Source organism: Neoarius graeffei, chromosome 4, assembly GCF_027579695.1.
Source record: "Neoarius graeffei isolate fNeoGra1 chromosome 4, fNeoGra1.pri, whole genome shotgun sequence".
In the NCBI taxonomy this organism is placed as follows: Eukaryota; Metazoa; Chordata; class Actinopteri; order Siluriformes; family Ariidae; genus Neoarius; species Neoarius graeffei.
In genome coordinates, this window is record NC_083572.1 from 95,888,839 (window position 1) to 96,033,017 (window position 144,179).

Genomic DNA, 144,179 nt, shown 5'->3' on the forward strand with positions numbered 1-144,179 from the left:
TCAATTTAACATTCAGTGTAAAGCCCCTTTAAAATTCTAGCCTTTTTTGACACTTATACTATGTAGCTAAAAGTATGCAGACACTGAACCATCACACCTATATGTGCTTTTTGAACATCCTATCACAGATTTTGCTGTTATAATAACCTCCTCTCTTCCAGGGAGACTTTCCATTAGATTTCGGAGTGTGGATGTAGGAATTTTGTGCTCATTCAATCACAAGTGCATTCGTGAGATCAGGCACTGATAATGGGAGAGGAGGTCTGGGGTGAAGTCAGCGTTCCAGTTCATCCTAAAGGGTTGAGTTCAGTCAGGGCTCTGCGCAGGACATTTGATTTCTTCCTCTCCAATCTTGGCAAGCCATGTCTTCATGGAGCTCGCTTTGTGCTAAGAGGCACTGTCATGATGGAACAGATTTGGGTCTCTTATTAGTTCCAGTGAAGGGAAATTGTAATGATATGGCATACAAAGACATCTTATACAAGTGTGTGCTTCCAAATCTGTAGCAACAGTTTGGGGAAGGAACATATGGGTGTGATGGTCAGGTGATCACAAACTTATGGCTATAACTACTACAGTTACACATCACAAACACAAGATGTGCTCATAAAAATGTAATAATTAATAATAATAATAATAATAATAATAATAATAATAATAATAGGACTATATATGTGAAACAGGACAGAAAAATGGCAAATATACACATTTTTCTTTTGGGTCCACCGCCATCGTCCCTGTTATTAGATGCTTAACGATGTAAAGTAAAGAGAGAGAGACCGGAAGAAGTAAAGGAGATGTACAACTAAACAAGGCAACACAGAACATGAGAGAGATGTTGAAAAGCAAAAAAAAAAAAAAACAAATCCAGAAAATAATGGCAACGTGAAAGTAATATTAATAGTAACAATTAATAATTACATTCTACAACACCATCATTTGATTTGTGTGTGTGTGTGTGTGTGTGTGTGCGCATGCAAAGTAAGGCCGGTCTTTATAAAATATCAACACATCTGAGAAAGTCTAACACAACTTTACCACGGCAGTGAGCAGCACTGTTAATTTATCACATAACACATGATCTGTAATGTTAATCAACTGTGTAATTTCCTTTGTAAAAGAAAAAAAAAAATTTCCAGACAGAAGGAGACAGTTTATCATAACAAGCCATAGTGTGTTAATGAATGTTATATTCATTTTGAATCAAGCACTTATGTCATGTTTAATCTCATTTACATTTTCATTGTCACATAAAAATGACAATTTCCCAGTATGTAAATTGCTAAACTGCTAAATCAAAGAAAAATGATGAGTAAATGATGAATATTACATGAAGTTTTAATAACAATTTATCTACAAAATAAACTGACATCACTGTATTCTGTTTAAGGAATGTGCACTGTCACGGAAGCAAAACAAACAAACAAAAAAACCCCCAGAAAATTTACAGTCATATATCGCAAAGGTCCCACCAAATGTTTTAAGTGCTGCTCCATTCAAGAAAACTGACTTGCTTGGTTTTGAGTACACTTGTTTAGGAGTGAATGTGGAAAGATGTACAGTATTTAAGTTACTATTTAAGTGGTTTCTTTTATTCATGCACAGTCTCCTCTCTGTGTGTAAACATATTCTAGACGTCTGACCATTTAGTTGTTAGCTACAAAGTTTGGTTGTCTCATAATCAAGAGGGTTTGGGAGTCGGGCACTGAAGGCCTGGAGTGAAGAATGGATGCGCGCCACTTCATTTACTGTGAGTTTGAGGCGATGGCGCAGTAAGCAAGAGAACAGGTCCAGAGGCTGCTGGCCTGGTGGAGACAGTCGGTTAACACGATCTCGGATCTCTAGCAGCTGCATCAGGGCAGAATCTTGTGAGCCCTGTGTATATGGATAGTCCAGCTGCAGGATCAAGTCCCGGATTGCCTCCGGGTTGAAATGCATACTGTAACCAAAAACTTGTATGCTGTTGATTTTCATGTAGCCCAAGTTTCTAGAAGGGTCTGACATTTCCAAAGGTTCCAAGTAAACACTCTCGTTGGCAGTAGGACCTAATGTTTTAATGTGACTCCTCAGATAAATGTGAATTGTCTCAAAGAAAGTCTTCCACTTGTTGCCCAAAGTCAGGGTCCAGTTAAAACACTCAAGTGGAAGGTCCAGCTTAGTGGACTGCCAATTTGGGAATTTGTTCTCATTTACAGGTATCAACCAACTCTCTGAGTGGCTCCCACCAAAAGGATTGATGAAAAGGGTAAGGGCAGGTTCCAGGGTGCTGTTCTTAGTAAGGCAAATCTGGAGGGAGATCCCCAGGAGCATGTGCACCAGATTGGATTTGTACTTGTTGCTCTTTAGTGTGAGCAGCATTCTCTTCCTCCATGAAGGGTCGAACCAGCTGTTAAGACGCATATCATTGCTAATGAAGATAGCATGGACCTCTAAGCGACGGTCAGCCCTCTGCAGCAGGTACCGTAACTCTAAGTCCTGCAAGTCAGTCTCAAAACCCAGGTAGTTGTCAGTGGAATCAGCCACCATAGGCCGACAAGATCCTTGACTTAGCATGTAGCCGGTGTTGCAGCTACCACATCGAGTGTAGTTGTCACTGGCACAGGATGCACAAGCTGAACCCTCTCCTACAGAACATGGAGTGGGTGCCTGGCAGGAGTATTGGTCATATGCACAAATGCAGGTGTGCAGTTCCTCTGAGAAAAAGCCCAGCTGGTTGTTCTCCGAGCAGTAGAGTAATGACTGGAAATAGTTCAGCCAGTATGACCGTGGCCTACATTGCAAGTAGACAGAGTGAGGATTCAGTAACATGTTAAAAGTAGAACTCTATGGCTTAATGCATTCACAGCATCATAGTACAACATTTAATCATCATAAAGCCACCTTGAGGAGAAAATTAGTCAAGCACCAGAGTGCATAATTTGCTATTAAATAAGACATTAGCACCTAATTGTGAGCCAAAATAATATTTGTACATTAGTGAAAATAAATTAAGAAACTACTAGGCTTTAACAAGTACATTTTTGCATCATTGGCATTTGGTTTGTGTATGCATGGCTCTGTGAGCTGTTTGAAGTGTTTATATAATTTGCAACAGATGCAAATAGAGAGCCAAAAAATTAACCAAAATCCAGCATTTCATCTCAGCTCGTTCCTGAGATGAAATCATTCATCTGCTCTGCATGATTCCCAGGCAAATATACAGCATTTCTCTACCCGGTCCATTGAGATTTCAGTCTGAAATATGGGCCACATGGGTGAAGCAGCAATCATTTCACTTCAAATTGTGCAGGGAACTCCCTGTACTAATAAAGCTATGACTGAGAGAAGAGCCTTCCCTAGCACCCTGGAGTTCATGACCACTAATCTGGATGATAGAAAGTAGCACTTTTCTTGTTTTTCCAGGTTCCCACGCTTTCCATTTTTTTAAGCATATGTCTCCTCATTTGTGCTAATTGATTAAAAGTTATGCTAAATAATAACTTGGACAATTAGTTTGAAAGATAGTGCTTGAGAATAGAGAGTATTTAATTTCCTTTATCTTGCTAGATGATATAAGATATTGACTTGCTGGAATTATAGTTATGGTAGTCATGATAAAACTATACTGTTGAGAATGTGAGACGTTTTAAAGTGCTGGGATAATGTTTTTCATAGATGATAGTAGAGATGCAGCAATGTCTTTTTTTTTTTTTTGTACTCTCTGATACAATTACCAATACTAAAACCAAAATACGTAATCAATCATGGAACATTACTTAGATCTGTTTATGCTTGCCCAGTTTAAATACTGGAAATGAAAGCTGCATGTGTGTGTCCACATGCAAATGCAACTAGACTCATTATTAGCTCATCCAGCCAACAGGCAATGAGTTTATCCCATCATGTTGTCCATCCAGGATTGGCCACATTTCATGAAAATAATTTCTTCTCTCTCAGTTCTTCACCGATTTTTATCCTTTTTGGTAGGAAAATAGGCCTGCCTGAGGTGCATATAGCATCTACCCAAATTTGCATAATTGTAATTAATAATGAAGATATGGAGTAATTAAGCCCTAATGAGCGGTTTCCACACAAATTGCTTCTTCTCCATCAATTCTTCACCGATTTTGATTCTTTCTGGCATGAAGGTAGGGGTACCTAGGGTGCATATACAGTAACTTCTACCCAGATTTGCTTAATTACAATTATTAATGAAGTTATGAAATAATTAAGCCTTAATGAGCAGTTCAACAAAAATCACTTCTTCTCAGTCAATTCCTTGTCATTTTGGATTCTTTCTGGCGAATAGGTCAGTATTCCTAGGGTGTATATAGCTTCTATATATATAGTTTGTATATCATGTATATAGCTTGCAACATTTATTGCGCAAGGTGGCTCACTAGATCATTCCTTCTGGACTAGACGGGGCCGGAGTGAGCTACGCCGTCACTGGCGGTTTTGTTTATAAAGTTAGACAGCTGATTTTAATGACGTGGATTAGCTAGCTACACCATGAATAAATAAAAAAAGGTTGTGATGGTGATGAAGAAGAGTGGATTTTGTTCCAATTCAGAAAAGCAGGACTTGCTGGTGACATCTTTTCTCTCCTAGTTAGCAATTGCTGTAGCATCACTTGTTTCCATTTGCTGCTTATAATGAACTCCTTGTACTGAGTTTTATCTTTAAGAAAGGTTTTTATTTATTTATTTTTTGGTTGTCTACTTTAAAATAATTTATTAAATGATTAAGTAATGTGCTTTAGGTTTTTGAAATTAATTGAGTGTGTTATCTCAGCTGGATTTGGCTTTCTGTTTTTGTTATCGTTTTTTGTGGCAATAATGTTTTGGATGTGTTATAATACAGACACAAAATTTGTTGGAGCTGATGTTTCCTGCTTTCTCTTTAAGGCTGTTTTTCTAACCTACGTTGCATTACATTTAGCCAAATGTTTACTTTCTTGTGTATTTAATCTTATTTTTTCAAACTTCTACTTATGTTAAATTGATTGTTTTCATTTGAAAAGGCAAATGTTGTTATTATTATTATTATTATTATTAGCCCTGTGATGACCTGGCGACTTGTCCAGGGTGTACCCCGCCTTTCGCCCGTAGTCAGCTGGGATAGGCTCCAGCTTGCCTGCGACCCTGTAGAAGGATAAAGCGGCTAGAGATAATGAGATGAGATTATTATTATTATTATTTAATGTATTTCTTTCTTTATTTGTTTGTTTTTTCATGAAAAGAGCTGTCTCCTAACAGCTGACAGCTTTTGTTCGCATCAAAAGAGTTTACTTGACTGAAGTTCCCAAGGTGGCTTGTAATTCCTTGTCAGTAATTCTTTATGGAACCTATTTGTCATTCTGGTTCATGTAGGAAAAAAAAAAGAAAAACATTTTCCCCTTCCCAAATTAGCTGTTAGCCTGTTAGCCAACTCTGTAGAGCTTTGATAAAACAATAACAAGGCAGTTGTACTTACCTTTCACGTGGTAAGTTGATCAGGGGCTGCTTTTGACACCTCTTGCTCAGACTGAAGAGCTTGTAGACAACTCGCTGGGCCCTCCTGAACAGACTTTTCATGCTGTTCTCGAGCAGCTCATAGCGCCGCTGAAACATACCATCCAGCAGCCATAAGTGGTGGATAGCAGAGGTATTGAGGTAGATGTTCTGAGGCAGCCTCATCAGGAATGCCTTGAACTCATCTGGTGGATGTAACAGGAAAAAACATTAAAAATGTATATATTTCTTCAAGACAGGTAGTGTTTTGACATTTTCTACAGTCACTCCCAGCATTTCATTTCACTGAATGCCTTTAATGTCTCTTAAAGAAGGAGACATTTATGACATAATTTAATAAACTACTTCTGTATGCCACTTCCCACACTTGTCCATCGCACTTATCATCTGTAAAACTAACCACATTCAAATATATTTCAGGAAAAAAAAAATAAGTATGCAAATTCTTATCCATTTATCCACTGCGTTTAACTATGTACATACACATACATACCTGATTCCTTGAATTCTTTGGAAAGGAATTCCCAGGATTCAGAGATTCGAAGAAGGCTCTCTTGCATGGCTTGAATATCCATGTAGGGACAGTTACATTCTGGGAACTTTGGGTCACACTTGCACCAGCAGTCATTGTTCTGGCATACAAAGTCACCTTCTCCATTGCAGGCAATGTAGCCAAGAGCTGCCTGGACAAATGTATGTCTGAGGTAGTCTGGCAGGATGACCTGCAAACCTTCCATTAAAGAAGAGATGTTGAGGGAAAAAAAAAAAACCTGTTCACATGATATGTTTAATTCTGTTGCCCCTACAGCTATGGAGTATGTGGGTGACAACTCCGTTGTTTTTGAAAACTCCTTTAGTTTTATCCTCTTTTCTGCTGCTGAGGTTCACAGAGCCCTGGAACAATTGAACCCTAGAAAACTGGCTGGTTTAGATCACTTAGAACCTTTCTTCTTAAAATTAGCTGCAGGCTTCATAGCTGAACCTTTGATCCATCATTTTAATCTTTTTCCTTGCTCACAAATTAAATTCCTAGAGTGTGGAAGACTGCTTAGATTTTACCTCTTCTGGGGGGGGGGAATAATTACAGAGCTTAATAATTACAGACCCATCCCCAAACTTTCTGTATTAGCCAAAGTGTTGGAATCCCTATTTAGTGAACAGGTGAAAGAGTTCTTAATCCCTCACTCAATACTATATAAACACCAGTTAGGTTTCAGGAAAAAAAATATCACAGCACCACTACTGCCACTATCAAAGTTGTAAATGACATAAGCAAAGTTTTTGATGATAAGAAACACTGTGTCTCTCTTTTCATTGATTTGTCCAAAGCTTTTGATACTGTAGATCATGACATACTGTTACAAAGGCTGGTTAGTGTTGGTTTTTCCTAGCATGCCATAGGTTGGTTTGGGAACTATCTCACAGATAGGACTCAGGCTACCCAAATGGAAGGCCTTGCATCCCAATTTTTAGCGGTTTGTAAGGGGGTCCCCTAGGGCTCTGTTCTTAGGCCACTTTTATTTACCATTTATATAAACAGCTTGGGAGATAATGTCCAACACTCATCCTTTCATTCTTATGTTGACGACACTGTCATTTATTATTGTGCTGCCTCCCTCAGTAAGGCTTTTGAGTATTTGCAACAAGCTTTTAACAGAGTGCAAACTCAGTTTAATGATCTGAAGGTTGTACTAAATGCTAAGACCAAACTAAAGGTCTTCTCAAACTCTAGGAAAAAGGGGCTGTTCAAATCTGTTCAAAAAGATCAGAGCATTGTCATTACTCAAGGTAAAAAAAAAAAAAAATATATATATATATATATATATATATATATATATATATATATATATATATATACTGCGATGACCTGGCGACTTGTCCAGGGTGTACCCCGCCTCTAGGCTCCAGCTTGCCTGCGACCCTGTAGAACAGGATAAAGCGGCTAGAGATAATGATATATATATAAAAAGGCTGAAACTGAAGCTACAGTTTGACTTTAGGAACGAGTCTTGTTTTTCCTTCGTTGCTAGGCAAACAGTGTTTGCTGCCACATTTCTCCCTATTCTTGACTATAGTGATCTGTTGTGCATGAATGCTCCATTTCAGTGTCTTCATATGTTCGAGCCCATATACTATGGAGCTTTAAGGTTCATAACAAGCTGTAAACCCTTCACTCATCATTGTGTATTATACTTCAAGGTCAACCTGCTTTCTCTGTCTATTCATCGGCTTAGTCACTAGTACATCTTTCTCTATTCAGGGTTTTCATCAGTATGGAAAACAACAGATGAAATGTGAAAAGTAATAGATTAGGCTGGGGGTCATGGGGGCCACCAAGGCCCCCATGTGGGTCCAGGGCAATGCCCTGGTGGGGGGACCAGGCTGAAAACGAATTTCACAATTTCTAACAGCCAATCGTTAGCTCTCCATGGTCCATCTGAAATAGAAATTCAACAGTCATTCCTGGGTCTCATGGCAATTACAGTTCGTATGCCACAAAGCCCAATCAAGATTTGGGAAATCCGAACATAACACGAATGCTTGCAGAACGAAGAAATTGAATGTATAATGACAAACATGCAAAATAGCAATAACTTTTAAAATGTAAACTGGGGGGAGGCACGGTGGTGTAGTGGTTAGCGCTGTCGCCTCACAACAAGAAGGTCCTGGGTTCGAGCCCAGCGGCCGGCGAGGGCCTTTCTGTGTGGAGTTTGCATGTTGTCCGCGTGGGTTTCCTCCGGGTGCTCCGGTTTCCCCCACAGTCCAAAGACATGCAGGTTAGGTTAACTGGTGACTCTAAATTGACCGTAGGTGTGAATGTGAGTGTGAATGGTTGTCTGTGTCTATGTGTCAGCCCTGTGATGACCTGGCGACTTGTCCAGGGTGTACCCCGCCTTTCGCCCGTAGTCAGCTGGGATAGGCTCCAGCTTGCCTGCGACCCTGTAGAACAGGATAAAGCGGCTAGAGATAATGAGATGAGATGTAAACTGGGCAGGGTTCTCCACTTTTCAAAAATAAAAGGTGGCGGAGGGGGCGGGTCCCCAGGAGGACGAAGTCCCCCTGAAGCTGATGGACTTTGGGATTTTTTGACAGTGAAACTGCCCAACAAATGGATAGGAAATGCTAAATCATTGTTAAAATCATTTTACAAAAAAATACATTCTTACTGTACATATCATCTTTATTGTCAATGTGAGACTCATTTGACATTTCAGTTGAGACTGATGTGCCTGTTGCGCATCCCTGAATTAATTATATTTTTTTCTGTGTGAAAAATAAATGAACTTCCATGCATAAACAAAATACCCAATTACAATAAATGCATATATTTTTTACAATACCCATAATTAATGTTAATTGGGTGAAACCATTCCAATTAATGCATGAGCTGATGCGCATGCCCGAGACTGGCACTACAAAGCCACCCCGGCCTCCATAGTCTGGGTCCTTTGACCCAGGAATCCGGAAGTCCTGCAGTAAACACTGAAGAAGCGGGAAAATGCAGCTCTCGCCTACACGATCACAGATACGTAAAATAAAAGACTTGAATTTAATGTGTGTGTGTGTGTGTGTGTGTGTGTGAGATGTTATATGATTACTGTAAATGTGTATGGTCAGAAAAGATGATAGATAAGCGTAACCATTGCACAATAATGCTACAAACACCCGCAAAGTTATTTAGCTGCTGGCTAGTTATTTTGGCCACTTCAGGTAGCCCCGTATGCATTCATTTAATGGTCACCTGTGTGTTAAATAGTCACAAAATTATAATAAAGTGAATACTTTAAGATTTATTTGGTGTATACTGATGAAGTTGCATATTTTTTAATTTTTTTGGGCCAAGGAAAGGGCGAGAGGCCAGAATTATAATGTGGCGGTGCGCCACTTTAAAAGTGCCCGTGGAGAACACTGCTGGGCATTTCCCGCAAGACTTACCAGTTTTTTCTGCGAAGCCGAAATCAAACAGCGTTCGCTTTCGTTTTTTTGCGGTTGCCATCCCGCGATACCATACAGGATAGGGTTGCCATCTTACCATGTGGGAACCACGTGATATGCTATAATTTAATACACGCTAAATGATTGGACGATATAAGAAGGATTAGCCAATCGGTTCCCACCTTTTATCTAGTCACATGTGGGACATTCCACCGAATGGGTGCCATTTGCTTGTTGTACCACTCCCAAATTAAACTTAATTTGTTGTATCTTTTCAACACTGATTATAATAACACACATATTTAACTATTCAAAATGTGTATTAGTCAACCTCAGGCTACTGTACGTTATTTTTTTTTACAAGGTTTGGAAGTCAAAGATGGCTGCATACTCTTTATATAAGTAACAGGACTGAAAGTAACAGGACTGAGTTTTTAGCCTAGGATTAGCTAATACATGTAATTAAGCCACATGGCATCATCGCTAATAGCATGACCACACTTAGCCCATTCTAGTGATTTACCAAAAATCTGTATTTTTAAAATAAACAAATATCATCTAAGAAATAATTTAAGTAACAGGACAGTATGTTCACATTGACCTTATCAGTCAACGTTAAAAAATCATCAAATATACAGAAAAGTAAATGAGAGAACTAACTTTTGGTCTTCCCATGGCCTTCAGAAGACACAACTGATGTAACTTCCTGTTGAGCATGTGATTTATGGAATGTTCCAAATTTGTCAGATGGGGTAATATGTTTGGGTAACAGGACTGAGTGAAAACCCAGGGACACGACTAAAATGTGTATTTTAACTAAGATATTGTGAATTCTTATGAAAAAAATATATTTAAACCATGAATATGATATGGAGTCACACAACAGTGCAAAAGAAATACTGTTTCTTAAGGATTTTAATCATAATATTTCATAGTTAAGTATAAAGTTAGAGTGCAGGGACAGGTAACATGCTATTTTTCAGTGTTTTAGGTAGTTTTTTATTAATCCTTACAATTATATATCTTAAATTTGAAATCAGATCAATCATTCTGCGTAATAAGGAAATTTATTTTAAAGTACATTTTTATGTGCATTTATACATATAATTTTCTAGTGACGGAAATGGCACCGATTTGGTGGAATGGCTCATGTACACAGCCTCAGCAACCAAACGGTGCACAAGTAACGGCGTTCCTTATCAAATGAGTCCGACGAGAAAGTTTGAATAATTACGAGAAAATTGCACTTGGCCGAAAAACAACCGATTCAGACGTCATTACAACCAATGATTTTGATCAGCAATCGGTTACTAATGAAAATCCTGCTATTGACGTTTTTCACCCACGTGACCAAGTCATGTGAGGCTGCCAGTTTGGACGTCACGGCTCGAATCAGTTTGAATGCGAGGAAGGCGACAAACGATAAACATAAAAGAAAAAGGAGCGAGATGCAGAAAACACCTTCACTATCCAGCGACGTAGGGCATTTACAGGGCAAGCAGAGGGAGAGGTATTTGCAAAAATTGAGGTTAGCAGGCTTAGAGAATGACGTTTACCTGCTTCCACCAGGATTGTTCACTGACGTACGGAAGTACACGAAGCCCTCGTCTTTACCTGACTTCGGCCCACATGATCTGTATACCTATGTCGTTAAAAACCCATCGCCATACACAGGTATTGATCTGAAAGCATATAAGAGTTTGGATGCCTACAAATATTTTGCGTCAGGCTGGGTAACATGCCTACATCAGTGGGTCGTCCCTGGAGCCGGTGGTCGCCATCTTATTACAGCTAAGGTTTGTTCACATTTTCATTTACTTTCAGTCCTCAGGATAAACAAAATGTTATTAAATGTCATTGAAATAACTTCTTAGTCTGTTGAGACATGGCCCGTTATAAATTTGCTGTTACCAGGCAATGACCAAGAACTGTATTATTAGGGTCGGTGTCTGTGTTGTAGCAGTGTACTAGCAGCTAGCTGTTAGCACCAGCTAATGTCAACAACATAGCTAGTATGTTACTGTAGCAATGTTTACATTCAGTCATTTGGATGACTGTTAAAACCTTTCTGTAGTAAGTTCCCTATGGATGGGTGGAGCACAGAGGACGGCAGGACAGAGATCAGGGTTCAACTCGGGCTTTATTGCCACACTTTTCAGGAGACAATGTCACACAGGAGACAGAGACAAACACACACACACACTGTAGTCTCGTCCGAGGAAGCTCTCTCTCTGCTCTCCCTCTGCCTCTTTAAATAGGGCGCGGTTACTGGGAAGACACACAAACACAGGTTAATTGCCATCAGGTGTAGTGATTCTGCCACTCACCTTCCCTGACTCTGCCCTCCTGTCACAGACCGGCGCTTGACCACGCCCCCGCTGCCACATACCCCCACCGCCCGACTCAGGCCAGGCGGCTGTCCGGCCTGCAGCCGACTCCCCCCCCCCTTGACGGGAGAGGAAGTCCGCCACGACCATCTGTGCCCCCGGCCTGTGGACCACCTTGAAATTGAAGGGTTGGAGTGCCAGATACCAATGGGTGATCCGCGCGTTGGCATCTTTCATGCGGTGGAGCCACTGGAGGGGCGCGTGGTCCGAACAGAGGGTGAAAGGGCGCCCCAGCAGGTAGTACCGGAGGGCGAGGACCGCCCACTTGATCGCTAGACATTCTTTTTCTATGGTGCCATAGCGCCCCTCACGCACCGACAGCTTCCTGCTGATGTACAGGATGGGGCGGTCCTCCCCCTCCACCTCCTGGGACAACACCGCCCCCAGCCCTCTGTCCGACGCGTCGGTCTGCAACACAAAAGGGAGAGAAAAGTCAGGGGAGTGTAATAGTGGCCCCCCACACAGTGCAGCCTTTACCTCAGAGAAAGCCCGCTGGCACTGCTCCGTCCACTGGACCGGATCTGGTGCCCCCTTTTTAGTGAGATCAGTCAGCAGGCTGGTGACGTCCGAATAATTAGGTATAAACCTACGATAGTAGCCAGCCAGCCCCAGGAACTGTCTCACCCCCTTTTTGGTCTTGGGCCTCGGGCAGGCCGCAATTGCTGCTGTCTTGTTAATTTGGGGACGCACCTGCCCATTGCCCAAGTGGAAGCCCAAATACCGTACTTCCACCCGCCCAATCGCACACTTCTTCGGGTTGGCAGTGAGACCCGCTCGCCTCAGCGACCTAAAGACGGCCCTCAGGTGTTGTAAGTGCAGCTGCCAGTCGTTACTATAAATGATTATATCATCCAGGTATGCGGCCGCATAGATGGCGTGGGGGCAGAGGACCCTGTCCATCAGCCGCTGAAATGTAGCAGGCACCCCAAACAGCCCAAAAGGAAGTGTGACGAATTGGTGCAAGCTGAACGGTGTGGAAAAGGCCGTTTTTTCTCGGGATAATGGAGTCAAGGGGATCTGCCAATATCCCTTCGTTAAATCCAGTGTCGAATAAAAGCGAGCCGTGCCTAGTTGATCGAGCAGCTCGTCAATACGAGGCATTGGGCACGCGTCAAATTTAGACACCGCATTGACTTTTCTATAGTCCACACAGAACCGGACCGACCCGTCGGCCTTGGGTACCAAGACCACCGGGCTGCTCCAGTCACTGTGGGACTCCTTGACGATGCCCATTTCGAGCATGGTCTCAAGTTCTTCCCGAACCACTTTTTTTTGTGTTCGGGTAGTCTGTAAGGGCGGCTACGCACTACCACCCCCGGGGGCGTCTCTATGTGGTGCTCTGTGAGGTTAGTGCGACCGGGCAGGGGCGAGAACACATCCGAAAACTCGGTCTGCAACTGGGCGACCTCCGTGAGTTGGGTCGGGGAGAGGTGGTCTCCACAGGGGACCGGAGAGGTGCGTGATGCCAATGCCCCTTTTTGAACCTCCGGCCCCAGCTCCGCCTTCTCCGGAACTACCGACACCAATGCCACGGGGACCTCCTCGTTCCAGAGTTTAAGCAGATTATGGTGGTAAATCTGTAGCGCCCCACCCCTGTCCGTTCGCCTCACCTCATAGTCGACGTCCCCGACTCGTCGTGTGACCTCAAAGGGTCCTTGCCACTTGGCGATCAATTTGGAGCTCGACGTGGGCAACAGTACGAGTACCTTATCTCCCAGAGTGAACTCTCTAAGGCGCGTACCCTTGTTGTACAGGCGGGCTTGCCATTCCTGGGCCTGCCGCAAATTCTCCTGAGTTAGGTGGGTGAGCGTGTGGAGTTTTGCGTGCAGGTCCATAATGTACTGAATTTCGTTTTTACTTTGTGAAGGTCCCTCCTCCCAATTTTCCTGCAGCACATCTAGGATGCCGCGCAGCTTACGCCCATATAATAATTCGAACGGGGAGAACCCCGTGGAGGCTTGGGGGACCTCTCGCACTGAGAACAGCAAGAGTTCGAGCCACTTATCCCAATTACGTGCGTCCTCACTCACAAATTTTTTAATAATATTTTTGAGGGTGCGGTTGAACCGTTCTACTAAACCGTCCGTTTGTGGGTGATACACACTGGTGCGGATCGGCTTAATCCCCAACAACCCATACAGTTCTTTCAGTGTACGTGACATAAACGAGGTGCCTTGATCAGTCAGAATCTCTTTCGGGATTCCAACTCGGGAGATGACGCGGAAGAGTGCCTCTGCAATACTGCGTGCTGAGATATTGCGCAGAGGCACTGCTTCCGGGTATCGCGTTGCATAGTCCACCAGAACTAATATAAAGCGGTACCCTCGTGCTGACCGATCTAATGGCCCAACGAGATCCATCCCAATCCTCTCAAACGGGGTCTCGATTAACGGTAGAGGGCTCAAAGGAGCTTTTGGAATGGCCGCTGGATTTACTAACTGGCATTCGCGGCATGCCGTACACCACCTACGGACATTGCCGCGAATCCCCGGCCAATAGAATCGGGCCATTATTCGGGCTAGTGTTTTATCCTGCCTCAAGTGTCCAGCCATGGGATTAAAGTGAGCCGCCTGGAATACCAATTCCCGGCGGCTCTTCGGAATTAAAAGCTGCATGACTCGCTCTTTAGTTTGAATGTCCTGCGTCACTCGGTATAATATAGCCTTCATAATCACAAAGTAGGGGAAGGACGGGGTGGCGTTCGGCTGGAGCGTTTGACCATCGATTACTCTCACTTGGTCAAACGCATGCCGCAGAGTCTCGTCTCGCGACTGCTCTAATGGGAAATCCGCGAGGGATTCCCCAATAGAGAGAGGAGGAGCCGGCGGCTCCTCACTCTGATGCGGAGATGACGTAGACGGCTCTGTGACAGCTGTTCCCGCCAAAGCGACACCGGGACCTCCCCCTCTCAAATGGCAGGGCCCACTCTCTACTAGGTGCATCATTAAACCCCGAAATCCCGGCCAATCAGTCCCCAAAATTAAAGAGTGGGTAAGGCGAGGATTAACCGCCGCCTTCACTATAAATTTTTCCCCTCTGAAAATAATGTGGACCAACACCAAAGGGTAGCTGTGAACATCCCCATGCATACACAACACCTTCACCCCTTGTGCTCCCCCCAATGCCTCATTTTGAACCAGGCTTTGGCGAATTGAGGTCTGATTACAACCAGAATCCACCAACGCCTGATATGTAGCCCCTTGGATACTCACCGGTATGCGATACACTCCGGCCCGATCGAGGGCGGCCTCTGGCGCGTCGGGGATCCGAACCACCGCGCCCACTTCCATTGCTGTGCACTGCTGTTGAAGGTGGCCTGGCTCCCCGCAGCGCCAGCAAACCGGCCTGGGCTTTCCCTCTGCACCGGTGATCTGGGGCTCACTCACCTGAGGTGGGGGAGAGACAGACACAGAAGGGAGAAACGGAAGGGCACCGCGGGTGCTGCGGGCCGGCTGGGGTGGTGCCGGCCCCCGCCTCCGCGGTGGGGGAATGGGGCGAGGACGGGACACAGGAGGAGGGGGAGAGAGAGAAGAGGAGAGAAGAGAAGATGCCATCTGCTGTCCTGCCGCCGGGACAGCCACCAGATGATCCTCCGCCAGCTCGACTGCCTGATCCAGCGACGCCGGGCGGTGGCACTGGACCCACTCCGCGGTTCTGGCTGGTAAGCGGGCGATGAACTGTTCCAGTACCACCTGGTCAACGATTCCCTCGGCGTCATGATCATTGGCCCTCAACCACCGCCAGCAGGCGTCCCGGAGCTGCTGGCCGAACGCGAACGGCCGGCCGACTTCCTCCAATCGCAGCGCGCGGAAGCGCTGGTGCTGTTGTTCCGGTGTGCGCCCCATGCGCTGGAGGACGGCCCGGCAGAGGTCCGCATAGGCCAGCCGGCGGTTGGTGGGGAGCTGTAGCACGGCCAGCTGTGCCTCTCCCGTTAGCAGGGGGAGGAGGCGCGCCGCGCGCTGCTCCATCGGCCACCCCGAGGCTTCGGCGACCTGTTCGAACAACGTGAGGAACGCCTCGGGGTCGTCCTGCGGGCCCATCTTGGTGACAGTGAGGGGAGATGGGCCCACGGCCGGAGCGCTGGTGGACCCCGCCGACGCGAGGAGATGCCGGAACACCTCACGATCTTCCTGCTGGGCCAGCACCAGGGCTTCGAAGCGCAGCTCTTGTTCCTTTCGGAGTGTGACGAGCGCCTGGTGCTGGCTTTGCTGAGCCATGGCGAGGGCGTGGACCAGGTCTGCGAACGGGGAGGATTCCATGGGGCTGCTGGGTTGGTGCTCCACTATTCCCGGGTTTCGGCACCACTGTAGTAAGTTCCCTATGGGTGGGTGGAGCACAGAGGACGGCAGGACAGAGATCAGGGTTCAACTCGGGCTTTATTGCCACACTTTTCAGGAGACAATGTCACACAGGAGACAGAGACAAACACACACACACTGTAGTCTCGTCCGGGGAAGCTCTCTCTCTGCTCTCCCTCTGCCTCCTTAAATAGGGCGCGGTTACTGTGCCAGCTGTGCCTCTCCCGTTAGCAGGGGGAGGAGGCGCGCCGCGCGCTGCTCCATCGGCCACCCCGAGGCTTCGGCGACCTGTTCGAACAACGTGAGGAACGCCTCGGGGTCGTCCTGCGGGCCCATCTTGGTGACAGTGAGGGGAGATGGGCCCACGGCCGGAGCGCTGGTGGACCCCGCCGACGCGAGGAGATGCCGGAACACCTCACGATCTTCCTGCTGGGCCAGCACCAGGGCTTCGAAGCGCCGCTCTTGTTCCTTTCGGCGTGTGACGAGCGCCTGGTGCTGGCTTTGCTGAGCCATGGCGAGGGCGTGGACCAGGTCTGCGAACGGGGAGGATTCCATGGGGCTGCTGGGTTGGTGCTCCACTATTCCCGGGTTTCGGCACCACTGTAGTAAGTTCCCTATGGGTGGGTGGAGCACAGAGGACGGCAGGACAGAGATCAGGGTTCAACTCGGGCTTTATTGCCACACTTTTCAGTAGACAATGTCACACAGGAGACAGAGACAAACACACACACACTGTAGTCTCGTCCGGGGAAGCTCTCTCTCTGCCTCCTTAAATAGGGCGCGGTTACTGTGCCAGCTGTGCCTCTCCCGTTAGCAGGGGGAGGAGGCGCGCCGCGCGCTGCTCCATCGGCCACCCCGAGGCTTCGGCGACCTGTTCGAACAACGTGAGGAACGCCTCGGGGTCGTCCTGCGGGCCCATCTTGGTGACAGTGAGGGGAGATGGGCCCACGGCCGGAGCGCTGGTGGACCCCGCCGACGCGAGGAGATGCCGGAACACCTCACGATCTTCCTGCTGGGCCAGCACCAGGGCTTCGAAGCGCCGCTCTTGTTCCTTTCGGAGTGTGACGAGCGCCTGGTGCTGGCTTTGCTGAGCCATGGCGAGGGCGTGGACCAGGTCTGCGAACGGGGAGGATTCCATGGGGCTGCTGGGTTGGTGCTCCACTATTCCCGGGTTTCGGCACCACTGTAGTAAGTTCCCTATGGGTGGGTGGAGCACAGAGGACGGCAGGACAGAGATCAGGGTTCAACTCGGGCTTTATTGCCACACTTTTCAGTAGACAATGTCACACAGGAGACAGAGACAAACACACACACACTGTAGTCTCGTCCGGGGAAGCTCTCTCTCTGCTCTCCCTCTGCCTCCTTAAATAGGGCGCGGTTACTGTGCCAGCTGTGCCTCTCCCGTTAGCAGGGGGAGGAGGCGCGCCGCGTGCTGCTCCATCGGCCACCCCGAGGCTTCGGCGACCTGTTCGAACAACGTGAGGAACGCCTCGGGGTCGTCCTGCGGGCCCATCTTGGTGACAGTGAGGGGAGATGGGCCCACGGCCAGAGCGCTGGTGGACCCCGCCGACGCGAGGAGATGCCGGAACACCTCACGATCTTCCTGCTGGGCCAGCACCAGGGCTTCGAAGCGCCGCTCTTGTTCCTTTCGGAGTGTGACGAGCACCTGGTGCTGGCTTTGCTGAGCCATGGCGAGGGCGTGGACCAGGTCTGCGAACGGGGAGGATTCCATGGGGCTGCTGGGTTGGTGCTCCACTATTCCCGGGTTTCGGCACCACTGTAGTAAGTTCCCTATGGGTGGGTGGAGCACAGAGGACGGCAGGACAGAGATCAGGGTTCAACTCGGGCTTTATTGCCACACTTTTCAGGAGACAATGTCACACAGGAGACAGAGACAAACACACACACACTGTAGTCTCGTCCGGGGAAGCTCTCTCTCTGCTCTCCCTCTGCCTCCTTAAATAGGGCGCGGTTACTGGGAAGACACACAAACACAGGTTAATTGCCGTCAGGTGTAGTGATTCTGCTACTCACCTTCCCTGACTCCGCCCTCCTGTCACAGACCGGCGCTTGACCACGCCCCCGCTGCCACACTTTCAGTCTCAAGTTTTTCCTTTACTGTATATACTAGTTTACTGTAATTATGATCCGGCAGCTATTTACACCGGATCCAGTGTAAATAGCTGCCGGAGCGCGCTCCGGAACCTCGGCCGGAGCACTCCGGGAGCAAGCCGGAGCGCGCTGCTTAATTTGAGGGGGAGCAAGCCGGAGCGCGCTCCGGCAGCTATTTATACTGGATCCGGTGTCTGTAACACGTTTTTTTTTCAAGCTGGTTCTCCCTCTCTGTCTGCAGCGTTAGTATGTAGCTTGACCTTCAAAATGGCGGACCCCGGGGCGTCACGTGACCCTGTGACGTCAGGTGAAAAACCTCAATAAGGCCATTCTAGGCAGACTCCCATGTTATCAAACTGAATATCTCTCTGTCAAACAGGGTGCATAATATGGGTTAAGGTCTCAGGATATTCTCCTCATGACTATTCCTCAAGCTAGGACTGAGCTAGGGAAGAAGGCCTTTATGTTTTCAGCACCATCTGCTTGAAATAGCCTGCAGAACAAGCTCAAACTCCAGTACCTAGTTTCACTCAATGATTTGAAAGGCATTGTTAAGTCCAGTGAATCTGAGTCTATCCAAATTTGTGAATGTTTTAATTAGTAATATCTGATTCTCTCTACACACTGGAATGCACTTTGAGATGTCTTTGTCTGCTGTGATTTAATGTTGAATGTGAAACTATATGTACTGCTGCCATTCGTGGCCAGGTCTCTCTTGGAAAAGATTCTATTTATTTATTTATTAAATCTCAGTGAGCCTAACCTGGTTAAATAAAGGTTATAATAATAGAAATATCAGCCCTGAAATATAATTAACAATAGAGTTATCCAGTACATGATGCATTTGAGACATGAGAAAATTGAATTATGCACAATTTATCCATCCATCCATTATCTGTAGCTGCTCATCCTGTACAGGGTCACAGGCAAGCTGGAGCCTATCCCAGCTGACTACGGGTGAGAGGCGGGGTACACCCTAGACAAGTCACCAGGTCATCACAGGGCTGACACATATGGCCCTTTTCCACTACCCTTTTTCAGCTCACTTCAGCCCGACACGGCTCGCGTTTCGACTACCTCAGAGCAGCACGACTCAGCTCGCTTCAGCCCTACTCAGCACCCAAAACTCGCACCGTTTTGGAGTGGGGCTGAAGCGAACCAAACCGAGCCGAGTGGGGCTAGGGGCGTGAGGAGACACTCCCCTGTGCACTGATTGGTGAGGAGGAGTGTCCTCACATGCCCACACATACCCCGCGAGCACGCTGGAATCTGTAAACACCGTAAACCCGGAAGAAGAAGAATTACGAATTACAAGAATTTCTGAAGCCTTATGCGCCTCGCCTCATCTATACGCTCTTGCCAGTATCTGTTGGCCTTGTCGGTGACAACAAGCCATAGCACCAAGACCAGCAACACTAACGACTCCATGTCCTCCATGTTTATTGTTTACTATCCGGGTCGTGAGACTACCGCTTAAAAGGTCACTGATGTCACTGTTTGCACCGCCTAACGACATCACGTGACGTCCACCCACTTTCGCTAACTCCACCCAATGTGTCCACCCACTTCCAGCCAGCACGGTTCAGCACGGTTGTAGTCGAAATGCAACTCCAACAGCCCCGCTCAGCTCGACTCAGCCCAACTCAGCACCACACGGCTCAGCCCAACTCAGCCGCGTTGGTAGTGGAAAAGCGGCAATAGAGACAAACAACCACTCACACTCACATTCACACCTACAGTCAATTTAGAGCCACCAATTAGCCTAACCTGCATGTCTTTGGACTGTGGGGGAAACTGGAGCATGCAGAGGAAACCCACACAGACACGGGGAGAATGTGCAAACTCCACACAGAAAGGCCCCTGTCGGCTACTGGGCTCGAACACAGAACCTTCTTGCTGTGAGGCAACAGTGCTAACCAGTACACCACCCATGCACAATATATGAAATGACATATCAGTATAAGAACACATCAAATTAGAAAATAATTTAATAATTGACAGTGACAAATATCGGGCAGGTTTTTGAAAATGTACAGAAAAGATAAGTAGATGAGACCAAGCACCATGGCCAAAAATGGTGATTTTCCTTCCAGTTGTCAGGTTGGTCCCCCCCACCAGATTTAATTCATATCCTTCATAATTCAACAAGATGGAAAAATAAATTGGAATTTAGGAGTCACCATGTTAGTTTTAAAGGCTTCATGAAGGGAAGACTTATTCATTTACCATGAGCATACTAAATAAATGGCATAGAAATCTCCATGAGCTGGAAGCAGAGAGATTTTGTATGGCAGCATATGGAAGGTTTTGTGCTGCATAATTTGGTTCAGTTCAAACAAAGCAATCCTAAAATGAATGAGAGGAGTTTAAGGACAGATTGTAGCAGGGTTCTCCAGAAAATTTGAAGTAGCTAGCTAAAAAAAAGTAGGAGGCGACACTGGAATTTGTGGTGGCTTTAAGGCACACTAATGGTAGGGGGATCTGGGGGCATGCTCTCCCCAGAAATTTTACATGTAATATAACTACATCTGCTACAGTAATGTAACATAACTACATCTGCTATGTCATGGTCATGTGGTCCAACTCAGCCAATCAGAGCATGAGAATTGATCAACAAATATGGTGTTGCTTCTGGTCATGCGAGATCCGAATTGAAGACAATTTCATGGTGAAATAATTGGATTGCAGCAAATTATAGGCAATGGAGACAATATAAATCGCTTGAACATTGAAAGGCAAGTTTTTATTTTTTCTGGGATCGAGTAGCTGGCGCAGACCATCTGTGTAGGTGGAAAAAAATCACCCTGTGGACTGAGCATGAAACAGCACCCTCCCCACCACTAAAAGGTGGAGCCCACCAGTGAGGGACAGAGGCAATCAGTGGGATTGCCAAGAACATCCAAAAAAGCGACCACATCAGTTCAACAGATCCTGATGACAATGTTGCAAGAATACAAACTCCAGTTCCGCCATTGGCCTCCAGCATTTACAGTGCAGTATCAGATACATGTGGGGGGAAAAAAATAGACCCATACATACAGTACTTCATTAGCATACCACCTCATTAATGACATTACATTAATTGCATTTAGCAGACACTCTTATCTAGAGCAACCTGCAATATACCCAGAGCAGCCTGGGGAGCAGGTGGGGGGTTAGATGCCTTGCTCAAGGGCACTTCAGCCATTCCTGCTGGTCCAGGGAATCGAACTGGCAACCTTTTGGTCCCAAAGCTGCTTCTGTAACCATTAGGCCATGGGTTCAGAAGAATAATGCTGGTTATTAGCTCATCGGGCTGACAGGCGATGAGCTTATGCCACCATGTGTTGTCTGTCATCCATCCGGTGTGGTCCACGTTTCACAAAAATTGCTTCTTCTCCCTCAATTCTTCACTGATTTTTATTATTTTTGGCAGGAAGGTAGGTCTGCCTGGGGTGCATATAGCTTCTACCCAAATTTCCATGATTGCAATTAATAATGAAGATATGGAGTAATTAAGCCCTAACAAGCAGTTTCCACACCAATCACTTCTTCTCCCTCAATTCTTCACCAATTTTGATTCTTTCTGGCACGAAGGTAGGGGTACCTAGGGTGCATATAACATCTACCCAGATTTGCTTAATTACAATTATTAATGAAGTTATGGACTAATTATGCCTTAATGAGCAGTTCAACAAAAATTGCATCTTCTTGGTCAATTCCTTGCTGTTTTGGATTCTTCCTGGCAAACAGGTAGGGTGTATATAACTTCTATATGTAGCTTGTATATATTGTATATAGCCTGCAACGTTTATTGGGCCAGGTGGCCCAATTTAGATCATTCCTTCTGGACTACACTGGGCCGGAGTGAGCTATGCAGTCATTGACGGTCGTGTTAAGTGATTGTAAATCTAAGAGGGCTGACCTGGTTACATGAGTAACTAAATAAATTGGGCAACACTGGCATCCTATCTAGGGTGTATTTCTGCCTCATACCCAGGTTTCTCAGGATAGGCTCCAGATCCACCATGACCCTGACCAGGATAAAATAGTTACGGAAGATGAAGGAATGACTGATTGAATGAATGAATGATACATTAACTACCTTGAGCATGACATTCTGATCACAGAACAACAAAGAGCATCAAAGAGAAGATATTATTACCTTGTAAGTGGACTTTGTTTTCAGGACTTTGAACTAAAACCGAACTGACAGAATCAAGGTTGTCATAGTTACTGCATCCAAGAGGGCCAGTCCTTGTTTCAGTTACCTGTACAACAAAAGACAGACCATGAAATTGAACAAACAAACAAAAAAAAAAGTTCAAATAGCAAAGACAGGCACAGTGCCATAAACAACATTTAGCATTTCAAGTAAATATAACATCAGTATGTTGAAGTGAAAATATATTAAAGTAAATGAAACAAAATGCAGTTTGTAAAGTAAAATTTCTCCTTTTGAAAATCTTTGTCAGGTAAGCCAGTTGAAATATTCTATATCCTGTGACATAACCGATGAGTCTTTTTCTGAGTACTCAGACCTATTCCCATTCAGAGCACTTCTCTGAGCTGTTGTATTTCCAAATCTTGACATTGGTCAAAGCTTTACTGAGCATTCAACAGTTTCCTCTTGATCCAGTGTTTTATTTTCTTACATTTGTGCCAAGAAATTCTCATGTATCAATGAAATATTTCCATGTTGTGGAACTCACATACCCAAACAGTCTTCTGAGATGTAATCAACTCCTTTTTGAATTATTGCTGAAGGGGATTCTTACATACTGCAATAAGATGATTTCATCATATTTTCTTTAAATCTTGAGGAATTTAGTAACTTTTCTGTGTGACATTCTTGAACATACATAAAAATCTGGCTAATTATGAGCTCATCCAGCCACAAGCCAGGCCAGATGGGCTCATGCAATCACGCATTGTCTGTCGTTCGTCCGTCATTGTCCGTCCACAATTTACAAAAATCACTATTCCTCCTACAAGATTGATTGATTGATTGATTGATTGATTGATTGGATTAAGAATCAAACTCACATACAATGTTCCCCAGGTGAGTGTGCATAAAAGTTGTCAAAACGGTGGCACCACCTGTCATGCTTACGATTTTATGGGTGTCTTAAATTTTTGGGTAATTCATCACATTAAACACTAGTCTTCATAAACTGATGGGACATTTTCTCTGAAACTCTACCCAGAAGATTCTAAACACAACAAGAATTGTTCACCAGGTGGCGCCACCTACCATGGATGAGGCTACAGATGGGTCATGTGCAATTTCATCAAAATTGCTACTTCTCCTACAGGAGTGATCAGATTTTGATCAAACTCATATGGAATGTTCCCCTGGTTGGTATCTATAAAAGTTGTCAAGACGGTAGCACCACCTGTTATATTTAACATTTTATGGGCGTTTGAAAATTTTGGGTGACTCATCACACCAAACACTACTGTTCGTAAACTGCTAGGATGTTTTCACTGAAATTCTCCCAGAAGACTCTAAAGACATATTCCAACAAGAATTGTTCACCAGGTGGCACCACCTGCCATGGAAGCAGCCACACAGGGGTCATATCCAATTTCACAAAAATCGCTACACCTACGGTACCACAGGATTGATCAGATTTCAAAATTTCACACTACAACAATGGCTAGTATGAGCTACAGCCTCATTAAGGCTTCTTCTTCTTTTTTCTTCCCACAAAACTATTTCTATTTTGGATCTTTTCATTGAACATACTGTATTATGAAAAACTCACTTATTCAGTACTTGGGTATCTGGAGTGCCTACCAACCCACAAACTCTGAAATAAGACACCCAGTCAGTTTCCTTTGGGCTGCCTATTTCAGAAAACATGAGTTTGAACAAGCAATTCAGATTTTCCTCCTCTTTCTATGTCACAAAGAGATCATTAGAATTATACCTCCCCTTATCTGAGTATCTCCACTCATGGCTTGAGAACTGCCTTTGTGAATGAATATTCATGAAGAATGTGCTACCTGTTTGACAGTAGGTGCTAAAGAAGGCAACTGGACTTGCTTGAAGTTCTTGAAGATGTTTCACCTCTCATCTGAAATGCTTCAGTTCTGTTGGACTTGTGGGGAGTTCCAGGTATTTATCCTCTAGTGGACCAAAAGCAAACCTAGGGAGAGTTGTTGAGGTCACATGGGCCGTTGACCCTCTCAGGTGGTGTTTACATTAGACCGTATCAGCGGATCATCAGATTAACGTTTTTAAAACGATTCGCGTGCACACAGCAATGCCAATACACGATTCGCGTGCACACAGCAACGCCAATACACGGATACGCTCGGCTCCGCAGGCATCCTGCGCTCCAAATCACTCCTCCCTGAACAGCGAGTGCCCTCTGGAGGGTGCGCACTCCGGCCCTGCGCAGCTCACAGAGCGCGCGAGTGAAGCGCACGAGCAGTGATTCGGGACATGTAGTGAAAATTCATTATGTCTGATTATTATAACTATTCTTTAAGTTCGTTTCTTAAGACATGTATTTTTTAGTATGTTACCTCGTTTGTTGACAGTTTCGGCGAACACTTCCGCCTTCTTCAAAACAGTCACCAGATGTCAAGTGGTGACGTGCCTTATCAGCTGATGTTACTCTATGGAGGCGTGAATGTCCCGCCCAATTTGACAGGTAGTCCACGCCTCCTGCTGTCAGGTCGCTCCCCAGGACGGCACTCCAGGTGTGTGACAGCGTGTACGCTCCCTCATCCCGGTTCATCGTCCTCTGCACCCGCTTTCGTATCTCCACTGCCTCCAAAATCCAACGCTGGTATCTATTCTCTTCAGCGCAAATGACTCTGGCCTCTTCCCAATTCATAATATGATTTTGTCGTTTGCAGTGGTCTGAAATGGCTGATTTTAAGTTTTCTTGGTTTGCTTTTTCTTTTTCGGATCTTGTGAGTCTTTTTGTTGTTTCTTTTTCACATTCTAATTGGTGTTCTTTCCTGCGAGTGTGGAAGCATCTGCCCGTTTCACCAATATAGACTTTATTGCATGACCGGCAAGGGATTTCATATATGACATTGCATTTATTGTCCAGTTGTATTTTGTCTTTGGGGTGAACTAGCAGCTGTCGGAGGTTCTTGTATGGTTTGACCGGGGTGTTGATGTGGTATTTCCTCATGGATCGTTGGATGCGTTCTGTAACTCCTTTTATGTATGGTAATGTGACAAAAAGACAAAAAGACAAAAAGAGGGATTTGCAATGGGGGACCCGCTATCTGCCACTCTATGCAACTTTTTTATGGAGGATCTGGAAACCCGAGCCATAGAAACAGCACCGGATGACTGCAAACCTATCTTCTGGAAAAGATACGTTGATGACATTCTTGAAATAACCAAAACAGGCCACACACAACAACTCACGGATCATTTAAACTCCATAGACAAGACAGGCAACATCAAATTCACACACGAAGAGGAAACAGTCAAGACAATAGCATTTCTGGACCTAAAAATACACCACACAGAAGAAGGTAATATCAGAATTACAGCATACAGAAAACCTACACATACCGACCAATATCTTCTCTGGACGTCTGAACATCCCATAGCACATAAAATGTCAGTAATCAGAACACTATACGACCGAACACAGAACATCACGGAGGAGAAAGACAGACAGGAGGAGGAACAACACATCCAACAGGCATTAAAAAACTGCCAATATCCACCGTGGGCAATACGAAAAGGAAAATTACAGACACAAAAAAAGGAAAAAAACAAACAAACAAGAAAAAACACAGAAAAAACAAACCGGGGCTTTGTCACATTACCATACATAAAAGGAGTTACAGAACGCATCCAACGATCCATGAGGAAATACCACATCAACACCCCGGTCAAACCATACAAGAACCTCCGACAGCTGCTAGTTCACCCCAAAGACAAAATACAACTGGACAATAAATGCAATGTCATATATGAAATCCCTTGCCGGTCATGCAATAAAGTCTATATTGGTGAAACGGGCAGATGCTTCCACACTCGCAGGAAAGAACACCAATTAGAATGTGAAAAAGAAACAACAAAAAGACTCACAAGATCCGAAAAAGAAAAAGCAAACCAAGAAAACTTAAAATCAGCCATTTCAGACCACTGCAAACGACAAAATCATATTATGAATTGGGAAGAGGCCAGAGTCATTCGCGCTGAAGAGAATAGATACCAGCGTTGGATTTTGGAGGCAGTGGAGATACGAAAGCGGGTGCAGAGGACGATGAACCGGGATGAGGGAGCGTACGCGCTGTCACACACCTGGAGCGCCGTCCTGGGGCAGCGACCTGACAGCAGGAGGCGTAGACTACCTGTCAAATTGGGCGGGACGTTCACGCCTCCATAGAGTAACATCAGCTGATAAGGCACGTCACCACTCGACATCTGGTGACTGTTTTGAAGAAGGCGGAAGTGTTCGCCGAAACTGTCAACAAACGAGGTAACATACTAAAAAATACGTGTCTTAAGAAACGAACTTAAAGAATAGTGATTCGGGACAAATAGCAGGAAGTGAAAGTCTGCGCCGTTTTTCAGCAGTCGCGTCACATGACCAACGCCAGCGAATCAGGAAGGTGGATGTCACAGTGACGTTGTCCAATGACGATGTCAGCTAGAGCTCAGCACAGCGTATCCTCGTTTCTCAATGTTTACACAGCACCGGATCAGATACGTAATGGATTGAATACGTGAGCCCTGGCGGATTCAAGTTGTTCCGCCTGTGGAGTCGTTTCCTGGCGTTTTAATGTGAACGGACAGTGCATCCGCGATGAAAACGAGACAGATACGGTCTAATGTAAACACCACCTCAGTCATCCTGTAGGTGTTAAGGTCACTGGAGGCCAGGTGTGAATGGTGTTAGCAGCCTAGAGAGTCGTTAGGGTGATCTGTGGGTCGTTGGCTCTCTCTGCCATCATGTGATTCATTGAAGTCAGCTGAGTCTTGGTGTGGATGTGTATTCAGTTTTCTGAGGCTACATCCACACGACAACGGCAATGAGATGTTATTTAAAAATATATTGCGTCCAAATGGGCAACGATCAGTAAAATATCAGGTCCATATGGCAACGCAACGCTTGCTGAAAACGATGCAATACACATGCCACACCTCTAGGGGCGCTGTAAGACGGTCCCTTCGGAGACACCAGAACAATAGAAGAAGTAAGGACGCATGCGCATAAACTATTATGCGCGAGACTTCATATTAGCCACAAAGTCAGAAAAATCTGTTCGTAAAATTACATTATAATGACCAAATACAATGAAAAGTATTTTTCCAGTCTCACCTGTGAAAGGTAATCCCATGTGATCTCGTTTGGATGGTAAACCTGTTAGTACAGTTAAACGCAGCACATGAATGAGGCATCTTTATTCTCCGCTTTGACCTATCCAATATGGCGGCGAGGATGACGTATGATTCTACGCAGAAGGCGGCGTCTTTAATGGTCCGGAATAAATTGAATGCTACATGTTGATGGATTAATTTGTTGTTCTACACCCTTTTTGAGGAATGTATTGTAGGCATGTGATCTCGTTTGGATGGTAAACCTGTTAGTACAGTTAAACGCAGCACATGAATGAGGCATCTTTATTCTCCGCTTTGACCTATCCAATATGGCGGCGAGGATGACGTATGATTCTACGCAGAAGGCGGCGTCTTTAATGGTCCGGAATAAATTGAATGCTACACGCTGATGGATTAATTTGTTGTTCTACGCCCTTTTTGAGGAATGTATTGTAGGACTTAAATCAACATCTGAAGAGGTGAGATCGCTCCGTTTTTTTCCTATTTTTGCTGGTGGGATTGACTCTGCCCTAGGGGCTATTTTCTCTCTCTCTCTCACTTTGCACCATTACACAATAAATATTCACAGTGAAAATATTTTGTAAGCGCGTTTCATGAACCAAGTTATAGGATTTGTTGACAACTCGCATCGAGTTCGTTACACTTCTACCCGGCGTGAAGCACTCACAGTCATGTGGTTGTGACGTCATCGTAAACAAATCCGTTCTACTCATCCAGACGACTTCGCAACGGCAATGTTGCCAGATCTTTCCACTCTGGAACCCGTTCTCAAAAAAGATTGCGTTTTGGGCACCCAAAACGCCGGTGCCATGTGGACGCCAGGCCTAAACGATAAGCAATTCTATCGGAGTCACCTGAATCCGTTGCCGTGTGGACAGGGCCTGAGAAGTGTCCCAAGGACTGCATTGTAGGTGGCTGATGAGTGGTGTCTCAGACCACCTACTCTGTTCAGTGATGCCATTCCAGGTTGAAGAAGATGCCTTCTTTTACTCCTCTTTCAAACCACCGGTCTTCTCTGGCTAGAGTGCATACATTGCAGTCCTTGAAACGAGTGTCCTTTGTTATTGAGATGAAGATAGACTGCAGAGTCCTGGCCTGAGGGACTGTCTCTCCTGTGTTGATCCATGCACTTGTGAAGCGGTTGTTTCATTTCCCCAATGCACAGGTCTGTGCATTCCTCACTGCATTGAATTGCATACACTACATTGTCCTGTTTGTGTCTGGGTATTCTGTCCTTAGGGTGGACCAATTTCTGCCTCAGAGTGTTACTGAGTCTGAAGTGTACAGGAATGCTATGTTTGTAGAAGATCCTCCTGAGTTCTCAGATAGTCCAGAAATGTACGGAATATCTTCTGGACTAATCTTCACAGACATATCTGTTCAACAGGTGTGTGTGTGGGGGGTGTTCAGTGGCTTATTGTCATTTAAAGGAATAGGCACTCAAATCAGCGGTTTTGAACAGGGCTGTTTAGGGAGCTGCGGTGCTTTGTCCTTGTGGTATTTTGACCAAAGCATGTCACAGACATTTCAATAAGACCTCAGGGAACTGCATCAACTTGTGCAAAAGGGGTATGTTACTTTGCAGGTTACCCCTTTTGTTTTATGTTGTAATAAAATTGACTTGGCCTTATTAGTTTCAACGTATTTCATAAGCATGTCTATTTTCCCTTTGGTTCACATTATCCTCAACCTGGTACCTGCTGTTAGTGGTGCATTGGGAATTATCTTTCACTTCATCTTTAGCTAAAGAAAGCAATGCAGTAGCTCTTCATGTGTACACTCTGCTCAAACAGATCAGCTTCTGCTTCCATGGTAATACACTGCAACCCTGCTATAACAAGCTCTTTTACTACAAATTTTCACACATAACAAAATAACTTCATGCTCCCTGCCTTTAATGACAGTGAGTAGGAGTCTTAAAAAAAAAATCACTAAGCCATGCACTCCTCTTCCTACCAGAGACAAACAATAAGTAAGTCCGCAGTCAAGTTAACAGTAGGTGTTAAGACCATAAAACAAAGGCTTAACTAGTCTCGCTTAGGTGTCGATCACTAACAGTGATCGAGGATGGTGATCAAAGGCAGGGGCGTCACTAGGAATTAAGCTTTACTGGGGCACTGCCCCCCCGCACAATGCACCTTAACGTTCCTGTCCCCAACCTATGCAAAGTGGATAATTCTCATGCTCTCGTGGATGAAGTTATGCGAGGAATAGGTCAACGAGACGGAAAACACATCCCAGTCCCCAAAAAATTTATTGTTGGCTGCATGCTGATGCTAAACATGTTATCTCAACTCTCACGATTCACGAACTTAGCTGGTTAGTTATGACTGACTAGCACATAGCCTACAACCTTAATCTTACCTCTCTCACCCTCCTCCTCATCTGTCACTGTTTCCCTGCCCCTGTCTCTGCTTCGTGAGAAGAACTGTCTGATATCCATCTGGAAAAGTAATTTAATATTGTTTAATTTGATGTAGTTTAATGGGTTTGTTAGAATACGGTTTGCTTAGTTTTGTTGCAAAAACTTCGCGCTACCTTAACTCATCCAGAGCCCGTTCTCTGACTCATCCAAAGAGTAGACTCATCTCTCCAGTAGGCTAAATGGACTCATAGCACGCCGCATGCACGCTATGTTTACAGTGAGAATCTCCCAGACCAATCAGAAAATTAGTTAGAAAGAAGAGGCGATAGAGTTTGAAACACCCTCTGTCCTACAACTTATGCCGCTTTTCCACTACAAACGCGGCTGAGCCGTGCCGTGCTGAGTCGAGCTGAGTTGAGCTGAGCGGGGCTGTTGGAGTTGCATTTCGACTACAACCACGCTGAACCGTGCTGGCTGGAAGTGGGTGGACACATTGGGTGGAGTTAGCGAAAGTGGGTGGACGTCACGTGATGTCGTTAAGCAGCGCAAACAGTGACATCAGTGACAGTGGCGGAACAAGTCAGAGCCGGGCCGGGGGCGGGGCAAATGACCGGGCCCTTTATTAAAGCTTATCATAACATCATTTTAGGCTACAAAATGTCCGCAACTGCGGTGTTTACCAATTTCAACACTACCGGGTGCAACTATGTTATTTAGTACATCAAGTCCTTCAAACGAACATGTAACTCAGAAACAAAAAACATTAGGATACTGTACATGGCTCATAATAAAACATCAATAGCCTATACTGCGCACATTATTTGAAGGGCATACGAATGAGCGCTCAGAGGTTGCAACGGTGACAGGAAGAGTCAGAAATAAAAGGAGGGCGGTGCAAACCTCACTGAATGCACTGTGTTTACCAATTTCAACACTACGGGGTGCAACTATGTTATTTTGTACATTAAGTCCTTCAAACGAACATGTAACTCAGAAACATAAAAACATTAGGCGACATACTGTACATGGCTCATAATAAAACATCAATAGCCTACTGCGCGCATTATTTGAAGGGCATACGACGAGCCTTGCGCTCCGCGAACTCGTCCACGATGCTCTGTATGTCACTGATTCAGTGATCTTTTAAGCGGTAGTCTCACGACCCGGATAGTAAACAATAAACATGGAGGACATGGAGTCGTTAGTGTTGCTGGTCTTGGTGCTGTGGCTTGTTGTCACCGACAACGCCAACAGATACTGGCAAGAGCGTATAGATGAGGCGAGGCACATAAGGCTTCAGAAATTCTCGTAATTTGTAATTATTCTTCTTCCGGGTTTGCGGTGTTTACAGATCCCAGTGCGCTCGCGGGGCGTGTGTGGGCGTGTGAGGACACTCCTCCTCACCAATCAGTGCACAGGGGAGTGTCTGCTCATGCCCCCAGCCTCACTCGGCACGGTTTGGCTCGCTTCAGCCCCACTCCAAAACGGTGCGAGTTTTAGGGGCTAAGCAGGGCTGAAGCGAGCTGAGTCGTGCTGGTTTTTGGTAGTCGAAACGCGAGCCGTGTCGGGCTGAAGCGAGCTGAAGTGAGCTGAAAAAGGGTAGTGGAAAAGGGCCAATACAGTAGATAAATGATCTGCCAAAGAAACTAGTTTGTTACAAAAATCTTTCAACCTTTTCTTACTGGGGCACAGCTGATTTTTACTGGGGCACGTGCCCCAGTAAAAAAGGCCTAGTGACACCCCTGATCAAAGGATTGATACAAGGGCAAAATGACTGCTGACATCATCTGTGATTTGCAACACATGAATGAACTGAATGGTGAAGATTTTTCAAAGATAGCGAGTCTGTGGGTGAACACTGACAAAGATACATTGGTAACCTCCATCATGTCCAGGACAGATGAAGAAATCATCACCTCCGTTCATGATCATTTAACTCAGTCAATGAACTGCGATAGTGACTCAGAAGGAGAAATTTGTGAAAAGAAGTATGTGCCTAAAATGAAAACAGTCCAGGATTACAAGTTTCTTCAGCAAGTAAAACTGATGGGACATAAGTATTGTACTTTTTACTCACTGAAAGTTGACAATATTCACATTTTTATGACATTGGGTACATGCACAAGCAGCAGCTCGCCTCGAACTGCTACTCATGTGCATGCTGCGCTCAAGCGGACTAATTGCCATGCACCTGTTCCTGAACAAAGTGCAATCATGGTATGCACTTAGAAGGACTATGAAAACACACACACTTTGCAAAGTATACACGCTGTACTTTGTATCTTTTGTATTGCCTTTCTGGTTTTGACTTTGTTTTGTATATTTCAATTCTGCCTTTCATTCTTGCCTTGGCTATTCTGTTTGTCCCTCACATGACCCTTGCCTCTTTCTTCACTCTGCCTTCGCATTACATTTTTAATTGGTTTTACATCCATCCATCTGCCTCCTTTACCTGACACGTAAAAAAGGGTGACTTATTTCCTTTACTTTGTAAAGATGGAAGTAAATTAAGTGTAAATATAAACACAGTTGGTCTTGTTTTACATAAGAGTGAGTGTTTGGTGTGACAAGTGGGTCCATTTCAATACTACAAACTTCTCGGTATAACAAACTATTTGGACATCTCCCAAGGAGTTTGTTATAGCAGGGTTGCAGTGTACCACTATCAAAACTGTCATGCTTTTCACCATGTACATTGATCAACATTACATTTATGGCATTTGGCAGACTAAAGTGAAAATATATTACATTTATATTGCATAGCAGTTGAAGTTTAAGGGCCCAGCATGGGCAGCTTGGTCACGCTGGAATTTGAACTCATATCCTTCCAATCAGTACAGTAATGCCTTCGCCATTGAGTACCACTACTGCATAGCTGTATGCCACTTGGTGGGTTTGTATCTAGTGTTTTCTTTCTTCAGAATCAGAATCAATATCTATTTATATGCCAAAGTACAAATAAATTAAACTTGGCAGATTAGAACAAGAACTTATGTTCACACAGGCATGTGTACAGACCTAAAAACATGCAGACATTAAAGCAATTAACCAGGAAATTTTGAAATTACCAGGAAATTTTGAAATTACGGGGTTATGAAATGTCATCTTTATACATGAATGCAAGATGTTCTAGATCAGGGGTGTCAAACCTGATCCATAAAGGGCCTTGTGGCTGCAGGTTTTCATTCCAGCCATGCAGCAGCACACCTGACTTGGCTCATTCAATCAACTGAACTGTCTTCACACAGTCAAATACTTGCAGCCACACCCACCCTTGATTAAAGGGTGGGTGTGTCAGTTGATTGAATAAGCCAAATCAGGGTGCTGCTGCATGGCTGGAATGAAAACCTGCAGCCACATGGCCCTTTATGGATCAGGTTTGACACCCCTGTTCTAGATGAAAACAAAAATTAAGCAGCCTTTAGCTTAAACATGTTAAAGTTTTTTTAACATCAGTCTGTTGGGCCATTTCCCAGGGCACGGTCATACTGGATTAGCCAGATACATGGATATATTAGGAGATGAAAACAAAGGTGGCACTGCATGATGTAGGATTATGCACATCTTCATCATTCTGTCCTGGATCTAAGACGTTTGGCTGAGTAGCTTCATCAAATAAAGTGAGAATTTTACTCCTGGAAAAAGCAGTAAATTGTGCAGTAAGTATTTTAAAGAAGATTGTTTTGTGGAGGACTCGTATGAAAAAATCACTGGGAAGAAGCAAGACACGAGGCAGAAATGACAACAGAAGCCATGACTTTGTTTCACCACAAAACACCAACACCGGCAGCATGACAGCACATCGTGTCACGCATCAAATGGATGGAAAATAAGCAGGTAAAAAAAATAAAAGAATATATATATAACAGGCAATAAACTAGCCCCTCCTTTATTTTGATTCCTTTTCTAATACTGCATTGCCATAATTTTTGTGCAGAAGTGCAAACAAATTGATCAAGAAGTCATGCTGGACCATAATATTATAATATGGTCTAGTACAGCATGCACGTACACCTCCACTGTGCTCGCAGAAAATGATATCATGCACGATGGATTTATGGCGGCCTCACTGACAAAAAACGGTCAGATCTATTTTCATCACTTTAGTGGTTATATCATTAAAAGCAAATTCAACATGCAGCTTTTTTTTTTATAAAGGACAGACATAGACTTTCAGCTCAATTTGCTTATTTGTGTGACGTTTTCTTTAAGTGCAGTACAATAAACAATACATTCAATACAAATACAAAGTCCACATCCAATGCTAGCTGTTTAAAGGGAAGGTCATTTCTGCTTATTTGTTTTATTATGTGTGTGGGTGTCTTATTAAAAAAGATTGCTATTGGGAAAATGCCATGTATACTGCTTCTGATGGAACACTGTGGTCAAACCGAAGAGAGTTTCAGGAACAGATCGTTCCCTGAGCGTGTTGGGTCCATGGTGAAATTCTCAGCTCAATTCTCAGCCCTGATGTCATGCAACTCCTGAACTGACAGCTGCTGCTGAAGAGTCAGCCTTTCTGCTTTGTGCACAAATCACTGCAGTCTTGGCTTTAAGCAGGAGGAGGTTGAGCTGAACCGCATAGTTATTGATGAGGTTCAGATGCTCTTGATGATGATTCTATAGAGCTGAGAGCATGAGAGAGAGAGAGAGAGAGAGAGCTGGTTGACAGATGTTGAGTTGCTGTAACTCCCATTACAAAAGACACAAAAGAAACATTAGCTGTGATGCTCTTTTGATTATGATTGTTTTGCTATGGCATTGTTGTGTTTATTTTCCATTTGAGATCTTTGGTGATTTTGGTTTCTTAGAATTTTAATGACTACCTTAGTCACTGCATGGTTGATGATTTCGAGGGGCTGGACGGGAGGTGAATTCTTGCAAAAAAACAATCGCCATCTCTTCTTTCTTTTATGTGTATGTATGTATGTATGTATGTATGTGTGTTCAGCCCCATGATGATTTCATTACAGCACAAAGCCAGATGGGCCACTTCTCTCTTGTAGGCAGGCTCATCATTGTTGCTAATGATGCCTATTATGGTTGTGTCATCTGCAAATTTTATCAGCATGATGGAAGGGTCAATGGACATACACATGTTGGTATACAAGCTATAGATGGGAGGCAGGAGTATACAGCATTGTGGTAATACATTGGGGTTCTGCCTGGTTGGGTTCCATCAAACTGCCTCTTGTTTGACAGGAAGTCAAGAATACATTGGCAGATGGAGGGGTCCACACCTTGTTGTAGCAGTTTGTTACTGATTGATTCTGGTACATCTGTATTAAAGGCTGTCTATAAACAGGACTCTGGCACTGGAGCGTGGAGTGCCCAGAAGTTTGAGGATGTACTGTAGACTCCAGGTTGATGGCATCATAAACTTAGTGGTTTGTCTTATAAGTAAAATGTACCTCTCTCCCTAGAGGACCACCACAAGGGATACAACCCGGGACACTGCCATCATCACAGATCTTTGTGCCTTGGATAAACAGGATCCCAGGTGAAGAATGGGAATAGGAAGTCATGCCCTTTCCCAATCTCATGTAAATGGTGATTCTTCAACCAAATGTAGTGGATCGGGGGGGGTGTGTGTGTGTGTGTGTGTCAGTGATTGACTTGGGATGAGAAAGATCCAGTATTTCAAAGAATTTCATAATTAGCTTATCTAGCCATAGGCCAGGCTAGATGAGCTTATATGATCACGCGTTGTCCGTCCGTCATCCATCGTCATTGTCCATCCACAATGTACAAAAATCACTACTGCTCCTACAGGATTGCTCAGATTTCAATTAAACTCACATACAATGTTCCCCAGGTGGGTGTGCATAAAAGTGGTCAAGATGGTGGTGCCACCTGTCATATTTATGATTTTATGAGTGTCTGAAAATTTTGGGTGATGTCACATTAAACCAGTGGAGTGCCCAGAAGTTTGAGGATGTACTGTAGACTCCTGGCCTAGTGGTTAGCATGTCCACCTCTCGATCATGAGTTCTCCTCACGGTCGGGTCATACCATAGACCATCATAAAAATGGTGCCAACTGCCATCTGGCAAGGCACTCTGCAATACAGATGCGAGTGGGGAGTCAAATTCTCACAGTTACCAGAGGACTAGCCCCCACCCTCACTGTATCCCTAGCTATGTAATATAGGCGAGAGGCCGAGGGCTATGAAACGGAGATCGGTGCTGCCAAACGTGCCATGAATGGTGCCGGAAAGACTTTGACGTTTTTTGACATTAAACGCTACTCTTCATAAACCGCTAGGATGTTTTCACTGAAACTCACCCAGAAGACTCTAAAGACATATTCCAATAAGAATTGTTCATCTTGTGGCACCACCTACCATGGATGAGGCTACAGAGGGGTCACATGCAATTTCACAAAAATCACTACTCCTCCTACAGGAGTGACCAGATTTTGATCAAACTCAGATGGAATGTTACCCAGGTTGGGATGTATAAAAGTTGTCAAGAAGGTAGCACCACCTTTCATATTAAACATTTTATGGGTGTTTGAAAATTTTGGGTGACTCATCACACCAAACACTACTGTTCGTAAACTGCTAGGATGTTTTCACTGAAATTCACTCAGAAGACTCTAAAGAGAAAGTCCAACAAGAATTGTTCACCATGCGGCGCCACCTGCAATAGATGTGGCTACACAGGGGTCATATGCAATTTCACAAAAATTGCTACTCCTCCCATAGAACTGATTGGATTTCAAATCCAATCAGTATGAGCCAGTATGAGCTATAGCCTCACTGAGGCTATTTTTTATTGATGTTAATGCAACAGGCCTTTAGTTGTTAACATTGGTTAAATTGTCCTTCACTTCTTCTACACTGGAGTACCTATTAGGAATGTAGCATTCGGACTCCAGTGCAGTATCAAGATGTTTTAAGTACTGACTTGGATTTTTCTCTGATTTACTGGTATTTGTACTCGGACTTTTCTCTTGTCTCAGGCATCGGTCTCACTAAATATGGTCTTGGTTGTAACTAAAAGTTTGTACAAATAATTTATGTTCAGTTTGACAAGAAGTAATACCTTCTTTGAGAAAACATTACCTAACCAGTCGTGCAATGCACAAATGAAGCCAAATAGTTGAAATAAAGGCATGAAATTGAAAATGAATTGATGGTCTTCAGGCTCAAGCTTGACTTCTTGATATCATTTGGATTCTAGACTTAGCCTCAACCCAAACCTCCCAAGGCTCGGTCTTGACTCCATCTCAGCTAGACCTGTCTTGGACTTGTTGATTGTGGTCTTAACTACAGCCCTATTTTTCATTAATATGACATTGAACATTGTTAGTAAATGGTGGACATTCAGGATGGACTTTTCCTACAAGGATTTTAAAGAAAGAAGATGGCATGTTGCCATATTAAGTAAGCAAAAATACATGTAACCGATTTTCATTTTCCTCAGGGCAGTATCAGTTTGGTGATTTCTTTTTGATTTAGCCTGTCAAATCGTGACATTTCCAGGCTGACAGGAAGACAAGGCAAGTCCTGGCTTGCTGCTGTCACTCAATCATAATCTCACAAATGGATGCAATAGTAGTAACACAGGCAGGCACACACTTATGGAGTATAAATCAGTATTCTGCAAGGAGATGACACTTTTCTATGTTGCATGCATGGATCTAGTATACTGATAGTTGCATACTTTTACATAGAGATTTTCAGAGTGATTTCACGACCATTAGTTTGAAGCTTTTATCTTGGTCATTATAAGGGATAGCCATACATGCAGTATCTTGCTATTTTCAAAACAGTCTCCACTATCCAGAGCCATTATTTAATATGGAAATATTTGCACATTTTTATACTGAATTTTATATATATATATATATATATATATATATATATATATATATATATATATATATATATATATTAGTGCTGTCAAGCGATTAAAATATTTAATCGCGATTAATGTCGCGACTGTCATAGTTAACTCGCGATTAATCGCAATTTAATCGCACATTTTTGTCACATGAAAAACCATTGTAAATTCTCTTATCAGCATAAAAAAGTGAATGGGCTTGCTCACCGTTCGAACTACGGGGGTACTCGGGGGATCCAAGATCCCCTGAAACAGACATGAGATCCCTTGAAAACATGATTTGGGAAATGTTGGGGGCAAAATATTGGCAAAATGATGTTTATTGACATAGCAATCGTGTGTAACGGGAAGCATTTGCATATCCGAAGTGAGCGCGCGATGGAGATCCGCGCTCTGAGACAAGCGCAAGCACCCCCCAAGGGAAAAAAAAGGGACCGCCCGAAAATATCGGCATAGTTCGAACACTGGTTGTACCAATGTGTTTTTTTTTTTTTTTATTGCAGAGCATAACACGTCTTGTCACAGCCACTGCAAAGTGGGGCTGGAGCCGCCGATGGGAAAACGAAACCTAAGCCGAGCACCGTGGCTCTTCGGGGGAGGGCAGAGGACTCTGGCTGTGCGGGGCGTGGCATCATGTCACAGAGCGTTAATCTCGCGATAAAAAAATTATCGCCGTTAAAATTGAGTCAAGTTAACGCGTTAATAACGCAACATTTTTGACAGCACTAATATATATATTCCTGAATTGGATCTGTATTCATTATATGTTTACTTCAATATGCTCAAATAGTGTACAAACGTGACTAGCATCATTACAAAGTCCCAGTTCCACTCTTTCTCGTGATATGTGTTTCATATCTATGCAATGACAAGTTCATGAGTAATTCAGTATGCAGTTTGTAACCTTGATTAAATTTGATGTAAGTTCAAAATTATTTTTCTTGCTAAAACTTCATCACCTAGACAAGTAACTAGCATCATTGGAAAGGTCAACTCGTGCCATTTCATATATGATGCACTTCACTGTGATGAATATTTTGTGAAAAGTTCAACCAAGATGATGTGTATTTGGACACAATTTGTGTCAGTCGGGTTCATGGCATTAATAAAGGATCAACTGGTAGCAATGTATGTGAATCCCATGTTGATAAATTATATCATTATAGCTGTTCTTAGCTTAATTTTAAATTGGCAAATTGGAAATTATTCTTAACATTTTATAAACTCTAACAATGCCTCATCAAGCTCTAATAATGAGCTATAAATAACTGCTTCATCTCATCTCCTTATCTCTAGCCGCTTTATCCTGTTCTACAGGGTTGCAGGCAAGCTGGAGCCTATCCCAGCTGACTACGGGCGAAAGGCAGGGTACACCCTGGACAAGTCACCAGGTCATCACAGGGCTGACACATAGACACAGACAACCATTCACACCTACAGTCAATTTAGAGTCACCAGTTAACCTAACCTGCATGTCTTTGGACTGTGGGGGAAACCGGAGCACCCGGAGGAAACCCACGGGGAGAACATGCAAACTCCACACAGAAAGGCCCTCGCCGGCCACGGGGCTCGAACCCGGACCTTCTTGCTGTGAGGCGACAGCGCTAACCACTACACCACCGTGCCGCCTAAATAACTGCTTGGTAATTCATTTTAGATAGATAGATAGACTTTATTTCAACAGAGTGGCCCATTTAGCATAGCTGGTATCCATAGGGGCCCTGCAAAACTATACTAATTTGCAATTTTAAAAGTTACAATAATCTTTAATAAAATCATTAATAGGATTTAATCTATTTTTCCCCCAAACTACCATCATGGTCTTAAGAAGAAGAAAAGAAAATGAACAAAATAAAATTATCAGAAAAAAAAAAGAAAATTATCAGGAAAAAAAAAATATATATATTCTTCTTCTTTTGGCTGCTCCCGATTCAGGGTTGCCACAGCAGATCGTTTGTCTCCATTGCTACATGTCTTCTGCATCCTTCTCTACCACACCTGCCACTTTTATGTCTTCTCTCACCACATCCATGTGTCTCCTCTTTGGTCTTCCTCGTTTTTGTGTGCTTGGCAGCTCCATCCTCCGCATGTCATCTGCAAACATCACGTTCCATGGTGACTCTTGCCTCACTTCGTCTGTCAAGCTATCCATCACTACGGCAAACAAGAAAGGACTCAAAGCAGATCCTTGATGAAGTCCCACTTTCACCTTGAACCATTCAGTCATTCCAACTGCACACCTCACTGCTGTTTCACTGTTCTCATACATGTCTTGCACCACTCTAATATACTTCTCATTCACTCCACACTTTCTCATACAATACCATAACTCATCTCTCAGCACTCTATCGTATGCCTTCTCCAGGTCTACAAACACACAATATAGCTTTCTTTGGCCTTCTCTGTACTTGTCCATTAACATTCTTAATGTAAAAATTGCATCCAACGTGCTCTTCCTTGGCATAAACCCGTACTGCTGTTCACAAATTGCTACCCCTCCTCTCAATCTCACCTCCAATACCCTTTCCGATAACTTCATGGTGGATAATATATATATATATATATATATATATATATATATATATATATATATATATATATATAAAAAACACTAACAAAAATATAATTATATAATATTAATAAGAATGAAAAATATGACCAAATGAGCCTTTGAAATTGATTTAGAGATATAGTTGATTTAATATTTTCTGACAGTGAATTAAAAAAAGTATTGAATCTGATCAGTGTTCGTTTACCTAGCATAAGCTTATGCTTTCGTAAATGCAGGTCAGATTTATGTTGAGTGTTATAATTATGTTGATGTTTATATATTCAGTCTTTGCATTTACATCCAGTCCTACGCTAGATGCTGCTTGCTCGAGAGAGTGTAGGAGTTTGGTTGCTCCTTCAGTTGTGTTTGACATTAGAATGAGATCATCTGCATAGTCTGCATCAGTGATGTTTAAGGTAGGATGTCTTTGACTCTTTCTATACTCTCTTTATATACATGGTATATATTTTTATAGGTGTATTAATGTAGTTTGGATTTCGGGGTAGTTAAAAAGGGGTGGGAAATTAAAAAAAGTATTGTACTTCTTCCCACTCCTTTTTCGAACAATGTGCGGTGTATTGTAATGTCTTAGCTCTTTATGTTATTTTATTTATTCTTTTTTTGTCACTTTCTCGTTTTCTTTCTTTTGTATGTACAAATAGTTACATACATTTTTATACATGTTCGAAATAAATAAATTAATTAATTAATTCTTTTTCTGAAGGTAAATCCAAGCTCATTTACGTCATCCAGTGAGGTTCATAGGACATACGTAGTCCAGGCATATAATAAATAGATATGGGGCAAGTGTGTCTCCTTGAAGTACTTCAGCCAGGATGTCAAAAAAACTCAGTGTCTCCATCTGGTGAGCAGACTTTAGCTTTTGAGTTTTTATACAGTATCGTGGTGGCATTAACTATCTCTTGTGGGATTCCATATGCGAGTAGAATTTGCCCCATCTTTTCTCTGTGGATTGAATCGAAAGCCTTTAAAAAGTCTACAAATAGTAAAACCACACTTAAATTTTTAGCTTGAACACCTTCCAGGATTCTACGTATTGTAAGTATTTGTCCAACAGTTGATCTACCTTTGCGAAATCCATTCTGATTTCTGCGCATGATCTTTTCTATGGATGGTTGAATTCTGTTCAGCAGCATTGATTTGTAGATTTTGGCTGCAATTGAGGTTAACATAATGCCTCTATAGTTGTCAGTTAAGCCAAGATCTCCCTTTTTTGGACATGGGAGAATGCATCCTTCTGTCCAATTATTGATAGGGTTCTGATTGTAGACTTTGTTGCAGAAGTCAAGCAGGAGGTCGTTAAAAACTTTTGTCTTCCAAGTTTCAGGTGGAATGCCATCAAGACCTGAAGCTTTTCCATTCGTGATCTTTGAAAGAGCCTTGTTCAGCTCATCCTCACTGAAGGGCCCCAAGTTTGATGTCTAGTTGTTGGTGGACTGGAGCAATGTTTCCATCAGTTATAGTAGGTGGTTTACCAAGGAGATTTTGAAAGTGGGTTTTCCATTTGTCTAGACGATCTTGGTGACTGAAGGCCCTAAGTTTAGTTTGGCATGTTTTCTTTCTGCCACTAATTTCATTTACAACTTGCCAGGCAAGAGAAGACTGTTTGTTTTCAGAACTCTGTTTGATTGCATCTACGTATTTTGCTTTGAATGTAATTCTTCATTTCAGCATGATGCAGTTGTTCCATTCCTTCTTTATGTTGGTTATAAGAAGCAATATTATTAGGGGTGGGTTTGATCTGCTTGTGCTGCGCTGACTGCTTAATTTTGTAACATTGTGCTTCAATATCTGCTGATTCCCAAGGGACTCTTTAAAGGAACAACTCTTTTAGCAGCTTCATGATGTGCTGTAATGAAGTTGTTGTAACTTTTGTTTGGAGAGTTTGCTTCGGATTCTAGTTGGAGTGCCTCAAATCTATTCCAGACTTCTATGGTGTACTGGGTTCGGACCTCATCATCCTTGGCGATTGCTTTCCATTGGTACGGAGAGTCAGTAGTGTTTTTTTCTCTTATTGGCTCTGAGGCTTAAACGGATTCTGCAAGAGACGATGCAATGATCTGAGAAACCACTTGAGAAGCTGCTAAATGATTCACAGTTTGTACAGCTGTTGACCCATTTGGGATTGATTTAAGATGTAATCTAATTGTGCTTTAGAGCTATTCGGTGCTCAAAAGTCTAGAGTTTGCCCTTTCTTTTTTGAAATCGGGTGTTAAGAATACAAAGCTCATTTTCAATGGAAAAGTCAAAGAGATGATTGCTATTTCTGTTGGTTGTCTGGTGAAAAGTTATATTGCTTTTGTGCCGATCACTGCCGATTTGTGCATTGAAGTCTTCTGCTATAATTAGGACATTGTGCTTTGGTACATCTCTTACAAATGAAGACAGTCCATGGTAGAATTCGATTACCGTGTCTTCATCAGAGACATTTGTTGGGCTGTAACAAGAAATTACGGTAGTAATTGGATTGCCATTAAAATTTGCTATCATAATTCTGGGTGAAATTTTTTCTATGCTAGTTAGAGCATTCATTGCATGGGGACTGAGCAACATTCCAACTCCTTCAATAGTTGCATTGATGGCATTCTTGCATGCTGAGCTTGTGATTAGAGTATACCCTTTAGTTACTTCATGATAATCTAGGTCTACGTTGTCATGGAAAAGTCAATGTTCCTGTATGCAGATCGCATCGATTTTGAATGCAACAGCATTAGCTGTTAGTTCGGAGATTTGATTGACAGTATGAAGAGTGCGTACATTAAATGTAGACACTATGCTGGTCTTTCTGCATTTCAGAAGGTTGTGGTTTGGCTCTCTATCAGATTTTTCAAACTCCACTGGAGATGCCTTTACAGTGGAAGAACGCGCTCCTTGTTGATCTGCATGACAAGAGATGCGGGATGAACGTCTTGGGATTGATAGTCATGTGAATCTTTTGATGGCTAAAGGTACTGACTGTGCCAGCCAACACTATAGTCGTAGCAGTAGTTCACTTTGGGAACTGAGTGATGCTGTTGAAGTCAGTGACTTCTCCAGCATCATGCGAGTTCAGCCGTTGACCGCTTCAGTGATTCATCCACCTTTACCCATTAAAGATATGCTGCTTCCCATATCTAAGTGCCTTTGACCTAAAGAGGCCAAACCTGCAAGGCAGCAGGTGGTTGGAATTGTAAGTGCCAGACCGTGTCCACACGCCGGTGGGTCATGCATACTGTACTTCTGGGGCTCCAACCTGCTCCGAGATCCCTCACAGTTTAGCCTGGGGCTGCAAGGTACCCAGTATCCATGGTGTGCTGCTAGGAGGCACTGTGAGAGTCTTGACAGGGAGAACCGTAAAACCATCAGGGAGGGGCTTACATACTTGGCCCTCCTTTTCACTCCAAGGAGCTAGATGGCAGCTGCAGCTGGAAGCGAGAAAGACAAACAAACTACACTACACTACAACATTACAGACTGCATGCCCTGTGTCTCGAGGACACCACACCACTCTAGGACACCACACCACCTCTAGGACACCACACCACAAGTCATCTAGTGAATTATCAAGAAAATCATTTCGGAATCATCAAGTCACTATCAGGTATTCCAATTAACTCAGTGGAAATGTGTTCATACCTTGGTAGCAACATCATATCCTCAGAAAAAGATATTGACATCCGAATTGCCAAAGCATGGCCAGCTCTTAAATGGCTCTCAATTATTAGGAAATCAAATCTTCCCATCAAAGTTAAGAAAAACTTTTTCTGTGCTGTAGTCGAATCTGTCTTGCTCTATGGTTCCTCAACCTGGACCCTCACAAAAAAATTGGACAACACACTAAATGGCAATTATACTCGGATGCTCAGAGTCATTCTCAATATCTGATGGCAGGAATATCCTACAAAAACCCAACTTTATGGCAATCTTGCCTCCATCTCAGAAGTTATATGAGAAAGAAGACTCAGATTTGCTGGGCACAGTTTCCAAAGTAAAGATGCGCTGATCAGTGACCTAATTCTCTGGAATCCATCTCATGGTCATAGAAGTGCTGGAAGGCCTTCAAAGACTTACATAGACCAACTCAGCTGTGTTTCTGGACTCAACCTTGATGTATTACCTACTGTGATGATGGACAGAAATGCTTGGCACGATATTGTCAAAAGAATCCAAGCAAGCTCAATGCGATGATGTTATAATTATAAATACTTGAGTTCCTAGTGAAATAATCACTCAAATATTTAGGAATTAAATTAGGAATGCATTTAAATACTAGCAAACACTAATGACCCCTCCTAGAACTGCCACCTTATTGTGGTGGAGGGGTTTGTGTGCTTGAATGATCCTAGGAGCTATGTTGTCGGGGGCATTATGCCCCTGTTAGGGTTTCCCAAGGCAGACAGGTCCTAGGTGACAGGCCAGACCAAGAGCAGTTCACCAAAAAACCCCTATGGAGAAAAAATCCAGGACCGTGACGTCGCCCGGTAGGACGCAGCCGGGGCCCCACCCTGGAGCCAGGCCCGGGGTTGGGGCTCGTATGCGAGCGCTTGGTGGTCGGGCCTTTGCCCATGGGGCCCGGCCGGGCTCAGCCCGAAGAGGCGACGTGGGCCCGACCTCCTGTGGGTTCACCACCCACAGAGGTAGCAGTAGGGGTTTGGTGCAGTGTGGATTGGGTGGCAGTCGAAGGCAGGGGCCTCGACGACCTGATCCCCGGACACAGCGGCTGGCTGTTGGGACATGGAATGTCACTTCGCTGGGGGGGAAGGAGCCTGAGCTTGTGCGGGAGGTTGAGAGGTACCGGCTAGAGATAGTCGGGCTCACCTCCACGCACAGCTTGGGCTCTGGAACCCAGCTCCTCGAGAGGGGCTGGACTTTCCACTTCTCTGGAGTCGCCCGTGGTGAGCGGCGGCGGGCTGGTGTGGGCTTCCTTATAGCTCCCCAGCTCAGCCGCCATGTGTTGGAGTTTACCCCAGTGAACGAGAGGGTCGCCTCTCTGCGCCTTCGGATTGGGGAGAGGGCTCTTGCTGTTGTTTGTGCCTACGGGCCAAATAGCAGTATAGAGTATCCGGCCTTCTTGGAGTCCCTGGGAGAGGTACTGAGGGGTGCTCAGACTGGGGACTCCATTGTGCTACTGGGGGACTTCAATGCTCACGTGAGTGACGACAGTGACACCTGGAGGGGCGTGGTTGGGAGGAACGGCCTCCCCGATCTGAACCCGAGTGGTGTTTTGTTATTGGACTTCTGTGCTAGTCACAGTTTGTCCATAACGAACACCATGTTCGAGCATAGGGGTGTCCATAAGTGCACGTGGCACCAGGACACCTAAGGTCGGAGGTCGATGATCGACTTTGTAGTCGTGTCATCTGATCTCCGACCCTATGTCTTGGACACTCGGGTGAAGAGAGGGGCTGAGTTGTCAACTGATCACCACCTGGTGGTGAGTTGGATCCGCTGGCGGAGGAGGAAGCTGGACAGACCTGGCAGGCCCAAACGTATGGTGAGGGTCTGCTGGGAACGTCTGGCCGAGCACTCTGTTGGGGAGGTCTTTAACTCCCACCTCCGGGAGAGCTTTTCCCAGCTTCCGAGGGAGGCGGGGGACATTGAGTCTGAGTGGACCATGTACTCTACCTCCATTGTGGACGCAGCTGTTCGGAGCTGTGGCCGCAAGGTCTCCGGTGCCTGTCGTGGCGGCAATCCCCGAACCCGGTGGTGGACACCGGAAGTAAGGGATGCCGTCAAGCTGAAGAAGGAGTCCTATCGGGCCATGTTGACCTCCGGGACTCCTGAGGCAGCCGACGGGTATCGGCAGGCCAGGCGTGCTGCAGCTCGGGCAGTTGCGGAGGCAAAAACTCGGAACTGGGAGGAGTTCGGGGAGGCCATGGAGAAGGACTATCGGTCGGCCTCGAAGAAATTCTGGCAAACCGTCCGGCGCCTCAGGAGGGGGAAGCAGTACTCTGCCAACACTGTTTACAGTGCGGGTGGGGAGCTGTTGACCTCGACTGGGGACATTGTCGGGCGGTGGAAGGAATACTTTGAGGATCTCCTCAATCCCACCGTCATGTCTTCCACTGAGGAGACTGAGGCTGATGACTCAGAGGTGGACTCGTCCATTACCCAAGCCGAAGTCACTGAGGTGGTTTGCAAGCTCCTCGGTGGCAAGGCACCGGGGGTGGATGAGATCCGCCCTGAGTATCTCAAGTCTCTGGATGTTGTGGGGCTGTCTTGGTTGACACGCCTCTGCAACATCGCGTGGCGGTCGGGGACAGTGCCTCTGGAGTGGCAGACTGGGGTGGTGGTCCCTCTTTTTAAGAAAGGGGACCGGAGAGTGTGCTCCAATTATAGGGGAATCACACTTCTCAGCCTCCCAGGGAAAGTTTACTCCAGGGTACTGGAGAGGAGAATTTGACCGATAGTCGAACCTCGGATCCAGGAGGAACAATGCGGTTTTCGTCCTGGTCGCGGAACACTGGACCAGCTCTATACCCTTCATAGGGTGCTCGAGGGTTCATGGGAGTTTGCCCAACCAGTCCACATGTGCTTTGTGGATCTGGAGAAGGCATTCGACCGTGTCCCCCGTGGTATTCTGTGGGGGGTGCTTCGGGAGTATGGGGTTCGGGGCTCTTTGCTAAGGGCTGTCCGGTCCCTGTACGAACGGAGCAGGAGTCTGGTTCGCATTGCCGGCAGTAAGTCAGACCTGTTCCCAGTGCATGTTGGACTCCATCAGGGCTGCCCTTTGTCACCGGTTCTGTTCATAATTTTTATGGACAGAATTTCTAGGCGCAGCCAGGGGCCGGAAGGAATCCTGTTTGGGAACCACAGGATTTCATCTCTGCTTTTTGCGGATGATGTTGTCCTGTTGGCTTCTTCAAACCAGGACCTTCAGCATGCACTGGGGCGGTTTGCAGTCGAGTGTGAAGCGGCTGGGATGAGAATCAGCACCTCCAAGTCCGAGGCCATGGTTCTCGACCGGAAAAGGGTGGCTTGCCCTCTCCAGGTTGGTGGAGAAGTCCTGCCTCAAGTGGAGGAGTTTAAGTATCTCGGGATCTTGTTCACGAGTGAGGGAAGGATGGAGCGTGAGATCGACAGGCGGATCGGTGCAGCCTCCGCAGTGATGCGGTCGCTTTACCGGTCCGTCGTGGTGAAGAAGGAGCTGAGCCAAAAGGCGAAGCTCTCAATTTACCGGTCGATCTACGTTCCGACTCTCACCTATGGTCATGAGCTTTGGGTAATGACAGAAAGAACAAGATCGCGGATACAAGCGGCTGAAATGAGTTTCCTTCGCAGGGTGGCTGGGCGCTCCCTTAGAGATAGGGTGAGAAGCACAGTCACTCGGGAGGAGCTCGGAGTAGAGCCGCTGCTCCTCCACATCGAGAGGAACCAGCTGAGGTGGCTCGGGCATCTTTTTCGGATGCCTCCTGGACGCCTCCCTGGGGAGGTGTTCCAGGCATGTCCCCCCGGGAGGAGGCCCCGGGGAAGACCCAGGACACGCTGGAGGGACTATGTCTCTCGGCTGGCCTGGGAACGCCTCGGTGTTCTTCCCGAGGAGCTGGCCGAGGTGTCTGGGGAAAGGGAAGTTTGGGCTTCCATGCTTAGACTGCTGCCTCCGCGACCCGGTCCTGGATAAGCGGAAGAAGACGAGACGAGACGAGACAAACACTAATGATTTTTTTCCTGTTTGTCTCTAAATTAATCCATTTTTTGTAGCCTCTGTAAGTTCGTGCAGCTTACAACGGATAAACTACCCCATGTACTGTCAACATGGCTTAGAACTGGTTACCTCGCCTGCAATGGAGTAAGTGGGGTGAGGTATTGTAATCAGTGCGGTTTGTTACTTGTGAAAATCAGAGATTTTTGCAAGTGTTAGGACTTGGACTGTTTTGGCCTCTAGAGGCCACTGTTATTTCCTTTTCGTGTCTTGTTTATTTTGGCCTCTAGAGGCCGCCACTGTTCCTGTGTTTTGTGTTTTTGTTAATTGCCTGTTAGTCCTAATTATCTTCACCTGTGTCCTTAATTAGTTTGTGTATTTATACCCCTGAGTTCAGTCCTCTTGTCACGGAGTCTTTGTGCTGTTATGTTTATCTCCAGTTTCCTTTGTACTGTGTTTTGTGGATCTTCTGAGCTTTTGCATTTTTGCCTTTTTCTTTTTGAATTATACTCTTTGTTTTTGTTTTTTTTGTTTTGCCCTGGATTGTATATAGTGTACATAGTATAAATAAACCTTTTGTTACTTTTTCTACTTCCGCCTCACGCCTCTGCATTTGAGTCATTCCCCTGGTGGCCTAGTGGGGGTTTGCTGGATCATCACACCAACGAACCAGGTTCGAATCCCAGCAAAACCCTAACAGAAAGACTCCGTCATGACCGACTCAGCAGAGGCTGCTTCAACTGTCTACCCGGCCAACCTTCAGGGAATTATGGCAGCTTTGACACGCTTCGGAGCGACCATGGACGCTCATGGACGTACGCTCACCAGCCAACGTGAGGCCCTTGCTTGCCACGAGGAACTGCTTCAGCAAATTGGGAAAACCCTGGCACAGCTGACATCTCTGCCTGCATCTCCTGATCCAGCTCCCACTCCTGCTCCAGTGCCTCCTGCCATGCTGCCTTCTTCACCTCGCGAACCCAGCCTTCCTGCACCACAGAGGTATGACGGCAAGCACAGTGAGTGCCGAGAGTTCCTTACCCAGTGTCAACTCACCTTTGAGCTTCAGCCTACCACCTACACTACGGATCGCCGCAAGATTGCCTTTGTGATCACCTTATTAGCTGGTAAGGAGCGAGCCTGGGCTACTGCTATCTGGCAAAGACAGGGACCTGAGTGCTTTGATTTCCAGCTGTTTTCTGAAGAGATGCTTCGGGTCTTCGATCAGGCAGACATCAGTACCGACGCAGCCCGAAAGCTCATGTCCATCCGGCAAGGAGGAAGCGTCGCAGATTACGCCATCTCGTTCCGAACACTCGCAGCAGTAAGTGGATGGAACGAGACTGCCCTGGTGTCAGCCTTCCACCATGGTCTGTCTGACCCCATCAAGGACGGTCTGGCCTCTATTGGATGCCCAAGTGACCTCGAAACCCTCATCTCACATGCTATTCGTCTGGACAACAGGATGAGAGAACGCCACCAAGCCTTGAGCCCCCCCAGCCTCCCTACCTCTACCTGGAGACCGTCTACCTCCTTCAGTGACTGTCCAGAACCCATGCAAGTGGGTCGTACTCGCCTCTCCGCATCTGAGAGGGAGCGCAGAAGGAGGGACAAGTGCTGCATCTACTGTGGCAAGCCTGGTCACTTCCGAGCATCATGTCCCGAACTCTTGGGAAAAGGACCGCCCCGTCCAGCCGAGGGAGGGTTGTGACGGGGCCTACCCTCTCTCCCGGACTCCCTGGCCAAGGAATCTACATCCCGGTCTCCATCTCCTGGGGTGAGTCTGTCCACTCTTGTCAAGCTTTGATAGACTCAGGGGCGGCTGGGAACTTTATGGATATTCACTTCGCCCAAAGCATCAATATACCTACTGCACCTCTTGAAGTCCCTCTGTCTGTGTCTGCCCTCGATGGCCAAGCGTTAGGTGATGGAAGAGTCACCCAAGTTACTTCTCCAGTCTTCCTCCAGTCTCAAGGTCACAAGGAAGAAATATCCCTGCACCTGATTCCTTCACCTGAGTTCCCAGTTATTCTAGGCCTTCCTTGGCTTATTCGCCACAACCCTCGCATAGACTGGGTAACAAGCCAGGTTGTGGAATGGGGCCCTGCATGCCATGCCTCTTGTCTGCTCTCTAGCTCTCCTGTGTCTCCTGCCGAGCCCCCTGATCTCACCGAGTTATCTCAAGTTCCCACAGAGTACTGGGATCTCAAGGAAGTATTCAGCAAGAGCAGGGCCGCCGTTCTTCCTCCGCACCGGGACTACGACTGTGCCATCCACTTGCTCCCTGGGACTACCCCTCCTCGTGGCAGACTGTTTTCCCTCTCTCAGCCAGAACGCAAGGCTATGGAGGAATACCTCAAAGACGCCCTGGTCTCTGGGTTCATTCGACCCTCCACCTCACCTGCTGGTGCCGGCTTCTTCTTTGTCGGCAAGAAGGATGGGGGGCTTCGACCATGTATTGACTACAGGGGCCTGAACAAGATCACTGTGCGCAACCGATATCCCCTTCCGCTGATGTCCACTGCTTTCGACCTGCTCCAAGGCGCCACCGTCTTCACCAAGTTGGACCTACGGAACGCATACCACCTCATCCGTATCCGACAGGGAGACGAGTGGAAGACTGCCTTTAACACCCCGTCTGGGCACTACGAATACCAGGTGATGCCCTTCGGACTCACCAACGCACCAGCTGTTTTTCAGGCCCTAATCAACGACGTCTTAAGGGACATGATTAACCTGTACGTCTTTGTCTACCTCGATGACATCCTTATCTTTTCCAAGACCATGCAGGAGCACCGCCACCATGTCCGCCAGGTTCTCCAGAGGCTGCTACAGAACAATCTGTTCGCCAAGGCCCAGAAATGCGAATTTCATGTTCCCGAAGTCTCCTTTCTGGGATTTATTGTACGGACAGGCCAACTCCAAATGGACCCTGCCAAGACCCTGGCCGTCCGGGACTGGCCTACTCCCAAGTCCGTTAAGGAGGTTCAGCGGTTCTTAGGATTCGCTAACTTCTACCGCAAGTTCATCAGGAACTTCAGTTCTGTGGCAGCACCCATGTCAGACCTCACCAAAGGGACAGGTGGATCTTATGGCTGGTCTCCTCAGGCAGAAAAGGCGTTCAAAGACCTCAAGGCCCGCTTCTGCACGGCACCCATTCTGGTCCTCCCGGACACCTCCCAACCATTCATCGTGGAGGTGGACGCCTCGGACAGTGGTGTCGGCGCGGTACTCTCTCAACGTTCGGAAGGAAAGCTGCACCCCTGCGCTTACTTCTCCCACCGCCTGAGTCCTGCGGAGTCCCGGTACGATGTGGGGGATCGAGAACTGTTAGCGGTCAAACTGGCCCTTGAGGAGTGGAGGCACTGGCTGGAGGGAGCGCAACATCCATTCCTGGTTTGGACTGACCACAAGAACCTGGAGTACCTCCAGCAAGCCACGAGACTGAACCCTCGACAGGCTAGGTGGGCCCTGTTTTTCAGTCGGTTTGACTTCACCCTCTCGTACCGTCCCGGCTCCAAGAACACCAAACCTGACGCACTGTCCAGGCTGTTCTCTGCCACTAACAGGGAGAATGAAGTCGGGCCTATTATCCCGGTGTCCCGGATTGTGGCCCCTGTCCGCTGGGGTATTGAGGAGGCTGTTCGACGAGCCCAACGCCAGGACCCCGGTCCTGGGACGGGGCCACCGGGCCTCTTGTACGTCCCACATCAAGCCCGGGCCAAGGTTCTCCAGTGGGGTCACTCTTCCCCTCTCACCGCCCACCCGGGAGCTCGGAGGACCCTGGACTTCCTGAAAAGACGCTTCTGGTGGCCTAACATGGAGCAGGAAGTAAGGTCATTTGTCCTGTCCTGTGAGGTTTGCACCAGAACCAAGAACCCACGACAGCGTCCCCAGGGTCTCCTGCATCCTCTGACCATTCCCCGGCATCCCTGGTCCCACGTGGCAGTCGACTTCATCACGGGTCTCCCTGAGTCACAAGGTAACATGGTCATTTTGGTCATTGTTGACAGATTCTCCAAGGCCTGCCGCTTCATACCTCTGTGCAAACTCCCCTCTGCTCTTGAAACAGCGAAACTTATATTTAATCATGTCTTCCGAGTCTTTGGTCTTCCACAGGACATCGTCTCAGACCGAGGGCCCCAGTTCTCCTCCCGAGTGTGGCACGGGTTCTGCAAGGTCATCGGAGCCACTGCCAGCCTCTCCTCTGGGTTTCACCCACAGTCCAATGGTCAGACGGAGAGGCTCAACCAGGACCTGGAAACCACCCTGCGAGGCCTGGCTATGGATAACCCGACATCATGGAGCACCTGGCTGCCATGGGCAGAGTACGCCCACAACACCCTGCAGTCATCGGCCACCAAGCTGTCGCCATTCCAGTGCCAATTCGGGTTCCAGCCACCTCTGTTCCCGGACCAGGAGGAGGACGCGGGGGTGCCCTCGGTCAACCAATATGTGAGACGGTGTCGCAAGACCTGGAGCAAGGTCAGGAAGACCCTCATACAGACCTCCAGAACCAACCAGACTCAGGCCAACCGCCATAGAAGACCTGCACACACTTTCCGCCCTGGGCAGCGGGTTTGGCTGTCCACTAAGGACCTTCCGCTGCGGGTGGAGAACCGCAAGCTTGCTCCTCGCTACATTGGCCCCTTCAAGGTGGTGCGCAGGGTGAACCCTGTCTCCTACCGGCTCCAGTTGCCCCGGACTCTGAGGATCAACCCCACTTTCCATGTTTCCCTGTTGCGGCCTGTACTGACGTCTACGTATGCCCCTGCCCCTAGGAACCCCCCACCCCCCCGCATCTTCCAGGGGCAGACTGTGTTCACTGTGCATCGCCTGCTTGACTCCCGCCGGGTCCGCGGCGGGTTGCAATATCTGGTGGACTGGGAGGGCTATGGTCCTGAGGAGTGCTGCTGGGTTCCTGCTCGGGATGTCCTAGATAAAGAACTGTGTCGGGACTTCCATTCGGCCCATCCGGATCGCCCTGGGAACATCAGGAGACGCTCCTGGGGGGGGGGTCCTGTTAGGACTTGGACTGTTTTGGCCTCTAGAGGCCGCTGTTATTTCCTTTTCGTGTCTTGTTTATTTTGGCCTCTAGAGGCCGCCACTGTTCCTGTGTTTTGTGTTTTTGTTAATTGCCTGTTAGTCCTAATTATCTTCACCTGTGTCCTTAATTAGTTTGTGTATTTATACCCCTGAGTTCAGTCCTCTTGTCACGGAGTCTTTGTGCTGTTATGTTTATCTCCAGTTTCCTTTGTACTGTGTTTTGTGGATCTTCTGAGCTTTTGCATTTTTGCCTTTTTCTTTTTGAATTATACTCTTTGTTTTTGTTTTTTTTGTTTTGCCCTGGATTGTATATAGTGTACATAGTATAAATAAACCTTTTGTTACTTTTTCTACTTCCGCCTCACGCCTCTGCATTTGAGTCATTCCCCTGGTGGCCTAGTGGGGGTTTGCTGGATCATCACACCAACGAACCAGGTTCGAATCCCAGCAAAACCCTAACAGCAAGTATGTTGACGTCCGTTTGTTTGGTTGTTTGTTGGTGCTCTAGCCTTGTCACTTCTTGACCAATCTTCACCAAAATGCACAGGACAACTCAAGGTCAAAGGGCAAGGTCACCAAGGTGAAATCTTGTAAAAACACCTAATCGGCCATAACTTCCAAACAAGCATTTGTATCAAGATGGGATTGGTGGTGTTAGAAAGCATTTTTGAATCCCTTTCGAGTACACCATTGATGACCTGTGATGTCATCTTGAGGTCTAAAAATGAGGTCAAATTTTGTGAGATTTGTGACAAATTTGACCTTGACCTCAAAAACTTGTTTATTGATTTGATATCGATACTCTGACCATGAATTAGCATTCTGAGCCTAATTCTAAGTTCATATGCAAAATTTGGGGCCAGAAGGTCAAATTTGTAAAATTTGCATTTCAAGTGCCTATAAGTCAGAAAGCTGAACTCAGAATTTGCTGATTTTTTTAATAGGTTCTCCATTAAAACCACTTTTGATCGATAAAATAAAATCTTGAGCGAACTTGATAATGACGTCACAAAAAATGACATCATATTCCATCGAATTCCCATTATAATCATTCTGTCTGTTCATCTGTCTGTCCGCCTGTCTGTCTATCCGTCCATCACACTTTGAGGGGAACTACTTTGTGAACACCATAACTACCAAAAGGAACAATGGTACAGCCTAGTGTGTGGTACCAACAGACTCGGGGAACATTGTAGTTGTGCACCCATATGAGAGATTTAACCTTGACCCAAATATGGCCTAGTTTGAACGTCATGAAAAACACTTAAAATATCATGAAAATCGAGCTGACAGGTACTACTTTGTGAACACCATAATTGACAGAATAAACAATGGTACAGCCTAGTGAGTGGTACCAATGAACTTGGGGAACATTATAGTGTGGGACATTTGACCTTGACCCAATTATGACCTTGTTTGAAGGTCACAAAAATCAACTTGATGGGTACTATTTTGTGAATACCATACTGTCAGAAGGTACAATGGTGAGTGATGGCAATGTACTCAGGAGACGTAGTTGTGCTGCAGAACAACCATTACCTGTTTTGATTGTCATGCATAACCTGCCCATATCATTACCCTGTGCAATGTAGCTCCTTGTTTTTCTTTCTTTTTCTGTCGCTGTTAACATGATTGTTCTGTAGAGGTCAATGAGTGTAAAACAGTGCTGTTAACACAATAGCTCCTGAACCACTGTTCCAATTAACTTTATATTTTGAGGAAATATTCTTTCATGGAACAGTAAACTCCCTATTGATTTTGGGTACTTATCAATCAGAACTGAATGATCTGTGATTTTCACAAGTATCGTGGTTTGCACAACTTTTCGTTTGTTTGTTTGTTTGTGTGTCTGTCTTTTAACAATCTAGCATCTAGACGGTTGCACCGATTGACTTCAAATTTTCTAGGTAGGTGGGCAATGGTTCGTAGATTACCTGATTAAATTTTGTGGGTAATCGGGTCAAGGTGAAGGTCAAGGTCACCAGAAAGGTCAACCTTTCAGTCAAAATAACATATTTTCCACTATAACTCAAATGGTTGTCAAAAGACAGATGTTTACTATTATGACCATATAGGAACTCCCATATGGCCTTTCATTTGGCACTGTGATCTTTGACCTTAAGTCACCCTGAAAGGTCAAATTCAAGGTCACGGCTTTTCAGAAGGCTATAACTTGAAAATGGTTGATGGTAGACAGATGTTTACCATTATCAACTTAAGAAGTCCCATATGGACTTTCAGTTGCTGCCATGACCTTTGACCTTGAATGACTTTGAAATGTCAAGCTCAAGGTCATGGATTTTCATAGGACTATAACCTGACAGCTGATGACTGAGAAATATTACCATTATCAACATATAGGTATAAAATAAGTGCTGCCAGGCAAGGTTTGTTTTGCCTGGCAACACTTGTTCAATTATGCTATGGTAAACACATTTTGCAGCTTTGAAAGTGAGCCAGTGTCAACCACATGAGAGAAGACCCAAGTGTTTAACTACTTTATTGTAGACAGTCAGAATGTTCCTTCCAGGTAAAATTTTCATCTAGCATAATGCCCAGATTGTTAAATTTTGTGACTCTTTCAATGGTCTTTCCTTTGAGTTGGAGAATGAAATCTGCAATGTCTTCTAACTTTTGTCTCATTCCAAAGAGTAGCTTTTTGTCTTACTCTGATTTAGTACCAGCTGACTTCCCTCCATCCACTGCTCAACACATTTTAGATCGTCTTGTAATGCATCCTTGATAGTACATACATTGGTTCCAGAGAAGTAGATGACAGTATCATTGGTATACATGCTGATTGAAAATCTTTTTAAACACAGTGGGAAGTCATGTATATAAATGACAAAAAGCAAAGGCCCAAGTAAGGAACCCTATGGGACACTGTAATTTTTATAATGTGTCTTACAGCAGAAGCAGATGCATCTGCAAATATTTAAGTGACTTACTTTTAATTAGTAGGTGGCAAACAATCCAGACATACATGGAATAAAAACAGTCGTCAAAAAAAAAAAAATCAAAGGTCAGGTGATCAGAAAACATAAAACACTAGGAAAATCAGATTCTCAAAACTGCAGGACAGTAGGAAAGTCAGAATAACCAGGATATCAAACATCGTGACCAAGGTTGGGCACATCAGGAACAAAGACACTGAAAGACACTTCACACTGCGTGAATGTTTTTTGAGTGAATTATAGAGGTGAGTGGGGAATAGTGATTGAGTTCAGGTGTGTGTAGTGAGTACTTGAGTGACTGTGTATGTGATGATGGCTGAATCGGAATACTCAGTGTGCACTAACGTCAGTGAAGAGCCTGTTCCCTGATTGGTACTGTAGTGCATTCAACGGATATGTGAGCGAGTATTGACATAATTCAGATGTGCTCCACTGCCATCTTTCCTTTTCTTTAACCTGGATGTACGAAAATGATGTATGTTATCCATCCATCCATTATCCATAAGCGCTTATCCTGTGCAGGGTCGTGGGCAAGCTGGAGCCTATCCCAGCTGACTATGGGCAAGAGGCAGGATGCACCCTGGACAAGTCGCCAGGTCTTCACAGGGCTGACACATAGAGATACACAACCACTCACATTCACACCTATGGTCAAATTAGAGCCACCAATTAGCCTAACTTGCATGTCTTTGGACTGTGGGGGAAACCAGAGCACCCAGAGGAAACCCACACAGACATGGGGAGAACATGCAAACTCTATACAGAAAGGTCCCAATCGGCCACTGGGCTCAAACCCAGAACCTTCCTGCTATGAGGTGACAATGCTAACCACTACACCACTGTGCCACCCATGTATGCCCTGAGAACTTAAAAGAAATTTTTCTGCAACAGCAAAAATGTTTACACTTATATTTGTACATCATCAGAGACCCCCTTTGGATGCTACAACAACCAGAAGGCAGTATAAGTATTCAGATTCAGCCAATGAGTGTGTGTGCGTGTGTGTGCGCTGAGAAGTGTAGTTTTAGAAAACGTTGTTTGAATGATGCAAGGTTGAAAAAGACCTGGAGTTTGAGACGGCCATGTTAATAGTTTGAGAAGCAATCTGGAAGTTGGAGTTCTTCATCAATTCCAGCGTAGACATAACACACTGACATGTGGAGTGTTGCACAACATGTATAATTAATACGGTTGCAATGATTTATATATGTGTGCTCCATAGAAAGTGTTACGATCAATTTCCAGGCACAAATGCACACATAGCAAAAATGAGAGAAGAAAGACAAAATCGAATAAGATGAATACCTTCACTTATCATTACAACTTGCATGATATGTAAAAGAAAAGCACAAAGTTAGGCAATACTTTCCAAACTTACAACAGCTGCTATTCAAACTTTGTTGAAAAATGCCTAATGGCATCACATCCCACCTGAGCCCGTGTCTGCTGTTTTCCCATAACGTGCTATTAACAGCCTGTATCTCACATAATGCACTTGGCTTTGGATTAGATGAGTTTCCAAATGTGGACATTAAACCAATTACATCTGTTGTAATTCTATTAAAACAACTTTATATATAGTTGCAGATGTGACAATTAAGTTGCTTACTGATGGGCCAAATTAGATACTCTGTTATGCACACAGAAATGTAGTATTTTATGTAGTTTGTTTTATGTATAGTATGTATCACTTTAATAGGAATACATGTACACCTGGTAATCCATGCAGTTATCATGCAGATACATGTTCCTTTCAGTTAATGTTCAGATCAAACATCAGAATGGATAAAAACTTAGACTTCAGATTTGAAACTGCTGAGCTCATGGAATCTGCATGTACAACAGAATGGTGTAATAAAAACAGTGGTGTAAAAAATAATAATAAATCCAATGAGTGACAGTTTTGCTGATGAAAATGCCATGTTGGTGAGAGAGAGAGAGGTCTAAGGAGAATGGCCAGACTTGTTCAAACTGAAGTATATAATAACTCAAATAACCACTCTTTATAACCATTGCGAGTAGAAAAGCATCCCAGAATACACAACGCTCCAAACCAGATGGGCTACAAAAGCAGCAGAGCTCATCATGCTCCACTCCTTTCAGCCAAGAACAGAAACCTGAGGTTACAGTGGGTACAGGCTCACCCAAACCAGCCAATTGAAAATTGGACTGTCCAGTTAGATTTAACTGGTTTACCCTCCGTGTGAACCTGCCTTTAATATTGCGCTCCTTTACAGTGCCATTAGGAACCATGAGCTTGTTCATTAATACATCTTTAAAATGCAGAATCAGAAATTCCATTAAAGAGAGGCAGGAGAGAAGAATGCCACTGCATTACAGTTCGTCATAAATTCGGCTGTGGGATTAGAAGAGAATGGGAGACCATTAGTGGTTCGAACCAGAGCCTACTCACCACTATACTGAGATTGGTCATGAGATAATAGATTAAAAAGCCTTGAACAGGACAGTTGGGCCAAATTAAGGTGGCAGATGAAGTGAATATATTATAAATAGTAAAAAGACAAATTCTCAATTAGAGAACGTGAAGGGAATAAATGATTGCACATAGCACTGATATCCAGAGATGCCTCTGCGGCCAAGTCTAGTTCTTCTTGTGATTAATTTGCATGCTTGAAATATCGTTAAAACCCATTTTAAACAGGAAAAAGTTACTGAAGAAAAACTACTGCAGACATTTGACCTTGCTGCGATCTTGACCCTGTTTGGATGAATTCCAAAATCTACTTAGTTCATCTGCTGGTCACAATGATAATTCTATTTATTCTATCCACATTAACTGGATATGAGCAATCACACACTCTGATTGTCTACTCTACTACTAGGATATCAGCTCATATACCATGAGTAGAGAAAAACAAAATGGCGGAGCACATCAAGTCAGATATATCACTTTATCAGGTAGTTAAAAAAAAACAGAAATGGCTAAAAGAATCTAGTTATTTTTTTACAAACCCGCCCCAATATCTCCTGTTCCACACTCTAGCCCAGTTGGTGGCAGAAATGCACCTTTAAGTTGGTTTGCCAACCATCAAAAAAGCCCAAAAGAAGAAGAAGAAGAAAATGGTGGAGCGTGTTGCTGAACCAACCGAGGACAAAATAAAAAAAAAACTCTACTTGAAAACAAAACTCCCCAAAAATACAAAAAAAGCAACAAAATATGGAATGAAAATATTTCATGTTAAGAATGTATCTTTTTTTTATTTTTCAAGAATTATTATTGTTGCATTTTTCACAAAATGCTACTGTCATTTCGCCGGTTTGTTTACATTCTAAGCGGAAAGGATTTTGTCAGTCATTTAGTACAAAGTTTTTAATTTATTGAATTTGAAAAAAAAAAAATTAAAATGCTCTGTTTCTCAAAATCCAGTGAATGTCTCGTCTCATCTCATCTCATTATCTCTAGCCGCTTTATCCTGTTCTACAGGGTCGCAGGCAAGCTGGAGCCTATCCCAGCTGACTACGGGCGAAAGGCGGGGTACACCCTGGACAAGTCGCCAGGTCATCACAGGGCTGACACATAGACACAGACAACCATTCACACTCACATTCACACCTACGCTCAATTTAGAGTCACCAGTTAACCTAACCTGCATGTCTTTGGACTGTGGGGGAAACCGGAGCACCCGGAGGAAACCCACGCGGACACGGGGAGAACATGCAAACTCCGCACAGAAAGGCCCTCGCCGGCCACGGGGCTCGAACCCGGACCTTCTTGCTGTGAGGCGACAGCGCTAACCACTACACCACCGTGCCGCCCCAGTGAATGTGGATAGAATAAAACAGTTATTCCATTCAATCTCATCATACATGGCAGCCAACTCAGCACTACGCGCCTCATTAGCTATCAGCTCATGTACGACTCAATTTCATGGAATAACTGTCAAATAAATCCTACAGTGGTGCTTGAAAGTTTGTGAACCCTTTAGAATTTTCTATATTTCTGCATAAATATGACCTAAAACATCATCAGATTTTCACACAAGTCCTAAAAGTAGATAAAGAGAACCCAGTTAAACAAATGAGACAAAAATATTATACTTGGTCATTTATTTATTGAGGAAAATGATCCAATATTACATATCTGTGAGTGGCAAAAGTATGTGAACCTCTAGGATTAGCAGTTAATTTGAAAGTGAAATTATAGTCAGGTGATTTCAATCAATGGGATGACAATCAGGTGCGAGTGGGCACCCTGTTTTATTTAAAGAACAGGGATCTATCAAAGTCTGATCTTCACAACACATGTTTGTGGAAGTGTATCATGGCATGAGCAAAGGAGATTTCTGAGGACCTCAGAAAAAGTGTTGCTGATGCTCATCAGGCTGGAAAAGGTTACAAAACCATCTCTAAAGAGTTTGGACTCCACCAATCCACAGTCAGACAGATTGTGTACAAATGGAGGAAATTCAAGACCATTGTTACCCTCCCCAGGAGTGGTCGACCAACAAAGATCACTCCAAGAACAAGGCGTGTAATAGTCGGCGAGGTCACAAAGGACCCCAGGGTCACTTCTAAGCAACTGAAGGCCTCTCTCACATTGGCTAATGTTAATGCTCATGAGTCCACCATCAGGAGAACACTGAACAACAATGGTGTGCATGGCAGGGTTGCAAGGAGAAAGCTACTGCTCTCCAAAAAGAACATTGCTGCTCATTTGCAGTTTGCTAAAGATCACATGGACAAGCCAGAAGGCTTTTGGAAAAATGTTTTGTGGATAGAGGAGACCAAAATAGAACTTTTTGGTTTAAATGAGAAGCGTTATGTTTGGAGAAAGGAAAACACTGCATTCCAGCATAAGAACCTTATCCCATCTGTGAAATATGGTGGTGGTAGTATCATGGTTTGGGCCTGTTTTGCTGCATTTGGGCCAGGACAGCTTGCCATCATTGATGGAACAATGAATTCTGAATTATACCAACAAATTCTAAAGGAAAATGTCAGGACATCTGTCCATGAACTGAATCTCAAGAGAAGGTGGGTCATGCAGCAAGACAACGACCCTAAGCACACAAGTCGTTCTACCAAAGAATGGTTAAAGAAGAATAAAATTAATGTTTTGGAATGGCCAAGTCAAAGTCCTGATCTTAATCCAATCGAAATGTTGTGGAAGGACCTGAAGCGAGCAGTTCATGTGAGGAAATCCACCAACATCCCAGAGTTGAAGCTGTTCTGTATGGAGGAACGGGCTAAAATTCCTCCAAGCCGGTGTGCAGGATGGATCAACAGTTACTGGAAACGTTTAGTTGCAGTTATTGCTGCAAAAGGGGGTCACACCAGATACTGAAACAAAGGTTCACATACTTTTGCCACTCACAGATCTGTAATATTGGATCATTTTCCTCAATAAATAAATGACCAAGTATAATATTTTTGTCTCATTTGTTTAACTGGGTTCTCTTTATCTACTTTTAGGACTTGTGTGAAAATCTGATGATGTTTTAGGTCATATTTATGCAGAAATATAGAAAATTCTAAAGGGTTCACAAACTTTCAAGCACCACTGTACAAACAAGGAGATCAGAAGGAGATCCACAAATGGAAGCACAGATGGATGGACAGACACACAGTCAACCTGAAAACAGCCACTAGGTGGTGGAGGCTTTCTGTTTTCGGGTGAAGAGTGAAAAAGAAATACACTGATTAGAAGATGTGATGGCAAGTTTTGGCTGTGTGATGGGCTTAGCGTGTTCCCACGACACAGAAATTGTCCCCTCAGGCGTCTGGACAGCTGGTGCTCTCTAAACAACACAAAGTCCCCATCAGCACTACCACCACCCCTGCTCTCCATCTTCAAAGGCTTCTGAGTTTATGTTGCCAGCATGGGTGAGGACCTGGAAATGAGAATGATAGCGATTGAATTCCCTGGCTTTGCGAAGACAGACATGTGGCCTCTGCCAGCTGGATCACATCCACCAGAGAGTTGGGTTGGTGTCACTGTACCTACAGAAACATCAACATTTACATTCAAAGAAAACTTGTCTAATTCCAATGTGAGTCCATGTGAGTGAACAGGTGACTCAAATTGATATGTTTCAAAGAACATCACTGCATGGACACAAAGGTCACCCTTTCATGGGCAGATCTGCATGGTGTTATGCTAGATTTGGAAAATGGCCGATTTATGAACAAAATGTTGCCAGTCAGTAACAAAATAGCTTGAGTCGTTCTGCATTCGGAAACAAGCTGTGCAGAACTGTGCTGGAACACTGCATCATGGCTTTGTAAAGGTTCATTTACACCCACCATTTCTCTCCATTTCTGCGAAATTTCTCTTCCATATAACCCAATGGGGGAGAGCCAGGGGCTATATTCCTCACTTGAGTCCCATTTACAGTAATTTGGAATTCACACAGCAGAACATTTGCTTCTGTCTGTCCTGTGAAAGTCAGGCATGGGTCAAAGCTCAGTCGAAATGATGCACATGTCAAAGGTCCCTGATTCATTCTCCTCCACTGATGGAGTTCCACTACACTGTCACATTCATTGTACCCATCATTCAAGGAACATCTCAGCTTTCTGTGCACAAATGCATGCCTTAATACAAGCAAGAGCAACTGTAAGTAAGCAACAGACAGAAAAACCTCCACCAAGTAAGAGCCACTCTGCGAACTGCAATGAAAATGTCTAAGTGCAACAATTGTAGGTTGTCGAGGCAAGGCGCTTCTTCATGTAATGAAATGAGAAGGCTTAATGAAGGCCTGGCCTAGAATAGGACTATCACCCAACTCCTACAACTGCTCAGGAAAATAAATAAATAAATAAATGTAGCTCTTTAGAGGATTTGGTGTGGTTTGCTTGGCCAATTTGCCAAACCATTGTTTCATAAATATTATCTGAGAAAGAATATATTATCAGAAGAAAAACAATTACTGTTTAATAAATATTATGGTGAAACTGATTTTCTACAAACTCATATGACAGAGACTGACTGTGAAAGTGTGCTAAATATAAAAGCAATTACAGCACACAGGTACATAGACACTAATTCTTTCTCCTTTTATAGGGTGCCATTTCTTTCTATTTTTTTTGTTCTGATTTAATGGTTAGTCTGACTTGTCTTAATTTGTGTTCATTTGTGTGAGTTACTCAAAAATTTCATTTAATTCATCTAGACAATTTAAAATAATGAAGCATTTTAAGCTCAACAGCATAATCTATTTACAGTCCCAAATGAGAAAAAGTTGGGATGGGATGTTGAACTTGAAATTAAAATTGAAAACAATGACTTGTAAATAATCTTTAACCTTTACTGCACCCGAAACAATACAAGAACACATTATTTGATGTTTCATCTCATGAATCCCCCCCCCCCCCCCCCCAAAAAAAAAAAAATAAAAAAATAAATAATAAAAAAAAAGTCACTTTTGATTTCTGCAACACATTTCAAAAAAAGTTGGGACAATAAAGCATTTAACACTTGAGAATGTTGCCATTCCTTCTTACAACACTTAAAAGATGTTTAGGGACTGAAGACACCAAGTGATGAAGCATTTCAGGTGTTATTTTCTCCCATTCTTCCTGCAAACAGGTCTTAAGGTTTGCGACAGTACAGGGTCAATGTTGTCACATTTTTCTGTTCAAAATTTACCACACATTCTGTATTGGGGACAGAGGGGACAGGCACCCTCTTCTTCCACAGCCATGCCTTTGTAATGTGTGCAGAATGTGGTTTTGCATTGTCTTGTTGAAATATCCCTGGAGAAGACAAGATGTCGTCTTGAAGGCAGCATATGTTGCTCCAAAATTTCAGTGGACTTTTCTGCATTAATGCTGCCATCATAGAAGTGTAAGTTATCTTTGCCAGGTGCACTGACATAACCCCACAGCTCGAAATTCGTGGTGGTCCGGTCGCCCGAGGCGACTTAATTTGTCATTTGGTGGGTAATTCCTGTCACTAGCCAGCCCGGTTGGCTAGTTGAAAATAAAAAAATATATATGAGGTGAAGATTCAGACACACCGTCAACTAAAGCCGCTACATATTAAGCGTGTGCCGTGTCTGTGTTAATTACAACACTTAAAAGATGTTAATTGACGTGTTTATCGACAGGACGGAAAATACCGAAGGATTCCGAATCATATCGTGTACGAGTCAGGCTGTCGGTTTTTTCACTACTGTGCATGCATATAACGCGTCTCATTGAATATCGCAGTAATCACGTTATCAAATTCAATAAATGTGGCCACATTATCACCCATTTAAATACGTGCTTTTGTTGTTGTTTACATCTACATCTGCCAAAGCTACGTTGCAATGTGGAATTTTCTGAAAGGTGTACAGAAACCGCCAGAGACGGAGACAAAGCGACCTCGGTCTGAAGAGGAGAAAAAGGCCGCCGATAAAGCGTACGAGAAGGAGAAATGACAAAAGACTTATAAGCAAACGTGGGAGCAGGGTAGACCTTGGCTGCGATATGATTTTTATGGAATAATTAATTTTTTTTCAAGTTGATTCCTAGTCAGTCAATATGAAGCTCCTAATGCTTTCTCTCTCATAAATGGTTAAATACAGAAAGCATGTTGGACATATTTTGGGTGCTATAGTCATGATAGTAAGTATATTTGTTTTCAATACTCACACACCAAGTTGCCAAGTTTTCCAATATATTATTATTTGTTGATATTATATTATGGTGCTCTGTGTTGTTCTCATTTATGTATTTAACAACAGTATCAAAATACTCGGGTCTTGAAATAAATGCGCAATAGTCGTGAACAATGGTAACTACTCTCTTTTGTGTTATTTTTGACAGAAGTAAAATTCATACATGAACAAATTTTGGCTAGTTAACCCCGCCGACAGTAGTCGGAGGGGTTATTATTTTCACCTGCGTCAGTCTGTGTGTGTGTGTATCTGTCTGTCTGTCTGTCTGTGTGTCTGCAAGATATCTCAAGAACCAATGGATCGATTTGGACCAAATTTTGTACATGTGTTGCCAATCACCCAGGAAGGAAACCATTAAATTTTGGAGGTCAAAGGTCAAAGGTCAAGGTCATGGCAGAACTTCGAAATTTTCGCCCAATGTATTTTAATAGGGAAAAGGCGGGGTTTGCACTCGTTAGAGTGTCCCTGTCTAGTTGATTTTCTGTTTGGCTAGTTACTTTGGAAGGTAACTAGTCTGGCTGGCTGGTGAAAAAATATATGAATTTCTAGGCCTGCAACCCCATACCATGACAGATCCTGGCTTTTGGACTTATTGCTGGTAATAGTCTGGATGTAGTCTGGCTAATGCGACAAAGCTCTACGAGCTATTGGTCTGGCCAAGATATTAAGCCCAACCATTTCCCAGAGCCCGTGGTTGACCCGCCTCCCTGAAATGCCTCAGTTTGCTACTGGTCGAAGCCAGAAAAGGCTGTGACGAAGCTTAAACCAATCACATCACTCTTTCCTCTGACGTATGCGACGCGACGGGGCTAACTGGTAGATTAAACTCTTACCGAAGCCGGTCGGGAGCAAGGCGAAAACGTCCTTCCTTTCAATAAATACCTCCAGGGCTGCTCTTTGCTCCGTTTTCAATGAGAACTTCCCATTGAATGCTTTCAATACAGCATCTATGCGTAATAGATGCAGAAGCGTGAATGAAGCGCTTCCGGCATAGATTCTGTAAACAATCTATGGCTTCCGGTTGCAGTTCTACTACGTCAGTGCCTTGAACACGCCTCTACCCAGGGCCGTTGGAGATGCTCAAAGTTGATTGGTTCCCGATTTTTTGGGAGCTTGGAAGAGCTGTAGATAGCTTGCCTGGCCAGACTAAGCTCGCAACAGGCCCTCGTGTTGCGTCACGCTTAGGATGGGCGGGCCCAGGCTAGTCTGGATGGTCCTTTTTGTCTTTGGTCCGGAGCTCAAGGCATCAGTTTCCTCCAAAAAAGACCTGGAATACTGATTCATCTGACCACAATACATGTTTCCATTGTGTGATGGTCCATCCCAGACACCTCCGAGCCCAGAGAAGTCGATGGTGCTTCTGGATGGAGTTAACATAAGGCTTCCTTTTTGCACAGTAAAATTTTAACTGGCATTTGGGGATGTAATTCCATATTGCAGTGCTTGCCAAAGGTTTGCCAAAGTAATCTCGAGCCCATGTGGTTATATCAGCTATAAATGAATGATGGTTTTTGATGCAGTGACCTCTGAGGGATCGCAGATCATGGGTGTTTTAGCTTAGGCTTGAGCCCTTACCCTTTATACACCGAAATTCCTTGAGATTTCTTGAATCGTTTAATGATATTATGCACCACAGAGGGTAAAATATCCAAATCCTTCTTTGAGGAGCATTTGTTTTCAAACATTTCAATAAATTTCTAATGCATTTGTTGACAAACTGGAAATCCTCAGCCCATCTTTTCTCCTCAAAGACTAGCCTTTTCCTAGATACTGATTTTGTTCAAAATCATGATTACAGTCACCTGTTGACATCACATGGTTCAAGCCACATCATTATTTAAATGTTTTACCTCATTACTCGCCCTAAAATGACCCTGTCCCAGACTTTTTTTGGAATGTGTTCCAGGTCTGAAATGCAGGATTGGATGTATATTAACAAATGAAATGAAGTTGACCAGACAAAATATGAAATATCTTGGGTTCTTTCTCTCAATGAAATACAAGTCAAAGTAAATTTAGAAATCACTACTTTTCTTTTTTTATTTTTAATTTGCATTTTCCATACCGGCGACACGGTGCTGTAGTGGTTAGCGCTGTCGCCTCACAGCAAGAAGGTCCTGGGTTCGAGCCCCGGGGCCGGAGAGGGCCTTTCTGTGTGGAGTTTGCATGTTCTCCCCGTGTCCGCGTGGGTTTCCTCCGGGTGCTCCGGTTTCCCCCACAGTCTAAAGACATGCAGGTTAGGTTAACTGGTGACTCTAAATTGACCGTAGGTGTGAGTGTGAATGGTTGTCTGTGTCTATGTGTCAGCCCTGTGATGACCTGGCGACTTGTCCAGGGTGTACCCCGCCTTTCGCCCGTAGTCAGCTGGGATAGGCTCCAGCTTGCCTGCGACCCTGTAGAAGGATAAAGCGGCTAGAGATAATGAGATGAGATTTTCCATACCATCCCAACTTTTTCTGATTTGGGGTTGTATTTGAATGAATTCATCACTAATTGTATCATTTGAAGCTAATGAATCGAGGTTCACATTAGTGAGGGTCCTTGTACATAAATTTACACTAACGTGGGCACTCTTGTGGAATTTGAACAATTTTCCAAGCTAACTGGATTTTCCTGACTGCCACACTGCCTGTGTAAATGCTCCCTTAAATGATTTATGAATGCATTTCTTTGTATCCAGCTTGATAAATGCTTAGATCAAGCTGTTGGGTAGCTATGTGTGCTATAGTGAAACAGATATAGGTCTAATCAATTCAGTTTGTAATCAGATACTGGCTGACAAAATGTTTGAGATTCTCCTGCTCCACAGTCTAATGGAATTTTTCAATGCAGTTTTCTCCTTTCTCACTTCAGACTTTAAAATGCAATAACCTTATTTCTGGTTGAGGTAGACACAAAAGAAAAAAAAGCATATTACAGTTCAGAAAAGTCTGTAGTTTTCAGAACAGTATGTGGAGGATGTCAAAATTTTACAGGATGAAAGGGTTTCCCTGGCCACAACCCATTAATTGCAATAGTAATGAATTTAATGCAACAACAAAATAATTGCCCTCAATTAACCCACGTCATTGTTTCTGGTCTCTGCTCTGATCTGAAATTTCCATGATAGCATTTCTCATGGCTTTATGAAGACTCAGCTTTCAGAGTGTGCATTTAAATCAGTAAATCCTGGCTTTTGAATTAGATAGAAGTAATCTTTATAAGAATACAGGGTATGTGGAGAAAATGTATCAAGTGACAAGCAACCAGAGATGTTATGTGTTCAGGTGGAGATACAAAGCCCTCCAGATATACTGCTAACTCCGTGTTATACTGTAGGTCCAAGCAAAATAACCTTGGTTCTAGTTGTCTTGCATCATGTTAAGGCTGAGGAACAGTAAGGTAATATAATAGACAGCTCCAAACAGAATAAGGAATGAGGTCGAAGCTTAGGTGAAAAGTCAAGCTTTTGGAATGAGTATTTTCTTGAACTTATTGTTGAACTTAGTATTTGGTGCAAGATATAACTATAAGCTCTTCACATAATGGCAATATAAGTATTGCACCATTAGATGCTCCCCCCCCAAAAAAAAAAAAAAGTTGTGACTCTATCCTATCATTATGTTGTGATACTACAAGTGTTGGTTTGGCATGAGAAAAAAACTTGAGAGAAGTATAATATTATCTCATCTCAGACATGACGAATGACCCACCTTGATGGCAGTGGACGCGATCTGGAGGTGGTGCAGTTTGCGCAGTGTGCTCTCTCTGTCTATGAAGTAGGAGGCAGCCAGCTGATGGAGTGCCTCCAGAGTCACAGCTGTATTGTTGCTCATGTAGTCGCTCACTTCAGCTTTCTTGCTAAGCTTCCTTTTGTCTACAAATATGGTTAGAGCCTCTTCACCTGGAAAATAAATAAATAAATTGTTAGGTTTTATTATTATGTAGGTTTATATGTAGGTTTATAAATAATTGTAATTCTTGACCAAGAAGGCAGTAATTTATTTGTGACAAAATTAAGGATTAATTTCTGTTCAGTTAAAATGACCTTATGTCTCGGCTGGACATTGTTTGGGAACATTTTGTTTATTTTGATATAAAATGTGTATTTTTGATCAGAGATGTGTCTGAACGGCGCCAAGGTCTGCAGTGATGCCACACACACCCACAGCTGCATATCCAACGTGTATTTGGAATTAAAAGTTAAATTTAAAGCCATGATTCATGTTAGTTTTATAGTTTTGTATTAGCCTTATTGCTGCACAAAGTGTTAAGACTTTATATGGGAGAGCTTTTTAAGATCCTTTATTATTTTGGACTATTGCATATACTATGGCAGTGATTTAGATTTAATTGTTAGATCTAAGATGCATTCAATGATTTAAGTTAGTTTTATAATTACAGAATATAATTTAGGATTGTTAAGACTTTAAGATTCTAATGTTAAGACTTTATGAGTTTAATCCTGAATCCTGTTTGACCTTCCTATTCTTATTTTTCTTATGTTTCGTATGACTGTCTTTGTTTAGGTTTGTTCTTATTTTTTGTTTACTTTCTTATAACATATTTGTGTTTAAAAATTCCATCACCATCTTAAGTACATATTGCCCTATGTTACATCTGACCTGAAGGGGTGTACGTAAGCAATGACCTTTAAAATCTGTTTGTACCTTGCTATCATGTCATATCATCAGAAATATGTCATTATGTTATGATTTACACACACACTGATGGAGATTATTTGACCTGCCCCAAGATCAAGCTGCTCACTTGCACGCAAGTCAAACACACACACATACATCTGAACATTCCATTAGAACAGTGATGTAATTAAGATGTCACACACACACACACACACACACACACACACACACACACACACACACACACAAATAGACACAGATATCAAAATGATGTCACTCACTCACACCCCCCCATAGACACACACATACACACATTCATGCACACATACACATAGATATCAAACAGTGATGTCATTTACACATAGATAACACTCACATATAATAACCCTCTGTATTCTTGTCCAATTGGGGGAACTTGCGAATAAAGATGTGAACTACATTGGGGTTCCTGTCTTTTTTTGCGACTAACCCCCCCAGAGCTCTGGGTCGCACGAGGGCAGGGGTCCCGAGAAGTAAGTTGACCATTTCCGACTGGGTGAACCCTAACATAAATAAATAAATAATCAAAATTTTTGATCATTACTGAGTATCATTCTATCAAGATCACTCTTTGGGTGAAGCATACGTTTATCTGTGAATTTAAGTATTAAAAAAAGATGACAAATATTCAGCATATGTTTGCACTCATTGAAAGCATATTTCCCTTTCCAGTTTATTCAGCATTCTAACAGCCTGCAGGTAGAAACTGTTCTCAGCCTGCTTGTTCTGGATTGAATGCTGCCTGTACCATCTGCCTGTACAGTCTGTGTGCTGGGTGATTGAGGTCTGTACTGATTTTTGTGAGCCTTCTCAGACATAATATATGAAAGATGTCCTGTAAGGCTGGAAGTTTATTGCCAATAATGAGTTTGTGACTCTCTAGAGAGCCTTGTGGTCCCGGAGGGAGCAGCTGCCAAACCAGACAGTGATGCACCCAGTCAGGATGCTCTTTATGGTGCAAGTGTAGAAGTTGGTTAAGATTTTGGTTGGGGAGACCAAACTGCTAAGTGTCTGCAGGAGATACACGTGTTAACATCTATACAAGCAAAATGTGTTGAGAGAATTGTAATCCCTCCCCTTATGAGATCACTCAGACCATTACTATATTCCCAATACCTAATTCCCAAGAGCTGATCTAGTGCAGAGTTTATTTATCATCTTCAGCTCAGATTTTAACACAATGCATAGGGATAATCTACATACTGGGGGAAACTAACGGAAATGGAGAACTGGTTTGCAAGATCAAGACTGTGGCAGCAGGGGCGTGGTCAAGCGCCGGTCTGTGACAGGAGGGCGGAGTCAGGGAAGGTAAGTGGCAGAATCACTACACCTGATGGCAATTAACCTGTGTTTGTGTGTGTCTTCCCAGTGACCGCGCCCTATTTAGGGAAGGAGAGCGGAGAGCAGGGGAGCTCATCGCTGGACGAGACGCTAGTCTGTGTCTCTAGCCTCCGATTAATACATTGTTTAAGACTGAAAAGTTTGACAATAAAAACCCTATACGAACCTGATCTCTGTCCTGCCGTCCTCTGTGCTCCACCCATGCCTAGCAACCGCTACAAAGACATTTTAAACTGACAACCCACACAGGTTCATATAAAGTCTCTTCCAAAAGTATTCGAATGGCAAGCTCCCACTGCCCTCAAAACAAGCAACTACTGAAACAGGCTGCGCAATCAAATATTGTGTTATTTACTTTCATCTACCACGATGGTGTAGTGGTTAGCACTGGTGCTTCACAATAAGAAGGTTCTGGGTTCAAGTCTAGTGACCGACAGGAGCCTTTCTGTGCAGAGTTTGCATGTTCTCCCTGTGTCTGTGTGGGTTTCCTCTGGGTGATCCCCAACTGCTCCCTGGGTGCTGTAGCATGGCTGACCACTGCTCTGGATGTGTGTGTGTGCTCACTGCTCATGTGTCTCAGATGGGTTAAATGCATAGGAGGAATTTCGCTGTGCTTAAGTGTACATTCGATGAATAAAGTTGTTGTTCTTCTTACTTTAAGACTATCTGTTCCGATATTTTTGCTCACCAATTAATTGGGTGGTCTGCCACCATGATCAAAGTTGTTCAACACATCTAGATGTAAATATCAGGAAAAGAAAGCTGAAGTTTTGATCCATCATCCCATGTTAACTTTTTGATCTCAAACCCAAATGTCTTCAGTGCATACCAAAATAAAGAACTGGTCTTGCCATTCCAATATTTATGGAGGGAATGATGCATCTTTCATATTCACAAATAAAATATACACTCTAGTATGCTAATTACATGACTTTAGCTGCTCTCTGCTCTGATGGGCTTTGGTTAGGCTTTGATTAGATTCCCATTCTTCAGAGGTGATGCAGTTTTCTTTTCACCAATGGACATTAACTATCAGCCCATAACACTTTCTCTCTTTCAGTGATCATTAATTAGACATTGTTGTATGTATCTAGCAGCATTTTTATGGAAAACCTACCATTCAATGATCATTTGTAAGAGGGCCAAGTCTCTTTAATTAGAAACCTTAAAGGCTTTGGTGTGAGTCAAGATATTTGCATTAGGTTTGATGAAAATAAATGACAAGAACATAGAGCTATAGCTGGCAAGTCTACAGGCAATGTGTGGAAATAAATAAATAGAGAAAGAAAGAAAGAAAGAAAGAAAGAAGCAGTTTGATGTGCTGGTATAAAAAACACGCCACCTCCATTAATCTGAATTTGAGTTCATGTTATTTTATGGTGCTGATTAATAAATTGATGTTTTATTGTCATTGCATATAAAGCACAACAAAATTTCATTTGCAGCTGTGTGTGTGTGTGTGTGTGTATATATATATATATATATATATATATATATATATATATATATATATATATACATACATACACACACACACACACACACACACACATAAAATGGCATCCTGGATTGTGGATTATTTGATTGGCAGACCACAGTACATGCGCTTGCAGTGCTGTGTGTCGGACAGAGTGATCAGTAACACCGGGGCTCCACAAGGGACTGTCCTTTCTCCTTTCCTTTTCACTCTCTACACCACTGATTTCAACTATTGCACAGAGACGTGCCACCTCCAGAAATTTTCTGATGACTCTGCAGTGGTTGGACGTATTACTGGTGGTGATGAGAGCGAGTACAGGATGGTGGTGGACAACTTTGTCATGTGGAGCAGGAAGAACCACCTACAGCTCAACATGACGAAGACGAAAAAACTGGTGGTTGATCTGAAGAGAATCAGGGCTCCGGTGAACCCTGTTAAAATCCAACGAGTCAGTGTGGACATGGTGGAGGAATATAAGTACATGGGGGTGTACTTGGATAATATACTGGACTGGTCCAAAAACGTGGACACAGTATACAAAAAGGGCCAGAGCCGTCTCTATTTTCTTAGACATCTGAGATCCTTCAACATCTGCCGAACGATGCTGCGGATGTTCTATGAGTCTGTGGTGGCCAGTGCCATCCTGTACGCTGTCATCTGCTGGGGCAGCAGCTTGAGGGTGAAGGACACTAACAGACTCAAAAAGATCATCAGGAAGGCCGGCCATGTTGTAGGCGTGGAACTGGACTCTCTGACAGTGGTGTTGGAGAAGAGGATACTGTCCAAAATAAAAACAATCTTAGACTGTCCTTCCCACCCTCTACATGAGGAGCTGATCAGCCACAGGAGCACGTTCAGTAAACGGCTGATTCTTCCACGCTGCACAACCGAGAGACACAGGAAATCATTCCTACCTGTTGCAGTCAAGCTGTACAATGCCACTGTATAACTGTGGTACACTGTCTTACCATGTATACTGTATCCTTAACTCAGGTGCAATATATGTATATAGGAATCATTGTATATAAAATCACTTAATTTTGCTTTTTCTTAAGTTCTCATCTCATTATCTCTAGCCGCTTTATCCTGTTCTACGGGGTCGCAGGCAAGCTGGAGCCTATCCCAGCTGACTATGGGCAAAAGGTGGGGTACACCCTGGACAAGTTGCCAGGTCATCACAGGGCTGAAACAGAGACAAACAACCATTCACACTCACATTCACACCTACAGTTAATTTAGAGTCACCAGTTAACCTAACCTGCATGTCTTTGGACTGTGGGGGAAACTGGAGCACCCGGAGGAAACCCATGCGGACACGGGGAGAACATGCAAACTTCGCACAAAAAGGCCCTCATCAGCCACGGGGCTCGAACCCGGACCTTCTTGCTGTGAGCCGACGGCGCTAACCACTACATCACTGTGCTGCCTTTTTCTTAAGTTATTGAATTTATTTAAATTAATTTTATTTTATTTATTCTTTTTTTCAGATGATTTTATCTTCTGTTTTTAGATATGTTTACTTCTTCTCTGATTCAGGAGCTTGGTAGCAAATTTGAATTTCCCTCCGGGGGTTAATAAAGTGATTCTGATACATCCCTTGGTGTTTGTCCTGTTTTGTCACATTACAAGCTGGAATTAAAATGGATTTTTGGGGGGTTAGCACCATTTGATTTACACAACATGCCTACAGCTTTAAAGGTGCACAGTGTAGTTTTATTGTGACACAAACAATAATTAAGATGAAAAAAAAACAGAAATCTGGAGTGTGCAGAGGTATTCACCCCCCAAAGTCAATACTTTGTAGAGCCACTTTTTGCTACAATTACAGCTGCAAGTCTCTTGGGGTATGTCTCTATTAGCTTAGCACATCTAGCCTCTGGGATTTTTGCCCATTCCTCAAGGTAAAACTGCTCCAACTCCTTCAAGTTAGATGGGTTGCATTGGTGTACAGCAATCTTCAAGTTATGCCACAGATTCTCAGTTGGATTGAGGTCTGGGTTTTGATTAGGCCATTCCAAGACATTTAAATGTTTCCCTTTAAACCACTCCAGTGTAGCTTTAGCAGTCTGCTTATGGTCATTGTCCTGCTGGAATGTGAACCTTCATCCCAAACTCAAACCTCTGGCTGACTCAAACAGGTTTGCCTCCAGAATTGCCCTGTATTTAGTGCCATCCATCTTTTCTTCAGTCCTGACAAGCTTTCCTGTCCCTGCAGATGAAAAACATTGCCACAGCATGATGCTGCCACCACCATGCTTCATTGTAGGTATGGTGTTCTTAGGGTGTTGGGTTTGCGCCACACAAGGCATTTCCCATGATTCCCAAAAAGTTCAATTTTTGTCTCATTTGACCAGCGAATCTTCTTCCATGTGTTTAGGGAGTCTGCCACATGCTGTCAGGCAAACTCCAAACATGTTTTCTTCAGCAATGGCTTTTTTTCTGGCTACTCTTCCATCAAGCCCTACTCTGTGGGGTGTACAGCTTAAAGTGGTCCTATGGACAGATACTCCCATGTCCGCTGTGGATCTTTGCAGCTCCTTCAGTGTTATCTTTGGTGTCTTTGTCACATCTCTGATTAATGCCCTCCTTGCCCAGTCTGTGAGTTTTGGTGGGCGGCCTTCTCTTGTGAGGTTTGTAGTGGTGTCATCTTCTTTCTGCTTTGATATAATGGATTTAATGGCTCTCCCTGGGATATTCAAAGTTTGGTATATTTTTTTTTATAACCCAACCTTGATCCATACTTCTCCACAACTTTGTCTATGATCTGTTTGGAGGCTCCTTGGTTTTCATGTTGCTTGCTTAGTAGTGTTGCAGAGTCAGGGTCTTTCCAGAACAGGTTGATTTATACAGACATCATGTGACAGATCATGTGACCCTTTGATTGCACACAGGTGGATCTTAATCAAATAATTATTAATTATGTGACTTATGAAGTGAATTGGTTGAACCAGCTCTTATTTAGGGGTTTCATACGAAAGGGGGTGAATACCTATGCACACTCCAGATTTCTGTTTTTTCATCTTAATTGTTGTTTGTGTCACAATAAAAAAAAAAAATGTGCACCTTTAAAGTGGGACGCATGTTGTGTTAATCAAATGGTGTTAACCCTGCGAAAATCAATTTTAATTCCAGCTTGTAATGCGACATTGAAATTGCCTAGAATGATAAGAGATTCCTTGCTGGGAATCCTGCTGATAGTGGCTGACAGGTTCTCGTAGAACGCGTCTTTAGCCTCTGGGGTAGAGCAAAGAGTGGGTGCGTAGGCACTGACCAGGGTGACAGGGCCGTCAGATGTGTTCAGGCAGAGTGTGAGGAGACGCTCTGAGCCGTTGCTGCCTGGTTCTATCATCTTCAGCAGTGCGTTGTTCACTGCGAAGCTGATACCGTTCTCCCTTGGCTCTTTTGGAGGTTTTCCTTGCCAGAAAAAAGTGTAGGCTTTTTTTTTTTGATGGTACCATAATCTGATAGCCATTTTTCCTGAAGACCAGCAATGTCCACCTTTAGCCTGCATAGCTTGTTGTTGATAATGGCTGTCTTCCTAGTACTACTCATATCCTGAAGTTTGTCATAGAGGCCGGTAAGCATTGTCCAGACATTCCATGTTCTCAGTTTAAGAGCTGGTCTCTTTTTCTTACTGTTTTTGCCTGGTGCACAAGAGTCTGCCTGCTGTTCGGATAGCTCCTATCCCTGTGTACCCAACAAGGTACCATAATCTGATAGCCATGTTTCCTGAAGACCAGCAATGTCCACCTTTAGCCTGCATAGCTTGTTGTTGATAATGGCTGTCTTCCTAGTACTACTCATATCCTTAGTTTGTCATAGAGGCCGGTAAGTATTGTCCAGACATTCCATGTTCTCAGTTTAAGAGCTGGTCTCTTTTTCTTACTGTTTTTGCGTGGTGCACAAAAGTCTGCCTGCTGTTCGGATAGCTCCTATCCCTGTGCACCCAACAAGGTACCAGAATCTGAGAGCCATGTTTCCTGAAGACCAGCAATGTCCACCTTTAGCCTGCATAGCTTGTTGTTGATAATGGCTGTCTTCCTAGTACTACTCATATCCTGAAGTTTGTCATAGAGGCCGGTAAGCATTGTCCAGACATTCCATGTTCTCAGTTTAAGAGCTGGTCTCTTTTTCTTACTGTTTTTGCCTGGTGCACAAAAGTCTGCCTGCTGTTCGGATAGCTCCTATCCCTGTGCACCCAACAAGGAAGGCAGGCATGGCAGGATGGCACCTTATTGGCTGGGGGCTGCCTAGCTTGAGGCAGGTAGTAGCTGTCCAGTAGGATCCTAGAATCCCTCCCACCATCGAAAATGGCCCCTGGCGTCCTGCTCTATGCCAATCAAGCAGTAAGGCTTATAACCGGTAGACTGCTGTTTTCCGTTTTGTGTCCACACCGAGGCGAGGCTGAAGTGTCCTCTCCATTTGAAGGTGCTCGCTAAGAGCAAAAGACAAGACGAAAGCCTGGGTGAAAGAGCTATGGAGGGAACACTGTTGCCCATGCAGCAGACCCCCCCTCTTCACACAGCTGGTGGACCCAAAGGAACGACAAGGGCCGATATGATTTGGTATCAGCAGTGTCGCAGGAGTTACCAGAGTGAATCTGCACGCAGCAACAAAACTGCCTTAGGGACTCTGACTCCCAATTTTCTGTCAGGGTTTACTCCCTTAGCCTTTGCCTCTCTCAAGGCACCCACAAGGCAGTGGGCCGATTTGCCCATAGCTGGGGGTCTGTTCATAGGCATCAGGGTATGTCCACTCACTGGTGGGCCTGGCATGCCATATGTCTGGGGGCAGACCTCCTCTGAGTCCCCTGCAGTTCAGCCTGAGGCCGGAAGGTGCTCAGTTGACGTGTGTCACAGCATGGAGGCACTGCATAGGGCTTGTTCAAGGAGAGGCTATGTACTGGCAGGAGAGACTTATGCACTCGTCTCTCTTTTCTCATGGCTAGCCAGTGGTGGAGGCTGAAAGTGGAAGGTGACAAGCACACAACACACCCTCGCACCACACTTGACGCATCAATGAGCCATTTGACACACAAGTGGGCTCTGACAACACATCCTGGCCTAGTTGCATCAGGCACTTTGGAGTTGGCAAGATCAATGACAATGGCCAGTGATTACTTGAGCTCTGCACCTTTCACTCTCTGTGTCACAAATACATACTTCGATGGAGACACTCTCGGTCCAAACACTGGCAACAGCTTGACTTGATCTTGGTAAGACGCTCCCTGTTCAAGTGTGTCCAACACACCCGCTTCTATCACAGCACAGACTGTGACACAGATCACTCTCTAGTGTGCTGTAAGATCCGCATGCAGCCCACAACGTTCCACCGTACCAAGCAGAACGGAGCTCCATGCATCAGCGTGAGCAAGATGCAGCACCAGGATCTTCAGGCACAGTTCACGGAGTCCTTTGAGAGTGAGCTCAACTCTAATGAACTCAAAGGCACAGCTACAGAGAAATGGGAGCAGTTAAGGACCATCATATACCACACGCCCATGGCCACCTTCGGGAAGATATCTTCCAAAGCCAGTGACTGGTATGAAGCCAGGTCAAGTGAGCTGACACCAGTCATTGATGCCAAGTGGGCCACTACAGCCCAGTGTAAGCATCAGTCAAACCAGTGCAATCTACAGCTCCTGAGGGCTGCAAGAAGCAAGGTTCAGCAGACAGTCAGATGCTGTACAAAAGAGTACTGGATAGAGCTCAGCAAGAGTATCCAGACAGCAGCTTTGTCAGACAACATCAGGGAGATGTATGATGGCATAAAGAAAGCCTTAGGACCCACTCAGAGCAAGATGGCACCATTATAGTCCACCAATGGGGAGGTGTTACGTCTCTGGCTGTTAGGGGTGGTGAGATGTGGTGGGTTTGGATCCAAAAGCAGAACACAGACCAGAAAATCCAATAAATAAAAAAATCATTTCATTGAAGTCAAAGAGTAAACAAAAATAGCAAAATAATCCAGACAAAAAACGAGCAGGCAAGGGCAAAAATGAAAAAAAAAAAGCATGAAAAAGCATGCTTTTTCATGAAAAAGCATGAAAAATAATCCTGACAAAAAACTGGAGACAAAAAATGTAGCACAAAAAAACATGAAAAAGGTAAGACGTGAGTGCAAAAAATTGTGGCAATGAACAGGCAACAGAGAGCAAAAATCCAAGAAGCAATAAGAGCACAGAGATGATGTGAAAAACCAATGAGACGTTCTGGCAAAGTCCCCTTCTGAGAACGGTCTATTTATGCACAGCAGAGCAAACCAGGAAGTGAATGCTAGCATGGTGGAAGTCCCGTCCCGGATCCAGATTAGCGCTGAACTGGGAGATAATAAATCTCCGGAGTGGAAGTCTGGGGCGGAGCATGACACTGGCACTTGTCATGTTTTTCCTATGTTCATGTTTACTCATATTCATTTAGATACTGGTGTGCCAGCTCCTACAAGTGATTGGTGCAGGACTTCATCCCTCCAATGCACCCCTCCAATCATCAAGTCTCCCTCTGTCATCGCCAGTGACTGGTGCATTCATCTCCCTCTGCTGTTGACCAATCACCTTTCATCTTCCACTCTATATAAGCCAGTTGTTATACCTTGTGTTCAGTCTCTCTTTGCCTCTGTCTCTGCATTCTGTGAGTAGAAAACTCTGACTCAAACCTTGTGACGAGGGTAGGCCAGACAAGTTTGGGGTGGTATATTGCACTCACGCAGGGTAACTGTTGTATAGATACATTAGGTAAGTGGGTAAGTGCCATTGTTGTATTATTATTATTTTTTTTTTGAAGCTGTGTTAGTTTAAATTAGAGTAGTTAAGTTAGGTAGGAGTTTTTGGTTTCCTTATATTTCTGTGTTAGGTTAGTTAGTTAAGTTTGATTCTCATAAGTGGTAGAGTAGTTTTATTCCTTTTTGTTTGTTTGTGTAACTGGCACTTCCCAGCCTCCCTCTGACCTTGGTTATGTTATAATTCCATGTATGCTCTTTTTAAATTCACTGTGTACATAAATTCACTTTACATGTTCCCATCATCTTTTGTTACTCCCTTTTCCCTAGACTTTAAAAAAAGGGGTCGTAACAAGTATGGGGCTCATCCAGGATCTATCTCTGTAACTGGAGAAGTTTCTATAGAGGTGATTTATTTACATTAGTGGATTTTATTGAGTAGCATTGCCATTAGAATTGTTTGGTTGACAGTGGGGACTTGTCTTGGAGAGAGTTGCTATGACTATGGGAGAGAAAGTCCCACCCACCTCTTGGACTTGCAGCCATGGATGTCTGTGGCATTTTAAAAATATGACTTTATTATTCTTATCATTTTTTTAAAATTGCTTTTACACTGTGACATTATGTTCCATTTCTTTCCATTTACTTTTATAACTTCTGACTTTTCAATTCAATAACAATAGCTCATGCTGACTCCATTTCTCACATCAATCACTATGGTTCCATGAAGGCCATAAGTGCTCATCTAGACTTCAGTTTGAAGTTAAGCAACAATTGTAGCATAAATCAGAAGCTTGGAACACTATTTCCACTTTCTCACAGTCCACAATATCACTTGTTTACTTGAGCAATGGAGGCCATATGCCTTGAAGAGTTTTGTATTATATGGAGCTATTTGTAAGCGCCACCTTTGGTCGTTGGAGTGCCAAGGGACTAATCGACAAGTGTGGTTTTCAAGGAATCCAATTTCAGACATGATCCCAGGCTTTGTTACCAAAATAATCATGTCACAGTTACATTGAAGCTATCTATTGGCAGCTGCTTCCCACGTCCCATTCTACACCACAGTAAATACAGGGCACAAGGAAGCAACAGTCCCTTTCCTTGCTTTGAAACAGTACAAACACACAAACACTAGCAGCAATATACTTGAGTTTTCTCTACTTGATCACAGGCCAACTTTTCATGTCTTGTAACAGTAAATTGCATATTGAGCAGACAGTGCTGATGTCTTGCTGCCTGACTTATTATATTTATTCCTCATGTGTACTTATGTGTATCTTCTGACATAGAGCAGAATGTAAGAAATCTCTACCTCCTAACGTGGCCGACAGGAGAAAATGAGTCCCATATTTTTTAATAAGGTTCTCTGTAATTAGCTTTGCAGAGGGTCTGCGTCCAAGGAGTCGGATGTTGCGGATGAACTCAGGCATGAGGGGTAAGGGGGAGTCGAGGAAATCCCTCCGCTCCACAGCCAGGTTGTTCACTTTCCAGCGTCCAAACTCCCTGCAAGATAATCAATGGCAGGTTAAACAAGCTAATCTGGAATAATTGGTTTTAATTAACACACATGTACACACAGGGCCGAAGGAAGAGGACATAACCCATGCTAGACCATTAGGTTTCAATTCTAAACATGTTGATTTGGAGAAAAAAAAAACCCTGAAAGCTTTTTCTTGGAGAGGGAGTCGAGTCAGAACTTACAGCTGACAGGTGCTATTTGTAATAAACACTTCAGAACAGAAATCAGCCTTGACAGGAAGGTCCACAGAAACCTCACCCATTCTGACATCACCTGCACTCATAAGCTTAAAAATGAGAACAAAATGTTCGAAAATCCTCAAAAGGGTTCGGGAAATAAGATGACATTCATGCTGTAATGGCTCAGTTTATATTTTCCATCCACAAAGAGAATGTTAGGAACACTTTCTGTGAAGGTCATATTTATAATGAGCATTATGAAGACATTCATATCATGTTATAATGAATTTATAAGGCAGTATATACATAATTATAATTGTTTGTTACAATGCATTACTCTTTAATATGCTGTTTATTATGCATTACATTAACATGATGCATGATAAGTAGTGTTACTGATTATATCACCATTATTCTATCCACATTCACTGGATATGAGCAATAGTGCGCTCTGATTGGCTACTCTAATACTAGGATATCAGCTCATACACCATGAGTAAAGAAAAACAAAATGGTGGAGCACATCAAGTCAGATATATCACTTTGTTATCTCATCTCATCTCATTATCTCTAGCCACTTTATCCTGTTCTACAGGGTCGCAGGCAAGCTGGAGCCTATCCCAGCTGACTACGGGCGAAAGCCGGGGTACACCCTGGACAAGTCGCCAGGTCATCACAGGGCTGACACAGACAACCATTCATACTCACATTCACACCTACAGTCAATTTAGAGTCACCAGTTAACCTAACCTGCATGTCTTTGGACTGTGGGGGAAACCGCAGCACCCGGAGGAAACCCACACGGACATGGGGAGAACATGCAAACTCCACACAGAAAGGCCCTCGCTGGCCACGGGGCTCAAACCCAGACCTTCTTGCTGTGAGGCGACAGCGCTAACTACTACACCACCATGCCGCCCTCACTTTATCAAGTACTTAAAAGAAACAGAAATAGCTAAAAGAATATAGTCCCCCCCCAATATCTCCTGTTCCACACTCCAGCCCAGTTGGTGGCAGTAATGCGCCTTCAAGTTGGTTTGCCAACCGCCAAAATAATAATAATAATAATAATAATAATAATAATAAAAAGAAAAAGGAAGAAGGAGAAAATAGCGGACTGTGTTACTGAACCAATCGAGAATGAAATAAAAACTCTACTTGACAATAGCACCCCAAAAATTACAAAAAAAAAAGCAACAAAATATGGAATAAAAGTATTTGATGGTAAGAACATATCTTTTTTTTTTTTTAGTTTTAAAGAATTATAATTTTGGAATTTTTCACAAATTGCTACTGTCATTTCACTGGTTTCTTTATTACATTCTAAGCGGAAATGGTTTTGTCTGATCTTTTGTATAAAGTTTTTATTTATTGAATTTGCAAAAAAAATAAAAATAAAAATGCTCTGTTTCTCAAAATCCAGTGAATGTCATTTGAATAAAACAGTTATTCCACTCAACCTCATCATACACGGCTCATAGCCGAATCAGTGCTACACGCCTCGTCAGCTATCAGCTCATGTATGACTCAATTATGTGGAATAACTGTTAAATATTATGCAATTATATTTATATAATTATATGAATACAGTTATATGCATACATGTGCATTATATCACCAAGGCCAAGAAAACATGGCTTGATTATATAAATTGTATATCGTTGAAAATAAATTAATTATATGGGAGACATTATCAGGAAACCATAATATAAAACTTTACAGTTTCTGAAAGAATTTGATGATGTGTTAAAAAAAAGGAAGAATTTCTTAGGGATGATAAAGCAGTTATGGGGATGAACATAAAAAAATGTCTCTATTTATTATGAAATGCATGTAATTAATTGATCAAACTAACTACCCGGGGGGGGGCTTAGCTAGCCTTTTGTCAGGGTCATAAATAACTCTAGGACAGCTTTGTCTTAATAAGCCTTCATCATATTGCTTGCATAAAGATATGATTTGCATTCAGGGTGAGGCAATTAAATAAGCAAGCCCTTCTGTCATCCCCTCACTTTTTTTTACTCATTAATTCTCTGTCATATCTCTTCATCATGTTCCTTTCAAAGCCATCAAGCATAAATAGATGGAAGAAAGTAAAAGAAAACACAAGCATCTGCAGAGGTTTCAACTGATGATAATAATAATAATAATAATAATAATAATAATAATAATAATAATAATAATCTCACTCATCCACAGAACAGTGTAAATGATAGCATGTTCTATATCGCCTTTGGTCATGTGAGAAACACTGGGCAACCTCATCCTCGAGTGATGGATGGGGTTAGTAAGGCCTTTTGAAAGGAGATACATCACATTAAATCAGAAGTAATGACAGGGACCTCCTGACCAGATGCTTGATTGATTCTTTCCAGAAAATGAACTTAATTTCACCTGCCGTTTTGCAATTCATAAGCAGCAAAAGAGAATTTTCGGTGAAATTATATTACAAATAAAGTGCACTACAGTCCAGTGCAAGCTGTTTATTTGGAAGGAAGTCAAATGTAATTTTTAGGTATATTATAAAATGCAATTTTAACTCCTGTGAAAGTGTCAATATACCTGGCATGAAGTGTTACATCAGCCACAACGGAGCCTGCTGGCTTTGTTGAATTTGATGATTTATCTCAATTTCATGTGACACAATGATAAGCCATCCAAGGCTTTTCTGGTGGATCTGCTACGGGAGCTGTTTGTGCACTCGCCCTCGGCAGTTCAAAGGTTCTGTGCAACAGATGGAGAAAATCCTCTCCATCATTTTATTCCTCGGTTACTCTGATTGTGATAAGACTGCCTTGTTTTATCTTAAGTCCTTATTAGGTCTGGTCTTTCGAACCCCAGCAGGGTATTGAAGTACTTCATGAAGCTTTATATGAGCTTGCTCATTATCTGAATTCTCATCTTCAATCCTTTTTTTTTTTCCAAATGCATGAAAGAGCAAAACCTGATACTGTACATAGTTGATTGATGGGTAAATCTTCAAAAAGCACACACCTATGACCACATCACAATAATTGAATTCAGAAATAAGCCACAAGGATTTAAACCAGCAATTTTAATCATTCAGCCATTGTGTCATAGATGATACTAATAGTAGTCCATTAGTTACTGTTAATAGGCTACAAAGAAGAAATGTTTATTGTGAATTAGGGCTGAAATGATTCCTTGAGTAACTTGAATAATTTGATGACTAAAAATGATCGATGTGTTTTGTTTTTTTTTGCATTGAGGCTTCGTTTAATTCCTATCAGCTCACTGTGTTTCGCACAGATGATTATTACTGTGTCACAACAAGCTGCTGTGGATATGTGACATAAAGGACACGTTGGATGTAATTTGACGGTATAGTTTACAAAATGGAGGAAGAGGGAGAAAACAGCAAGGGGCGAAGAGAAGAGTATGGGCAGAGAAAACAAGAGAAAATGTCAAACGTTTGGGATCATTTCAAGATAAATCAGAGCAAAAACTGTGTGGCGTGTATCAATTGCAAAGCCGAACTACAGTGGATATGAAAAGTGTACACACCCTGTTAAAATGATAGGTTTTTCTGATGTAAAGAAAAATGAGACCATAATAAATAATTTCAAAACTTTTCCCACCTTTAATGTGACCTATAACCTGTACAATTCAATTGAAAACAAACAAATCTGCTCAGGGGAAAAAAACATTAAAAAAAAAGTACAATGAGTTGGTTGTATAAGTGTGCACACCCTTAAACTAATAGTTTGTTGAAGCACCTTTTGATTTAATTACAGCATTCAGTCTTTTTGGGTTCACACCTGCCATCAATTAAAATGACTCTGATTAACCCCAAATAAAGTTCAGGCATTTATTCAGTTGCATCCTCCAGCAAAAGCCAGGGTTCACAGAGAGCTTACAAAGCATCAGGAGAAGGGTACACAAAAGAATTTCCACGGCATTAGATATACCATGGAGCACAATGAAGACAGTCATCAAGAAGTGGAGAAAACAACAGTGACATTACCGAGAACTGGACGTGTCTCCAAAATTGATGAAAAGACAAGACAAAAATTGGTCAGGGAGGCTGCCAAGAGGCCTACAGCAACACTGAAGGAGCTACAGGAAGTTCTGGCAAGTACTGGTTGTGTACTACATGTGACAACAATCTCTCGTATTCTCTATATGTCTGGACTATGAGGTAGGGTAAAAAAAAACAAAAAACATCCAGGCCCAGCTAAATTTTGCAAAAAAAATACATCAACTCTCCCAAAAGCATGTGGGAAAATGTGTTATAGTCTGATTAAACCAAGGTTGAACTTTTTGGCCACAATTCCAAAAGGTATGTTTGGCACAAAAACAACACTGCGTATCACCAAAAGAACACCATACCCATGGTGAAGCATGGTGGTGGCAGCATCATGTTTCGGGTTGTTTTTCTTCAGCTGGAACAGGGGCTTTAGTCAGGGTGGAGGGAATTATGAACAGTTCTAAATACCAGTCAATTTTGGCCTAAAACCTTCAGGTGTCTGCTAGAAAGCTGAAGATGAAGAGAAATTTCATCTTTCAGCATGACAATGACCCCAAAAAAGTTTTGGAATGGCCCAGCCAGAGCCCAGACCTAAATCCAATTGAAAATCTGTGGGGTGACCTGAAGAGGGCTGTGCACAAGCAATGCCCTGACAATCTGACGGACTTGGAGTGCTTTTGCAAGGAAGAGTGGGCAAATATTGCCAAGTCTAGTTGTGGCAGGCTGATAGACTCCGACCCAAAAAGACTGAATGCTGTAATTAAATCAAAAGGTGCTTCAACAAAGTATTAGTTTAAGGGTGTGCACACTTATGCAACCAGCTTATTGTATGCATTTTCCCCCTAACAGATTTGTTTGTTTTTCAATTGAATTGTACAGGTTATAAGTCACATTAAAGGTGGGAAAAGTTTTGAAATTATTTATCATGGTCTATTTTTTTTTTCTTTTACATCAGATAAACCTATTATTTTAACAGGGTGTGTACACTTTTTATATCCACTGTTGCCTACCACAACAGCACATCGTCAATGCTACAGCACCTCAACAGAAAGCATCCAGTCTACGCATCCAATCCACAGAGCGGATCCGAGACAAGGTAACCTAAATCAGTATGATGTTCAGTAATTATGGGTACATGCAGTGGCTAGTTAATCAATATAGTGGCTTGTTGTGTTGACACAATGTTTATTGATGTGGAAACGTGGTTTGTGAGGACAAGTGAAAAATCAGATCATGATAATGTGACATCAGCTTAACTAGCTGAGTAACGAGCTGATTTGCACTTTGAGCAGACAAAACAGTGTCGTGCAACAAGCAAAGGCTTACCAGATATGCCCAATACATGTCTGGTATAATCCATACTGCTTTTATGGTAGCTGTTTCTCCAGCAGCACTTTCACTTATTCCATATTTGTTGTTTCACCCTTCTCTCACACACACACTCAGTGATGCATGAAATACAAAAGAGAGCAGAATATCAGGTGGTGGAAGTAGCAATTGCAGCCTAAAATGTACCGATCCAATACAGCAGGTATATTCATTACAGTCTAATTGTAGTGATCAGGGTCAGCAGGTGTAGGGTGTATAATTTTTATTTATTTATTTATTTTAAGGTAACTTGAAAGTTACTGGGTGGCACGGTGGTGTAGTGGTTAGCACTGTTGTCTCACAGCAAGAAGGTTCTGGGTTTGAGCCCAGTGGCCGACAGGGGCCTTTCTGTGTGGAGTTTGCATGTTCTCTCCATGTCTGTATGGGTTTCCTCTGGGTGCTTCGGTTTCCCCCACAGTCCAAAGACATGCAGGTTAGGCTAATGACCCTAACCCATAACTACGTCATTGCTTGTTTATTGCAATGTATTATGGGCGATACCTGGGGTCAGCTCCACCATATTGTTTACTTTCACCTTTGTTAAACACTTCATTGTTATGTCTAACCGGTTTTGACCATGCTACCACTGGCGGCTCGTTAATAGGGGCGATTTGGGCGACGCACTCCCAAACAGGGAGGGAGATTTTTTTTTTTATCTACTCCTACTACCACGGCAACAGTAATGTCATTGTCCAATCAGGCTAAAGTCGCGCCTGGTGTAGCTTTTGGGGCGATTTCTGTCAGGTTCAGATTTGCCCCAAAATCTCCCATTGACACTAATGGTACGTACGTTTTTTCGAAAATCATGCTCCCAATGCATTTTCTATTAGGTTTTGTGTGCTTGCACAAGCAGCGTGCTTACGTCATACGCCTGTTGCGCCGCGCAAGTGTTGCCAGATTGGGCGTTTTTAAGTGCATTTTAGTGGGTTTTGAACATAATTTTGGGCTGGAAAACGCAACTTGCGCGGGAAATGTGTGAACATTCTATGAAGAAGATGGCGGCGATTGTTGAGTGCAACAATACGATAGCGTCTCTGAAAGAAGTTCCCTTTAGTCGTCGTGCCAATGAGGAGAAAAAGGCAGTCAAACAGCTAGGACCTCCTAGACCGAATTTAAACATCAAGCAAGTGTCTATGAAGGGGGAGAAGACCTACTCAAGAGGTTTTAAGAACTGGTGCCACCGGAAAACTTGGCTAGCTGGCTGTGATGTAGTCAATGCTCTTTTTTTTACTACCCTTGCGTTCTCTTCCACCCTGGAAGTAGCACAGCAGACGGTACAGTGATATCTGATATTTGAATTTACTAGGCAAAAGTTGTTTTGTGTGTGTGTGTGTGTGTGTGTTACCAATGGCAGTTTAACATTGCCATGTTTTTGTTTTACCAATGGCAGTTTAACATTGCCATGCTTGGAATATTTCAGTAGCCTCAAGTTCTCTCTGACTTGGTGTAAATTAAGGATATTTTCAGTTTTTATATATTGTACAGTATATGTGTTCATTGGAGCCAGCAGCACCTTACCTTTTTTCCAACTTGTTAAGCCAAGTTGCACTGACTACAAAACCTTGTGTAACCTTGTGTGTATATAGCTAAATAACTAAAGCCTTTTGTGTTCATTGACATGCTTGTAATACTTTAAATTTCCTTTTAAGGCATGGCTTTCTGGAGGAATTCTTGGGAAAAAAAATTGCAGAATTTATTTAGAATTATTATTTGTTGTTAAAATGGTGCAATTCCATATAAAAAAACAACAACACATAATTAAGCTGCACGTTTGTTTGATGGTTATGCTTTTCTTCATCTTTTTCAAAACTTAAACACTTGTTTTGGATTTATATCCTGCCACTTTAATTGCATTCTTTAGAATGAAGAAATTAGAATATGTTTATAATTAAGAATTTGTGTCTACTTATTATAGAATACTGGAAAAATACGAGAAAATAAATGAGTAATGTAATATTAATTGATTGTGATGCCAAATGTTTTGCTTTGAATGCTTCACAATGAATCTTCCTTAGTTTTAGCCTGGCAAGCCAGACTGAATGTGAATATTTGCCACTCGTAGGCAAAAATATTTTTGGCCGCTAGGCAGGTGGGTCTACTTTACGAGGCTACCTTAGTTTGCCACCTTTAACTTGTTCAGTGTTGCCACCTAGTGGAGAGAAGAGATATTGTCTATATTGATATCTGAATTTACCAGGCAAAAACAAGTTCGGCCAATTGATTTGCTACCTAGGTCAATTTACTTCAGTCCTGTGGACATTTATGGTCCGTGTAGACATAACGGGGGGAAAATTGCCCCCCCTGAAAAAAAATTCAGGAGCCGCCACTGCATGCTACCTAAAGTGAATTGCTGTGTGCCTTACTGTGTCTCCACAGCAAAGAGAACCCCTAATTTGAGCTTTTATCAGCTGCCAGTCAAGAAGAAGAGAAGAAAGAAACGGATAACTTTAATCTGCAATGAAAATCTTCAAACTGAACTGAAATGGACACGTGTTTGTAGCTTACATTTCTCTGGTGGGAAAAAGACAGACTTAAACTGTGACCCAGCAATATTTCCATGGTCTGTGGAACGCCCTTCGGTTATAGAAAATGATAACAATCGACACTTTTCATCATCTGAAACTAGCGATATTCCAAAGCCTGTAAAACAAAGAAGCTTTCTCTGGCCTTTGCCTCTCAATTTTCCGAAGAACTCAGCAGCCGAATGGGCCTGTCGGACCGAAAAACTCCCAAACCATGAAGGGGTCTCTTTCGGGTGTGTATAATGTTCAGTGTACCTCACTATCAGCATTTATACTGAACATGACACAGCAGATCAGTGGGTTTCCAAAGATTTTTTTTTTTGTAATGTTTCCTGATATCAAGTTTTATTTAACTCCTCACTCATTTATCACTCGGACCATTATTCGCCCATGAATCCCCCACCAGAGCGCTGCTCCACGCCAATTCCCGATATTCAGATAGATTTGTTTTCTAGATAAAGTTTAGCTGGCGCAATATACGTCCTCAGAAATAAGACATTCTGAGATTTGACGTTGCTGTTGTACAGTGTGGTAGACTCAGTCTAGACTCTTACCTTCTCACCAAGCTTGATTTGGATTCAGATTTTCCTGCTGTAAACCGTCAACATGTTATCCACCTCTTTAAATCACTAATTTCATTGTCTTCCATGACAGAGCACTGCAAAATCGCTCCTCTCACATCGCTCTCGCATAAAATTAATCTGACATCCGTCATATCACTCAACTACCAACCCCGGCTATCCCCAACAGTGCACTGCGGTAAACAAGTGATGACGTAGTTATGCTTGGGGGTTATTGGTGGCTCTAAATTGACCATAGGTGTGAATTTAAGTGTGAATAGTTGTTTGTGTCTATGTGTCAGCCCTGCGATGACTTGGTGACTTGTCCAGGGTGTACCCTGCCTCTTGCCCATAGTCAGCTGCGATAGGCTCCAGCTTGCCTGCGACCCTGCACAGGATAAGTGGTTCTAGATGATGGATGGATTTTCCTTAAAACCTGTGATGCCTTGTAATGTGCAATAAGGAATTATTTTTTTTTTTCCTAAAAGAAAACCAGTTGTTTATTTTAAAATACCTGTCTTATTGTCTCTTGTATATTTGCTATTACTCTTTAATAAATCAAAAGTATTTCTTATCCAATTACTCAATTAATTGATGGAATAATTGATAGAATACTCAATTACTAAAATAATCGATAGCTGCAGCTCTATTGTGAATATTACTACAAATAAATTCAAAGAATTATTGAACACTGGACATTATCATATTGTTTTCGTCCCTATTTTAGAAACAGAATAAGCCACTTGATGCTGGGCATTACAATGATTTTCAACACTCTACTTAGTGTTGTGCCTAAACACACCCTTGCCCATGATAAAATCACTGTAATACACATTTCGCAGGCAGTTTGCTGGGATGAAAATATGATATGATATCTCACAAAAGCATGTTCTCCCCACCCACCCACAAACAAACAAACAAACAAACAAACAAACAAACAAACAAACAAACAAACAAACAAACAAACAAATACATGTGAGCCAGATAGACTACACTCTTTTCCCCCTGTTTCAGGTGCAATTAGGATAATTTCTGCCTGGAATAAAGATAGCTTGTTATCTCCAAAACTGGCTTACAAGCCTTAATGCTTAATTTATGTACTGTAAATATGGAAAGAGACAAAGTGCATTTTTCTTCCTCATGCATATGCATTGCCAGGAGACGTGCACAAAAAGTGGTAAGTCAGTGCAATTAAAGGGTTCTGGTCAATTAGCGTCAGCTAGTTTGGCAGATCATTTCTTCCAAAGCCCAAAATGAGGCGTAACTTAACATTTTGCTTGAAGCAATACAGGCATTGTTGCCAGGTGTGTGCTTTTCCTGCACTTTTCCAAGCCTGTGGGTTGATTTTATTTTTGACAGTTTTGGCAAACAGTAGATCATTAACATCAGCTTATGAATGCATGTGATAAAATGAATTAGACTTGCTAATATCCTCCGATAGTTTCACTATTGCCTTGCCACCAAAAAAAAAAAGTTGCGCACTCTAATATTTGGTTGGACTGCTTTTAGCTTTGATTACAGCATGCATTTGCTGTGGCATTGTTTTGATAAACTTACGCAACATCACAACATTTATTTCAGTCAAGAATTGTATTATTTTTCACTGAGTTATTGTATTGATGATAAAGTCTTCTCCAGCATATCCCATAGATTCTCAATGGGGTTAAGGTCAGGACTTTGTGGTGGCCAATTTATGTGTGAAAATGATTCCTCATGATTCCTGAACCACTCTTTCATAATCTGAGCCCAAATTTCATGCCTGTGCCATCAGGGAAGGAAAAAAATAATAATTGATGTGAACCTGGTCATTTAGTACATTCAGGTCATCAGCTGACTTCATTTTATTGCCCCATAATGTTGTTTAGCCTCAACGTGGCCAACTGAAGCAACCCCAGATCATAACACTGCCTACAGAGGCTTGTACAGTGGCCACTATGCATGATGGGTGCATCACTTCATGTGCTTCCTTTCTTACCCTGACACACCTATCACTCAGGAATAGGGTCAATCTGGACTCATCAGACCACATGACCTTTTTCCATTGCTCCAGAGTCCAATCTTTATGCTTCCTATCAAACTGAAGACTTTTCTCCTGATTAATACGATTAAACATAGCCATGAGTTCTACTGTCGATTTTTTTTATGATTCAACTTCAAGCATTTAAGTGATCTCTGATCATGGTCAGTCAGGATCTTTTTCTAACCATATTATATATATTTTTTTCCTTGAAGCTGATGGTTCACCACTATCCTTCCAGTTTGACAGTTCTTAACCCAATTCCAGTCATTTCTGCAATCTCCTGAGCTGGTTTCTTTGCTTGATGCAGGTCAATAATTTGACCCTTCTGAAACACAGTAACATCTTTTCCATGAGCACGGTATACATCTTCCGACATGTTTATTTAAGAAATGAGAAGCTACTCACTGCATCAGTTAGGGTTAGAAGAATTGTTAGCAGCTGAAACACATTAATCCCTGCAGTGATTATGCAATCAAAGGCTCTTTTGCTTATTTAAATCCAAATGGCAACTTTTTTTTTTTTGGCCAGGCAGCGTATAATAATACAAGACCATTTTAAGGCCTCGATCCTGAACTCAGGGCTTTTGCATGGTTTGTGTGCTGTTTTGCATAGTGTTCTCATACACATGGCTTTTCTCAGAATTTTCTGTGATTTTCTCTTTGTAAATGTCTTTATGACTGGCATCCCATCCAGAGTGCATTCCTTCCTCATGTCCAGTGTTCCCAGGATAAGCTCCAGATCCCTGATGTAGATAAAAATGTTAGTGAAGATGAATGAATGCATAAATGAATTACTTTGATTGCTACAGCCATTCTTGTGACCAGGTATACCATGGGTTGATATTTAAACTGATTGTTGGAAGCTATGGTGTAATAGCTAAAGCAGCTTTAGGACCAGAACGTTGCTGGTTTAATTCCCTGAACCAACAGGAATGGCTGAAGTGCTCTTGAGCAAGGCACATAACCCCCAACTTCTTTCTAGGCTGCTCTGGTTATGTTGTATGTCGGTCTGGATAACAGTGTCTGCTAAATGACATTAATGTAATGATTCTTAATGAAATGTATTCTTGTTTATTAAGTTTCCCAACCTTGATACTTATTTGTTAGCACTGTCACCTCACAGCAAGAACATTCTGGGCTTGAATCTCATGGTCAACTGAGGCCTTTCTGTGTGGAGTTTGAATGTTCTCCCCATGTCTGTGTGGGTTTCCTCTGGGTACTCCAGTTTCCCCTACAGTCCAAAGAGATCTGGATTGTGAAACTGATACTCTAAATTGCCCTTAGTTGTGTATGTGAGTGTTGAATGGATGCTCCTCTCTGTCTTAGCCCTGCAATAGACTGGCAATCTGCCCAAGGTGAACCTTGCCTCTCACCCGAAGTCACCTGGGATCGTCTCCAGCTTCCACCACGACCCTGACGGATGGATGGATGGATGGTATTTTACACAACCACTCCAATTAAGAAAGGACTGTTCCTTAGTGAATAATTTAAATAGTATAATTTAAATATATAAACAATATAAAATAATGTGTGTTAGGAGCAAGGAAAACACGAAATATTTATGACAAGGGTGGTCCAGGACCAAGGTCAGGAAATCTGAGCATTAGATCATTAAAATTAGCTTTGCACATAACTGTATGAATTACTTGGTTTTCTCAATATTCTCATAGATTTTTATGACCTATCTGTAATAGTCTGAGTCAATTTTAAGACCTGGGGACCTTGGTGACATTTCCAATTTTCCAAATGTTATAAGAGCTGCAGTTGGAATATGGTTTATTTGCACACACTGAAAAGAAATATCATATTCAGATCGCCGCAGTCTTTTCTGTAGCTAAAACCAATTACTTTAGGAATATAGCTTCTTATCAGCCATATCAATGCTTTGTGACACTCTCTGCCTGTTCTGGCCCAAGTCTCATTCATGTATAAAGAACTTTATTTATTAACAAATGTAACTTTTCCTGACTGAACTTACATTTTCTATTTATTTCTGTACTTTTTGAGGGCATTGCAGTTCACCATTTCCATCATTTCATCGCAGCTTTTAAACACTAAGCCTCACATACAAACTCGGTGCTGTTTTTATGATGAGCTACAGCCTTCATAAACTGAACATTGATTTCAGTTGCATTGTGAGTGCATACTGGAGCTACATCCACCAGTCCACATCCTTATCTATGTAGATCTAAAGTTGTAATTGAACTTATTCAAAGGAGAATGGTGGGGGGGGTATTTTGTATGAGTATAACTGTCAATAAACCACCCGGTCTTTGAAAGACTTGACCTTTTAGAAGCAATCTGAAATTGAAAAGCAATTTCTCATATAGGTTAAGACCAGCAGGTTTATTTATTTATTTATTTTTATATATATCCTTTGGTACACCAGTGTCTGTGGCAACATTTCTTTGGCAGCGCTGGCTGCTGTGAATGTGTTTACAGGGCTAAGTCATCATTCTCTATTAAGAAAAAAATAAAATAAAATAAAAATAAAATAAAATATATAAACTCTCGCACTTACCAGAGGACCAGCCCCCCACTGTAACCCTAGCTATGTAATAGGTGAGAGGCCGAGGGCTATGGAGATCGGCGCCGCCCTATGCGCCACATGGCGTGTGGAGGGACTTTATATATATATATATTATTATAGGGCGGCACCGATCTCCATTTCTATAGCCCTCGGCCTCTCGCCTATTACATAGCTAGGGTGACAGTGGGGGGCTGGTTCTCTGGTAACCGTGAGAGTTTATATACACATACATACATACAATGTTCCAAGCAGTTAGGGGGCACCTGTAAATCAGGAGACCATACACAGTTGCCCCCTAACTTCTGGGACACCCTGTATATACACAGTGTCTTGCAAAAGTATTCATCCCCCTTGGTGTTTGTCCTGTTTTGCTGCATTACAAGCTGTAATTAAAATGGATTTTTGCAGGGTTAGCACCATTTGATTTACACAACATGCCTACCACTTTAAAGGTCTAAACTGTTGTTTTATTGTGACAGAAACAATAACTACGATGAAGAAACATAAATCTGTAGTGTGCATAGGTATTCACCACCTTTCGCATGATACCCCTAAATAAGAGCTGGTCCAACCAAATCATGTCAAAAGTCACATAATTAGTTAATTAAGATCCACTTGTGTGCAAAGTGTCACATGATCTGTCACATGATGTTTGTATCAATCAACCTGTTCTGGAAGTACCATGTCTCTGCAACACTACTAAGCAAGCAACAGGAAAACCAAGGAGTACTCCAAACAGGTCAGTTGTGAACAAGTACTGATCAGGGTTGGGTTATAAAAATAAAATATCCCAAACTTTGAATATCCCACAGAGTGCCATTCAATCTATTATAGCAAAATGGAAATAATATGGCACCACTACAAACCTGAAAAGGGAAGGCCGCCCACCAAAACTCACAGACTGGGCAAGGAGGGCATTAATCAGTGATGCAACAAAGACACCAAAGATAACACTGAAGGAGCTGCAAAGATCCACAGCGGAGATGAGAGTATCTGTCCATAGGACTGCTTTAAGCCATACACTCCATAGAGTGGGGCTTGATGGAAGAGTGGCCAGAAAAATGTCATTGCTTAAGAAAACACATTTGGAGTTTGCCCAACAGCATGTAGCAGACTCCCCAAACACATGGAAGAAGATTCTCTGGCCAAATGAGACAAAAAATGATCTTCTGGACTATCATAGGAAATGTCATGTGTGGCGCAAACCCAACACCCTGAGAACACCGTTCCTACAGTGAAGCATGGCGTTGGCAGCATCATGCTGTGGTGACATTTTTCATCTGCAGGAACAGGAAAGCTGGTCAGGACTGAAGGAAAGATGGATGGCACTAAATACAGGGCAATTCTGGAGGAAAACCTGTTTGAGTCAGCCAGAGGTTTGAGACTGGGATGAAGGTTCACATTCCAGCAGGACAATGACCCTAAATGTATTGCTAAAGCTACACTGGAGTGGTATAAGGGGAAACATTTAAATGTCTCAGAATGGCCAAATCAAAACCCAGACCTCAATCCAGTTGAGAATCTGTGGCATAACTTGAAGATTGTTGTACACCAACACAACCCATCTAACTTGAAGGAGTTGGAGCAGTTTTGCCTTGAGGAATGGGTAAAAATCCCAGTGGCTAGATGTGCTAAGCTAGAGACATACCCCAAAAGACTTGCAGCTGTAATTGTTGCAAAAGGTGGCTCTATAAAGTATTGACTTGGGGGGCGGGGGAAATGCCTATGCACACTCCCAATTTCTGTTTTTCCAGCTTAATTATTGTTTGTGTCACAATAAAACAACAACTTTCCACTTTAAAGCTGTAGGCATGTTGTCTAAATCAAATGGTGAGAAACCCCCCAAAATCCATTTTAATTCCAGCTAATAATGCGACAAAACAGGATAAACACCTTGATCCCTTTGGGAGGGTTCCCTCAGGGAAATTAAGAAAAAGCTAAAAACTACAGAGCTACTGAAGAGGCAGCCGTCTCACACAGCGCCCATATATATATATATATATATATATATATATATATATATATATATATATATATATTAGTGCTGTCAAAAATGTCACGTTATTAACGCGTTAACTTGACTCAATTTTAACGGCGATAATTTTTTTATCGCGAGATTAACGCTCTGTGACATGATGCCACGCCCCGCACAGCCAAAGTCCTCTGCCCTCCCCCGAAGAGCCACGGTGCCATCGGCGGCTCCAGCCCCACTTTGCAGTGGCTGTGACAAGACGTGTTATGCTCTGCAATAAAAAAAAAAAAACATTGGTACAACCAGTGTTCGAACTATGCCGATATTTTCGGGGGGTCCCTTTATTCCCTTGGGGGGGTGCTTGCGCTTGTCTCAGAGCGCGGCTCTCCATCGCACGCTCACTTCGGATATGCAAATGCTTCCCGTTACACACGATTGCTATGTCAATAAACATCATTTTGCCAATATTTTAGAGACCCCCCAACATTTCCCAAGTCATATTTTCAAGGGATCTCATGTCTGTTTCAGGGGATCTCGGATCCCGAGTACCCCCGTAGTTCGAACGGTGAGCAAGCCCATTCACTTTTTTATGCTGATAAGAGAATTACAATGGTTTTTCATGTGACAAAAATGTGCGATTAAATTGCGATTAATCGCGAGTTAACTATGACAGTCGCGACATTAATCGCGATTAAATATTTTAATCGCTTGAAAGCACTAATATATATACAAAATCGAGTCTCAACAAAGTACGTAGCACTGAGTTGGCTAAAAGCAATGCACAAACGATTATATGTGGTCAGATCTTTTGGCATGAAAAATTTGGCCTTATTTGCACTTAACAACCACCTTCAAGAAGATGATATTTGATATTTCTGGACACAAGAACAACAGCACCTCAAGAAAAGCATTACAGTGGTACTTGAAAGTTTGTGAACCCTTTAGAATTTTCTATATTTCTGCATAAAGATGACCAAAAACATCAGATTTTCACGAGTCCTAAAAGTAGATAAAGAGAACCCAGTTAAACAAATGAGACAAAAATATTACACTTGGTCATTTATTTATTGAGGAAAATCATCCAATATTCCATATCTGTGAGTGGCAAAAGTATGTGAACCTTTTCTTTCAGTATCTGGTGTGACCCCCTTGTGCACCAATAACTGCAACTAAATGTTTCCAGGAACTGTTGCACACCGGTCCTGCACACCGGCTTGGAGGAATTTTAGCCCATTCCTCTGTACAGAACAGCATCAACTCTGGGATGTTGGTGGGTTTCCTCACATGAACTGCTCGTTTCAGGTCCTTCCACAACATTTCGATTGGATTAAGGTCAGGACTTTGACTTGGCCATTCCAAAACATTAACTTTATTCTTCTTTAACCATTCTTTGGTAGAACTACTTGTGCACTTAGGGTCGTTGTCTTGCTGCATGACCCACCTTCTCTTGAGATTCAGTTCATGGACAGATGTCCTGACATTTGCCTTTAGAATTCACTGGTATAATTCAAAATTCATTGTTCCATCAATGATGGCAAGCTGTCCTGGCCCAGATGCAGCAAAACAGGCCCAAACCATGATACTACCACCAACATGTTTCACAGATTGGATAAGGTTCTTATGCTGGAATGCAGTGTTTTCCTTTCTCCAAACATAACACTTCTCATTTAAACCAAAAAGTTCTATTTTGGTCTCATCCGTCTACAAAACATTTTTCCAATAGCCTTCTGGTTTGTCCACGTGATCTTTAGCAAACTGCAGACGAGCAGCAATGTTCTTTTTGGAGAGCAGTGGCTTTCTCCTTGCGACCCTGCCATGCACACCATTGTTGTTCAGTGTTCTCCTGATGGTGGACTCATGAACATTAACATTAGCCAATGTGAGAGAGGCCTTCAGTTGCTTAGAAGTTACCCTGGGGTCCTTTGTGACCTCGCTGACTATTACACGCCTTGCTCTTGGAGTGATCTTTGTTGGTCTACCACTCCTGGGGAGGGTAACAATGGTCTTGAATTTCCTCCATTTGTACACAATCTGTCTGACTGTGGATTGGTGGAGTCCAAACTCTTTAGAGATGGTTTTGTAACCTTTTCCAGCCTGATGAGCATCAACAACGCTTTTTCTGAGGTCCTCAGAAATCTCCTTTGTTCGTACTATGATACACTTCCACACACATGTGCTGTGAAGATCAGACTTTGATAGATCCCTGTTCTTTAAATAAAACAGGGTGCCCAGTCACACCTGATTGTCATCCCATTGATTGAAAACACCTGACTCTTATTTCACCTTCAAATTAACTGCTAATCCTAGAGGTTCACATACTTTTGTCACTCACAGATATGTAATATTGGATCATTTTCCTCAATAAATAAATGACCAAGTATAGTATATTTTTCGCATTTGTTTAACTGGGTTCCCTTTAGGACGTGTGAAAATCTGATGATGTTTTAGGTCATATTTATGCAGAAATATAGAGAATTCTAAAGGGTTCACAAACTTTCAAGCACCACTGCATTTAGTTGATACCAAACCACACTATAGCAAATGTACATGTAGCAAGGTGGAGCGGGACTGCATCATGCACAACTGGACTAATTCCCCCAACTGCTTGTCAAAGTCGGAGTTGGAGTTGGATAACATTCTCATAAAAAAGTGCTGTATATACTTTTCAGAGTCACCAGAGGAAAATCGAGCCAGCACTGAACCCCTGAACTCTGCCGAACTCTCTCTCTCATAAGCACCACAGGGGGCAAGCTGGTGATCTCCTGCACTTACCCTTCCACCCTGCATCTACCCCTGTTTTATTGCAATATTTTAATCGGAAGTACTAGATTAGTTTTACTGCAGTATATTCAGAATATTTTCCCTTACTAAGATACAATTACTTTGCATGCATACATACATACATACATACATACATACATACATACATACATACATACATACATACAGAAGACATGCAGAAATAAATTTGGGGTTTGATTTTGCAGACACTTTGCCACTCTCTTTTACTGTCACCCGCTTTCTATTTTTAATAAGCAGGTTGCGATCCATATTTGTGGTACATGAGGCACGAAAGCTAATCTTTAATCAATCGTTCTTGTAACAAGATACCACCTTGGAATTGCTGGTACACATCCTGATTATTCAAAATCATTTAATTATTTTAAAGCCAAAGCTACTTTAAACATCTAATTTCCATATCATTCACACACACACACACACACACACACACACACACACACACACACACACACAATATTTCGCTGAAAATAGTACAAAGACAACATATGAAATGTTGAAACTGAATTTTTGTTTAAAATTATTAATTAATTAATTTATTTATTTATAATACTTATCTGCTCATTTTGAATTTAGTGCCAAGAACACAGTTCAAAGACATGCGGTTAGGTTAAAGTGGGGCAGCCTTGGGCTGAAGTGCCCTCGAGTAAGGTACCTAACTCCTAACTACTCCCTGGGCGCTATAGCATGGCTGCTCACTGCTCTGTGTGTGTGTGTGTGTGTGTGTGTGTGTGTGTGTGTGTGTGTGTGTGTGTGTGTGTGTGTGTGTGTGTGTTCGTTCACTGATTCAGATGGGTTAAATGCAGAGGATGAATCTCACTGTGCTTGAGTATGCATGTGACAACTAAAGGCTTCTTCTCTTCTTCTTCAAAAAGTTGGGACAGGGACATGTTTACCACTATGTTGCACTGTGTTCTTTTAACAACACACTTTAACAACGTTTGTGAATTGAGGAGAGTAGTTGCCATGGTTTTGAAAGTGAAATGTTGTCCCATCAGTTGCACAACAGTTTGGGGTCTCCTTTGTCATATATTGTGCTTCATAATACATATATTTAACAGTTATTCCATGAAATCAAGTCTTACATGAGCTGAGATAACAAGGCACGTAGCGCCAAGTCAGCTATAACTAAGAAACCTTTATTCGTCACATGCACACTTCAAGCACAGTGAAATTCATCCTCTGCATTTAACCCATCTGAAGCAGTGAACACACACACACACACACACACACTCAGAGCAGTGGGCAGCCACACCAGAGCGCCTGGGGAGCAGTCAGGGGTTAGGTACCTTGCTCAAGGGCACCTCAGCCCAAGGCCATCCCATGTTAACCTAACTGCATGTCTTTGGATTGTGGGGGAAACCGGAGCACCTGGAGGAAACCCACGCAGACACAAGGAGAACATGCAAACTCCACACAGAAAGGGTTTGAACCCGGAACCTTCTTGCTGTGAGGCGACCGTGCTAACCACTACACCACCGTGCTATCACGTACGTAAGCCATGTACGAAGAGATTGAGTGGAATAATTGTTTTATTCTATCCACATTCAGTGGATTTTCAGAAAGAGAGCTTTTTTTAATTTGTTTTTGTAAATTCAATAAGTAAAAACTTTATAGAAAACATGCGACAAAATCATTCCCAGTTCGAATGTAAACAAACCGGTGAAATAACACCAATTTGTGAAAAATGCTATAATAATACTAATTCTTGAAAAAAAGGATACATTCTTACCATCAGATACTTTTACTCCATATTTTGTTGCACTTTATTTTTATTTTATTTTATTTTTTCGGGGGTGGGTGGGTTAATGCCTTCTTCTTCTTCTTTCGGGTTTTTTTTTTGGCAGTTGGCAAACCAACTTAAAGGTGGATTACTGCCACCGACTGGGCTGGAGTGGGGAACAGGAGATATGGGGGGGCGTAACAATATGCTTTTTGCTATTTCTGTTTCTTTTAAATACTTGAATTTTTTTTTGGGGGGGGGGTTGTTTTCGAGTATAATTTTTATTTCGTCCTCATTTGGTTCAGCAACACACTCTGCCATTTTGTTTTTCTCTACTCATGGTATATGAGCTGATATCTTAGTAGTAGAGTAGCCAATCAGAGTGTGTGATTGCTCATATCCAGTGAATGTGGATAGAATAAATTCATATATATATCAGAGAATATTACACAATTGCATGAAGATATGAAGTTTATTTTTGAGTGGTGAACATATTCATAAGTGGGTGAAGCAAATGAATGATATATTTTCAATACGGGAAGATAAACTCCATATCTTCGCGCCACCGTGTAATTTTTTATATTATTTGGACACATCCACAAAAAAAATGAAAGTTAATCAAAATAATTTTAATTTTGAATTGGCTTGCCATTTTGACAGTTCGCATCCAGTCAGTGGGAAAACACTGGGAGTGACGTCATCAGATTGAAATATCAGGAAATACATCACTCAGATCCGCAATGTATTTCATATGAAAAATGTGAGTTTTTCAACACAAGAAGATACACTTCATATCTTCAAGCCAATGTGTAATGTTCTTTTTATTATCTTGACATATTCACAAACAGAAAGTACCCAAATTTATAAAAAAAAAAAAATCATCAATTTCCTCACAAGTGATATATAGAGATTTATGTCACAGTTTTGGTTCTCCATGTCCTGGATGGAGCTCATCTGAAAAATATGAGTGGTATATTTCCACTCGTGAATGAACATCCATCCATCCATCTCCTATACTGCTTATCCTTCAGGATCACGCAGGAAGCTGGAGCCAATCCCAGCTGACTTCAGGCAAGAAATGGAGTCCTTCCTTGCCTTGGCAGAACACTGGGCAAGTTGCCAATCTATCATGGGGCTAACACAGAGATGAACCACCATTCACACTCACATTCACACCTATGGGTGATGATGGTGTTAATTACTGCACCAACGTCTCACCCGTGAACAGAACATGCATGTGCACTGTCTGTGCAGACAATTTTCATGATCAGCCCAACTTGGGTCAAGGCTACATGACCCAGCCAGCTGAACCCATCAACTGAGTTGTAAAAATAACCCGGCAGTGTAAGCCAATTTCTCTTCCTTATTTTATCTTATTAAAATTTGTCAGAACAGCAATACGGCACTTCAAAGAAGTGTTGGATCAGAAAATAATATTGTCCATCTCAGTCTTTACAGATGTGTTGTGCATTAAAATTGATTGTTTCCAGAAAGCGTGATATGCCCTTTGTTCAAACTATCTGCCAGAAATAATGTAGACAGGCTTGTAGTACTCGAGTCCAGGACGCGGACTCGAGTCCGACTCATGCCCCAATTTTAAGGACTCGTGCCTTGACTTGGACTAAAGCACTGACGGCTCGGACTCGTGCATTAACTGCATTCGGACTCATAAATTGGAGATGAGGACTCTGATTTTTTCTTTATTTTTTGTAACATGCCATAATAATTTGGTATAAGATATTTATATCTACATTAATTTTTATACTAATTTCATGCAAGAGAATGCGCATTCACTTGTTCATACGTCATGTTCAGGAACAAACTAACTTTAATGACAGTAAAATGCCTGGACAGAATGCCCCAGGATTGTCCGCTTTGCTTATACAGACTTCTCGTGCAGTGGGAAAAAATGCACTGCTACCGTATGTGTTCCAGAGGTAGAAGAACTATCGAGGAGACGACGGGGACGACCTTGAACTTCAATCATCATTTGGCAAGACTCCACCCACAGAAGTAAGTGACATGCTATGTTCATTGCCCTGTTGATAGCGGAGCTTGCTTGCTGAGCAATGAACTAGCTAGTGTTAACTCTCTCTCATGTTATTTGCCCTGTTGATAGTGGGCAGGGCTTGCTGAGCAATGAACAAGCTTTTCATCTGTAGCCTATTAACTAAAATGGGGCAGTCAAGCAGTAACATTAGTCCAACACAGTAGCAGAGACAGTTTCATATAAAGGCAACAGCCACCGTCAAATGGTGCAGTTGGAGTCTTGTTCCCAGACTCGACTCGGATCAGCAATGGACTCGACTTGAAATTTTCTTTAATGACTTGGACTTGAACACTGGGGACTCGAGACTGAACTTGGACTCGAGGTTTAGTGACTCGATTCCAACACTGGGATGCCATCACATGTTAGCAAAAAAGGCTCCTCATATGGAAATATGAAGATAATTCAATCTTCAAATGCAAAAAGAATTCATAATGCTATTTGTTTACTCTGTGGATTATACTGTATAAGTACATTCTATTTCCATTAGCATCCAGTCGATAATGTCTTGAATGACGAGAATGGATTCTGAACATCACTCATGAATTTGACTTTTGGAAAGATAAAAAGCTATTCCTCATGTGAGTTCCTGCATGCTGATCTCATACTACTTTTCAATCAAAAGTGATTGTAATCTCTCCTGTCTCAAACATAACCTTGTTGCAAACAGTCGCCTCTCAAGAAAATCCCAATAATGCAGTGTAATAAGTACTAAGAACCCACTAATCACTTGGACACATGATAAGACTATTAATCTCACAAAGTATGCAATGAAATACTGATGTCGAACGGATGCCAGTGGCAAAAATAAATACAGGAAATCTTTTAATGGTGAGCCAGTCACAGGAGCTATAAAGTATCTGCCACAAAGCCATAGACGTCAACCATAATCTCTGTGACTGGAGCAATATTCAATATTCATCCTCTGATGAGGGACAAGATTTATGGCTCATTGCTAGAATTTTAATAATTTAAGTGGTAAAGTACGTATGCGCACATGCCCTAACAAATCATCCATTTTCTCCGTACAGAAGTCAACAAATTTATGTCCATTTAGTAGAATACACATCCTACTGCAAAGTGCAGATATGGATGATGAATACATGAGAAAAGCATAATGACAATAGTAATTTATAAATAAGAGAAAAGAAATTGACTCATCTTATTTGACAGGAAGAAATTAGCTCATAAATATGAATATGTGAACCAATCCATTTTCCAACTGAAATTTAAAAGGTTATTAAAGGTTATTATGGGTCACTGCCAAAGCTGATGTTATTTCATGTTAATTACTGAATGTGAATGGTTTTTGAGTCCAGTCTCATGGCAAATATCTTCTCTGTAGCATTATATGTGGTCAGAGGTAACAGGGATGCCTTTTTAGTTTGACTTAAAAGCATAGATTTCTACATTCTCCAATTAGAAAGATATGTATTACTGAATGCAGTTATATCATAAAACACTGCACTTGTATTCAGAGTTGATTTATGCTTGTGTAGTGAGACTCACTGTGTAATCATTTGATGAACCCACAAAGTGTCACTCTGAAATTAATGCTTTAGGCTGTACATACACATTAAAAAAAAAAAAAGCGGCATGCCGTTTGAGGCATTTGAAGTTAAATCCACAATTTAACATTATGTATTCAGAGATATTGCTTGCCTTGAGGGCCTTTTCCTTTATTGATACAATTAGAAATAGGAGCTGTAAGCAGAGCAGATTAATGATTGGTCAGCTTATTCACCCAATGTTTCATGTGACAACTCAAAATAGCAAAATAAAAGCTTGATAAAACAATGGATAAAGCTTACCTCATTACTTCATTATGATGTGTGGGGAAAAAATGAGTTGGCTATAAGCCATGTATGACGAGATTGAGTGGAATAACTATTTTATTCTATCCACATTCACTGGATTTTGAGAAACAGAGCATTTAGCTATATTGTTTTTTTTTTTCAAATTCGATCAATATAAAGTTTTTACAAAACGTCCAGCAAAATCATTTCCACTTAGAATGTAAATAAACCGGCGAAATGGCAGTAGCAATTAGTGAAAAATGCTATAATATTTTTTTCAAGAATTAAGAAATGTTCTTACCATCAGATACTTTCATTCCAGATTTTGTTGCTTTTTTCTGTATTTTTTGGCGTTGTTTCTGAGTCCAGTTTTTATTTCGTCCTCGGTTGGTTCACCAACACGCTCCGCCATTTTGTTTTTCTCTACTCAAAGTATATGAGCTGATAACCTAGTAGTTGAGTAGCCAATCAGAGCATGCAATTGTTTATATCCAGTGAATGTGAATACAATAATATATTATATACAAAAATAATATGCAAACTAGGATAGGAAACAGGATGTGCTGGATCAAGTGCTAATTTATAAGCTGCTGAACAATGGATGGGTGAAAGTCATATTGTTAAATTGGACCAAATTAATTGATTCGTGTGAGAAATAAAACTAGGTCTCTTCAAATGTATTACCTTATTTCAGTCTGCATTTTCTATCCCCCAAATTGCTGGTGGAGATGCTTTTGAAAAACCCATATTGGATGCTTCTACCCAAGAAAAATCTGGCAACCAGAGATGTGATTCAAATGCAGGTGATTTCAATAAACTGGATGAATCACCCAGAAAATCTACTTTCGCCTGTGTGTCACCAGATCCTGAATACGACTAATGAGTAACTTTCCCTGAATAAACACTGAGATAGATATAAATAATGCATTTTTACTGGGCAAGAAGCAAACAGCAAGAATCTAACAGTTTATCTATTGTTTCATGTTTCATGATATGACCTTGGCAATACAATGGAATAAATGTCATGAAAATACTGTAGGGAATAAACACTAAAGGTATCCACTCTAATCAAGTCATATGAGCAAATATGAGACAAGTCAGATGATGTTTGATGTGTGGAATTTTAAAGCATGCCTTAAAAAGTGACCTTGGCTCTGGGCAAAATTACTATCTAAGAATAAATCATTGTATGCACTTAGCTCTAGACAAACTGGACACTTTGGCACAGAGTTATATCAGATATTTCAGCGTTCAATAATAATAATAATAATAATAATAATAATAATAATAGGATAAAGCAGCTAGAGATAATGAGATGAGAGATAATAATAAATAATAATAATGTCCTTATTAGGTGCTTTGCTCTTATTACAGCTGACAGATATTATGTCAGTTACAATAAAATATATCAAAATATGTCCTTATATTTACAAAAAATATAACTTACTCTGACATGACAATAAGTCTGGCTTGCAAATCATTGTATGTGTCGTTTTGCTTTTTATTTATTTTTATACATTAGATCATATGACACTTGAATTAAGCAAAGAAACAAACAAACAAATAAATGAATACATTTAACAAGAGTGCTCAGAGATTTTGGACAATATCCCCCGCTGGCAACTATATCTATGCTATAAGTGCTTAATACATGCTCATGAAATTGTCAAAGTACAAGTTTGGTAATCAAGGGCCATAACTCTGGTAAAATGCGACTGAATTGAATAAAATTGCAATATGTGTATTATCGACATAAAGAATTTTGTCAAGTTTCATGCAATTTCTCCAAAAATTCCTCCCTTCCCGAGATGGACAGACAGACGGACATCGCCGTGACATAATCCCCCTTTGGGCCTTTCGGCCAGCAGGGTATTAAAAAAAAAACCAGTAGTTGACTTGAAAAAAATTACAAGGAGAACAAAGTTTGGGTTGCAACTGATAATCATTTTGATTATTGATTAATCCATCAAATAATTTTAACACGGTTCTCAGACTCTGTTGTGGGATCAACTCCCAGCACCTTTGATGTGAACAGTAAGCAGGATACTGACTTGATTTGACACAAACTCTATATTATATTACAAATATGTACATATACTGTATGAAATGTGTATATGTTAAGAAAGTTAAAGAGCATCTGAAATGCTGGCGCATTTAACCTTTTATATCCTAATTTATTTAAATATATTTCATTATGGAGAGATTACAGATGATAATGACATTTGTTTGCAACTACACTACCGTTCAAAAGTTTGGGGTCACCCAGACAATTTTGTGTTTTCCATGAAAAGTCACACTTTTATTTACCACCATAAGTTGTCAAATGAATAGAAAATATAGTCAAGACATTTTTCTGGCCATTTTGAGCATTTAATCAACCCCACAAATGTGATGCTCCAGAAACTCAATCTGCTCAAAGGAAGGTCAGTTTTATAGCTTCTCTAAAGAAACTGTTTTCAGCTGTGCCAACATGATTGTACAAGGGTTTTCTAATCATCCATTAGCCTTCTGAGGCAATGAGCAAACACATTGTACCATTAGAACACTGGAGTGATAGTTGCTGGAAATGGGCCTCTATACACCTATGTAGATATTGCACCAAAAACCAGACATTTAGTAGAATTTAGGTAGAATAGTCATTTACCACATTAGCAATGTATAGAGTGTATTTCAGATTAGTTTAACGTGATTTTCATTGAAAAGAACAGTGCTTTTCTTTCAAAAATAAGGAAATTTCAAAGTGACCCCAAACTTTTGAACGGTAGTGTATATTTATTACTGGATTTTACTGATTTTGTTGGCTCATAATTATTACACTCCTACAGTTATTATACATTATTGCATTATAATTATACAATAATAATAATAATAATTATTATTATTATTATACAGTCCTAGTGTTAGATAAATTATGTTGCTTATTCTAATGGTATGACAGTCATAATATGCTTAAAATACAGTTTCAATCAGGTAGAGGATTAATTAAAGATACGTTTATAAACTAATCATACCTGCTGTGGATTGCTGTTTCATTATACCAGAAAATGAATTTGTGGGAAACTAGCCACTATAGATCATAAGCAGTAGCAGTTCCTGCTATAGGCAACATAAGAAACTGCCAAGGGTGTGTTTGTTCACGTGTCATGCAATTGAGGTATTTCACTCACGTGACCAAGTCATGTGATGCTGCCATTTTGGACGGCACGGCTCGAATCGGTTTGAATGCGAGGAAGGCAACAAACGAAAAACATAAAAGAAAAAGGAGCGAGATGCAGAAAACACCTTCACTATCCAGCAATGTAGGGCATTTACAGGGCGAGCAGAGGGAGAGGTATTTGCAAAAATTGAGGTTAGCAGGCTTAGAGAACGATGTTTACCTGCTTCCACCAGGATTGTTCACTGACGTACAGAAGTACACGAAGCCCTCGTCTTTACCTGACTTCGGCCCACATGATCTGTATACCTATGTCGTTAAAAACCCATCACTATACACAGGTATTGATCTGAAAGCGTATAAGAGTTTGGATGCCTACAAATATTTTGTCAGGCTGGGTAACATGCCTACATCAGTGGGTCGTCCCTGGAGCCGGTGGTCGCCATCTGATTACAGCTAAGGTTTGTTCACATTTTCATTTACTTTCGGTCCTCAGGATAAACAAAATGTTATTAAATGTCATTGAAATAACTTCTTAGTCTGTTGAGACATGGCCCGTTATAAATTTGCTGTTATCAGGCAATGACTAAGAACTGTATTATTAGGGTCGGTGTCTGTGTTGTAGCAGTGTACTAGCAGCTAGCTGTTAGTACTAGCTAATGTCAACAACATCGTAGCTGGTATGTTACTATAGCAATATTTACGTTCAGTCATTTGGATGACTGTTAAAACCTTTCAGTCTCAAGTTTTTCCTTTACTGGATTTACTAGTTTACTGAGCTAGCGCGCTCGGCCAAACCGGGAGCCATCGCGCGCTCTCCGGCCAAGCCGGGAGCCATCGCGCGCTCTCCGGCCGGGCCGGGAGCCATCGCGCGCTCTCCGGCCAGGCCGGGAGCCATCGCGCGCTCTCCGGCCGGGCCGGGAGCCATCGCGCGCTCTCCGGCCAGGCCGGGAGCCATCGCGCGCTCGCCGGCCGAGCCGGGAGCCATCGCGCGCTCGCCGGCCGAGCCGGGAGCCATCGCGCGCTCGCCGGCCGAGCCGGGAGCCATCGCGCGCTAGCTCAGTAAACTAGTAAATCCAGTAAAGGAAAAACTTGAGACTGAAAGGTTTTAACAGTCATCCAAATGACTGAACGTAAATATTGCTACAGTAACATACTAGCTACTGTTGTTGACATTAGCTAGCTTGCCGTCCAAAATGGTGGACACCGGGGCGTCACGTGACCCTGTGACGTCAGGTGAAATACCTCAATACAATATCAGTGGCACTGATGCTGCTCATGGCCCTCCACAACAGCACATGTTCTGGTAGTATGATAGGAGTACAACCCATCAAAGTCACAGCACTAGCTACAGGCATCAGCTCTATTCCAAAACTAATGCTGAAATTGCAATTAAAAATAAATAAATAAATAAATAAATAAATAACCCTGCAGTGGTTTAGTGAAAGCCATGATTCACAAAAGTCATAAGGCAATATAATGATTACCTTACAAGCAAGTATGCAATGTGCTCCAGATCCATTAAACACATGAAATGTTTTAATTAATACAGAGGTCAGGCGCACCACTGTGCAGGACATCACTTTATGACCTAACAAGTGATGAGTGCATAAGGAAAGTAGAACGAGCTCCTGAAGATTGCACAGTATAAAGATTCAGAGAGATCCTTTCCAGCTCATATACCGTGAGTAGAGATAAACAAAATGGTGGAGCGTGTTGCTGAACCAAATGAGGACAAAATGAAAACACTACTCGAAAACAAAACCCCCAAAAATAAAAAAAAGCAACAAAATATGGAATTAAAGTATTTGATGGTAAGAACAAACCTTTTTTTTTTCAAAAAATTATTATTATAGTATTTTTTCACAAATTGCTACTGTCATTTCGCCGGTTTGTTTACATTCTAAGCAGAAATAATTTTGTCGGATGTTTTGTATGAAGTTTTTATTTATCAAATTTGCAAAAAATAAAATAAAAATAAATAAAAATGCTCTGTTTCTCAAAATCCCGTGAATGTGGATGGAATAAAACAGGTAGTCTGTGAAATCCAGTTATACATGAGCTGATAGCTGACAAGGTAATGTCTTTTTTTTTTCCATTTATTGACACCTAAAAGAAGGTAAGTAACAAAGTTTTACTTTGACTTTGTTGATTTTGTCCGCATTAAATATGTGAATTTAATTTTGAATCGCTCGGTTTTATTTATCTTTACTGCCTGTAGTCTTTATTTCTTGACTAAGCATGTTTGAATTTTGTATTTGAGAAGGTTATATTTTTAGTTTCAGAACTCAGGAAGGGATAATCACATTAAATAGGTATCCACTCCGTGATCGTTCCTGATATTGAATTTGCTGTTCTTGGATGCTCCACTGTTGAACTGTCCTTTCCAATTGTCTTTTATTTATTTATTTATTTATTTTTCTGAGACTTATTATGAAGGGAGGGAAGTCTACAGCTTCTCCTCTTAAAGCTAGACAGCTTTTTGATTTCATAAAATTGGTGAAATTTACTTCCCTCTGAAATTTGGTCATTGTGATGCATGTTTATTTCTGTAATATCTCACAAAATATTAGGCCATTCTGTGGCTGGGAAGTTATTTAATTTGAGGGGATTCCCGAGCAAATAATGTGCATGAAATTGCTCGCTTCGCACAGTCAAGCAGACAGAGGAAGTCCGTGTGCACATGTATAGGTTTACCTTTGATTGTGCACTGACAGTTACATAATTCTGTTGCTAAATGAACAGCTGATCACACCGAGGTGCTCGCTGACCGCTGATATTTATTAGTTTGGGTCTGCGTTTCCTTTTCTTCGCAACGTAACGTCTTTTCTTCTCGCTTTCTGTTACTGTAGTCAGTCTTTCATGTTTCAGTCGCACACTCATGTCCTCCATTTTTCTCTCCTGTTTCAAATTTGTATCCCACAATGCTTTGCACAAACAGGGAAAGCCCACCACATGATGCATGACGTAGTATCTTGAATTGGGTCATGGTGAAGCAGGAAAAAATAGCTGAGAATTTAGGGCCACATGGCCCTAAATTCATTAATTGTTCTATTAAATAAATAAATTAATAAAGTTGGAAGTCTGTGATTCAAATTCAGTAGCTTTCGGTCCACTAAATAAAAATAATTGGGTGTCAGGGAATATGCTTTTTATGACCTACACTTGAAAAATCTGAAAGGCAGTCTACCTTTAATATGTGGTTCAAATGAGCTGGTTCTTTCCCTTTCAACTGGAAAGAATATTGTTTCCTGAGACATGGGTTTTAACATTTGGGGTCGTTTCCTCAGGCATTTAGAAAGCATCTGAATACTGCAGAGATTCTTGTTGTGCATGTTATTTTTCTTTCACTTCATTATTCACCTTGCTTTTTTATTGATCTTTGTCTGGTCACCCTTGTCTAATTGTTTTGCTCGTCATGCACATTAAGCATCACGGCAATGTTGACATGTAGTGTGTTTGTTTGAGGGAGGGTGGGGTGGATTGGGGTTAATGTTGGAGTTTATCTGTTATACTGGAACGTGTGTGGGCTTCAAGCACAGTATTTGGCAGGAATTTCGAGATGTGAATGAAAGATTTCATCGAGGTTCTCAAATAAATTAGGGCTGTCATTGATCATAGAGGTAGAACAGAAATTCAGATTTAAACCCAAATCTGCTGGAAACACTGTAAAACACTAATTAAAATGAATAAATAAAAACAAATGCTAACACTGTCAGCATGGGATGTGAATTCTGACACTGACAACTACATCACTTCAATTTATAATTGATCTCAATGGTTTATGCATTTTTTTTTTTTTAATTCTCACTCACACTTAATATTTTGCTGTATTTTATGATTCATTGTATAGTTGATGGTGGTGTAGTGGTTAGCACTGTCACCTCACAGCAAGAAGGTTCTGGGTTCAAACCCAGTGGCCAACAGGGAGCCTTTCCGTGTGGAGTTTGCATGTTCTCCCTGTGTCCCCCCACAGTCCAAAGACATGCAGGTTAGGCTAACGGGTGGCTCTAAATTGACTGAGTGTAAATGGTTGTTTGTCTCTATGTATCAGCCCCATGATGACCTGGCGACTTGTCCAGGGTGTACCCCGCTTCTCGCCCATAGTCAGCTGGGATAGGCTCCAGCTTGCCTGTGATCCTGCACAGGATAAGCGGTTATGGATAATGGATGGATCTATAGTTGGTTCCATTTCCCAAAATATAAACAAACTTAATTTAACCCTAATTACTGAGACCATGACCAGGCAATTACTAAGGATGAATTAAATAAACCTTCTCACTGCATCACGTAGAGACGTTTATGAAAATGAATATGGTTATGGCAGCGGGGGTGTGGCCAAGCAGCAGTCTGTGAATGGAGGGTGGGGTCGGGGAAGGTAAGTGGCCAAGTCATTCCACCTGCTGTCAGTGTGTGTGTGTGTGTGTGTGTGTGTGTGTGTGTTTGTTACAGGGACGGAGCATAAAAGGAGGGAGAGAGCAGAGAAAAGGGGCTCCCTCCCGACCACAACGCGCGTGTGTGTAGAGTGAGTGAGTGAGTGAAGGAATGAATGAATGCAAGCTGTGCATGACCATCAACTCGCCTGCCGTCGGAGCCACCTCCAGATGGTCCTCCGCCAGCTCGATGGCTCGTTCCAGCGATGCCGGGCGATAACACTGGACCCATTCCGCGGTTCCTTCCGGAAGTTGAGAGATGAACTGTTCCAGTGCCACCAGATCGATGATCTCATCGGCGTCGTGGTCTTCCGCCCTCAGTCACCGCCAGCAGGCGTCCCGGAGTTGCTGGCCGAATGCAAACGGCCGGCCGACCTCCTCCAATGCCAGCGTCCAGAAGCGCTGGCGATGTTGTTCCGAGGAGCGGCCGACCCGCTGCAGGATGGCTTTCCACAGGTCAGCATACACCAGTTGGTTGTCGGCAGGGAGCTGCTGTGCTGCGAGCTGCGCCTCGCCAGTCAGGAGCAGGAGGAGGTGCACCGCGCTACTCCAGCGGCCACCCCCACTCCTCGGCTGCTTTCTCGAAGAGGGCGAGGAACGCTTCTGGATCGTCCTGCAGGCCCATCTTCGTGGGGGTGCCGGCTGAGGTGATGGTCAACACAACTGCTGATGCGAGCAGGTGCCGGAACGCCAGGCGATCTTCCTGCTGGGCCAGCATCAAGGCTTCGAAGCGTTGCTCTTGTTCCTTTCGGAGAACAGTCAGCGCTTGATGCTGGTTCTGCTGGGCGGTAGTGAGGGCAAGGATGGGCTCTTCGAATGGGGAGGACTCCATGGGGTGGTTCCCTTCTGTGCGTCCCAGGTTTCGGCACCACTGTGGCAGTTCCTGATGTGGGTGGAGCACAGAAGCACGGCAGGCGAGTTGATGGTCACACACAAACTCTTTATTTCCCTTTACTACTAGCTTTTCAGCTCGCATTCATTCATTCGCTCACTCAATCACTCACTCTATACACACACATGCGTCGTGGTCAGGAGGGAGCCCCTTTTCTCTGCTCTCTCCCTCCTTTTATGCTTCATCCCTGCAACACACACGCACACACACACACACACACACACACACACACACACACATTGACAGCAGGTGGAATGACTTAGCCACTTACCTTCCCCAACCCCGCCCTCCATTCACAGACTGCTGCTTGGCCACACCCCCGTTGCCACAATGGTCTTTCTTTGTTTCATGACCTTCGTATCTGACTGACTGGCCACATGAAAGAAAAACCTCCTGATCTTATGGGTTTTGTGTTTCTTCCTGAGGGATTGCAGTTCAATGGCAATCTCTAAAAATGGTTTTTGGCATGCATACATACATACATACATACATACATACATACATACATACATACATTTCTATCTGTGTCTGTTCAGAACACATCTGTTCCTTTCAGCAATGTTTGGTTATGTGCCTGTGAGTAGGCTTATTAGCTGAAAATTTAAGTTCAATCCCAATTGCTTGAAACTGGTCTCACTGAATGCAGAACTGAAGGCTGAACAACATACTCTTTTACAGAATTAAAATAGGTTTATCCATTCTTGAGATATTACAAATCAAAGACTGAAAAAATGTCTTACTTTTTAGAAATCTGCCGTAATATTATGTATGAGGATCACATGGTCCAAAATGGCCTCATTAACGAATGAGAAAAATTTTTTTTTCATAATAACTTTTTTTCCAAATATATTTACATGGAAATTGGCAGGTACATAGATGGTTGTATACTGAATACAAAGTTTGAAAAAAAAGTAAAAAAAATAATTATGCAAATTACTATTTAATAAGTATTATTTATGCTAATTAGGTTAACATTAAAATCGGTACACTCAATACAAAAGTAATAAAATAATTTTTCTAATACCGTCTTTGTGCTCTGTAGGCCTTTGTATTTCTCAAAAGTAGGGCCTACTAGTGTTTATATGAAAGAATATAAATTATTATTTCGATTAATATTCACAGCTTTCAAGGCGAACCTTGAAAAAACAGTGTGATCCACATCCAATAAACAATTCCCATTAATTTAATTGAAATTGACACGTTTCTGACTTCCTTTTTTTTTAAATATCATTCTGACCAGTAAGATCTCAAAATTGTTCAACACAACTACAGTTATATTATAAAACAGTCATTTATTTACATGAATCAGTTTGATTTGAAAAAAAAAAGTAGGTAAAGCTATGAAAACTCACTTCAAAGTCTCCTGTGAATCATAACATTAAAATTAGCAGAGAGAAAATTTTCCTGAATACATCATCAGAAACCGTGAGAGCGAGAGAACATTTCTATAAAAGTTACCTGATTGATATTCATGAGTAATCCAGTCATAAACCGATCAGAAGAGAGAGAGAGAAAGCCTGACTGCTTTCCCGTGACTCAAAAAGAAAAGCACCGGCAGTTTCCCGACGTCCTGCAAGTAGAGAGTGGACTCTGTTGTACCAGCTTCAACCTGCCGTTACTCCCAAAGTACTGAACAGATCTTAACCAGATACATTTCTTTGGAAAGCAGAGATTATAAGCTTTTTAATGATCGTATTCACAGTGGAAAATATTCAAGAGTTAAGCAATGACAGATTTGGAAACTTAGATGAACGTCTGCATGCACAAATTTCACAGCATGGCCAGCGAGCATCTGGTATGCCTACTGTAAGTCAAGTCATTGCATTATAAATATTCATAATATAAAACTTTTCTGATGAGACCCTGGGTTTTGCAAATTTAGTTATGCAATACAATAATGTCAGTGCAAGCACTGTCGTACATGCAAGAGGAAAAGTAGGTTTCTCATTCCATGTTTCAATTTAGGCTCCATGTTATATACAGCAAGACTTCTTTCATAAATGTCCCATTATGTGATTATGGCATATTTTCCAGACTCAGCTTGTTTACACCTGGTTTAGTTGAGGCATATTGTTAGTGTACCCAAAAATTCCCCTTTTTAGAGAAAAGAAAAGCTAAATGCATTAGACTTGCCTTCACTGTCCAAAGAGTAGATTTGCTGGCATAACACTTTAAAAGTGCTGAAAAAGTTACACTGCTACTCAGGCCACTCACACTCGCAGCAAAACAAGAGTTCAATCCGAAAGTTAATCTACAAAGCCAAGCACATTAGACTCTCAAATTAAGCCTGAGGAGTGCACAGGGGGATAAATTGGGGGGTTAAAAATTCTCCTGGATTAGTCTTGATAACATCTGGCTTAGATAAACACCACTTCTCAGGGGTCTTGGCAATTATATGTGAAAACAGCTGTCAAACATGCTGCTTCTTTTCAACAAACGCCGTTAGTGCAAACATGAAGCTATCAGTAAAATAATTAACTCCAGTACGCTGTGGATGATGACACTATGTTATTCATAATAAGCCTAAACTGAGTACTTAATGTCTTTTATAGAAAATAAATTTGGTATTTCATTTTGGACAACAACAAAAGATCATGAAAGAATGTGGTTTTGACCAAAATTGTGTTCTTTTACCAATAATTTACATTGAGACCTCTGCTACACCGAATGTAATCTTCTCCCTTTCCACTTTTGGAGGGATTTAAATGCTAGAACTTTACTTGTGGTTGGAATCCATTCACAAGATTGGTGCCCTGTGTCTAGTTGGAGTCTCACTGCACCGCTCCTGTGGAGGACGGCCCCATCTGGACAGTTGAAAGTCGTACCTGGAGGACGCTCTGGACACTTACAGTAATGCTTTTATGGCTGAGGACTACAGTTGACTTGCTAACTTTAGGACTGCAGTTGTCACGAACAGTTTTGCAATGAAGAGTTATAGCATCAGCGAAACTGACTTCATGTTAAAACTGTTAATGTTATAGTCATGTTGTCTGTTGTTGCCAAAATGAGGATGGGTTCCCTTTTGAGTCCGGTTCCTCTCCAGGTTTCTTCATGTCGTCTGAGGGAGTTTTTTCTTGCCACCGTTGCCACAGGCTTGCTCATTGGGGATAGATTAGGGATAAAATTAGCTCATGTTTTAAGTCGTTCAAATTCTGTAAAACTGCTTTGCTACAATGTTTATTGTTAAAAGCGCGATACAAATAAACTTGACTTAACTTGACAAGAGAAACAAACCCTCTTCGAATGGAATCATTTTCACACATCACTTAGCTACCACAGAGTCCTGACCTTAACCCCATTGTAAGTCCTTGTGATGTGCTGGAGAAGACATTACGGAGTACTTCAACTCTCCCATCATTAATACAAGATCTTGGTGAAAAAATAATGTAATGCTTGTGTCACACTGTCTCGTATCTTGCCACGTAAGCGGTGTGTGGGTCAAATGCCATGAAATGAGGCGTATTTTGTCCAAAATTAAAGCCCTGCGACATACATGATGCATGTGTGGCATTACTGTGGTGTGTCTGGGGTTTGTATGGGGTTCAAGGGACGTAAAGTTATGGCGTATGATGCGCTGCCGTGGCGTAACCGTTTCATTGGCATGGCGTTTCGTTCTTACATGTGACATTGCTGCTGCATATCTGTGGCGTTCACAGGTGGGTATAAAAAAGGGGGCCCCACACTGCATTCATTGTCATTCGTCACAGTCAAGAAAGTATCATGCCAGCGAAAAAGTCAGGACCCAAGAAGGGCAAGGGAAGGGGGAAGACATCAGCCGCATTCACCCCGGAGCCACCTTCATCAGACACATGTCAACTAAAGCATTCACACGGCATAATAGGTGTCCGAGCAACGTCCCTGCTGCATAGCTTTCGTTTTTACAGCATACAGTACATGTGACCTATGTGTGACATATCAAACCTGTTACGTATGTGCTACGGGTTTTTTAGTGCAGACTTAAAAATACACCACACCCTGGCATACAAGGAGATCGTCTTACACATCCTAGAATATTAGCTACATACTGTAAGCTGGTGATGCTGTGACGTTGCTTTATTACTGCCATGTATCCTGATATGCCGTACATACGCAAGGCTGAAATGCCAATGTATGAGCCAAGCATAACTCGCTGCATAAGGTTGTCAAAAACAATGCCACGATAAAGGCAAGAATGAAGTTGCAAGTCATGATTTTGAGATAAATGTGGAAATACATTGTGTGGGCTAAAATAGCTGAATTTTAGATTTTGGCAATAATATCAGAATACAATGTTTACACTCATGTTTTGAAAGCATTTTGCAGAAATTCGTACTTTATGACCTTTAAACATGCTTTTATTTAGGTTTTCAAATCCTGGTCGAAATTTGTAATCAATAAATAAATGCATGAGTAAATAAATAAATAGAGACAACAAAAAAACACCCTTCAGACTTTTTAGCACGAATATCTTAGTTCTGAGGAAAACCCTTCATGTCTGGTATCAAAATACATTGGTAATTTCCCACTCACCACATTCAGTATTCATTTTGATGTAATGTCAACAAGTAGCCAATAAAATGGTATAAAACAAACTCATCTTTGTGTAAACAAATGCTGTGTCTAAAATCACTCATTCACTACTCCCTACTCACTGGATAGGGAATTCCTATATAGAGGACTATATAGTGAGTTCATTGGTAAATGAAAAATAAAAAATGCTGTTATTTACGTCATTGTTGTCACACAATTAAAACGTGCCAGATCAGTCGGCTGGTGGGTTTTCAAAATAATAAATATATGCATGTATTTTTCTGATAAATACATATTATACTGAGTGTATTTCCCACATTAATCAATACAAAAGTACTTTGTGTCTACTGCATCTTTCAATTCTTTCAAATCAAGGCTGAATACTTTCTTCTTTGCTGTTGCCTTTTATTAAAACAAATTTCAGGCTTTTGATTTGATTTCCTTCAGTGTGACCGCAATGCATGATGGTATATATTGATTCATGAGTGACTATCGGTTGTACACTACTTTTCATGATGCATTGTGGGATACTTTGAGTGCACTATATAGGGTGTAATAATTCTCACTATACATTTGGACAGCACTACAAAATGGCAAACTCACTATATAGTCCACTATATAGTGAGTAGGGAGTGATTTTAGACACAGGGAAAATCTTTGTTGCTATGCATGATCAGTAATAAGGCTTCTGATTGTCTGCTGTGTTGTGAATTGTGTCAGCAAAAGTGCAGTACAACCAATCAGAAATCTTCTTATAGATCATACATAGCATAGTTCCGATATGAACCATCGCAATGATAGTTAAAAGTTCAGGGATTTTGTTGCGGATTTTTTTTTTTTTTTGCACAATACTGTGAAGAGGATATTATAACTGATATCAATAACAATGAAGATGGGCAAGGATGACTTTGACCTGAAAAAGACCAATTTTGAATTCATCATGGAAAGTGCTGCTTGTTGTGGATATGCCACCGATGCTAGTAGGAGAAAGCTTTAAAATGTAGGTAAGTCACATTTATGTCTTGTGGGCAGTTAATGCGATCTTTCGGTAGTGTGTTGTGGAAGTTGTAATTGTGAGAGGTATCATAAACATGATGAGAATCATCATAAATTTCATGAGGATGAGTATACATTCCCAAGTCTTACAGAAGCCTGACATTACATCATTACGTTTATATTCACTGCGTGGACAAGCATTGAAGGCACACACAAAATGAAGCAACTATAAACTAAGACAAGAAGTTTCAGTCACATTCAATTCCAAAACTCTGACAAAGAACTGACATGCTATTAATGTGTCCAGACACAGACAGGCCTATCTTTTTTATGCTCTTTTATTTTTAAATTGACAAGCATGGATTGTCATGCTGAGTGCCTACAGTGGTTGCACATGAAAAATTAAATTAATTTAATGAAATAGGCCTAATATATTTTTTTGTATTGGTTTCCAACAGCTCAATGAACTCCTCATTTTTTCTAGCTGCACATGTCAGATTGGGCCTGATGGAACACCGTGCGATCACCTTTTTGTACCCAAAGAAAAGAAATTATCCAGGTGATCTTCCAGTCACACTTTCCTCACCTGGACTTCCGCTAGCTAGGCAGTAATATCCCTACAAACACATCCAAGAATTTGTTCCTGATCCCTACAAGGACATAATGTGCCCTAAACCAGATGTGCTGCCTCGAGATGGTTCAGATGATGAAGAGATATAAGTGCAGGTAGATAAAGGACAAGAAGGCCAGAGTCAAGGTAATGGATATGGGTGAGGACGTGGGTGTGACCGCAGAAGTGGGCGTGGTCATGCGTATGGCCAAGGCTGCGGCTGAGGGGTTGAAGCAGTGATGGGGGGTCCATTGTTGCTATAAATTAATTATGTACAACATTTTTGAGGATCTTTAGAATTTTGGAACTTTTGAACTGTAGACTAGTGGTGGGGTCGCCTGGGAAATCCCATGCTGCTTTGCACAATCGTTCCGATCTGAAAAGACAGCATGGAAACTATGGTCTAAAGGCTCGCCTGAGTTAGAGAGCCAATCAGAGAGTGGGGAGGGGTGGAAAGACGGTGACGCGTACTACTCGACAAACGGAAGCTTGTAGTTTATTTGGGACTGTTTACGGATCACATTTAACATGGCGGCGAGCGATACGAACCAAACTTTCGATCAAGCTTTGTCTTGCACAAACGGCAGTAATCGGTCGGGGCCATTGTTTTCCTATTTTTGTTTTGCCTTCTCTTTCCTTCTCTTCTTCGTCTTCTTCGTCGCTCTAACTACGTCACCGGGTACAACTGCCATGACTGGCCATGGGCTACGTATACGCCAAATGATAGACATTCGCAACGTCCAATAAACGGCCGTTGACAATCGTAAACCACACCTCCCCTACGAGAAATTCAATAGGCGGATTCCAGACCATATTTCACTTGTGATATGGTCTGGTGTTAACCAGACTAGTGGTGGGGGGAACATGGAGGCCACAATGGGAAAAAAATCCCATTAAAAAATCTTAAAGTAAAAAAAAAATGGTGTGTACATATGTGAAAACATAATATGTGCCCCAAATTTAATCTTCACATCTTATTTTGAAATATGTGTTGCTAAGAAGATTACGTCATAAAATTTACAAGCAGATTTCTGCATTTCTGATTTAGTTTTTTGTCAAAAGTAAAATCTGACGACTTGAAATGCCCATATATCAGTGGTATACTGGTCTATTTTCTTGATCTGTGCATTAAAAGCTGTGAAAAGCTTTTTTTAATGACCTTTCATGAAAACACAATAACTCAATTTTGAAAACTTGACCTATGTGACAGGTTTTCGGTCACATGGGTTAATGGAGGATCACATATATATATATATATATATATATATATATATATATATATATATATATATATATATAGACACACACACACACACACACACACACATATATATATATATACACACACACATATTCTATCCATATTCACTGGATATGAGCCATCGTGCACTCTGATTGGCTACTCTACTACCAGGATATCAGCTCATATACCATGAGTAGAGAAAAACAAAATGGCAGAGCATGTAGCTGTACCAACTGAGGATGAAATAAAAACTCTACTCAAAAACAAAACCCAAAAAAATACAAAAAAGCAACAAAATATGGAGTAAAAGTATTTGATGGTAAGAACTTTTTTTTTTCAAAAATTATTATAGCATTTTTCACAAATTGCTACTGTCATTTCGCCGGTTTGTTTACATTCAAAGCAGGAATTGTTTTGTCAGACGTTTTGTATAAAGCTTTTATTTATCAAATTTGCAAAAAATAAAAATAAAAATGCTCTGTTTCTCAAATTCCAGTGAATGTGGATAGAATAAAACAGTTATTCCACTCAATCTTGTACATGGCTTATAGCCGACTCGCTCTTACATGCCTCGTCAGCTATCAGCTCATGTATGACTTGATTTTGTGGAATAACTGTTTTATATATATATATATAACATATACACATATGTATTGTTACGTTACACGTTATATGTATTGTTTATATACATTTAAACAAGTGATAAATTACAGGAATAGGAGCTAACTTGTCTCACAGACATTCCACAGCATTAAATGCAACAATAAATGACTGAGAAGGTTAGACCTCTTCATTACACCAAACCTTCATGGATTATTTACCTATAGCAACATTTACTTAACTTCATGTATCCTCTACTGACCTGTATATCTTGTAGCGGGTAGAAAAGCCCTGGCGGTTTCTCTCCACAAAGTCCGTATACTCCTGGGAGTGATGGAAGGGGCCCTTGTCAGAGAGGAGCCAGTCCAGGGGTCCAGCAGGGCCTTCCTCACTTAAACTGGCACACGAAGCCAGCCAGCAGTGAAGGCTGAGAGATAGCAACAACTCCCTTAAAGCCATGAGAAAGGATTCACTGGCTCCACCACTCAGCACTGGATATCACCATGGCCTCCCATTTCCTGTGCAGAGAAGACAGAATTAACACCTGCACTGACACACACAGACACACACAGGCAATTAGCCAACAGTTCTCATGTGTCCTTAAGGGAAGGGAATTTACTTCAAGACCACAGAGAGATCTTGCAATTATAGCGAGAAGAAAGACGAGTCTGCTAATTGTCTGGAAATGAGAACAATAAGGATGCACTTCAGATGCTTTCTGTGAGATGGTAAGTGCTTGGTTCTTCCTCAGGGGCAAATTGATGCCTGATTAACAACCAAAATATGAAGTAATGACAACCTCTCAGAGCTTACCTCTAGTGCTCGTGGGATTACATCATTACATCATCTTCAAATTTTGTCTGCTAATATGACAGTTTACATTAAATTATGAAAAATGAGCCTGTCCATAAAAAGTTATAATCCATAGTGTCAAATATTGATGCTATAAATCAGTATAACACCACCATCCATGGTATCCATCCTAGATCTATTTTACTAATTATTTTGCTCTTGGCATTATGTCCTCCTTTTTTTCACTGCTGTCAGTCTTTTTCCTAAAGCCATGACTGAAGCAGATGTTTGAAAAAGATCTCATTACTGCATTTTGACAACAGTCGAGATGCTGATGTCTTGAATGTGACCAGATGTGTGCTTGGCTCTCATAACTCTCTCACTAGTAGTGGGATATGAGAATGCAAAAAATGAATGCATTAGACTTTCCTTCAACATCCAAACAGTAGATTTGATGGAATGACACACTGGAAGTATAAATGAGAAAAATAAAATGCACATAAAATAACTTTTTTGGTGGGGTAGCCATGGCCTAAAGGTTAGAGAAGCAGCTTTAGGACTAAAAGGTCACTGGTTCAGTTCCCTGGACCAGCAAGATTGGCTGAAGCACCCTTCAACAAGGTACCGTACCTAATCCCTAACTGCTCCCCAGGCTGCTCTGGATATGTTGTATGTTGCCCTGGATAAGAGCGTCTGATAAAATGCCATTACTGTAATATAATAATGGTTTCTGGGCAATTACCTGATGGCTGCTGAAGTCTGTGTCCCAACCAGGAACCTCAGGTTTAGCCCAGCATTTTGTGTAAAATGCTAACTGTTCCTATCAGTGCTACTGTCTGCATTTCTTCCAGATCGGGCTGTATGCTGTCCATGTAGCTGCTGCAGATTCTTGTTGAATCTTTTCTTGATGGTATGAAGAGCTTTTCCGTTTCTTTGAACACAATCTGGGATAACTGCTTCAATTAGCAGAGATTGCTTTTCCTTCTTGTGATGGAACAATAAGTCAGGACAGTTTTTCGAGATGATACGGTTCGTCTGTACTGCCATGTCCCAAATAATGGTAGTGTCCTGAATATTAGCCACTGCTTCAGGTTAGTGTTCATGCCTTTTCTTAGGCTTTTGTCCACCACACTCCTTGCAGATCGACCAGTTCAAGGAGTTCAGTTCAGTATATTCAACGGTTCATGTACTCAGTAGGAGTGCAACCAGGAATAAGATAAAACTGAGTGTCTCCTCAGCCTAATTGCATGTTCTGCATTTGATGTCAGCCTGCTGCTTGAAGATGTTTTCTTGGTGATACCTGGTGTTAAGTGCATGGTCCAGTCTTCCTTCAACCCACAGCTGCTCAGCCATGCAACACTAGCACTTTAATCGATGAAGAGTCTGACAAGGATCCGGTAGAACTGGCCATGCAGTGACTTGTTTTTGAGTATGAGAATCTTCTTGGCTTTGATATTGATCTTGATTCTTTGCTTCACTGAATATAGGTCTACAGGCTGTGCTGGCAAGTACCTGCTCTTGATTTCTTATGCTGCTGTTATCAGGGAGTAGTTCTTCTTCTTCTTCTTCTTCTTCTTCTTATTATTATTATTATTATTACTACTTCTCCCGGGATGGAGTCCACCAGGAGGTGAGGTATTGTTTCTGGAGGGGTTTGTTTATTTGTTTGTTTGTATCCAATCTTCATGAAACTTTCAGGATAGATGGGCATTGGTCTCAAATAGAATCTCCAACATTTTGAGGGTCATCCAATCAAGGTGATCAAAAAGGTAAAAATATTTTTTTTTTTTGTGATATCTTACTTCATATTCATTCAGATGTGTTTTGATTGGCTGAGCACAGTATGGTGTGTTCTGATTGGCTGAGAGCAGTACGGTGTGCGAATGAGAATCAGAACCATGTTTATTGCCCAAGTATGGTCACACACACACACGGTCAAAATCAAGGTCAAGTTCAAAGTCCCCAAAAAGGTCAAAATTGTTTTTTCAAGATCTCTTCCTTCATATTCATCATAAGTGCTACCGGGTGAGGTTTGTTTTGCCTGGCAACACTTGTGGTTGTTATTATTATTATTATTATTATTATTATTATTATTTTATAATGCTTGATTGGACATCCATGCTCGTGGGTTTTGGGAGAAGCAGAGATCTGCATTCTTTGACATCCAGGTGTGTCACCCAAATGCAGAATCATACAGAGACCTGAGCCCCAAGCAAGTCTACCGACAACACAAGAATGAAAAGAAACACCAGTACACTAGCAGCGTTATGGAAATCGAGCAAGGTACATTCACGCCACTGGTATTCAGCACAACAAGTGGAATGGCGGAGGAATGTAAGAAGTACCACAACAGACTTGCCGAGCTACTAGCAATTAAAAAGGCTGAGGACTATGCAAGTACGGTGTCAAGGCTGAGAGCGAAAGTCTCCTTCACAATCCTATGCTCAGCTTTACTCTGTTTGAGAGGATCAAGGACAATTAGAAGGACTTTAGATATTAATAATGTAGACGTTACACTAGAGAATATGGCCGCATGAATAACTTGAAGTAATTTATTTAATTTTTCTATTTTTTACTTTTTAAGCTCTAAATTAGGATAGGTTTTGATTTTTTATTATGCTTATTTTATTTACATATTTACAAATTCAGATTTTTTAACACAATTTTGTATTTCTATATAGTTTTACTGTATATATATCCAGCCAAATTTTAGATTATTAATGTACCTATGTACACAAGTCTGAGCCACCCCGTTGTTACATTTGCATGCTGCTTTTGAAGTTTGAAATAAATCATTAAAAAAAAAATAAATACTAATAATAATAATAATAATAACAATAATATAATCGAACTAATTCATGTATTTTCGGTCTACAATTTAATTATATATTAACGAAATAAAATATTCAAGAGGATTACAGCCTTTCAGACATACATTAAGGAATTATTAATTTTGTCTACTTTATAATAAAGTATTATTTTAACTTTGAAAACAAGAATGACACTATATAGATGCACACTATCATTCTTTCACAGGCAGCATGGTTGTGTAGTGGTTAGCACTGTCACCTCACAGTAAGAAGGTTCTGAGTTCAAGCCCAGCAGCTGACAGGGGCCTTTCTGTGTGGAGTTTGCATGTTCTCCTCGTGTCTACAGTATGTCGGCTTCCTCTGGGTGTTCAAAGACATGCAGTTAGGTTAACATGGGGCAGCTATGGCCTGAGGTTGGGCTGAAGTGCCCTTGAGCAAGGACACCTAACCCACAACTGCTCCCCAGGCGCTGTAGCATAGCTACATACCGTAGCTGCCCACTGCTCTGGGTACGTGTGTGTGCTCATCGTTCTCTTGTATGTACATGTGTGTTGTCACTGCTTCAAATGGGTTAAATGCAGAGGTGTATTTAAATGCAGCACTGCGTGCTGAAGTCCGTACTTGAGTGTACGTGTGACAAATAAAGGCTTCTTGGCTTTCATAACCTCCAATAAGAAGATACAGATTAATGCATACTGCACATAAACTGAAAGGAATAGTCATCTACCATATATATGACACCCTGATTGGTAGTCATGAAATATAACAATGTCAACAGACACAAACATGTACTTACAACATGATTTTAAATGTAACAATGGATGGACAATGGAAACTGATTTATATGCAAATGCCAAAGACATAGCAACATAGTAGTTTGATTGACAGAAGGAAATGTTCTGCACTGACAGACAGACGTCGAGTACCACAGGAAAAAAAAAAAAAAACCTGTACCTCTCTCAGCCAAAAGGCAGCAAATGTTGAAAAACTAGAGATTAGGGATCAACCGATATGTTTTTTTCAGGGCCGATACCGATTATTATGGAATTGGGATGCCGATAACCGATATGTGCAACCGATAAATGTAAACATTATAATTCACCTGAAATTAAACATAGCAGACACTGACAAAGACCTTCATATCCATGAAATGTATGTTTAATTGTAAAATTGAACATGAAATTTTGTGCAGGGAGATGCCAGCAGCATTTGTACAATAAAGTCAAACAGTTAGAATAAAATGAGAAATAAAATAATAAAATAAATATTCACCAATAAAAAAATAAATCACTCCCTACTATATTACAGCTCACCATTTTCAGTGGAAAATAAATGAAAATACACTCTGGATTCTGGATAGAGAAAGTGATAACGGAGTGTTAAAAGCTCTGGTTAAAAGGAGCGGCTGCTCCTTTAAGAGTATATCGCTTTCCGAATCAGAAGCGCTAGCGAGGAGAATCACTTGCGCAAGAATTATAAATACTAGTGGAGTACATTACAGCGCAATGTGAAGTAGCATAAGAACATTTAAATCAATAGTGTAATTGATGTATTTCGTTCATTACCGTTTATCCAAGCAAGTGTGCATCCATGACACAATTAATTACTGAGCCCACAACAAGCGTCCTGACAAACTCCTTACAGTATTACATAGCCGACTAGCACCATATCACACCTGGCTTGTTTAAATGTTCAAATAGCGCTTTATAAAAAGTTACCTAACATATACAAGTGCAATGTGCTTTTTGAGCACGAGTCACGTCATGAAGTTTACTCATCGCCATAACAAATGGCCAGTAGGCTTGTGCTAGCCTACAGAACACAAACACAATGTTTTATTTCGTCTTCCCTTGACCACCTCTCTGTATGGCTGTCATTCTACTGTTCGAGTAGAACTACTGACACATTCACAACGTTTCCAGACGGGGATTTAAAAATGACTGCAGCCTACGTTATGCTGGGGACTGCTTACTATGGACAACATTACATGTAGTTTCAGTGAGACTAGTTGGTTGTAGGCTAATTCAAGTGCTTCCTTCCGTAAGCTAAGTTTGCCTGGCTACACAGATGCAAATGGACAATTTTAACGAGTAGTAGATGAAGAATGTAAACATATAATGATGTTGTGCTTTTGCAACTTGTGTGTTTGTAACTTATTGCAGCAAAAGCAGCGTGTCCTTACCTTGAAGTGGGATCTGCTTCTGCCCGAGTGCCCATACGGCCGCCTTGAAACAGTTCACAGCGTTTAGCTACGCGTGTTGATTGGCTGTATCCCTTGTGCCGCTTCTGCCCGAGTGCCCATACAGCCGCCTTGAAACAGTTCACAGCGTTTAGCTACGCGTGTTGATTGGCTGTATCCCTTGTGCCGCTTCTGCCCAAGTGCCCGTACGGCCGCCTTGAAACAGTTCACAGCGTTTAGCTACATGTGTCGATTGGCTATATCTCTTGTGCCAAACAAATCAGATGTTGTGGTGGGCGGAACCATGTTCTTGAACTCAGAGAGGCAAGTGCAGGAAAGGACATGCAGTGACAGTCGCGTTAGGAACGAAATGGCTGCAAAAAGGCATGTTATCGGCATATCGGTGGAAATTATGGCCAATACCGATAACCCTAAAAATGCAGAATATCGGCCCGATATATCGGCCAGGCCGATTATCGGTCGACCCCTACTAGAGATGCCACCAACCTGGTACCGGGGGGACATACATATACATACATGCGTATGCACACACACACACACACACACACACACTGTATATATGGGGGCGGCACAGTGGTGTAGTGGTTAGCACTGTCATCTCACAGCAAGAAGGTCCTGGGTTTGAGCCCAGTGGCCGATGGGGGCCATTCTGTGTGGAATTTGCATGTACTCCCTGTGTTTGTGTGGGTTTCCTCTGGGTGCTCCAGTTTCCCCCACAGTCCAAAGCCATGCAGATTAGGTTAATTGGTGGCTCTAAATGGACCATAGATGTGAGTGTGAATGGTTGTTTGTTTCTATGTGTCAGCCCTGTGATGACCTGGTGACTTGTCCAGTGTGTACCCCTCCTCTTGCTCATCATCAGCTGGGATAGGCTCCAGCTTGCCCATGACCCTGCACAGGATAAGCAGTTATGGAAAATGGATGGATGGATGGATGGATGGATGGATGGATGGTTTTAAACATTCTAAGATGTGTTTTAGATTTTCCAAGACCTCTTAACTTCCTGTTAGTGATCATGATTGACTACAGCTGGTAGCTTCTCTGTGCCAATATAAAAAGGGCTTGTTTGAGCACTCATTGGATTGACCAACAAACAGGATAATGGGAAAGCCCAAGGAGCTCAGTGCAGATCTGAGAAAGAGGATCATAAATCTACACACTCAGAAATGTCTCTTTGAGCCATGTCTAAACAACTGCAAATTCCAAGATCATTAGTTCAAATAATTGTACTTACAGTAACTAAGCTATTGGGAGGTGTAGCCACTTTGCCAAGCCACTCTGTTTGAAGAAAACCCAAACTGTCCCCCTCAGCAGAGAGGAAGTTGGTTCAGATGGTCAGCAACAACCAAGGAACCATCAAGGCACAGACCTGCCTTGAAGTGAAAGCTGCTGGAACACTGTCTACAGTCAAACTACAGTCTACAGACTGTCTACTGTCAAAGTTTGCATTGCCATTTTATGGTCAGATGATACAAATATTGGTTTATTTGGCCACAATGACCAGAGGTAGAGACAAACACTGTGCAGACTGCTAAGTACAGTGGTAGCAGCCATAGCCTAAAGGTTAGAGAAGCAGCCTTGGGACCAAAGGATTGCTGGTTTGATTCCCTGGACTGGCAGGAAAATCCATGGCTGAAGTGCCCTTGACTGCTCCCCAGACACTGTGTGTGTGTGCACTCGCTGTACATCGCTCTGGATAAGAGCATCTGCTAAATGCCTGTAATGTAATGTAATGTAGCAGCATCATGCCTCGGGGCTGTTTGTGCAATGCACCAGTTCCACTGGCCACAAAAGTGGATGGAATAATGAAGGAGGACGACCTAGAAGGAGGACTAATGAAGGAGGACACAACTGGTCTTCCAACAGGATAATGACCCCAAATACACATAAAAGCTGGTCATGGAATGAATAAAGCAGGCTAATATTAAGCTTAAGGCTACATCCACACGACAACGGCAACGAGATGTTATTTAAAAATGTATCGCGTCCAAATGGGCAACTATCAGTAAAATATCAGGTCCATATGGCAACGCAACGCTTGCTGAAAACGATGCGATACACATGCCACACCTCTAGGGGCGCTGTAAGACGGTCCCTTCGGAGACACCAGAACAATAGAAGAAGTAAGGACGCATGCGCATAAACTATTATGTGCGAGACTTCATATTAGCCACAAAGTCAGGAAAATCTGTTTGTAAAATTACATTATAATGACCAAATACAATGAAAAGTATTTTTCCAGTCTCACCTGTGAAAGGTAATCCCATGTGATCTCGTTTGGACAGAAAACCTGTTGGTACAGTTAAACGCAGCTAATCTTTATTCTCCGCTTTGACCTATCCAATATGGCGGCGAGGATGACACATGATTCTACGCGGAAGGCGGCGTCTTTAATGGTCCGGAATAAATTGAATGATACACGTTGATGGATTAATTTGTTGTTTCTCACCTGTGAAAGGTAATCCCATATGATCTCGTTTGGACGGTAAACCTGTTGGTACAGTTAAATGCAGCTAATCTTTATTCTCCGCTTTGACCTCTCCAATATGGCGGCGAGGATGACGCATGATTCTACGCGGAAGGCGGCGTCTTTAATGGTCCGGAATAAATTGGATTAATTTGCTCCTCTACGCCCTTTTTGAGGAATGTATTGTCGGACTTAAATCAACATCTGAAGAGGTGAGATCGCTCCTTTTTTCCCCTATTTTTGCTGGCGGGATTGCACCATTACACAATAAATATTCACAGTGAAAATATTTTGTAAGCGCGTTTCATGAACCAAGTTATAGGATTTGTTGACAACTCGCATCGCAATGAGAAGATCATTGGCACTACTGGTGTTAAGAATCAGACCATTTCATAAATGAATATTTTGCTGTAGAGCTGCAGTGTTTGTACAATTGCATGTTTTTGCTTCACTATTACTGTCACTATTCTGCTTCTTGCATTACTACTGTGAACTAACACTGAACATAATAATAATAATAATAATAATAATATCCAAGCTCGTGTTTCACTCTCACTAGTGCTCTGTAAGGCTTTTTCCTGGTGATATTCGTTACACTTCTACCCGGCGTGAAGCACTCACAGTCATGTGGTTGTGACGTCATCGTAAACAAATCCGTTCTACTCATCCAGACGACTTCACAACGGCAACGTTGCCAGATCTTTCCACTCTGGAACCCGTTCTCAAAAAGACTGCGTTTTGGGCACCCAAAATGCCGGTGCCGTGTGGATGCCAGGCCTAAACGATAAGCAATTGTATCGGAGTCACCTGAATCCGTTGCCGTGTGGACAGGGCCTAAAACTAGACCTGGATTAAGTGCTGACTGCAATCCGAAGGAAAATATGTAGACTGTGCTTAAAAACCAGGTCTGTCTGTGGCAGGAAACACACACATTTAATTTAATTGAACTCTACCAATTCTGGCACAGAGGTAAGACAGATGTAGATATGGAAGTGACAGTTTAATGACAAACTTCAGGTACAACAGTTCAACACAGTCGGGCAGGATATTTGATATAAATCTGCAAGGTTTTGGAGAGAAATACACCACACAACTGGACCAGGATAACAAAGACTACAAAACAAGGCACATAAGGAAGTAGATACTAGACGCAAAAACTAGGATCTAATGGCATGGCACTATCAGGCTCATGACACTGAAAACTAATACCTTGCCATGTATGTGTATGTGAGCAGTACTTAAAGAATTTCTGTGCTGATGAAGGACCAGTGTGCATCATCATGGGCATGGCTTTGCATGCTGGGAAATTCAGTCCTGTTCTTAGACCAGGAAGTGTGGTTGGAATATGGACCTATCCAATATCCAAAGAGAATTCTGCCAGAAGCTTGTTGATGGCAAGAGCATTTGGTCAAGGTGAAACTTGCGAAAGGATATTTAACCAAATATTCAGTGAGCTGTAAGTAAATTTGGGACCCTGTATGTATACTGTGTTGATTTCAGAAAACCCAAACTTCGAAGGCTTTGAAGTATAGCCAGGGTTCTAACTAAGCCTTTTCAGCGTATTGGGCCGATGCGCAATGTTTCCTTACCACTACACCCACAATATTGCTGACATGCCTGTAAAAGTTGCCACAACACTAATAAAAAGACTTGTCAATCTTGAAAATGTGGTCTTTTGTTTAATTTTCCCTTGTTATCCCTGCACAGCAGCGGCGCCGCGCCGCCATGCGAATGTTCTACATTTGGACATACTCCACTCCCCGTCCACGTAAGCGCCCAGTGCATACGTACTGTAGCTGCCCGAGTAGTTCTGTGTAGAGACTGTCACTGATCATGCTAGTCCGGTTTACCTCCTTCCTTATGTTGTGTTTGTATTAAAGTGCCATCTGTGTTAAAAGGCGCTTACACGCCATGCATGTAATATGTGCTGGTCCCTGAGTTAGAGCTGAAGAGTCATGGATTGTAATTGAATGGTCAAAGCTGAAAATAAATTTGACAATTGGTAAACATGAACTGGTTGTTTTATTCTTATTCCATAAATATGTCACTAATATAGTTGAATATGAGTTATAATAAGTCTTCAATCAAAAACAATCAAAGGTCTTCAATCAAAACAATCACAGCAACTTTCGAAAAAAAAATCTCATTAATATATCCAAAAATGACTGACTTTCAGGGAGGCCTGCAAGTGCCAGGAAATGTACAAGAATGCATCTCTGAGCATGTAGAACCCGTGAGCTTTCGGGGGCCTAAGGAGGCCCCCGAACCCCTGACCGTTATGACTGGTGCCACTACGCTGATATTTTGGTCTTGTTCGAACCATGATAGTTAAGTATCAAAATACATCAGCAACGGATCAATAGGACAAAACATGTGACTGTTTGGGTTCTGCCTTAAAATTTTTGCCATTAATCCTAAATTTCTGTCCACACAATTTGACCGTATATGTCTTGTATCACAGAGTAATAAGACTGTATTGTGAAAAAAAAACATTTTAAAACCTTTCAATTCCTAACAAATGTTCAACATAAAATTTAGCTGTTTTGTAACTAGCTGGATGTCAGTCCAGACATTGTACCATATGCTGTGTTTATATTGATTTCCTTTAAAAAAAAAAAAAAGGCACAATGTAATGGACACATAAGCAGATACACAACAGGCTGACAGAACGAACACACTCCAGTATGGGCTACAATGCTGCTTCTGTGTTTACAGCGCATTTAAAAGCTGCCCTTTTACAGCATGGCATCTAATTCTTCAGCGCCAACATTTGTACTCTTCCATGCATAATGATGAAGCACCTCCAGTGGAACCCAACAGCCACTCAGCTCACATCCCATAATGTAGCACTCTTCAATGCTCTGGTGAGCCATGGAAAGAGGGGCTTCAGATGAGACATACCTTTCAATCTCAACAGCCACTTGACTCCTGAACTCTAAATAATCCCTTATCATATATATCTGGACAAGAACTGCACTATGTAGACAATTTATAATATCCTACATGCTGCTATAAATCCTTTATTGTGCAATATATTTAATATATGAAGCATAGTTAGTATATTTTATTCAAGGTTGTTTTTTTTTTTAATTTAAAGCATTTAATCGTAAAATTTGATATTTTCGTACAATGCTTATATGCAGCAGTTATACTGATGTAAGCCAGTGGAACGAAATTGCATTCAAATGTGCATTCTGAATGTACAGGTCAATGACAAAGTTATCTATCTATCTATCTATCTATCTATCTATCTATCTATCTATCTATCTATCTATCTATCTATCTATCTATCTCTTTTTCTTACTTGTTGTTTCCCTGTTTTGTCCCTGTTTCTCGTCCGTCTGTGCTTTTTGGCAAATCACTATTTATGTCTTGGTTAACCGGTGAATAGCCTAGTGGTTAGCGTGTCCGCCTCTCAATCGGGAGCTCGTGAGTTCTACTCACGGTCGGGTCATACCAAAGACCATCATAAAAATGGTACCTACTGCCATCTGGCAAGGCACGCTGCAATACAGATGCAAGTGGGGAGTCAAACTCTCGTGGTTACCAGAGAACTAGCCCCCCACTGTAACCCTAGCTATGTAATAGGCAAGAGGCTGAGGGCTACAGAAACGGAGATCGGTGCCGCCCTATGTGCCACATGGCATGGGAAGGACTTTGATTTGATGTGATCCCAAGAGTCTGGCACTGCTGTTCCATTCATAAACTGCATGCTTTATTATTATTATTATTATTATTATTATTATTATTATTATTAATTATCATTATTATTATTACTACTACTACTACTGATATTTACACTCATCCACCACTTCATTAGGAACACCCATCCACCTGCTGTTTTATGCAGTTCTCTAATCAGCCAATCCCTTGACAGCAGCACAATGCATCACATCATGCAAATACAAATCAAGAGCTTCAATTAATTAATGCTCACTTCAAACATCAGAATGGGGGAAATTGTGATCTCAAAGTGTGACTTTCACTGGGGCATGGGTGTTGGTTTGAGCCACGTGGACTGGTTTGAGTATTTTAGGAACTCTTGATTTCCTGGGGTTTTCACAAACAACAGTCTAGAGTTTACACAGAATGGTGCGAAAAATAAAAAACAAACATTGCGTGAACGACAGTTCTGTGGGTGGAAACAAACATCTTGTTGATAAGAGAGGTCAGAGGAAAATGGACAGATTGGTTCGAGCTACCAGGAAGGATATAGCAACTCATAGCAACTCTTTCCAACCATGGTGAGCAGAAAAGCATCTCAGCATGCAACAGCAGAAGACCACATTGGGTTCTACTCCTGCCAGCCAAGAACAGGAATCTTAGAATCAAGAAGAAGTTCCTATTAAAGTGGCCAATGAATGTATGTTAGGCCTGTTGAGTGTCCGTGAATGCTCTTGAGAAACTCTGATATACAAGCATGCAACATGCATGGCTCTAAATAATCTGTATTAAGTTCCTCTATAGATCATTTCAAATGAATATTCATAAGCATAGGAAGTGACACAGCCAGCTGACAGGAAACATTGTTCTAATTAATAGTGAAGAAGTATACTCTGTCTGCCTCTTTTTGTACGTGATTGATATCTTGATTTAATTACAGGATGTCCAAATTAAAATTAGGGCTTTGTTGTCCGTCCAGGAACAAACCTGCTTTGTAAGTGTACTGATTTCCAAAAGCACAGCAAAAAAACTTCAAGTACTGCACAGATAGCTGAACACCCACAAGCAACCCCAGGATCTGTCGCTTATACGTTATGTTATCTTATATGAAATATTACAATACAGAATTGTAGGACACTTAAAAGGAGATAAAGCAAGTCATGAACAAGCCATATCAGTCTGGAATGAACAGACATTTAAAAGTTGCATCTCATATCCTTAATACCAAGCTTTATTTGTATTCACCAGATAAGAAAACTAACCAGCTAGCTAGCTAATTCACTCAGCAGTACATAGTGTCACCTTGCCACTTTCTCTTTTTTCTTAGCAATGAAATAATGATGAATGCTGAAAATATTTTACACAGCATTTGATTTGCAACTGCATTCAAGTCAAGTCAAGTCAAAGTCCCTCTCATGCCTGGATCTGGTCTTCCCAGGCAATCTCCTGTCCCAGTACTAACCAACTCTTTAAGGCGTATGGGTGCGGCACCGAGCTCCATTTCGATAGCCCTCAGCCTCTCGCCTATACAGCTAGGATTACAGTGGGGGGCGAGTCCTCTGGTAACCATGAGAGCTTGACTTCCCCACTCACATCTGTATTGCAGCGTGCCTTGCCAGATGGTACCATTTTTATGATGGTCTTTGGTATAACCCGACCGCGAGTAGAACTTGCGATCTCTCGGTCAAGTGGCGGACACGCTAACCACTAGGCCAACTCACAGTCTTGTAACTGCATTACAAGAGCAATTTTTTTCCCAAGTTTCTGACAATAATACAACCCCGATTCCAAAAAAGTTGGGACAAAGTACAAATTGTAAATAAAAACGGAATGCAATAATTTATAAATCTCAAAAACTGATATTGTATTCACAATAGAACATAGACAACATATCAAATGTCAAAAGTGAGACATTTTGAAATTTCATGCCAAATATTGGCTCATTTGAAATTTCATGACAGCAACACATCTCAAAAAAGTTGGGACAGGGGCAATAAGAGGCTGGAAAGTTAAAGGTACAAAAAAGGAACAGCTGGAGGACCAAATTGCAACTCATTAGGTCAATTGGCAATAGGTCATTAACATGACTGGGTATAAAAAGAGCATCTTGGAGTGGCAGCGGCTCTCAGAAGTAAAGATGGGAAGAGGATCACCAATCCCCCTAATTCTGCACCGACAAATAGTGGAGCAATATCAGAAAGGAGTTCGACAGTGTAAAATTGCAAAGAATTTGAAAATATCATCATCTACAGTGCATAATATCATCAAAAGATTCAGAGAATCTGGAAGAATCTCTGTGCGTAAGGGTCAAGGCCGGAAAACCATACTGGGTGACCGTGATCTTCGGGCCCTTAGACGGCACTGCATCACATACAGGCATGCTTCTGTATTGGAAATCACAAAATGGGCTCAGGAATATTTCCAGAGAACATTATCTGTGAACACAATTCACCGTGCCATCTGCCGTTGCCAGCTAAAACTCTATAGTTCAAAGAAGAAGCCGTACCGAAACATGATCCAGAAGCGCAGACGTCTTCTCTGGGCCAAGGCTCATTTAAAATGGACTGTGGCAAAGTGGAAAAATGTTCTGTGGTCAGACGAATCAAAATTTGAAGTTCTTTATGGAAATCAGGGACGCCGTGTCATTCAGACTAAAGAGGAGAAGGACGACCCAAGTTATCATCAGCACTCAGTTCAGAAGCCTGCATCTCTGATGGTATGGGGTTGCATTAGTGCGTGTGGCATGGGCAGCTTACACATCTGGAAAGACACCAACAATGCTGAAAGGTATATCCAGATTCTAGAGCAACATATGCTCCCATCCAGACGACGTCTCTTTCAGGGAAGACCTTGCATTTTCCAACATGACAATGCCAAACCACATACTGCATCAATTACAGCATCATGGCTGCGTAGAAGAAGGGTCCGGGTACTGAACTGGCCAGCCTGCAGTCCAGATCTTTCGCCCATAGAAAACATTTGGCGCATCATAAAATGGAAGATACGACAAAAAAGACCTAAGACAGTTGAGCAACTAGAATCCTACATTAGACAAGAATGGGTTAACGTTCCTATCCCTAAACTTGAGCAACTTGTCTCCTCAGTCCCCAGACGTTTACAGACTGTTGTAAAGAGAAAAGGGGATGTCTCACAGTGGTAAACATGGCCTTGTCCCAACTTTTTTGAGATGTGTTGTTATCATGAAATTTAAAATCACCTAATTTTTCTCTTTAAATGATACATTTTCTCAGTTTAAACATTTGATATGTCATCTATGTTCTATTCTGAATAAAATATGGAATTTTGAAACTTCCACATCATTGCATTCCGTTTTTATTTACAATTTGTACTTTGTCCCAACTTTTTTGGAATCGGGGTTGTAATAATAATAATAATAATGACTCCATAACAAGCTCGTGTTTCCATGCTAGTCTTCCCAATGGTCTTATTTACTACTTCCAGTCTTCTGTGCTCTTAAATTTTGTGCATCTTAAGATCGTCCATAAACAAACTGTGTGTCCTTTTGATATTTCTCTCTCCTGGCCCATCTTGTATCCACCTATTTCCTCTAGGAGCACTACGATTGGCACCTCCATTAAGCAAAACCTGACAGGGGAATAATTATTTCCTTGCAGAAACTCTTTCAAGATGTTGATCCATCCATCCACTGATTTTCACCTTTCCTTTATCTTGGACTTCTAGTCTTGTTTTCCATCCTTCCATTAGTTTTCACAGTACATTAATAATAATAATAATAATAATAATAATAAATTGTAAGCATTCAAAATGTAAGATATTTTTTCCACCCCAATGGTGAAACACATTCCATATCAAGAATGTAATGGTACACATCAAGTTAAGTCACTTGATATTAAGCAATTATTGGATGAGGTTAGGAGTGGCACAGTGGTGTAGTGGTTAGCACTGTTGCCTCACAGCAAGAAGGTCCCAGGTTCGAGCCCAGCGGCTGATGAGGGCCTTTCTGTGTGGAGTTTGCATGCTCTCCCCGTGTCCGTGTGGGTTTCCTCCGGGTGCTCCGGTTTCCCCCACAGTCCAAAGACATGCAGGTTAGGCTAATTGGTGGCTCTAAATTGACCGTAGGTGTGAATGGTTGTCTGTGTCTATGTGTTAGCCCTGTGATGACCTGGCGACTTGTCCAGGGTGTACCCCGCCTCTCGCCCATAGCTGGGATAGGCTCCAGCTTGCCTGCGACCCTGTTGGACAGGATAAGCGGCTACAGAAATGGATGGACGGATGAGGTTAAACAAAATATCATAATTTGTTAGTGGCAGGCAAGCAATTTGAAGCCTTCGGCACTGGCAAATAATTGCGTGCAAGGCATTAACAAATCACAATATTTTGTAAAAATTGAGTTCATTTTTTTATCATTCATTTAAAAAAATACTGAGTATAAAATCCATACAATGAGTCAAAAACAAAAAAAAAAAACCCAACCCTTTGGTCACTTTTTTTTCGTGTTTTCACTATTTTTACTTTCAGTTAAAGAAGCCGACTCATTGTCTGTCAATTTAGGGAAGCGAACCATGCTGACAAAAGTGCAAAGTAACTCATTATTTTCAGCTCGCTCAGCCAATCAAAATGGCATAACGTATATATCTTGTTTGTTAGCTTCTCGTTGAACTCAGTAAGTATGAGCTTGTCATTTCATTTTGACAGCTTAATATTTAAAAATGCCATCATCATAAATGGGTGGCACAGTGGTGTAGTGGTTAGCACTGTCGCCTCACAGCAAGAAGGTTCTGGGTTTGAGCCCAGTGGACTTTGTGTGGAGTTTGCATGTTCTCCCTGTGTCTGTGTGGGTTTCCTCCGGGTGCTCCGGTTTCCTCAACAGTCCAAAGACATGCAGGTTAGGCTAATTGGTGGCTCTAAATTGACCATAGGTGTGAATGTGAGTGTGAATGGTTGTCTGTGTCTATGGGTCAGTCTTGTGATGACCTGGTGACTTGTCCAGGGTGTACCCTGCCTCTCACCCATAGTCAGCTGGGATAGACTCCAGCTTGCCCGCGACCTTGCACTGGATAATGGATGGATCATCGTAAATGCTTTAGGAACAAACATGCATTGGACCTTACTGAAATGGTCTATACACTGACATGCAAATATTACTTGGAAACTACATTTGCTACTCTGAAGCATGAGAAAATATTATTAGGCTGTTTGGATAAATCAGTGGGCAATTATTGAATCCACACAGCAACAGTTATCCTTATTTGAAGACTTGATTATGAAAGTCAATCTTTTTTAAATTTCATCTTCACCTTACGTTGGCCCAAGCAGCTGCCAATGATTCACTCATTTCATCCATTTACAAAGACTTAATTATTCCAGCAATTATCCCAAGTCCATACAACCTTTAAGCGTAAGTTGTATTGGGTCGGAAAGACAAAATCATCAACATTTTGTAATGTTACAAGCTGGAAATGAAATGGACTCGATTGAAATTAAATATCACAAACAACATGGATATTTTAGAGTTAAAAAAAAAGTTGGTAAATTATTGCCACATAAAAGGAATTAAACATTTCAGGACATGCTGTTCTAGTCAATCTACTTAAAGTCAGCCCACACCACAGCAACTGGTCATTGATTATTTTCTACAACAGCACACTTCCAGGTGTTTTATTTCTTGCAGATTGCACAGATTTCAAAATTTAATTTTCTGGCTTTCAGTTTAAAGACATGATCCTGCAAGGCTATAAAATTACAATCCACTGTGTCATACAAATAGAAACAATTACAAAGTCCAATATGATTTCTGGGGAAAAATCATTTAGAACCGACAGTTATTTCTCATAAAAGTAAGAAAACATTTCATTTAAATGGCTGTCCAATTGGGCAAAAAGTGATTTGTATTGAACAGCTTATTTTGTTGGTAAGCATAATGACTAGGTGTGTTCAGTGAATAGTATTGTAAGATCACTTATTTTACATTAATGGCACTGTCAGAAAATAAGTGTAATAAAAAAAGAAAATTATGGGAGAGAGAGAGAGAGAGAGAGAGAGAGAGCTTGTGGGAGTTGTACATTGCATGGAAATGAACATTGTACTATAGGGCAACTTGAATATGAAGTGAAAGTGATGAGTGAAAGCTACTGAACTTGAAAAGGACAAACGCAGTACAATAAAATGCTCAAATAAATGTCATATTGATTATGATATGCATTTGGAACATGCACAAATAATAATCTAAAAATATTATACGTATATCTATAATCAGGATAATAATATTATTATGAATTCAGGCCAGTCCTTTTTGTATAAGTATTGAAATGGGTCAGAGCCTTATGGGACTGCTCTTGTTTCTCTTAAAATAAATAAATAAATAAAAATCATAATAATAAATAAATAAATAAATAAATAAAACCTTTCATTTTGTCCACAAAAATAAGTAGTATGTTGCAGTATGAATAATTAAGGGACTCCAGCTAGGTGAACACAAAAATAATTGTATTTTTGCAAGTCTCTATGACAAAATAGATCATATTTAAGTAACATGTGAACCAATTAAACTCTGGAGAACCAGACTTACATTTGCTCTTCCAGTTGCACCTCTTTTCCATTAGTTTCACCATAGTTCCAGAATAATCTATAGTAATTACAAAATAACTGATTTTCCTATAAATGGTCTTTACATTTAATAACTGTGATATGTTATCTCATGACATGTAAAGAATGCTAAATTTATGATTCTGTCATTTGACCTTGTGTGCAATTTGTACTCGGACTGGACAATGTATGCATAGTCTATCTACTTTCTACCCCAAATATATTTTGGGCAAATATACAGAATATACTCACTATCCATTTGAACATGAAAACCTGTACACGTGCTCGTTTATGTAGTTATCCATTCAGCCAATCATCTGGCAGCAGCACAATGCATAAAATCATGATACGAGAAAGGAAATAATCCAGCTCATTCACATTCATTACAACCATGACTGTATTCTCAATCACACGGCTTCTCAAGCACTACTAAAGCATGTGCTGACATGGAAATGTCAGCAAAGTGGGGTTAAATAAATTAGCACTAATGCACATAAATTATAGGGCATGTTTCACTTTGTGCAATCACATAACATGACTATCACTGATAGGCTGCATGCAGTGGCAAACCGTTACTATTAGAGCTGGGATTTGAGCTCAGCCAAAACTTAGCCAGACACACCAAATAAAGCAACAGGGCAAAGGATTTCGCAAGGGATTAGTAGCAGGCTGTCAGGTCACTCCGTTGTGTGTTGCTGTCGATGTTAATTTTAAAATCAATGAAGTTAATTACAGAGGAAAATGAATATTTAAGTCTGAGTGAAAAATACTATGGCGAACAAGCGTGGAAGAAGAGTCTTGAGACAGAAATCTTAGTTTCTCGGTCGTTAGCCTGTGCTACTTGCTCTTGATAGCACTGGCTTGACCGCTTTATTAGCATTCGCTAACACTACTGATGAATGCTACACCAAATGGAAGGTGACTTCACTGCTGCACTGATGGCGCTGACTCACGGTTAAGCTTGTGTTGGCCTTCGAGAAGACCGAGGGTGATACATTTTTGGTCCCTCCCACTATGAATCAAAATCTGATTGGTTAATTCATCTGTCACTTCCGACATAAACACACACTGCCATGGCGTTCTGTCACGGCAATGAAGTCCTAATCAATGAGTGACCCCGCTCTAAACTCTTCTCAGCCTAGAGACAACAAACAAGAAGATATAATTGGATAACTCTATTTTAATGTTTTCAGGACAGTAAGCCTTTCATTTCTGAAGCAAATTTGATAGAAAATGAGGCTAAATTAGAAGTCAAAGAGAATAGTTACAGTGCTCAGCGTAAATGAGTGCACCCCCTTTGAAAAGTAACATTTTAAACAATATCTCAATGAACACAAACAATTTCCAAAATGTTGACAAAACAAAGTTTAATATAACATCTGTTTAACTTATAACGTGAAAGTAAGGTTAATAATACATAGGTGCAAGTTTTCCGGCATGTGCCGGAAGCTCCGTTTTTTTCGGTTCTGAAAAAGTCATTTTTCCAAATCGTGTAAATCCATTGAGATTTTCGGGGGGGTGGCCCTCTCACTGTCTCACTCTCAGCGTATTACCGGGTTACCGCGGTACAGTCTCTGCACAAGACAAATCTTTTCATCTCGTCTTCGCCACAAACCTCATTCAATTTATACGCCGCTCATCAACGAGCGGTCCTGACTTGCCCGTTGTTTCACGTTGTTATAAATGTGTGATATCATGTTTCACGCACGTAGCACGTAGTTCGACCAAATCAACACAGCTATTCCCATGAGTCGCCGTTTCTTTTGGTGCAAGTTAGAACGGTGCTTTTGATTGGCTCACTGTTAACTGCCGTCCAATGAAACTTCAGCTTTTATAATAAGCCTTATTTCGCTTCCCTCCTTTGCGACAGAGCCACGTGCTTTGCCTCTGGTTGCTGATCAAAATATGTCAAAATGAAGTTTTTATCGGAAGGCTCCAATACAAAAGAATTAGAAAAGAAGTCTAGAAATAAATGGAGATGGGAATGGTTAAGCGAGTGTGACCAAAACGGTGACAAATGGGGAATATGGCTGAGAAAACCGGACGTCTCGGGAGTTGCGTATTTGTGACTGCTGTTCAAAGACTATCAAGTACAGCTCCAGCGGGAAGAAGGGACTTAAAAGTCACACCAATGAGACTAATCACTTGAAAAACAAGACTGTCCAATCAAACCAGGTACAGTAACTTTAAGTTCATTTATTAATGTCAGACTGTATCGTTATTGAATTGATTTGTGAAATAAGGGACATTGTTAAACTTGTACCACATACATTCAACTTTGATAGGTAGTGTATATGATGCAAGTTTAATAATGATTAAGGGAAGGGGGGTATGAAGCTGGGCACATGCCCCGTAGACCGGCCAGGTTAGGCTGACGTAAGGGGACATTAGGCAAGGCAAGGCAAGGCAAGGCATTTATATAGCACATTTCATACACAGTGGCAGTTCAATGTGCTTTACAGACGTAAAAGCAAAACAGTAAACAATAGAAAATAAAATTACATAAAATAAATGGGGAAGAAAAATAATAAGAATTAAACAATAGTAGAAATAAAATAATAAAATGAAGTAAAAATTCAGTTAAAAAACAGCAGAATGAAATAGAATAAAAGTTAAGTAAAGTTTAAAACATGCAGAGACTGTAAAAGTTAAGAAAGTTTAAAACATGTAAAGATGACAATATTAATCAGTTAGCAGAAAGCATCTGAAAACAGCTTGGTCTTTAGTCTAGATTTGAAGCTGCCAACAGCAGGAGCATTTTTAATGTCCTCTGGGAGTCGGTTCCATAGCTGCACTGCATAGTAGCTAAAAGCTGCTTCACCACACTTTGTTTTAACAACAGGTTTTACCAGTAAATTTTGCTGCTGCGATCTGGTAGATCTGATTGGGTTAGGCCGCTGCAACATATCCGAGAGGTAATTGGGCCCTGTACCATTTAGAGATTTGTACACCAGCAGCAATACTTTAAAGTCAATTCTATAGCTTACTGGAAGCCAATGAAGAGACCTTAGAATTGGAGTAATGTGCTCTGTTCTTTTTGTTCGTGTGAGAACCCTAGCCGCTGCATTTTGAATCACCTGAAGTCGTTTGATGGTCTTTTTTGGGAGGCCTGTGAAAAGGCCATTGCAATAATCAACCCTACTAGAGATGAAGGCATGTACAAGTTTTTCCAGATCATTTTTTGACATAAGTCCTCTTAGTTTGGAAATGTTTTTTAGGTGATAAAATGCCGTTTTAGTGATTGCTTTCATGTGACTGTCAAAATTTAGCTCGCTGTCAATGAAAACCCCAAGATTTTTAACCATATCTTTTGTTTTAATCCCCTTTGTGTCAAGAATAGTGGTAATCCTGAGTCTTTCATCTTTTTTCCCAAATAGAATTACTTCTGTTTTATCTCTGTTCAGCTGAAGAAAATTTTGTGACATCCAGTTGTTGATTTGGTCGATACACTGGTAGAGACATTCAAGGGGGGCATAATCATTAGGTGATAGAGCAAAATAAATTTGGGTGTCATCTGCATAGCAGTGATACAAAATTGAGTTGTTCTTGATAATTTGTCCAAGTGGGAGCATATAAAGGTTGAATAGTAATGGTCCAAGAATCGACCCCTGGGGAACACCACAGGTCAAGGACATTGATGTTGAGGTACAATTTCCCATGGTAACAAAGAAGCTTCTATCTTTTAAGTATGATTTTAACCAATCGATAACTTTACCAGTCAACCCAACCCAGTGTTCAAGTCGATATAGCAGTATGTTGTGATCAACAGTATCAAAAGCTGCACTGAGGTCCAGTAACACCAGGACCGATGTTTTGCCTGCATCAGTATTAAGACGTATGTCATTTATAACTTTAATCAGCGCTGTTTCAGTGCTATGATTGGCACGAAATCCTGACTGAAAGTTATCAAAACAGCTGTTTGATATCAAGAAGGCAGTTAATTGATTGAAGACAATTTTTTCAAGTATTTTCCCGATGAATGGTAGATTTGATATTGGCCTGTAGTTGTTTAATACTGAAGCATCCAGATTATTCTTTTTAAGTAAGGGCTTTACAACGGCTTTTTTCAGGGACACAGGAACAATGCCAGTCTCTACACTGTAAAAAAAATCCCGTTGTTTTTACGGAAAAAAACTGGCAGCTGGAGTCACCAGAAAAAATCCGTAAAATATACAGCAAAACGGTAATTGCTTTTACAGCACAGCATGTACATTTTACAGTTTAAAGTAGCAAATATAACAGAAGTCCAGTGTTTTATATGCTGGATTTAACTGTAAAATGTACAAGCTGTACCGTAAAAGCAATTACCGTTTTGCTGTATATTTTACGGATTTTTTCTGGTGACTCCAGCTGCCAGTTTTTTTCCGTAAGAACAACGGGATTTTTGTATGCTGGTTTCAATGATCTACTAGACAGATATTTTTGGGGGGGGGCTTTTTTCACCTTTATTGAATAGGACAGTGTAGAGACAGGAAATGAGCTAGAGAGAGACTGGGAAATGACCTTGGGTCAGAATCGAACCCGGGTCCCCAGATTCACGGTATGGCGCCTTAGTCGACTGAGCCACGACAGTGGCTGTTTTTGTATTTTTTTTAACAGGGCAATTATGTAATTTTAACTATCACATTCTGTTTTAGTATTACAGTTTGTCTGTGTTTAAACTACAACAATTTGTAAATTCTACAAAAAAATATGATCAATTCAACATATTCTTACTGTTAAATTAACAGTGGTATTTGGTGAGGAGTTTTACAGTATATTGATGTAAATTACACACTGCTTCATTGTTTTTGTATTTACAGTTTTTTTATGTCATGATTTTACATAAATTCCCTGTTAATTCTACGGACATTTTTTACAGTGTAGGGATGTATTTATGATCTGAAGCACAAACGATTTCCAAAATGTTGAAAAGACAAAGTTTAATATAACATCTGTTTAACTTATAACATGAAAGTAAGGGTAATAATATAAACTTAGATTACACATTTTTCAGTTTTACTCAAATTAGGGTGGTGCAAAAATGAGTACACCCCACAACAAAAACTACTACATCTAGTACTTTGTATGGCCTCCATGATTTTTAATGACAGCACCAAGTCTTCTAGGCATGAAATGAACAAGTTGGCGACATTTTGCAACATCAATCTTTTTCCATTCTTCAACAATGGACTCTTTTAGTGACTGGATGCTGGAGGGAGAGTGATACTCAACTTGTCTCTTCAGAATTCCCCATAAGTGTTCGATTGGGTTCAGATCAGGAGACATACTTGGCCACTGAATCACTTTCACCCTGTTCTTCTTCAGAAATCCAACAGTGGCCTTAGATGTGTGTTTAGGATCATTGTCATGTTGGAAAAGTGCACGACGACCAAGGGCACAGAGTGATGGTAGCATCTTCTCTTTCAGTATAGAGCAATATATCTGTGAATTCATGATGCCATCAATGAAATGCAGCTCC

At 42.0% G+C, this 144,179-nt stretch overlaps 1 protein-coding gene across 1 annotated transcript; it reads right to left on the reverse strand.

Moving 5' to 3' along the window:
• Window positions 1–1,653: 1,653 nt before the first annotated feature.
• Window positions 1,654–120,681, reverse strand: brinp3a.2 (bone morphogenetic protein/retinoic acid inducible neural-specific 3a, tandem duplicate 2). Its single transcript, XM_060918365.1, has 7 exons — window positions 120,482–120,681; window positions 80,073–80,263; window positions 68,251–68,441; window positions 22,370–22,475; window positions 5,986–6,222; window positions 5,455–5,677; window positions 1,654–2,770 (listed from the first exon to the last, which is right to left on the reverse strand). Exons 1-7 carry the CDS (start codon window positions 120,676–120,678, stop codon window positions 1,654–1,656), a joined length of 2,262 nt encoding a protein of 753 aa, XP_060774348.1. The 5' UTR covers window positions 120,679–120,681.
• Window positions 120,682–144,179: the final 23,498 nt, after the last annotated feature.

Coding starts and splice junctions, on each gene's coding strand:
- brinp3a.2 (XM_060918365.1), bottom strand. CDS start 120,678: ATGGCTTTAAGGGAGTTGTTGCTATCTCTCAGCCTTCACTGCTGGCTG. Junction 68,442..80,072: donor CCTGTCGGCCACGTTAGGAG/GTAGAGATTTCT, acceptor TTTATTTTCCAG/GTGAAGAGGCTCTAACCATA. Junction 22,476..68,250: donor TCGCGTCCACTGCCATCAAG/GTGGGTCATTCG, acceptor TTTGTTGTACAG/GTAACTGAAACAAGGACTGG.